The following is a 138,151-nucleotide window of genomic DNA, read 5'->3' as shown; positions in this document are numbered from 1 at the left end:
TCTTTGGTCTACAGGTGTTCACCCAAGGAAAAGGAGATGCTGTGGCTAACTGTTTAAACAGCAAAAGACACACCTGAGAGTGTGTCACCGAGAATCAAGCACAAGAAGGTCTAATGAAACTAATTCATTGCTGATTATTCCTATGCACAAGAAACTTCTCAAGTAATGGTTAATATCTGCTTAGGGTTAGATGAGGGTCAGCAGAATCCAAGAGCGGTTGGATTTAGTTTGCTTGTGGCTATATAGGGATTTTAAGCTGATCCCTTTTTTAACTCTGCCCCCAGGTCTACCATTCTTTCTACATCATCTAGAACAGCATAAAAGCCTATGGAATAGGGTTACCTGCATTGAAGCTTGTTCCAGCAAAACAGTTAACACAAGTATTAAAAGATTGATTTTATTGTTTTAACTTGTTTTGGTGTCTTAATTGTAATATATTATTTGAATTGTAAGCTGCCCAAAGTCATTGATTGAGATGGATGGTTATAGAATTGAATGAATGAATGAATGAATGAATAAATGAATGAATCAGCTTAGAAGCAGACTAAGAAGAGTCAGCAGTAGAAAAACCAGCATAACTACTAAATTATTTTCATTCCCAACCAGCCACCCTCTCCTTTGTCTTCTCTTGAGAAAGAACAAAGTAACTAAAGAGGAAAAATTGAAAGAAGGAATAACTGAGCATCTGTCATTCATGAAAGTTCAGGTCTATACATGATAGTCCATTAACTGATTTACTGCTAATCATGCCTCTGCATGAGAATCTTCTTAACTTGGGGTTAAATAACAGTCAACAGAATTCAATGGAAGTTGAAACTTAGTTCAGTTGTGACTGTATTGGGATTCTAGGCTGATCCCTCTTTTAACTCCACCACCAAAGGTTCTGCCACTCTTCCTACTCCCAGCTGCCTTTGTATTTTAAGTGGAACTAAAACTCAGAGTTTCCTGGATTCTAGCTTGATGCCTTAACCAACTCCCATTAATACCAAATATTAATGTATTGCCTAATTTCCTACTCTACATCCTCAATTGTACCTTCAGTTTGGTTCACTGATTGTACCAGCTCACATCTGTGACCAAGAAAGAAAGCCAAAATGCTGTTGATAGAAAGCAACCAACAGTTCTAAAACATTGTTTTGTCCCCCTCAGTGCAGTTCATTGCTGTGATAAACAGCCATTTACTATTTTCTTGGCTTTTTGCTCTTTATAAATGCTCTGTATCCAAGTTATTAAAAAAAATTGAAACTGCAACTCATCTTTTTCAAAACCACAAGCATGAAAGACCATTCCAAATTGTCAAAAGCTTTTTCTGCATCAAGGGGGGAAAAAATCACAGGTGCTTTTTAATTTAATCTTGTTAATAACATCCACAATGTGTCTAATGTGGTTTCTGATATATCTGTTTGGAAAAAAATCTAATTTAGTCAAATTGTATCATTTTAATTAAGCCATTTGTCTTCTTGCAAGTAGTGCTGTAAAAATATGGTATAACCGATAACCACCCTGCAAACATAACTACAGTTTGTGATACCAGTGTCCAATGTTATTAAAATTCAGGCAAGATTCTTCAAACTATGAAGATGAGTTTCTGCAAACATTCAAGATAGTGATATTTCTTAATTCTTCCCCTTTTTTGTTAATACTTCTAAAATTGTAGGCATTGTCCCAGGGAAAAAAGCAAACTTTCAATCAAAAGATAAAACATATTTTAGTTTGGGGGGGGGGTTTGCTTTTAAAAGCATTTTTTTCCACAACCTCTTTGGGCGAAGAGGTTGTAGAAAAAATGCTTTTAAAGCTTCTGACGATCGCAGCTGAGCCGTGCGACCATCAGAGGCTTTTTTTAAAACTTTTAAAAGCATTTTTTCTTCGGCTGAAAAAATGCTTTTAAAGCTTCTGACGATCGCAGCTGAGCCGTGCGACCATCAGAGGCTTTTTTTAAAACTTTTAAAAGCATTTTTTCTTCGGCTGAAAAAATGCTTTTAAAAGTTAAAAAAAAAGCTTCTGATGATTTTGCAGCTCAGCTGGGCATGGGAAGGGGGGGCCAGAGATTTTTGCTACCAGTTCTCTGAACCACCCACCACTATCGCTACTGGATCGGGTGATCCGGTCTGAACCGGGAGCATTCCACCCCTGCAGTAAAGCCTTTTATAAAATAATGATTAAGAGATCGTGTCCATCACTGCTCATTCTGCTAAAAAATGTTTATTCCCATCCCTCAGTCCCTGAATTAAACTTGGTGGGTTTTTTTATTTGTTAATTCTTCTAGGAAAGGATAAAAATGGTCAAAGGGGAAGAATATTCTTCTCTCACTTTTATTTTCTCTCTAACCGTTTCCCTCAGGTAGCCCAATGTTACCAAGAAAGGTTACCAAGATATTACCAAGATATTATCTTTCTCTCTCTTTCTCCTTCTTCATCTCCTCAAACCAAATAATCCCCTTTCTTTTCCTTCCCTCAAATGATACTTTCTTTATTCTCCATTCTTGAGCTAAACTATGCCTTTCTTCCAACTCATTTAGCCCATTTGGATATGTATGGATGGTACAACCTTAAACTTTTTTCCTTTCTCCCCTCTGTTGAGAATCTCCATTTTTGGTTTCTGCTTTCTCTGTCTATCTTCCCTAAAGGTCTTATTTCCCCTGCCTTTTTAGAAAAGTTGCTCTTTGTCTTTCCCTCGCTGAACTGAATTTAATATATTCAGTTCGGTGAGGGAAAGACAAAGAAGAACTTCGAATGTTACCATAGAAGGTTAGCATAGAATGTTAACAATTGTGGGGAAAATTGCTGGAAAAGAAGTGTGGCAGGAGTTAGAAAGGGCATGAATGAAGCAGATTGGTTTCAGACCTGAGAATAGGACAGAAATTGCATTGGGTACTGTTGACAATAATCTCAGTGGGACTTAAATTAGGAAAATGTTTGTCCTGTCTGATTTCTGGGCAGGAAGAGTTCAATACCATTTTCTATAATAAATCCTTTGACAACCTGCAGGGCTTGGAAGTCAGGAACACTATATCCAGTGAATCCAGTGATTGGCAGATCCAATCAGTTCTGGTGGTAGAAGTGAATCTGAACTTTTAGTCACTTATATGTAGGGTGACTCAAAGCTTGGCCCTGGCCCCATTTTGTGTAACATGCATGAAATTGTTGGGAAGGTTCAAGAAGAGGTATAATCAATATGCTGATGATATCCATCTTGATGTGTCTATCTGAGGTTAAATATGACAGATATCTTGACTAGTGGCTAGGAGGACTTAATGAGACAGAACACATGTAGGGTGAATTCCAGAATGTCATGGATGCTATTTGTTCAGAACCCTTCACGCTGCTTCATATTTGTACCTTTAGCTTTTGTTGAGATGTCCTTACTCATGACAGAGCAAGTCCACAATTTATTTATTATTTTATTTATTTATTTTGTCACACAGTATATATAAGCATAAGCATGAAATAATTATACAATATATAAGCATATATATGAGTATGAGTATGTAATAACTATATTAATTGGATATAACGAAAGGAAACAATAGGACAAGAACAGTAGGCACAATTGTGCTCTTATGCACGCCCCTTACAGACCTCTTAGGAATGGGGTGAGGTCAGTGGTAGATAGCTTTGGGGCTTTGGGGATTTTGGGAAGAGACCACAGAGTCAGGTAGTGTATTCCAAGCATTAACAAATCTGTTATTGAAGTCATATTTTCTGCAATCAAGATTGGATTTCTGGATCCTTCAATACTCATATCTCCAGCAGGTAGAGGCTGTGATCAGAAAGACTTCCCCCCACACACACTTTGGTGGATGTGTCACTTGCAGCCTTTTCTGGAGTAGGAGGCTATGGCAATAATACCTTATTTCAGTGGTGGGTTGTCCCTGGTTTGGACGGTTCTATAGAACCAGTAGTAAAACCAGCGGGAAGCTCCACCCACTGACTCGAACATCATCAAAAGTGATCTGCACATGCGGGCATGATGTGGACTGGTAGCAAAGGTAAGCAGAACCCACCCTTGCCCTGTTTCCCCAAAAATAAGATCTCCCCTGATAATAAGCCCAATCGGGCTTTTGAGCGCATGGCAATAAGCTCTTATTTCAGGGTTCAAAAAAATATAAGACAGGATCTTATTTTTGGGGAAACATGGTAACTGATATCCTTCTCACCTCACAAATTGGATTACTGCAATTTGTTCCGCATGGAGATGCCTCTGAAGGCAATTCAGATGCTTCGGTTGGCTTAAAATGCAGTTGGTGATTGGTCATGATCAATGCAGCAGAATACCACTAATTTTGCAGGAGCTGCAGCAGATAGCAGTATGATTCCAGATACAATTCAAAGATCTGGTTATTCCCACTAAAGCCCTCTATAGCTTGAGTCCCCATTATCTTCAGGACAGTCTGACCCAAATATAATCTGTGCACCCACTCTGTACAGTCCAAGAGGATTGAAATTCTAAGTATTCTTTTAAATTGAGAATGGCCCCATTTTCTGATATCTTCTAAAGGCGCTTTTTTGGGGGGTTAAATTTATTTGCTGCCTATTTCATCGTGGGGCTACTCTAGGCAACTTTTGGAAGAGAGGATATAATGTAGTTGGAATCAGTCAAAATGTGGGACAAGTAATCGGCCTATGTGATTGGTTTATACTTTTGCTTATGTTGCTTTTAATAACATAATAATGTAATGTTCATAGCTGGTCTTGTAAGATGCTTTGAGACCCAGGAGATGACACGTATGAATCAATATAAGAAGTGCATTATAAAAATAAAGAGACTGCTTAAGAGACTGCTTATTTGATGTCAGTTTCTTTTAAAAGAATTAACAATGGGAATAAGAAACAATTATACTAAAAGATTATGACTATAAAAAAATCTGTGGGAGCAGTTATTGTCTGTAACTCCCTAAAATCAGAATTGGCTATTTTAAGGAAAGGAGCAAGCTGAGCAATTTATTTATTTGTTCAATTTATATAGCCATCCATCTCACATACATGACTCTGGGCAGCTTACAAAATAAAAAATGCAACAAGGACTACAAAAAGAAAAAGAAATAACCATAAAAACAATTACTTGATCCCAACCCACTGAAACAGTTCCAGATAATCTGCTTCATGCAGGAATCTTTGATGCAACAGCTTTCTGAACAATCTATCCTAAAACAGGAAAGCTGATTTTTGGTCTTGTGATGGATTCTTAAGGAGAGGATGGATCAGTGAGTTGGCACTGCAATTTCTTAGCCAACATTATTTTTGCATTAGTTAGGGTTGGCAATTTATACCCAAAAATGAAATAGTAAGATGAGCCCAGGAACTGTCAAGATGAACCTCTCTTAAGAGAACATGTCAACCATGGTTTTCAAACTGGGAGTCCCTGTACTAGAACTATACTATTAGCTTTCAGAAGTAAATAGAAGATCTACCATCAGCTTGTAAATCTTCTGGCACTACTGTGCTACATCTGGCTCATTAAAAAGGGACTCTTGAGACTGAAATTTGTGTATATACGCCTCACATATCACCTCTCAATGTGAAGACTCCATAAATATCAAGCAAGAGTCTTCAGTCTTCTTGGCAAAACAGCAAATCATCCAGTTTCTCTAAATACAAGCTAAAAACCCAACAGGAAAGATGGTTCCACTTGATGTCATGGATTTGGATGCATTTTTAATTAGCTGAAATTCACTAGTCGCCCACTGAGCAACATGTATAATTCTTAAATGCCATTAGCAAGAGAAAGAAAGGTTCCAGCTTCCTAGAAAATATTTAGCTTTTGATAAGGCTTGAAGTTGGAATTGATCCTCTCCATCACCAGATTTAAATTTTAAAAACACCTTGGCTTAATTAGCATACCCTAATTAATGACCTTTTATTAGAAAGTGATCTAAATGTTTTCAAGTACATCTCTTTGCCAAATCTTCATGTTTTGTAGATGACATAGAATAATACGATGGCAGTGAATAAGAAGAATGCAGATCTGATCATAGATGAAGAAGTTGTATTGCAGAGATTTGATTAGAAAGAGGAAATGGAGTATATTGTCCCAGGTTTTCTATTCAACATCTGAGAGAAGAAACTGATTCCAATATGTGGAAAGTATGATTCCATCTCCAAAACCTCAAATATTTGGAATTTAGTTCTTGAGTCTAGATCAGGGGTAGTCAACCTTTTTATACCTACTGCCCACTTTTGTATCTCTGTTAGTAGTAAAATTTTCTAACCGCCCACCGGTTCCACAGTAATGCACTGTGTATTATCGTCTGCACATGCCTCTCGCGCATCGTGGATTGGGTTTGGGGTGGGGGGCGCCGGCTACCAGCTCTGCTTGTCTGTTACAGCTGGGTGGTGTGGGGGTAGATGCGTGAGCTATTCTGGGACTAGGCTCTTGTTTGCGGTTGCACTATAGCGCCATTTAGTTTCACTTATGTAACGTGAACTAAACTTATGCATGGGCGATACAAATAGTATATTTTCAGAAATTTAAATTATTATGGGGAATTTTATGAAAACCTAATGAAAATGTTTTTAAATAATGCTATGAAAATTTTTTTAAAAGTCAATTAAATTTTAAAAAAGGGAAGTGCTTCAGTGTTGGATAAAACCCCTACCGCCCACCATGAAAGCTGGAAGGCAAACTAGTGGGTGGTAGGGACCAGGTTGACTACCACTGGTCTAGATGGTCAAGAAGAATAAGAATTTGTAACTTCTACTTGAGGTATCAAAAGGGATTTAATGTAGTGTTGGACTCTCTACTATTGACCTAACCCCATTCCTAAGAGGTCTATAAGGGGCGTGCATAAGAGCACAAACATGCCTACTGTTCCTGTCCTATTGTTTCCTTTCATTATATCCAATTAATATAGTTATTACATACTTATGCTCATATATATGCTTATATATTATATAATATATTAGTTATTTTCATGCTTATGCTTATATATACTGTTGTGACAAAATAAAATAAAATAAATAAATAAATAAATCTTCTACACCAATGATGTCCTTTTACCTTTAGTAGATAATTTTCCTTCTCCCTGGAAATGGAAGTGAGATTATATTCCTGTATCACTCCTAATTTCTTTAGGGTATGAATATGCCAAACAACTGCTCACCAAAGAATAAAGGCTATGGAGTTTCATACTGAAGTTAATAGGCTTTCCCACATGAAACTGTATAAATAAGGACATTTGTTAACCAGCAAGATAGCTACAAAATCCTAAAGCTGAGGATAGCATTCTTCAAAGCCAGACATAAAATATTACCATCCACACTGCTACAAAGCAGATAGTCCAAAATTCCACTAATGAAGCATATCTGCCATGTGGCAACCAGAAGATTGAAATCATTTTGCGTGTATATTGTAATGTCCACAAGGATATCAGGTCTACTTATATTCTGCCGCTAATAGGTAAATTTCTAGAAAAGCCAGTCAACTGCTCTGTGAACCATTTTCCAGAAGTTTCAAAACTCTTTATCACTTGTGCAGTACTCAAATTCTGTGTCATTGCAATGAAGATAAGGCATATTTATTTATTTATTTATTTATTTATTTATTTATTTATTTATTTATTTATTTAGTCACAACAATATATGTAAGTATCATACAAAAAGATTATATAGTATATAAACATATATGAGTAAATATTGGGACGTATAAGCATATATATACATATATATATAGGAAGAAGAAAAGAAAAACAATAGGACAGGAACGGTAGGCACGTTTGTGCGCTTATGCACGCCCCTTATGGTCCTCTTAGGTCAATGGTAGAAAGTTTTTGGATAAAGCTTTTAGGATTATGGGAAGAGACCACAGAGTCAGGTAAAGTGTTCCAAGCACTGATGATTCTGTTACAGAAGTCATATTTTCTGCAATCTAGATTAAAGCGGTTGACATTAAGTTTAAATCTATTGGTTGCTCTTGTATTATTGCAATTAAAGCTGAAGTAGTCTTTAACAGGAAGGACATTACAATAGATGATTCTATGAGTTAAACGTAGGTCTTGTCGAAGACGATGGAATTCCAAGTTTTCTAGGCCTAGGATTTCAAGTCTAGTGGGATAAGGTATTTTGTTGTTTTCAGAAGAATGGAGAACTCTTCTTGTAAAATATTTCTGGACACGTTCAATTGTATTGATGTCAGAGATATGGTGAGGGTTCCAAACAGGCGAGCTGTATTCTAGAATTGGTCTAGTAAATGTTTTATATGCTCTGGTTAGTAGTGTAGTGTTTTTGGAAAAGAAGCTACGCAAGATTAGGTTTACAACTCTTAGAGCCTTTTTTTGCTATGTAGTTGCAGTGGGCTTTGGCACTTAGAGCATTTGACATGAAAACTCCAAGGTCTTTAACGGGATGGGGTCATCTGTAAGATAATGTCCATCAAGTATGTATTTAATGTTTGGGTTCTTTTTTCCTATATGTAAGACTGAGCATTTGCTGGTTGAGATTTGGAGTTGCCAAGTTTTAGACCAAGCGGTTAGATGATCAAGGTCTTTTTGAATAATAGATGTATTGTCTGTGGTGTGAAATAGTTTAACATCGTCAGCAAAGAGAACACAATTACTTGAGATATGGTCACAAAGATCATTAATGTATAGTATGAAGAGTATTGGTCCAAGGACACTGCCTTGAGGAACGCCACTCTTGACAGGAACAGGATTTGATAGAGCATTGCCAATTTTGACCACTTGTTGTCTGTTAGACAGAAAAGCAGATATCCATTTGTGAAGGGGTCCTGAAATGCCATAGGATTTTAGTTTTAGTAGAAGTTTATCGTGTACTACTGAGTCAAAAGCTTTGCAGAAGTCTATGTAGATTGCATCTATTGATTTGCCTTGATCGAGATTTGAAGTCCATATGTTTTTGCAGTGGAGAAGTTGTAAGTTACATGATAATTTTTTCCTGAAACCAAATTGTTTGTTGGAGAGTAGGTTGTTAGTTTCTAAGTGTGAGGTAATGGATTGGTTGATGACTGATTCCATGACTTTGCAGGTGACGCAGCACAGATAGATTGGTCGGTAATTTTCGACAAAGCTGGGGTCTCCTTTTTTGAAGATAGGGATGACTGTGACTAGTGACCAAAGTTTGGGAAGGGAACTGGTAGCGAAAGCTTTATCAAAGATTATGCTTAGGGGTTATGCTATATTAGTGGAAAGTTTTTTTTAAGAAATATGCACATAGTCCATCGGGTCCAATAGATAGCGATGGTTTCATGTTATGAAGAGCTTTTCAAACATTATCTTCTGTGAAATCTATATGAGTTAAGTCATCAAATTCATTGCTGGTACGTTTGTGGAATGTCAGATATGTGTCATCACTGTTAACAAAAACTGAGCCAAAGAATATTTTGAAGAGGTTTGCTTTAACTGTTTAGTCATTGCATTCTTTGCTGTTAGAATCTTTTAGTGGTGGGATGGATCTTGAATCTTTAAGTTTATTGTTAACAAAATTATAAAAGGCACGATTGGAATTTGTGCGCAGAAGGTCCTCTTCTTGTTTGGTGTGGTAATTTGTGCATTCAGTTTTTATTTGATTGCATATCTAGTCACAGAAATGGTAACTTCTCTTGTATTTACCGTCTCACTTTAGGTTTAACGTATAATAGCTATCTGGTTTTTAGACAATACATATTTTACTTCAGAGATGGTAATATTTTAGATTTACACTAATTTACAAGTAATTAATGCACTATTTTAGTAAGTATATGTTACATTGTGGTGGTTTTTTAAATCTTTGTTAGTATTGTTTGTTGGCTCTTTAATTTTAATTTACTATTGGGTTGTTTTAATTATTTTTTCTGATCATTGATCCAGTAACAGTATTTTATTTCATTTCAATGCTGATGGCAACTTCAGGACCCATCTATTTTGGAAATGCCAGCTAAGGGTTTCATGGTCATTTTGGCAAACATGACAAGCTGGTAACTAATATAGACACTTTACAATATCAACCTTCTGAATTCATAGATTTTACATGAACAGAGTACTTCCTTTGTTCTGGACTAGAAAGGCATTAAATATAGATCTACCTACTCCTAAACACAGGGACCAAGCTCTATACATATTTCAGTCCAGGATATAAATTCTAGGCTTTTTCCTCCTGCCCTTTTGAATCTATGGATTTTGGGACATTATGAGACATACATTCTTTATGCAGTCCTGTAGGCCTGAGAATCATTTATTCCCTTTCTTGCCAGCTTCAGTTCTTATGACACCTCCCTCACTTTCTTCTCCTTCAGGCCCAGAGTGTCAGATGCATTTCCTTCCCCACTCCTTTAGTTGTGGGAGTTTAAATGATACAGTATTGGGTTCCTTTTTCCTATTTCTTTATGGGTGCAGCTGAGAGAGTGCTGCCTTTCCAGCATATCTAACTGTGCCCTGAAGACCTGAAAATTCCCTCTACAGTTGAAACTGGAGAGATTTTCTTCTTTTCAGTTCCTCCTACACCCTTCCTCCTGATGAGTATAAAGAAGGCATTTCTATCATGTCTACCCAACTCTCCTACTCAGTTTTGTACTAGGCAGTCTCTGACTCTTTCATTAGGTCTATCAATGTCTCCGTACTCCTTCCCCCAAACTACTTTCATCTCTTTCCCTCCCTGAAGAATTACTGGCAACTACCAATGCCCAAAGGTTTGGCCAGTTGGGTGGAAGGAGACAAAGGGTGTATATATCATCTGATGCTTCCCATGGTTATTCTGTGTCTTGAGTAACCCTTCCAATTCACCAGATACTCCCCGGTGCCATCCTTTGTGAATCAAATTTCATCATCAGTTTATTTGATCAAAATTATGGATTTTGAGGGCACGGGAGGTTAGCTAAAAGAATAATTTGACAGTGGCAGAAAAAAAATCTATGGCTGAATTGCATAAAGATTGTTATATGTTCTTTGTCAATATTTAAATCAATCTTTTTTAAAATAACGATGTTTTAGCAATATAATTAGTTTTTGGAATTGTTCTGTTTATAACACAAGTTCCGGACTTTCATCCGGAAAGTAGAGAAAAATAAAGTCTTACACTTAGGTAAGAAAAACCAAAAGCACACATATAAACTGGAGGAAACCAGGCTTAATAGCAGTGACTGTGAAAGGAATCTTGGAATCTTAGTGGACAATCAACTAAATAGTATGAGTCAGCTGTGTGCAGCGACAGCTAAAAAAGCCAACAGAATCCTAAGTTGCATTAACAGAGGGATACAATCAAGATCAAGTGAGGTACTAATACCACTCTATAAAGCCCTAATAAGACCACACCTAGAGTACTGCATCCAGTTTTGGTCACCACACTATAAAAAAAATGTTGGGACTTTAGAAAAAGTGCAGAGGAGAGCAACCAGGATGATTAGGGGACTGGAGAATAAAACATATGAAGAACAGTTACGTGAACTGGGCTTGGCTAGTCTAGTGAAGAAAAGGACCCGAGGAGACATGATAGCCATCTTCCAAAATTTGAGGGACTGACACAGAGAGGAGGGGGTCAAGCTGTTTTCCAAAGTACCTGAAGGCCAGACAAGGAATAATGGATGGAAACTGACCAAGGAGAGATTCAGCCTAGAAATGAGGAGGAACTTTCTAACAGTGAGAACAATCAACTAATGGAACAGTTTGCCTTCGGAAGTTGTGGGAGCTTCATCACTTGAGACTTTCAAGGAAAGATTGAGCTGCCATTTGTCAGAAATGGTATAGGGTCTCCTGCTTGACCAGGGGTTGGACTAGATGACCTATTAGATCCCTTCTAACTCTGTTAATCTGTTAATCCCCATTCCCCCATGACTTTCTCCTTTTCATTGTTGTTTATCACTTTTGAATTTGTATTGATCCTTTAATGCTGTTGTATATTTCTATATTTTTTGTTGATTAGTTTAGTGTAATAAAAATATACACTATTTTTAAATATATATTTTATGGTGCTTTGAATGAAATCAGGTAGGTAACTAGGGAAACCACGAAATTACTGATTGCTTACTTGTAGCAGCTTTGGCTAGCTATAGTTATATAGCTATTCATTAAAATATGCTGCCAGGTGGTTTTGTGAAAGGTGATATAGACACCAATTAATTATAGCATTAAACTGGAAGAACTCTCTAGCAGCTACAACAGTTAACTTAGAAAAACCCATAATAGCTATTAGCTGTTTATTAGAATTCATCAGAATTGTAATGCAGAACTTTGATTCTGTAGTTAATTATTCATTTCTTTAGTACCTGTAACGTGAAAGACATTCTATAAACAGAATATGATATCACATTGTTCTCTTCCCTTCCAACTCATATGTTTAATGTAAGATGGGAATGTAGTACCGGAGACTCTTCTGCTTCCCAGTCAGGAGAAACATGTTCTTTGGACTGAACCATAAATTGATATGCCATTTATACTTAAAACACCCACAATTACAAATGATTAGTACTACGAAGTAAATGCTGTATAAATTCGAACTTCTTTTCCCTGAGACTACAATGTTTACAGCAAGGCCTAGCAATATATTAAAGCAGTTCTGATTTAGCGGTTCACATTCAAGAAAGGCTATTTGAATTCTTAAGACTTACAAACCCAGAGTATTTTATTTTAAATGCTTATTTTTGGAACTGCTTTCTCAACCTCTAGTAAACAGCAGTGCAGACTAACACAAAACAATGACTACAATTGACTTACGATAATTTATTATAATGAACAATTAGGGTTAGGTCTAGGTAAACAACCCTAGGTCTGAAAAGAAGTGTAGAAATGTCTATAGCGATTTGACAAATACAAAGAAAGTGCTTACCTGGAGATAAGTCCCATTTCATTCTATGTACCTACACACATATTTGATTTGAAGAGTTATTAAGAGTTACTGGTCATATATAATACCCTTATATATGCAATTAAATACTGTACTTTACAGATAATCAGCATTTTTACTTCAGATTCACCTTCTCTAATCTACGGCAATTCCCAAACCCCATTAGCTAGACAGCATGGCTAATGAGGAGAAGTTACTAACCTAACTGGGGAAGGTAATTCAGTGATGATAGCAACTTGAAATGTCAAAGTGACAGATTTGCAGAGCCCATCCTCTGTAGACAAAGTGCTGGTTCTTATGCTACATTCTAGTACACTCACTTCTTGTTTAGTGACTACTTTAGTGACCGCTTGCAAATACAATAGTGTTAATTAAAAAAAAACCTCAATTTCTAACCAATGTACACATTTACAACCAAATTTCGTGAACCTGAAAACAATGCAAAGTGGAGTGAGAGTAAAGCTGGCATACGAGAGAAGTTTATCTAAATGAGACGGCTGCAACTAATGATCTTCCCAGCATATCACTCTCCCCCCGCCTCTCTTCCTTTCTCTCTGTGTCAGATGTTCACTTAATGACCATTTTACTTAACAACTTGGTCACTGGAACATAACTCAGTCACTAAATAAGGACTGGATCCAGTTCGGAGAGATGATTGTGCTCTTGAAGCCAGTCACCCTCTCTCAGCACGACCACTTCACAGGATTGTTGTTATGGGGAAAACAGGAGGAAGGTGTGTTGGGTATGTTCAACTCCTTGAATTATTTGTAAAAAATAAAGATGGGTTACAAATAAATAAATAAATACGACATCATCCAAGTTCTCCTCACCCACAATGTAGATGTTTGCTATGAGAGTCTGAAATACATCTCTGCAATAAATCTGATTAAACTTTTGATGTGTGTTTGCTTCTTCAAATTTGTTGTTCAGCACTACTGTTGAGAGTGCCTCAAAAATTATCTTTTCTTTTCTTTTTTCAAAAGAGAAGCTAAGTGCCAGGGAAAGCAAGATTTCAGTAATGCTTCTTCCCTGTCATCCACTTTTTTTAAAAAAGAGGCATGCTGCATCAAATAGAAAATGCTCCACATGGTGAAATTTGTCTATATCACGACTGATGAGCTGGTAGGAAGGGATCACATGCAGAGGCATGTACACAGTTGTGCAGGTAAGGTATACTCATATGTGCCTTCAGAAAATACCGCAAGTCATTCAGCATACTGTCGCAGAATAATGCACAAGTAATAAATAAATGTACATTGATTACACTGGGTGGTAAAAAGAAAACACCAGCCTTCCTCTGAGTAAGTCTGGAAATACCTGCAGATCCAACACTTCCAAAGCATCAAGGCTGCACTGAAAAAAAGAGGGCAGAGGTGGGAGCCGGAGAAGGAGGTAGAAGGCAGATGATGGATGATTACACAGAAGCCTTTGGAGGAAGCACCTGCTGGATTCCCCTTATCGGGCCTGTATAAACAGACTTCCCCACCCTTTTAGGTTTCCTGGTTGCTCAAAAAAGAAAGCTAGTTCCTCATAGTGGGAAGCCTTGGTCAGGGGGAAGAAAGGACCAAAGGCTACACAACTAAAGAATTGTCCATGTGCTTGCAGCTGAGGCTGGAATGTTTATAAAGATCCTGATGTGAAAACAGAAGAACAAACCTCAAACGGCTGCTGCCAGATCCATTTATTTCCTTGGTTTGATATTTTGAGAATGCATAATCCGTGTAATTTCATTCACTGTTAGGTTGATAAATGTTTAACTGTTTTATCAGTCATCGAGACCTTTGGCCCATTACCCTAAGAAACATGCGCGGCTAAATATAGTTTGGTTTGCTATATTTGTTATATATAGCCGTGGTAGTGCAGTGGTTAGAATACAACATTGCAGGCTAATTCTGCCCACAGCCCAGAGTCTGATCCTGACCAGTTCAAGGTAGACTCAGACTTCCATCCTTCCGAGGTTGATAAAATGAGGACCCAGCTTGTTGGGGGCAATATGCTGACATTTGCAAACCACTCAGAGAGTGCTGGAAAGCACTATGGAGTGGTATATAAGTCTAAAGGCTTTTGCTATTGCTATATAGCAATATTACATGTTGTAGTTCTGGGACAAAAGGAATATTAAAGCATGAAATGGGAGGAGGATTATCGTCTACTGCTGTTGATGTTCCCAAGAGTCCCACCAATGTCCAGGATTCTCTTTTCTCTTTATAAATAAATAATAAATGATAGATAGATAGATAGATAGATAGATAGATAGATAGATAGATAGATAGATAGATAGATAGATAGATAGATAGATAGATAGATAGACAGACAGACACATAGATTGATTTATAGGCCACCTATCTTCCTTCAAGGTAATTACATTATATTTGCCACCTGTCCTATTCAGGATAAACATGCATTGTAGGCAGCCCAACAAAGCTCCTATTTCTGCTAGAGTATTTCAATGTCCTGAGTAGGTTTATATTACAATACGTGGCAACACTTGACTGACTTTAATGGATGTTGAAAAAGCAAGGGCATGTGGGTTACTACTAAAACAGCCCTATGCAGATTATGCTGATAAACTGAGGGGGGGTGGACACACCTTCTAGTAAATTGCAAACCTACTAGAACTAGATTGTCAAGAAAAACACATAAATCTATCAATGTGGTAAGAAACTCAAAGATTACTTACTGCACACTGCTCAGTTTACCTTTATAATGCCTCACAACTTAGAATGGAATAGCCAGAATGTTTAAGAATCACCCTATTCCATGTGTACCTGTGTATAAGCAAGGTTTACCCCAGCATACAGGTCATTCCTGACTTACAACAGTTCATTGGGTGACCATTCAAAGTTATAACAATACTGAAAAAAGTAACTTATGACCATTTTTCACACATACAACCATTGCAGCATCTCTGTGATCATGTGATCAAATGTCAGATTTTTTGGCAACTGACTCATAATTACGGTTGCAGAGTCCTGGGGTCATGTGATCACCTTTTGCGACCTTCTGACAAGCAAAGTCAATGGGGAAGCCAGATTCACTTAACAGGAGCATCACTAACTTAACAACTGCAGTGATTTACTTAACAACTGTGGCAAAGAAGGTCATAAAATGGGACAAGATTCACTTAACAAATGTCTCACTTAACAACAGAAATTTGGGGCTTGGTTGTGGTCATAAGTCGAGGACTATGTGTACTAGATTAGGTTGAAATCACATTGGGTAATTTGTACTTTAGAGTTTGTGGCAATATAGCTCTTACCCTAGCATCTTATATAAACCAGGCATCATGACATTCAGTCATGATATAATCATGGTTTGTGTAAAACATGCTCTCTCTATACCAGGGGTCTCCAACCTTGACAACTTGGCAAAGCCAGCTTTGCTGGCTGAGGGATTCTGGGAGTTGAAGTCCACAAGTCTTAAAGTTGCCAAGGTTGGAGACTCCTGCTCTATACTTATATTCATTAACCGATATGTATGGTTTATTGTCTTTATATTAAAATCTTCCATGAAGTTCCTCCTGGCTGTGCTCTGCCATTTGTGGGATATCAAAGAGGGCCTATGTTATGAAAAACTGTTCCCAAAGAGCTTTATTGACCTTTCAATAAAAGCCAATAGTGGTTTCGTTTTTCGTTAATGGATCAGAGTGTCTTTGGTGTCTTTAAGACATCACCAGTGCTGCCTGTTATTCTTATTTATCTAGAGACTCAGACTCTGACCTAAAAATAAAAATAAATTTGAGCTTATAATGGTGTTATTCACTTTCTGAATAAAAGGCTTAGAGTCCAGAGATGAGTTTTAGCAGGCTCTGACCAGTTCTGGAGAACAGATAGCAGGAATTTTGAGTAGTTTGGAGAACCGGTAAATACCACCTCTGACTGGCCCTGCTCCCATCTATTCTCTTCCTCCTGTGTCCCAGCTGATCAGAAGGAAATGGGGATTTTGAAGTAACCTTTCCCTGGAGTGGGAAGGGAATGGAGATTTTACCTTCCCCTGCCACTCCCACCAAGCCACACTCACCAAGCCACACCCACGGAACCGGTAGTAAAAAATTGAAACCCACCATTGTTAGAGTCCCTTTCTTTCTCTTTCTCAGTCTATTTCAAACACATACATATACATGCACACACACACACACAAAGGGGGGGGGGGGAGAAAGAGGCAAGAGGAAAGGATGGATGGATGGATACCAAAGTGCCATCCATTTTTATAACTTTTGACAATCTCAGTTTAATACACTTTTCATATCTCCTGGTACTTTTTCATTTGACTGGCATCATCAGCTGGTGCTGTTCACATGGAAACCATCTCTTGTTCAGAATACTCCTTTGTGCTTTGAGAACATTTTGAATATTCTGGCATTTTTTTACAAGTTGCAGAAGCTGAAACCTTTCAGAACATGACCTTCTTCTCCTACATGGCTTGCTTTGAGTGGATTTGGTCTACTCCATCTTTCATACTTTTCTTTTCAGACCCTATTACATGGATGTACGGTGCAAGGTAATATAGGAACCAAACCGCTCTCAACCAATATTTGTTAACCACACAGGATATCTGATAACTGTATGGAGCTCTAAGTTCCTTCTTTATAGCTTTACATGTTAATATCGCATACCAGGTAAGATGTGTTTGTTCCCAAACAGAAGTTCATCCTGTGTGCCTCAAAAGCACAAGAGAATATATCACACCTCACCAGGGGTGAAATCCAGCAGGTTCTGACAGGTTCTGGAGAACTGGTAGCGGAAATTTTGAGTAATTCGGAGAACCAGCAAATTCCACCTCTGGTTGGCCCTAGAGTGGCGTGGGAATAGAGATTTTTCAATATCCTTCCCCCAGGAGTGGGGAGGGAATGGGGATTTTGCAGTATCCTTCCCCTGCCATGCCCACCAAGCCACGCCCACAGAACCAGTAGTAAACAAATTTGGATTTCACCACTGCATCTCACCATTTATTTTCCTCAACAGCTGTTAATGAGAGATATATTGCCATTGATTCCACAATCTCCCACTTGAAACATAAAAAGCTGGGAAAATCCAAATAATGGAATGAGCTGAAATGAGTAAATTGACATTTGAAATAAAAGAACAGGAAGAAAAGCAATATTAGAAGATATGGGACATATTTTATCAATGGCTAGAAGGAAAGTTATGTTAGTAAAGATTAAGAAAGGATATTATTAATTGAAACATTAAATTGAACGGTTTAGAACGATAGAAGAATGATGTTACCAGATAAAATAATTACTAGTGGATATGCATATGGAATGAAAGAAATAAAGGCTATAGCCATTGATTAATTAAAAGTCTAGATACCAGATGGAGATAATATAACTTTAGATAAATTAAGGATACTTTTAAGTTGAAGGTGCACAAGAGATATGTAACCACCCCACCAACACACAATAATTGGATTAAAAATGTTTTTATGTTTATGTGTTTTGTCTTAAAGGAAAAAATAAAAAATTTTATACAAAAAGAAAAAGATGGGTAAATCCTTACTTTTTAAAAGTTTCATTGGTTAACCCAGGGGTCTCCAACCTTGGCAACTTTAAGCCTGGCGGACTTCAACTCCCAATTCTGGGAGTTGAAGTCCGCCAGGCTTAAAGTTGCCAAGGTTGGAGACCCCTGGGTTAAACCATGGCAACGTAGAGATAATCCCCAACTTAAAACGGTTCATTTAGTGACTATTTGAAGTTACAACGGCACTGAAAAAGCAATTTATGACAATTTTTCACACTTATGACCATTGCAGCATCCTTGTGGTCATGTGATGAGAATTTAGACACCTGGCAACCGACTCATATTTATGATGGCTGCAATGTTCCAGGGTCACGTGATCACCTTTTGCGACTTCCTGACAAGTAGTCAATGGGGAAGCCAGATTCACTTAGCAACTATGTTTCTAACTGAACAACTGCAGTGATTCACTTAACAACTGTGGCAAGAAAGGTTGTTCAATGGGGCAAAATTCACTTAAAAATGTCCCACTTAGCAATCTGAAATTATGTGCTCAATCGCTGTCATAATTCAAGGACTACCTGTGGTTTTTTTTACATATTTGAAGCATTTTTTTAAAAAAAAAGTTGAACAGCATTTGACATGAGATCTACTCAAGTCTTTTTTGGTAGTTTGATGCCTAAAGTATAAAGATGTTCAGTAACTGCTTGGCAGACTCAGTCTCCTTTTGTTTGATTTGCCACTTTTAGAACTCCTTGGATTTGAATGCAAGTAGTCTTCACTTAAATGCAGTAATTGGGTCCTGAATTTCCTTTGCTAAGGAATACAGTCATAAAGTACAACATCCCATGATCAAGCTGGCAGCCCGGTTACCATTTTAAAATGAGAAACTCGCATGATCACAACTTTCAACTTCCTGCTGGCTTCCCTATCGACTTTGGTTGTGGGCAGCTGGCAGGCTGCAAGCCCTTGGCCACGGGACATTGCAATAGTCAGACGTCTGGGCCAGTTGCTCAGCGCCTGGATCACAATCACATGACTGCAAGGGTGCTGCAATGGCTGGAACGTCAAGGACTGGTTGTAAGTACCACTTGTTCAGCACCGATGCGCGTTCAAACAGTTGCTGAATGTGTGGTTATTAATTGAGGATCATCTGTATGGTGGTACAAAATATTAACAATAATTATAAATACTCAGAAGAAAAGATCCTCTACAGTTTGTTTCTGTATGATGACTTTTTCTTTCTTTCTATTTTTACTTTATAAATGGATAGTATAACCACCATCAATTCATTTTTGAAACAAGGTATTTTCAACATAAATACAATTCCCCCAGTCTGCTATTGATAGATGAATACTTTTCTTTTCTTTTTTCTTTTCTGTGTGTGTGTGTGTGTGTGTGTGTGTGTGTGTGTGTGTGTGTGTGTGTGTGTGTGTGTGTGTGTGTGTGTGTGTGTGTGTGTGTGTGTGTGTGTGTGTGTGTGTGTGTGTGTGTGTGTGTGTGTGTGTGTGTGTGTGTGTGTGTGTGTGTGTGTGTGTGTGTGTGTGTGTGTGTGTGTGTGTGTGTGTGTGTGTGTGTGTGTGTGTGTGTGTGTGTGTGTGTGTGTGTGTGTGTGTGTGTGTGTGTGTGTGTGTGTGTGTGTGTGTGTGTGTGTGTGTGTGTGTGTGTGTGTGTGTGTGTGTGTGTGTGTGTGTGTGTGTGTGTGTGTGTGTGTGTGTGTGTGTGTGTGTGTGTGTGTGTGTGTGTGTGTGTGTGTGTGTGTGTGTGTGTGTGTGTGTGTGTGTGTGTGTGTGTGTGTGTGTGTGTGTGTGTGTGTGTGTGTGTGTGTGTGTGTGTGTGTGTGTGTGTGTGTGTGTGTGTGTGTGTGTGTGTGTGTGTGTGTGTGTGTGTGTGTGTGTGTGTGTGTGTGTGTGTGTGTGTGTGTGTGTGTGTGTGTGTGTGTGTGTGTGTGTGTGTGTGTGTGTGTGTGTGTGTGTGTGTGTGTGTGTGTGTGTGTGTGTGTGTGTGTGTGTGTGTGTGTGTGTGTGTGTGTGTGTGTGTGTGTGTGTGTGTGTGTGTGTGTGTGTGTGTGTGTGTGTGTGTGTGTGTGTGTGTGTGTGTGTGTGTGTGTGTGTGTGTGTGTGTGTGTGTGTGTGTGTGTGTGTGTGTGTGTGTGTGTGTGTGTGTGTGTGTGTGTGTGTGTGTGTGTGTGTGTGTGTGTGTGTGTGTGTGTGTGTGTGTGTGTGTGTGTGTGTGTGTGTGTGTGTGTGTGTGTGTGTGTGTGTGTGTGTGTGTGTGTGTGTGTGTGTGTGTGTGTGTGTGTGTGTGTGTGTGTGTGTGTGTGTGTGTGTGTGTGTGTGTGTGTGTGTGTGTGTGTGTGTGTGTGTGTGTGTGTGTGTGTGTGTGTGTGTGTGTGTGTGTGTGTGTGTGTGTGTGTGTGTGTGTGTGTGTGTGTGTGTGTGTGTGTGTGTGTGTGTGTGTGTGTGTGTGTGTGTGTGTGTGTGTGTGTGTGTGTGTGTGTGTGTGTGTGTGTGTGTGTGTGTGTGTGTGTGTGTGTGTGTGTGTGTGTGTGTGTGTGTGTGTGTGTGTGTGTGTGTGTGTGTGTGTGTGTGTGTGTGTGTGTGTGTGTGTGTGTGTGTGTGTGTGTGTGTGTGTGTGTGTGTGTGTGTGTGTGTGTGTGTGTGTGTGTGTGTGTGTGTGTGTGTGTGTGTGTGTGTGTGTGTGTGTGTGTGTGTGTGTGTGTGTGTGTGTGTGTGTGTGTGTGTGTGTGTGTGTGTGTGTGTGTGTGTGTGTGTGTGTGTGTGTGTGTGTGTGTGTGTGTGTGTGTGTGTGTGTGTGTGTGTGTGTGTGTGTGTGTGTGTGTGTGTGTGTGTGTGTGTGTGTGTGTGTGTGTGTGTGTGTGTGTGTGTGTGTGTGTGTGTGTGTGTGTGTGTGTGTGTGTGTGTGTGTGTGTGTGTGTGTGTGTGTGTGTGTGTGTGTGTGTGTGTGTGTGTGTGTGTGTGTGTGTGTGTGTGTGTGTGTGTGTGTGTGTGTGTGTGTGTGTGTGTGTGTGTGTGTGTGTGTGTGTGTGTGTGTGTGTGTGTGTGTGTGTGTGTGTGTGTGTGTGTGTGTGTGTGTGTGTGTGTGTGTGTGTGTGTGTGTGTGTGTGTGTGTGTGTGTGTGTGTGTGTGTGTGTGTGTGTGTGTGTGTGTGTGTGTGTGTGTGTGTGTGTGTGTGTGTGTGTGTGTGTGTGTGTGTGTGTGTGTGTGTGTGTGTGTGTGTGTGTGTGTGTGTGTGTGTGTGTGTGTGTGTGTGTGTGTGTGTGTGTGTGTGTGTGTGTGTGTGTGTGTGTGTGTGTGTGTGTGTGTGTGTGTGTGTGTGTGTGTGTGTGTGTGTGTGTGTGTGTGTGTGTGTGTGTGTGTGTGTAGCCCTTCTAATTCACCCTAACTCTTTCATATTCAATAATGCCCAAAACTTTAGTCTTGTCTGCATCTATCATTCTGCTTGTTAAGTTATACTGAGTCATTTTTTATTTTTACTTTCTCTTAGCTCTGTATATTGTTTTGTTCAAAAAAGTTTTATTTTGACATTCTTATCCAATAACATATCCAATAACATATTTAATGTACCATCATATACAATTAATCGGATCTGCCCGGTCACCACCCCCTTCCTTTTCCTTTTACTCTCCTTCTCTACCTTCTTCTACTTTCCATAACCATCCTCCCCCTCTCTTATCTACATCCTCTCCTCTTTCCTCCCTACTCCTTTCTTCTCCCTCTTCCCCTCTTCCTTCCTTTCCTCCTCCTCCTCTTCTCTTTCCTCCTTCTCTCTTCTACTTCCTTCTTTCCCATCATTCTAAAGTAGTAGCCAGGCAGGTCCGATCTTACATTAATTATACATCTTCAATCATCTTTGTACATTAACTATCAATCCATTTTCTGCCCCTCCCTCCCTTCCCTTCCTCCCCACCCCCAGGACTTCCGAGAACCGAATACAGGGTATAAAACAACAAAAATTAAAATCTAGCGCAAATCAAAATCCATAGTCATTCCTTAAAACCTCCACTCCCCTTCCAAAGACAAAGAAGATACTTTTCTTCCAATCCATTATATATCAGACCATTCCACTCCTAGAGTTCTCAGAAATTTCCGATTGAGTTAGTGTTTATTCTTGAATAAAGTACATAGTTTTTAATATCCAACCTTCATCAATCAATATCAAAACAACGTTCCATCTTCCAATATTCACCAAGGGTTCTTCTAAAATGTCTTTCTTCCCTAAGCAGTCTCTCAAAAATAGTTCATATTTCCAACTTAGTTTCTTTAATTTTTCTGTCCAACCTTCAAGGGTAAGCAATAGTCCATCTTTTCACATCTTTAACATTTATATATACACAAATAATATTACAAATATCCAAAGTATCAATTGTAATAATTAAAATCTTCACTTTACCTTACTTATATCAAATAACATTATTAAAATTACACCTATAACTTATCCAAAATATATCTATTATAACAATTACATTCTAATTAACATTACATCCATCTCTTAAATATAATATTTAATCCAAATTCCTAAATTTTACTATCTATCCTCCAAAATTAAACAATATTCCATCTTCCTATTCCTTTACACCTTAAATATATCAAATAATACCCTAAAATTACACATTTATATCCACAATAAATCATTTACAAAATTAACCATAATCATATATAATAAAGTTAAACATTCTCCTCCCTTCTTCTGTCTTACACATTTTCACCATCTATTCACCATTCAACTTAACATCTGTTAACAAAGGATTCCCAATCTTTAATACATTAGTATAAAAATCTCGTGCTTTACAAATTGTGTTGAGAAAATACTTTCTTCCTTTATAATTCAGTGTTAAACCAGCTGGAACCTCCCATCTAAAATATATCTGATGTTTCTTAAGCTCATCCACCAGAAAGGCAAATTCTTTTCTCTTTCTTAACATTTTAGGAGGAATTTCCTTCATCATTATTATATCTTGTCCTAATATTTGAAATTTATTTTTATAAAATGCTTGCAAAATTCCATACCTAATCCTCTTATTTGTAAAATAAATAACCACATCTCTCGGTAAATACTTCTGCCTTGCCCACCAAGAATTAACACGATAAATTTTTTCAATATTAACTTCAAAATCTTCTGGTTCCATTCCTCTATCTGAGCAAAGGCCTGAATAAAAATCTCTTTCAAATTTTCTTCCTTACACTCTCTTATTCCTCTCACCCTTATAGCATATTCCATTAATTTATATTGTAATATAACCCTTTCTTCCTCTGCCTTATCAGCCTTAACCTGAATATCATCTATTTTATTTTCTAAATTCAAATTAATTTGAACTTCATCTATTTTCCTTTGCAAATCTGAATTAATTTGGTTAAATTCATTCAGTCTTTCTTCTGTCTGTGTACTAGATAACAATAATGGGGTAATTGATTCCTTTAATTTTTTCATCTCCCTACTCTGCTCTTCCACCAAATCTTTAAAATCCAGTATTTCTTTCTCCATTTCATTAAATTTTTGATCTATTTCTGAAAGATGAGCCTCCATAAGCTCCTGTAAAAAATTCCTTAGACTTTCTTTAATATCCTCTCTCAATTTCCGTACCTGAAGTGAAGAAATTTCCAATATTTTAGAAGTGGTTAAATCTCTTTGCTTAAAAGCCATTTTTAAACTAAGTAATATCAAGAAGAAGAAAAAAAAAGGGGGGGGGAATAAAAAGAAAAAAAAACCAATAAATTTTTCTTCTTAAACACTGTAAGAAAAAGATAATAAAAAAAAAGAATAGATTTTTAAAAAAAGAATTCCATTTTAAAAAAAAATCTTGTTATTTTCTTCTTAAAGGTTCCACGCCAGCAATTGTAATCAGCATTTCCTTAGCTTTCACTTTCAAAACACAAAACGCCATCTTTCTTCATCTCCACTCTTAAATAAAAATAACTTCTCTGTCAGGGAGTTAAAATCATCTTACAAACAAATGCCAGCCCTCCTGCTTTCGGCTCTTTCCGTGTTGACAATTTATCAATAATCCTCTTCAGTCACGGAGATGGACGCTGCGTTTTGCTCTGCTTTTGCAGAGGCGTTCTGGGTTCTGGGGCCTTTTTGAGCTATAGAAGGAGCGTTCCCATCAAACCACCAGAAATCATTCTGGGGCTTTTCTTGGGGCTCAACTTCAGCTCAAATGCTCATCATCCCCTCCTTCCTTCCTTTCCTCCTCCTCTTCTCTTCCTCCTTCTCTCTTCTACTTCCTTCTTTCCCATCATTCTAAAGTAGTAGCCAGGCAGGTCCGATCTTACATTAATTATACATCTTCAATCATCTTTGTACATTAACTATCAATCCATTTTCTGCCCCTCCCTCCCTTCCCTTCCTCCCCCACCCCCAGGACTTCCGAGAACCGAATACAGGGTATAAAACTAACAACAAAATTAAAATCTAGCACAAATCATAATCCATAGTCATTCCTTAAAACCTCCACTCCCCTTCCAAAGACAAAGAAGATACTTTTCTTCCAATCCATTATATATCAGACCATTCCACTCCTAGAGTTCTCAGAAATTTCCGATTGAGTTAGTGTTTATTCTTGAATAAAGTACATAGTTTTTAATATCCTCTCTCAATTTCCGTACCTGAAGTGAAGAAATTTCCAATATTTTAGAAGTGGTTAAATCTCTTTGCTTAAAAGCCATTTTTAAAAAGAATTCCATTTAAAAAAATCTTGTTATTTTCTTCTTAAAGGTTCCACGCCAGCAATTGTAATCAGCATTTCCTTAGCTTTCACTTTCAAAACACAAAACGCCATCTTTCTTCATCTCCACTCTTAAATAAAATAACTTCTCTGTCAGGAGTTAAAATCATCTTACAAACAAATGCCAGCCCTCCTGCTTTCGGCTCTTTCCGTGTTGACAATTTATCAATAATCCTCTTCAGTCACGGAGATGGACGCTGCGTTTTGCTCTGCTTTTGCAGAGGCGTTCTGGATTCTGGAGCTTTTTTTGAGCTATAGAAGGAGCGTTCCCATCAAACCACCAGAAATCATTCTGGGGCTTTTCTTGGGGGCTCAACTTCAGCTCAAATGCTCATCATCCCCCTCCTTGCCCGAGGGTAGAGATTTACGAGCTGTTGACAGCAGATTAACGCTGTCTAAACAGCTCTCACAGAATCACAAAGAACGGGCGGACTGAGATTGCCCGCCATTTAGCGCAGCGGAGCCACCCGGAAGTGAATGGATCGGGACTTGTTTGTTCAAAAAAGTTTTATTTTGACATTCTTATCCAATAACATATCCAATAACATATTTAATGTACCATCATATACAATTAATCGGATCTGCCCGGTCACCACCCCCTTCCTTTTCCTTTTACTCTCCTTCTCTACCTTCTTCTACTTTCCCTCCCCATTCTCCCCTCCCCTTTTCTACATCCTCTCCTCTTTCCTCCCTACTCCTTTCTTCTCCCTCTTCCCCTCTTCCTTCCTTTCCTCCTCCTCCTCTTCTCTTTCCTCCTTCTCTCTTCTACTTCCTTCTTTCCCATCATTCTAAAGTAGTAGCCAGGCAGGTCCGATCTTACATTAATTATACATCTTCAATCATCTTTGTACATTAACTATCAATCCATTTTCTGCCCCCTCCCCCCCCCCTCCCCTTCCTCCCCCACCCCCAGGACTTCCGAGAACCGAATACAGGGTATAAAACTAACAACAAAAATTAAAATCTAGCACAAATCATAATCCATAGTCATTCCTTAAAACCTCCACTCCCCTTCCAAAGACAAAGAAGATACTTTTCTTCCAATCCATTATATATCAGACCATTCCACTCCTAGAGTTCTCAGAAATTTCCGATTGAGTTAGTGTTTATTCTTGAATAAAGTACATAGTTTTTAATATCCAACCTTCATCAATCAATATCAAAACAACGTTCCATCTTCCAATATTCACCAAGGGTTCTTCTAAAATGTCTTTCTTCCCTAAGCAGTCTCTCAAAAATAGTTCATATTTCCAACTTAGTTTCTTTAATTTTTCTGTCCAACCTTCAAGGGTAAGCAATAGTCCATCTTTTCACATCTTTAACATTTATATATACGACAAATAATATTACAAATATCCAAAGTATCAATTGTAGTAGTTAAAATCTTCACTTTACCTTACTTATATCAAATAACATTATTAAAATTACACCTATAACTTATCCAAAATATATCTATTATAACAATTACATTCTAATTAACATTACATCCATCTCTTAAATATAATATTTAATCCAAATTCCTAAATTTTACTATCTATCCTCCAAAATTAAACAATATTCCATCTTCCTATTCCTTTATACCTTAAATATATCAAATAGTACCCCTAAAATTACACATTTATATCCACAATAAATCAATTACCAAATTAACCATAATCATATATAATAAAGTTAAACATTCTCCTCCTTCTTCTGTCTTACACATTTTCGACCATCTATTCACCATTCAACTTAACATCTGTTAACAAAGAATTCCCAATCTTTAATACATTAGTATAAAAATCTCGTGCTTTACAAATTGTGTTGAGAAAATACTTTCTTCCTTTATAATTCAGTGTTAAACCAGCTGGAACCTCCCATCTAAAATATATCTGATGTTTCTTAAGCTCATCCACCAGAAAGGCAAATTCTTTTCTCTTTCTTAACATTTTAGGAGGAATTTCCTTCATCATTATTATATCTTGTCCTAATATTTGAAATTTATTTTTATAAAATGCTTGCAAAATTCCATACCTAATCCTCTTATTTGTAAAATAAATAACCACATCTCTCGGTAAGCACTTCTGCCTTGCCCACCAAAAATTAACACGATAAATTTTTTCAATATTAACTTCAAAATCTTCTGGTTCCACTCCCTCTATCTGAGCAAAGGCCTGAATAAAAATCTCTTTCAAATTTTCTTCCTTACACTCTCTTATTCCTCTCACCCTTATAGCATATTCCATTAATTTATATTGTAATATAACCCTTTCTTCCTCTGCCTTATCAGCCTTAACCTGAATATCATCTATTTTATTTTCTAAATTCAAATTAATTTGAACTTCATCTATTTTCCTTTGCAAATCTGAATTAATTTGGTTAAATTCATTCAGTCTTTCTTCTATCTGTGTACTAGATAACAATAATGGGGTAATTGATTCCTTTAATTTTTTCATCTCCCTACTCTGCTCTTCCACCAAATCTTTAAAATCCAGTATTTCTTTCTCCATTTCATTAAATTTTTGATCTATTTCTGAAAGATGAGCCCATAAGCTCCTGTAAAAATTCCTTAGACTTTCTTTAATATCCTCTCAATTTCCATACCTGAAGTGAAGAAATTTCCAATATTTTAGAAGTGGTTAAATCTCTTTGCTTAAAAGCCATTTTTAAACTAAGTAATATCAAGAAGAAGAAAAAAAAGGGGGGGGGGGAATAAAAAGAAAAAAAAAACCAATAAATTTTTCTTCTTAAACACTGTAAGAAAAAGATAATAAAAAAAAAGAATAGATTTTTAAAAAAAGAATTCCATTTAAAAAAAAAATCTTGTTATTTTCTTCTTAAAGGTTCCACGCCAGCAATTGTAATCAGCATTTCCTTAGCTTTCACTTTCAAAACACAAAACGCCATCTTTCTTCATCTCCACTCTTAAATAAAAATAACTTCTCTGTCAGGGAGTTAAAATCATCTTACAAACAAATGCCAGCCCTCCTGCTTTCGGCTCTTTCCGTGTTGACAATTTATCAATAATCCTCTTCAGTCACGGAAATGGACGCTGCGTTTTGCTCTGCTTTTGCAGAGGCGTTCTGGATTCTGGAGCTTTTTTTGAGCTATAGAAGGAGCGTTCCCATCAAACCACCAGAAATCATTCTGGGGCTTTTCTTGGGGGCTCAACTTCAGCTCAAATGCTCATCATCCCCCTCCTTGCCCGAGGGTAGAGATTTACGAGCTGTTGACAGCAGATTAACGCTGTCTAAACAGCTCTCACAGAATCACAAAGAACGGGCGGACTGAGATTGCCCGCCATTTAGCGCAGCAGAGCCACCCGGAAGTCTAGCTCTGTATATTGTTGAAGCAAAGGGAAATATAAAAAAATTTCCTTCAGTGTCCATGGCTTATGATATAAAATATACTGAGATTTGTATCACAATACTTTCCTGATTTTATAGCAGGCCATGCACTTACATCTGTAGGGCTAGATACAATTAGTATCTCACTCTGTGTGATGGCTTTGAAGAAGTACAATCGCCATCCATTTTTATAACTCCTGACAAAGCTTGGCCAGTCTTAGCTGAGTGTTTTTCTCAGGCCTCTGGAGAAATATGTTTGTTTTAGTAACAGCTTTGGGGTTTTTTTTGAGAACCATCTTGTATATTGTGTTCTAAAAAGACTTCTGGTATTTTCACACCATTCTGTATTAACTGAATATCCTGTTTTCCAGAAGAAATCCTTTTGCTTCTGTAGCCTGTTTTGAATGAAAATCATAAACCCTTTCTTATATGTATCTTTCTTCATTCCTTCACACAAGTGTATAGCACAAGATACGGATAGCAAACCAATTACAATATCGTGACAGGTATAATTTTAGCCTTGCTATCCTGACTTTGTAACCAAAAGGGTGGAGGGCATTAAAGTTTATTTTCACATTTACCTTCTAATAGTGCTATTATTTGTTGTAAGCTGTCTAGGGAATACAACTGAAAAGAGAGAATTAAAATGGGATCCAATTTACAGTTTGATGAAATCTGAGCCCTGGGCAAGGAGACAGGTCTTGATTTTCTTCTTTGCAGAACTGAAGAGCTGAGCAGATGCTGTTGCTTCAAATCGTAGGGAGCTCATGTGTGTGCACAGAGTCAAAAACTTTTCTTCAGTCCAGCTGCCTGGCTTTTAACTATAGCAGGTTGGAAAAAGTGGTAAGGGAGGTTAGCTAAAAGGTGCAGAAAAAGATAAGTTTCCCTACCTCTTATCTTTATTTAAAAAAAACAAACTCAAACAGCCTTTCTAATGATGGAAAGAACATTCTGCTCATTCTCAAACATCTTGACTGCTTCGCCACATCATAAATCCTCCTTGGGCAGCACTGCCATTATGCAGTAAGAAACAATAACGAGAAAAATAAACAGCAAAAAGTGGGAATGGAAAGTGGGGTTGCCAAACTCAGACTCATTATTCTTCATTAGCTGCTGGTGGCTTGTTAATTTGCTTGTTTGCAGTATAATCTGAGTCATGCAGCCCAGCAAATGGGGTGCCTTACAAGCTCTGCTTTTCTGGCTTTCCACCGAAGCTGTGAAACTAAAAGTTTGTTTGGACTGCTGTATCTTCCTAAGCAGCAGCACCAAGGCCTTCGCTTGGGAGATGAGTTACTTGCATAAGGCATAGATCTACTTTCAGCAGCACAGGTTCGATTATTTTTTTATTCCTAGCCAGGGTGGATTATCATTAGGAAACTTCTGATCGGCCCGCCTGCCTGCCTTCTCTTCTGAAGGAAATTCTCAAAGATTTCAACCTTTTAGGCCAACAAAACAAAAGCAAAAGAGAGAACAGAAAGCAAAGGTGGGGAGGGGTCAAAAGATGAATAAAAAAATGACTATAAAGACAGATGGAAATTTGGGAAAGAGAAATTTATTAGAAAAGTCAGAAATGATTAGCTGAAGAGATCAAAGATGACAGGGCTGTAAAAAAACAACAACAACCCTTAGAATGGGAAAAGCCTTCCTCATCATATGGAAAAATATGGAGAAAAGGACATTATTTTAAGGATATAGAAAATTCAGTTACTGTATAAAGAAGAAGAGAAGGAACAAAACACAGAAAAGAAACATGAATTTTAAAAATGGAAATGTACAAATGGTCATATCAGCTGTCCATCTGTATCTTATGCATTTAGTTTTCTACGCCTCATTCTGTATAAAACTCCATTGCAGTATCCTCCTTCTGAATTTATAAGGACTTTCCTCCCTAAACTAATGATAGTATTGCATAATGGCATCCCCTACCATATGTAAGAATAGAGAGCTTGGTAGAGTCAGGACCAGACTGCACCCATGTTGGGAATTTTCAATTAGGAGAGTGAAAAGACACCAAAAGGATAGCAACTCTATGGATTGATGCTTTCTAGTCTTAAGAATTAGGTACATGGAATACTTGGAAATGAGGTTGTCTTCTATCAATGGGGCAAATATATAACAATGAAGCCCTCTCTATTTCCCAGATTCCTTGACACAGAATAGCCAATTGAGACCCAAAGTTTGCATTTAGTTCTAGGGTAAAAGAGGCCAAGACAGTCAGTTAAATGTGTTGCCATGATATAGATCAATAAATATTTATTATAAGGCCATTTCAGTGTACAGATAGACTAGGGTGCCCAACAATATATAAAGACCCTATGTTTAGTCTTTATCCAAGAGAAAACCAACCAAATATTGCATTCTTAAGCAAAAATGCTTAACTGGAACCTTAATTGTTCAGTTATGCCTTCAATATTTAGATACCCCGAGTGATATTGCTCTTAGAAAATCTAAGCAAAGTCAGTCAGATTTCTGATTTAACCAGGTGGATCAGAAACCTAAATCACAAATCGCATGCACAAATAGTTATATAATCTAACTCATATCTTTCATGCAAGAGAGGACAATCTATCATCCAATTAACCAGACCAGAAAAAATTCAAGTTTATGCAATCTGCATGGTTCTGTTTGTGAACTCCCCTCTTTCCTTCATAGGCTGGGTCTTCCAGCTGTGAGGCCAAACTGTTCTAGACATAAAGTTATGCTTGCAAGTGTATTATACCCATGTAAAGGCTGCAATATGTTCTAGAAGGAAAGCAAACACACAAGGCAGAAGCAACGGTAAGCTTGCTCCCATATCCCTGAAAATCTCACCAAAGCCCCCGACTAAGGCTGATTATATATAAGAAGAAGAAAGAAAGAAAAACAATAGGACAGGAACCGTAGGCACGTTTGTGCTCTTATGCACACCCCTTATGGTCCTCTTAGGAATGGGGTGAGGTCAATATTAGAAAGTTTTTGGTTAAAGCTTTTGGGATTATGGGAAGAGACCACAGAGTCAGGTAAAGTGTTCCAAGCACTGATGATTCTGTTACAGAAGTCATATTTTCTGCAATCTAGATTAAAGCGGTTAACGTTAAGTTTAAATCTATTGGTTGCTCTTGTATTATTGCAATTAAAGCTGAAGTAGTCTTTAACAGGAAGGACATTACAATAGATGATTCTATGAGTTAAACTTAGGTCTTGTTGAAGGCGACGGAGTTCCAAGTTTTCTAAGCCTAGGATTTCAGGTCTGGTGGGATAAGGTATTTTGTTGTTTTCAGAGGAATGAAGAACTCTTCTTGTAAAATATTTCTGGACATGGGTCAATTGTATTGATGTCAGAAATGTGGTGAGGGTTCCAGACATGTGTTCCCATTCCTTCCCATCACTTCATAGTATTGTATAAGTACACACCATCAGAACAGTCCCCTGGGTCCCCTGGGAGATAGGGCGGTATAAAAATATGATTAAATAAATAAATAAACACCTAGATGCATCTTAAGGCACCCTTTCCTGAGGCAAAAAGATAGGACCAACCCAGGTAGGAAAATACTATTCTGCCATCTTGATACTGGAAAAGTCAAAGACACACATGGGGCATCAATCTTGTAAGTAGCAGTGACCTTCCATGGCCTCTTCCTTAAAACATGAAGATGGGAAACAGAAATTAGAGCCCCATTAGAAGAAAATGGAAAGACTTTTATAGCTAGCCTCCAAAGGAAGGAGGTCTCTCTATGCTGTTTAAAAATATAGACGGAGCATAGCAGGGGTGGGTTCTACTTACCTTTACTACCGGTTCGCAATAGGAGCGCACATGCATGCTTCTATGCATGCACAGATTGTCAATTATGATGTCTGGGTAGGTGGGAGGAGCCCCCCGCCATTTTTACTACCGGTTCTAAAGAACCGGTCAGAACCAGGAGCAACCCACCACTGGAGCATAGCATTTATACAATGCAAAAGAAACAGTTGAAGGAGTTCTGTTACGATATACACACTTCTCTTTTCTTCCCTAGTTAGGAGTTCTCTATCATGGCACCCCTAATTTTTAGAGTAGAAAAACTTCTAAAAATTAGTTTTTCTAATTGGGTTTTCTATCTTAAGCTACAGAGAGAGAGAACAGACAAATACCAACATTGTCTCTTGTTCTGGATGTCAGTTCTTATGCAAGTATGCATTATGTTAAGAGTGTGGCTTTGATCATGGCCTGAGGAATAAAGTATTTAGCAAATGGTACTTGTCTATCTTGTTTGTGCCATCCACGTAACTTACCTGTTTTTATAATTCTGGTGGTAAACTTTTCCATTTTGTTAGTATTATGGAGATATTGTAATTTTCATGGAATTGGTATTTTTTATCTTCTTCCAGCTTAGCAGACCATCCACCAATCATGTCAACCTCAACCAATATAACTAAAGTGGATTGTATTCAAAATTGGATTTAAAATCACAGTTCCAGACATTACTGTGTGGGACTTTGGATTCAAAATAGTTGCCTGGTGAATAGAATAGAATAGAGTAGAGTAGAGTAGAGTAGAGTAGAGTAGAGTAGAGTAGAGTAGAGTAGAGTAGAACAGAACAGAACAGAACAGAACAGAACAGAACAGAACAGAATAGAATAGAATAGAATAGAATTCTTTATTGACCAAATGTGATTGGTCAGACAAGGAATTTGTCTTGGCACATATGCTGTCAGTGTAGATAAAAGAAAAGATACATTCATCAAGAATCATAAGGTACAACAGTTAATGATAGTCATAAGGTACAAATAAGAATAGAATAGAATAGAATAGAATAGAATAGAATAGAATAGAATAGAATAGAATAGAATAGAATAGAATTTTATTGGCCAAGTGTGATTGGACACACAAGGAATTTGTCTTGGTGCATATGCTCTCAGTGTACATAAAAGAAAAGATACGTTCATCAAGGTACAACATTTACAACACAATTGATGATCAATATATCAATATAAATCATAAGGATTGCCAGCAACAAGTTATAGTCATACAGTCATAAGTGGAAAGAGATTGGTGATGGGAACTATGAAACGATTAATAGTAGTGCAGATTCAGTAAATAGTCTGACAGTGTTGAGGGAATTATTTGTTTAGCAGAGTGATGGAGTTTGGGAAAAACTGTTCTTGTGTCTAGTTGTTCTGGTGTGCAGTGCTCTATAGCGTCGTTTGAGGGTAGGAGTTGAAACAGTTTATGTCCAGGATGCGAGGGATCTGCAAATATTTTCACGGCCCTCTTCTTGATTTGTGCAGTATACAGGTCCTCAATGGATGGCAAGTTGGTAGCAATTATTTTTCTGCAGTTCTAATTATCCTCTGAAGTCTGTGTTTTCTTGTTGGGTTGCAGAACCGAACCAGACAGTTATAGAGGTGCAAATGACAGACTCAATAATTCCTCTGTAGAATTGGATCAGCAGCTCCTTGGGCAGTTTGAGCTTACTGAGTTGGCGCAGAAAGAACATTCTTTGTTGTCCTTTTTTAATGATGTTTTTGATGTTAGCTGTCCATTTGAGATCTTGCGATATGATAGAACCCAGAAATTTGAAGGTTTCTACTGTTGATACTGTGTTGTCAAGTATTGTGAGAGGTGGAAGTATGGAGGGGTTTTTCCTAAAGTCTACCACCATTTCTACGGTTTTGAGTGTGTTCAGTTCCAGATTGTTTTGGTTGCACCACAAGGCTAGTCGTTCGACCTCTCGTCTATATGCGGATTCGTCATTGTCTCGAATGAGACCAATCACTGTTGTGTCATCTGCGAACTTCAGTAGCTTAACAAATGGATCATTGGAGATGCAGTCATTGGTATACAGAGAGAAGAGAAGTGGGGAGACCACACAGCCTTGGGGGGCCCCTGTGCTAATTGTACAGGTATTTGATGTGATCTTGTTAGCTTCACCTGCTGCTTCCTGTTTGTTAGGAAGCTTGTGATCCACTTACAAGTCTGTTCCGGTACCTGTAGCTGGTTTAGCTTAGTTAGAAGAATGTCTGGAATGATGGTATTGAATGCTGAACTAAAGTCTACAAAAAGGACCCTTGCAATCAAATCATATTAGGAAACAGTCAATATAAATTGTAAGGATACTAGCAACAAAGTTGCAGTCGTACAGTCATAAGAGGGAGGAGATGGGTGATAGGAATGATGACAAGATTAATAGTAGTGCAGACTTAGTAACTAGTTAGACAGTGTTGAGGGAATTATTTGTTTAGCAGAGTGATGGAGTTTGGGAAAAAACTGTTCTTGTGTCTAGTGCTCTGTAGCGTCGTTTTGAGGGTAGGAATTGAAACAGTTTATATCCAGGATGCGAGGGGTCTGTAAATATTTTCACAGCCCTCTTTTTGACTCATGCAGTATACAAGTCCTCAATGGAAGGCAGGTTGGTAGTAATGCAGTTCTAATTATCCTCTGAAGTCTGTGTCTGTCTTGTTGGGTTGCAGAACAACAAGTGCAGTTGATGAAAAGGAAACAGGCAAGAATAGTAAGTTAGAAGAATAGAAATGTTGTAAACACTGATCAAACATTTGCTGTGCTACTCAGTTTTAGAATCAGAGGAACCCTGCACGTTTCTTAACACATGTATGCCACAGTTGGTAAAACAAAATCTACTGAGGACAAACTGTTCTGTCTTCTTCTCCCACTCATAAGATGGCATAAGAAATGTGTTTAAAAGCTAAAGTATCACTACATGCAGAAGAAAAATATCTTACAATGAAGCGCACGCACAGTAGAAGATAATATCAAAAGAGCCATTTTGGAGCAAAAAAGCCCAAACTAGTTTTGCAAGCACTAAGCAACTTCCGTAGCCATTATGGGTAGTCCTCACTAACCAATTGCAATTGGGACTGGCAGCTCTGTCATTAAACGATGCAGTCATAAAACAAAACATGTGACTGTGTTGAGTTACATCAGCTCTGGCTGCGGCCATTAAGTGAATCACATGTGGTTGTTAAGTGGGACGTGACCATGACTTGCAACTTCCTACTGGTTTCCCCATTGACTCTGCTTGTCAGAAACCAGCTGTGAAGCTTGCAAATGGCAATCCTATGACTAGGGAATGGTGCATTTATTATAAACATGTGCTGGTTGTCAAGCACCTGAATTGTGAGACAAATGTGGCACAAGGACACTTCAATGGCACAATGTTGACGACTGGTCATAAATCTGTTTTTCAATGCTGCCATAAATTTGAATGTGAAGTTTTTTGTTAAACTTCCACCTGTAATTAATACTAATATGCCAAAGAGAAAAGATAGTTTTTGATAGATGCAATAAAGAATATAAGAATTATATTTTTTTCTTGCACAGGTATTACATATTCAGGAATGTTTAGCTCTCAAATTACTTATTTTTATGCAATGTGCCTAGCAACATCATTATTTTTGATATAATAATTAGTCAAAATAAATACCCACCAAGCTTTTTCTCATACTCATAGTTTGGCTCTAAACTGTAATGTTAATACTGAAAAAAATGGTCACTATATTGAAATCTAGCTGAAAAGCACAATATATCCTCTAGAATTAGAATCACTTGAATCTTCAGAATGGATGTTAACTTGTTTAACAAATGCTTTCTTCTCTTCCGCAGCATAGCTAATAATATTTCCTATTAGGAAATTCTTATCTGGTTCCTTCTGGGAAGTCTAATCCAATAAATAAGGATATTCCTCTGTATTCTTTTGGCTGGAGATACGTATATCCAGTAGAGACAACAATGATGTAACACACCAGTGATGAAATGTAAAATTTGTTACTACTGGTTCTGTGGGTGTGGCTTGGTGGGGGGGGAGTAATGTGACTGGGTGGGCATGGCCAACTTTTTTTTTTTACTTTTAAAAGCATTTTTTCTACAACCTCTTCAGACGAAGAGATGGTAAAAAAATGCTTTTAAAAGGTTCCTCTGATGATTCCAGCTGAGTTGCCTGATCGTCAAAGGCTTTTCTTTTCTTTTAAAAGCATTTTTTTTGCCAAAAAAAAGCCTCTGACGATCAGGCAACTCAGCTGGGATCATCAGAGGAGCCTTTAAAAGCATTTTTTACAACCTCTTCAACCTAAGAGGTTGTAGAAAAATGCTTTTAAAAGCCTCTGATGATCCCAGCTGAGCCGTGCGATCATCAGAGGCTTTTTTTTTAACTTTTAAAAGCATTTTTTTGGCTGAAGAAAAAATGCTTTTAAAAGTAAAAAAAAAAACACCTCACGTGGCTCAGCTGGGCATGGGGGGCCCCAGGAATTTTTGCTACCAGTTCTCCAAACCACCTGCCACCATCACTACCAGATTGGGTGATCCGCTCCGAACCGGGAGCATTTCATCCCTGTAACACACATCATGATAATTTTATGTAAAAGATGCAAATTATGTACTTTAATATCTCTTATGTCATGGCTCAAATGACCTTTATACGTAACTCATATTATGTATGTCAATTTCACCTGGTGTCAATTTCTCCTCCTGGTTCCCTGAGCGATACTCCATGTATGCCTCGAAAACTGAATAGCACCTCACCATTCAAGTTCCTCAACAACTATTAATGAGAGATATGTTGCCACTGATTCCTTGTGGCTGAAAATGGAGCCTTGGGGAGACTGCGCACAGCTCACCAAGCTCCATTTTCACTGGCAGAGGCACCATGGGCATCTTCGCTGTTTCCAGGGCAGCTCTGCAGGCCGGATCTAAGCACCCCATGGGCTGGATCTGGCCCATGGGCTTTGAGCTTGACACCCATGGTATAGTCTTCTGCTTGAGCAGGAGGTTGGACTAGAAAGTCTCCAAGGTCCCTTCTGACTCTATCATTCTGTATCAAAACTCTTCAATCTATGCTGCTGTTATTATGGTATATGGAGAGTCTCTACAAGCAATGTGGAAGTTTGCAAAATGAACCACAGTTTGATTCCGTCCATCATCAGACTGAATTTTCATCCAGATCTATCTAAGCTATCACATATACAAGACACACACAGAGAGAGAAAAGATGACTTTCTGTTTCGATGAAAAATGACAGCCGAATCCATAAACCACTTAGGCCAAAATATTAGAATGTATGCTTTGGGCTACAATCCTCTTACTAAAATCAGAGGGATTTATCTCTGAATAAACATTGGGGAGGAAAAGGGCTGCTAATCCCTTTGAAGCAAACAGAGTTTAAAATGCTTTCACTTAATCGGGATTTAAGCTGCTCTGTTTTCCACCATCCATATCAACTTGTATATTTATCTGTGTCAGTGGGCTACCCGCTTGGCTTCTTGGCATTAGCTTAGCTGATGCTGACTTGTAGGCAAAAGTCTGAATCTTTCATTCTGGCTAAGGATGAAGATACAGCTACTGTATATAGATGATTATGGCTGAAAACACACACGTGTGTGTGTGTGTATGTGTATGTATATATTCTGACTAAAGATAGATATGTCTGCATCATCAGCCAGACTCGGCATTTCTGGAATGACTTGCCTGGTACCCACTCTGATAACTTTCCATCAGCAGGCATTTCTCCCCCATCAGGCATTTTAGACTTTATCGCTTTCCTTTTATTAAAATCTTCACTCCAGTGTTGGCATAACATTACATTCTTCTAGCTTGTAATTCACCCAGATCATTTTTTTTTTAATTGAACAAAATTAGAAACATAAAAATAGATTACACAGACTATCCATAATATGTAGGGTATCTCACAAATGACCTACAAGCAAGGCTGTTGGGTAGATTAGTTTCACCCTTGGGATTATCCAGTAAAAATAAGCTGCTGCTTTTGTTCTGTTCTTTGTTGGTATGTGTAATCTTCACACACGCACACACAGAGAGACAAACATAATGTATATGTGGGCAGCTGTTTGATCGGTAGTTTGAAAATCCAGTACAGCACTGAGAAAGCTGCTATAAAAAGAGAGCTCCACCAGCTCCACCAAACCAACTAAAATGAATGACTCATTAAAAGGAAACAGAGCATTTACAGTTTACGTACAAAGAGAGAGCGAGAGGCTTTTTGCTATGTAAGTTTTATTATGATTGAATCACAGCGTAAAGTAAAGCATTCAAGATATGCTAAGCAATCGTTTTATTAGAAATCTACACAGAATGATAGGCAAGCTCTGAAGATCCCCTGATCTCTTCATCATTATTCTTCAGGGGGAGTTAAAGCTGACTTGATTTTGAAGAAATGTACTGTATATGATCAAAGTTCCAACAATAGAATGGTGGAAAAACTGTGATTTTAAATAACTGAGCTCCTATTCTACTACATGAGATTGTCAGGCTGTCACTGGGATTCCTGGACTAAAAAGACCTGTGATGCCTAATTCCTTCCCTTTTCAAAACATTGCTGGTATTTATTTGATTTTTGTCTTCAGATGTTACCAATCTTATAGATTCCTTGGCAGTTTTAATTTTAAAAAATTAAAACAAATACAATAATTAGCAAATTAAAAGACATTGATTCTGGGGTATTGCACTAGATTAAAAAAAAAATAGCCTATGTCGATAGTATTAGATATTAGTCAGAAGTGGTTGATATTTAGAGGTTGGAGAGAAGTCAACCTTTTAATTTTCTGGTACTAGATGTTGGAAAATGACTGTAATTTCCAGTTTAATTTGCTTCCAGCACACTCCACGTCAATCCCTGTATCAAGGATCAGAACAAGAACATTTGTCGCTTTGTTCAACTAGCAAAAATATAACTTGATGCTTATATATTAAAAGTCAGAAAACCTCAGAAACAGTTAATTGGTAAAAGGGGACAAACCGGGCAGGTAAAAAGCAGGGAGAGAGGGAACATTTTATATCATTTACCTATGTATCTGTATCTATCAAAGATACAGAACTTTTCTGAGCCACTGTAAACAAAACTAATTAGCATGGAGAGAGTTCCAAAGGATTGGCCTTCTTTCAGGTTTAATTCTTTTAGGTAGAGAACAGCAGCAGAAGACAGATGGAAAATAGGATACGAGGTGATCCCTCCTGTTTCTGTACCATGAAACAATTTGGTGAGCAAGGATAAGGTGTCTAACAGTAGACATACAGCTTGTATGGCTAAATATTTTTTCCCCCAAGTGATACATGAAATAAGCAAGCCAGGTTTACCCAAACAATATATTTGCAATTTATTTGATCTGAATTAATCTGACCAGTGTTGCCTTATAAAGTCAAAAAACTACCTGTCGTGCAAATGATAAGCAGTTTTTCAAAACCAAATTTATATCTGGGTAGATTCATCATAAAAAATAAAAACAAATTTAATATATTTAATTCATAGATATACATCTAATAAATAAAGTTTTCTAGATTGTTACATGAGAGAAACTTATTCTTACACAGACCTATTCAAAAATAAATCATCCTGTTTCTAGTAGGGTTTACTTTCAGGCATAGGGTGGCAATTTAATTCAAATGAGTCTATATTTCAACTCCATGATTCATAAGTAATTCTACTAGTGGTTTGTAAAATGCAGAAGAAACATTCTAGCAGAAATTCCAAATAACACAGATGATAGGAAAAAAACTAAAGAATTTAACCATACTAGAAATGCTTGATGGGTACAGATGATTATATTTAATTATAAAAACATCACAGTAAATAAAAGTATCGCTTTAGTGGCACTTCAAATAACAGGATAAAAATTTGGTTCCGGTTTCAATAAAGTTGAAATTATTATGGGTTTCACAGCCTGACTTTTTAAAAAGGCAGATTCTTGTTTTGCTTTTATTCTCATTTCTTGGAAATAATTCTCTGAAAAAAGGTTAACTTTATTCTAAACTCTCTGGAAATAGGTTGCATTCTGCCTGTTGGGGTTTCTAAACCTGCAGACACAAAGGAGACTTAATCTCTTCTGCAGTGATGGAATTCAATTTTTTTTACTGCTGGTTCTGTGAGCATGGCTTGGTGGGCATGGCAGGGGAAAGATACTGCAAAATCTCCACTCCCACCCCACTCTGCAGCCAGCCAGAGCTGGTATTTGCTGGTTTTCCAAACTACTCAAAATTTTTGCTACCGGTTCCCCAGAACCTGTCAGAACCTGCTGAATAGCACCCCTGCCCTTCTGTCATTAGGAACAGAAGAATATGGCATTTTTTCCTTCACAGCCTGGCAACCTGAAAATCTCAGTTTTAACTTTTGAAGAAAAAGTTTCTAATCCTTCTACTGGAAACTATCTCTGTGGCTTTTATTTAAATTTAAAGCAATATTTATTTTAAAATATATTTAGAAACAGTGGTTTCAGTCTGACTGTCTCTCTCTATCCCTGCTTTTTAACAGCTCCCAGCAGACATAGTACATGTCATGACTATTGAAATAATCAATGCTGTAAATAGATGATAAACACAATTTGTTACACATCATTCTGGAATTTGTTATACATGGTAGTTACGATACCAGCATGGAAGATGGAGAGAAAGGGAGGGAGGGAGGGAAAAGGGAAGGAAGGAAAGGAAAGGAAAGGAAAGGAAAGGAGGGAGGGAGGGAGGGAGGGAGAGAAATTCAGGCAAAAATGCACAATTTATACACTTTTTTTACAACTCTTTGTGAGCTGCTTCAGCAGCTTTATAGTTTTTACATTTTGTTTTGTACCAGGATGAAAAATGAATTTTCATTTTGTGAAAAAAACCCTGCGCTTCCAACTGTAGCTTGCTCCTTCCTTCCTTCCTTCCTTCCTTCCTTCCTTCCTTCCTTCCTTCCTTCCTTCTTTCCTTCTTTCCTTCCTCATTCATTCCTCTCTCCTTTCCAAAAGATGGGATTCTATTTGTCTTCTGCTGTAATAATAATATGGGGAAATCAAATGTCATCCTGATCAGAAAATGGCTGATAGCAATGCATTTTTTATTTTTTTTAAAAAAAATCACTTGAAAATTGTGTATGTGCAGCTCATCAAAAAAATTAAGCATTCACTTTCAGATAATTTTGCGCTGGTCTTAATGTTAACCTGTTAACCCCGGTGTTGACGGGGGGACAGAGATCGACCCCAAGGCGCCTCTTATGTGGGGTGCTGCAAGGGTCGGTTCTCTCGCCTCTTCTGTTCAACATCTATATGAAGCCGCTGGGTGAGATCATCCGTGGTTTTGGGGTGAGTTGTCATCTATACGCTGATGATACCCAGCTCTATATTTCCACCCCTAACCACCCCAACGAGGCTGTTGAAGTGATGTCCCAGTGCCTGGGGGCCGTACGGGTTTGGATGGGGAGGAACAGACTCAGACTAAATCCCACCAAGACCGAGTGGCTGTGGATGCCGGCGGCCCGGTACAGTCAGCTAATTCCATCACTGACCATTGGGGGTGAACTATTGGCCCCCACGGAAAGGGCTCGTAATCTGGGCGTCCTCCTGGATGCACGGCTGTCTTTAGAAGATCATATGATAGCTGTCACCAGGGGAGCTTTTCATCAGGTTCGCCTGATACGCCAGTTACGCCCCTTTCTGGATCGGGCTTCCTTATGCACGGTCGCTCATGCCCTTGTTACATCCCGCCTGGACTACTGTAATGCTCTCTACATGGGGCTCCCCTTGAAGGGTACCCGGAGACTCCAACTGGTCCAGAATGCGGCTGCGGGTGATAGAAGGAGCACCTTGTGGCTCCCGTGTAACACCCCTCCTGCGTAGTCTGCACTGGCTCCCGGTGGTCTTCCGGGTTCACTTCAAGGTACTTGTTATCACCTTTAAAGCGCTCCATGGCCTAGGGCCGGGATATTTACGGGACCGCCTACTGCCACCATTAACCTCTCACCGACCAGTGCGCTCTCACAGAGAGGGCCTCCTCCGGATACCGTCAGCTAAACAATGTCGGCTGGCGACCTCTAGGGGGAGGGCCTTCTCTGTGGGGGCCCCTACCCTCTGGAACGAGCTCCCTCTGGGGCTTCGTCAACTCCCCGATCTCAGGTCCTTCCGCCGCGAGCTGAAGACGTTGCTGTTTCGAAGAGCAGGACTAGCTTGAACATAGTTTTTAAATTGGGATTTTTAAAAATGGGGTTTAATTGAGGTTTTAAATTTATATTTAAAAGTTTTAGGGCATCAATTGAATTTAACTGTCTATTCTTTTAGCTGTTTATATGTATTATATGTTTTCTGTTGTTTTTTGGCTGAGTCTTTCGGGAGATGGGCGGTATACAAATATAATAAATAAATAAATAAATAAATAAATAAATAAACCTAGAGGGGCTGGCAGGAGCAGAACATAGATGGGGAAAGCTAGCTTGAAATAGCCACCAAGTGTACATAAATTCCCCAAACAGATTCTTTCTGGACATTTAACTACATTTACCAGATTTTTAAAAACCCATTAAAAGTCTATCATATTGTATTCCACCTTCCTCTCTTATAAGAAAAAATACTGAAAAACAGTATTGTGTGGATGGATAGAGGGTCAGAAGGGACAATGGAGATAAGTGTTACTAGTCAGTAGAGAACAGGGCATCCAATAATACGCAAGGAGCAAAAGACCGGAAAATGCTATTGAATTATATTGTCCTTTTTATATAGTTTTTATGAAAATGCTATTGAATTATATTGTCCTTTTTATGTAGTTTCTATAGATGCAAGTTTCTTAATTTAATAGGTTGTTATAAGCTACATTTATCTTATTTGGTACTCTGAGCTGTTCATCTGCCTAAATAGGAACTGAGTGGTATACTTTTTTTTTTCTTTTGACGACCCTATAATCCCTTTTTACTGAGGTGGAGTTGAGCTGAATGGAGCTGAGTGTTTACTAACTGGATGCCCTTCCTGACACCTATACAGAGTTTGCAGCAAATGTTTTTTCCTTGCCTCCTGATAGAGAAACATCTGTCACTGCCCAGTATTAAACTCTCAACCTCCAAGTGTGAGGCAAGCCTTGTTGCTGGTATCCTTAAGATTTATATTGACTGTTTCCTAATATGATTTGATTGCTTATTTGTTCCCTATGATTATCATTAAGTGTTGTACGTTATGATTCTTGACGAATGTATCTTTTCTTTTATGTACACCGAGAGCGTATGAACCAAGACAAATTCCTTATGTGTCCAATCACACTTGGCCAATAAAGAATATTGTTCTGTTCTATTCACCTCTAGGCATTGCATCAACTGAGTGGTATACAATAAAGTTAGAATTAAAAATTTAAATTAAAAGTTTAAATTTTAAAAGGATGAACCAATGTAATAGGATAAAGATAGTTTCATAGGTAATCTGGGGCAATGCCATGTTGTACTGTGTAAGTCAGAACCAACACCTTGAATTGGATCTAGAAGCAAACTGGAACCCAATGCATTCATGGACAAAGGTGTTACATGTACCTTTTTTTGGGCACTCAATATAATTCAAATGATCACATTCTGCACCAGCTGAAGCTTTCTGATACTTTTAAGGGTAGTCCCATGTAAAGTATATTGCATTAGTCCAAAAAGGAGATGACCACTAGATCAGTGATCTAGTGGAGACCCTCCATATCCAGGAAAGAGCATAACTGGTACACAACACAGAATTGAGCAAAGTCCCTCCTAGCCCCCTACTTTTCAAGGAGGATCTGTGAGATTATCCATGAGTATGACCAATGCCGTTTCAAATGACTTATCTGGAGCTGAAACCTGACTGAAAAGGGTCCAGATAATTAGAATCCTCTGGAGTTGCAACAACATCACCTTCTCAATCACCTTTCCCAAAAAGGGGAAGTGGAAAACTGAACAAAAATTGTCCTGAATGGTAGGATCCAGTGATAGCTTCTTGACTAGGGGCCACACCAATACTGCTTTAAAAGGAGCTGGGAACCATTTTAAATGGAAAAAACAGATGATGAAATAGTTTTGATACAATATAGAAATATGGAATTTGCTCTAAGAATTCATGGTCTGAAAGAGAATAAAGAAGAGGATTTAAGGGAAATTTTTTCTGAAGTATTTGCTGAGATATTAGCAGCTCGTCCAGCAGATGTGGCTTATCAAATTGATAAAATATATCGTGTGAATTCTTGGATAGCAAGGCAAAAAAAGGTGCCAAGGGATGTTGTTATTTATTTTACAAATAGAACAGTGAGAAATCAGATTTTGCAAGCCTCATATAAGGGGGAGAAGATTCAGATTGCTGGTCAAGATATTTTAATATTAAAGGAGCATTATTGAGGGTTTGGAGGAAATATCAATATAAATTAGATGGAAAGATTCCAATATGGGCAATCCCGAGACACATGATAGAAAATATAAATATATATCAAAAGATGGAGGTAGTTACCTATAAAGAACTTCTTTGTATGGAAAAGGGGGAATTACAATTAAAATCTAGAGAAAAGATGGGGGAAGAAGGGAAAAATTATACATGGTTCCAATATGGACAATTACAAGCTAGATGGAAATTAGATCAAAAAATAGGTGTTAAGCAAATTGAGGATAATTTGTTAAAACAAATGAGAGATCAAGGCCAACAGCATATTAAGAGGTTGTATAATGTATTAGTAGAAATAGACTCAGAGACTGAATTGGTTAAGGATTGTATGATTAAGTGGGCACAAAATTTTCAGCAACCAATAATGTTGGAAACTTGGGAAAGAATTTGGGTGAGGAATGTTAAATTTACACAAGCGCAAAATATGAGAGAAAATTTTTATAAGATGTTTTATAGATGGCATTTAGACCCCAAAAAATTGTCATGTATGTATCCTAATGTACAGGCTAAATGTTGGAGATGCGATTGTGAAGATGCCACTTATTATCATATATGGTGGACTTGTAAAAAAGTTAAAGCATTTTGGATTAAAGTATGGTGGATCATGCAGAATATTTTGAAAAAGAAGATTAAGTTTACCCCGCAGTTCTTTTTACTAGGAATAATTATGGATTGTACAGCTATAGAGACTAAATTGATTTTGAACTTAATAACAGCCGCAAGACTTTTGATTGCTCAATATTGGAAGAAAGAAGAATTACCTACAATTGAAGAATGGACACTTAAAGTATCAAATCTGGCAGAAATGGCAAAATCTCTGCTTACTTGAAAGACTATATACAAGAAAAATATATTTTAGAATGGAAAATGTGGATTGATTATATTTAAAATAAGTATCAGATAAAAAAATATCGAATAGCATATGAGTAAATTTAGGAAATATTTTGTATTAGATATATTTTGAAGGAGAGGGAATTGAGAGTGTGATTAAGTGTGGAGAGACTAGAGATTATAATTTAGGAATTATTTTAGATTATGATTGTTAGTTTTGATACCCTGCATTTTGTTCTGGGAAGTCGGGGTGGGGGGTGGGGGGTAAGGGGGAGGGGAATTGGGGGGTTGAGGCTAGTGATGGAGTGATGGTTAATGTACAGGGATTATTGAAGATGTATAAATATAATTAATGTAGGGTCGGGTCTGCCCAGTTGCCATTTTAGAACGGTGGGGAGGGAGAAAAGAGAGAGTAGGAGGTAGGAAAGAGGAGAAGAGGAAGGAAGAGGGGTAGAAGAGGGAGAAGGAAGGTGTAGGGTGGAGGGAGGAGAGGATGTAGATAAGAGAAGGAGAGGAAGGTCTGGAAAGTAAAAGAAGGTAAAAGAGGGAAGAGTGTTAAAAAGTGGGGTGGTGACTGGGCAGGCCCGACTAATTGTATATAACTGTACATTGAATGAGTTGTTCGACATGATTGTAAAAATAAAACTTTTTTATGGGGGAAAAAAAAAGGAGCTGGGAACACCGTTCCAACAAAGATGAATTCACCATCACTTGGGCCCACCCACATTGCACATCTGGCTAGTCTTATCAGCAAGGAGGGGCTTGGATCTGATGCACAGGTGGTGGCATTTTGGTCCAATGGAATAAATCATTCCTTAGATAACTAGATAAGTCTGTTCCTCAGGCATCTCCAAAGGATTTGCACAATGGTTGGAATCCAATTGGGTATGAATTCAAGCAATTTTTATTTAGAAGACATCATCTAAACTTCATCAGAGGAGTATCAGAAGGTTATTGTTGTGGTCCGTCAGCAGCCTACAGAGCTGGCAACAGAGTTGGACAGCGATGAGGCTGAGGTGAGGCCAGACCCATCGAGAAGTGAGGTGCGGACGCCAGAGCCTCCAGAGACTGATAGTAGTGAGGAGAGGAACAGGAGGAGCCTGTTCCTAATGCACGCATGAGAAGAGCTGCCCGAAGGCAAGAGCAGCTCAAGCAAAAAGAACAACTCGAGAGTAGGGCTAAGAGATGATTGGCCCTTCCCATAAGGCTTAAAACAGACCAGCAATGGTGTTTGAGCTTTGCTGGAAAATAACATTGGTAGCTTCATCTTCTGCTTCGTCTTCTGCTTCATCTGCGTCTTACCTTTACTTTTGTGACTTGTGAACGTTTGCCAAGAAAGGCCTTTGGCAGTTTGCCTAATTGGACCAAGGCTTGCAATAGTACATACTAAGTACTAACTAAGTACATACTAGATGGACATTACCTTACAGACGACCCCCATCCCGTTAAAGACCTTGGAGTTTTCATGTCAAATGATCTAAGTGCCAAAGCCCACTGCAACTACATAGCAAAAAAAGCTCTAAGAGTTGTAAACCTAATTTTGCGTAGCTTCTTTTCAAAAAACACCACACTACTAACCAGAGCATATAAAACATTTGCTAGACCAATTCTAGAATACAGCTCACCTGTTTGGAACCCTCACCACATCTCTGACTTCAATACAATTGAACGTGTCCAGAAATATTTTACAAGAAGAGTTCTCCAGTCCTCTGAAAACAACAAAATACCTTATCCCACCAGACTTGAAATCCTAGGCTTAGAAAACTTGGAACTCCGTCGCCTTCAACAAGACCTAAGTTTAACTCACAGAATCATCTATTGTATTGTCTTCCTGTCAAAGACTACTTCAGCTTTAATTGCAATAATACAAGGGCTACCAATAGATTTAAACTTAATGTAAACCGCTTTAATCTAGATTGCAGAAAATATGACTTCTGCAACAGAATCATCAGTGCTTGGAATACTTTACCTGACTCTGTGGTCTCTTCCCATAATCCTAAAAGCTTTAACCAAAAACTTTCTACTATTGACCTCACCCCATTCCTAAGAGGACCATAAGGGGCGTGCATAAGCGCACAAACGTACCTACCGTTCCTGTCCTATTGTTTTTCTTTTCTTCTTCCTATATATGTTTATATGTGTATATATTATATAATCTTTTTGTATGATGTTGTGACAAAATAAATAAAATAAAAAAAATAAAATAGAAATGAGGAATTTGTGTTGGGAGACATTTGTTTTAATTTGAGTTGAACAATGCTGGGAATGAAGTAATTCTCAGCTATTTGAATAAAGTTTGTTTGTTTTTTTATGGACTGAATTTCTTACTACCTACTTGGGCCTGGGTCACAATTATGTATGCCAATGGTTTATTATCAACAACTGAAAGAAAGGTTTAAACTGGATTTTAAAAAATGTCATGGATTTGACTTTATTACAAATGAATTGGAAATTTCATCATATAGCAACGATGAACATATTATTGCTAAAATCTGTAAAATGCTATTGAAATTGAATTTGGAAAATGAACATGTGAAACATTGTATGATTCAGTGGGCAAAAGGAACTTTGGATACAATGTGATGCTTGAACAACAGGAAAATATGTGGACGAAAGGTTTAAAATTCACATTAAATTACAGTCTAAAAGAACTACAACTTCTCCACTGTAAAAACATATGGACTTCAAATCTAGATCAAGGCAAATCAATAGATGCAATCTACATAGACTTCTGCAAAGCTTTTGACTCAGTAGTACACGATAAACTTCTCCTTAAACTGACATCCTATGGCATCTCAGGACCCCTCCACAAATGGATATCTGCTTTTCTGTCTAACAGACAACAAGTGGTCAAAATTGGCAATGCTTTATCAAATCCTGTTCCTGTCAAGAGTGGCGTTCCTCAAGGCAGCGTCCTTGGACCAACACTCTTTATTCTATACATTAATGATCTTTGTGACCTTATCTCAAGTAATTGTGTTCTCTTTGCTGACGATGTCAAACTATTTAACACCACAGACAACACTTCTATCATTCAAAATGACCTTGACCATCTAACCGCTTGGTCTAAAAATTGGCAGCTCCAAATTTCAACCAGCAAATGCTCAGTCTTACATATAGGAAAAAAGAACTCTAAAACTAAGTACATACTAGATGGACATTACCTTACAGACGACCCCCATCCCGTTAAAGACCTTGGAGTTTTCATGTCAAATGATCTAAGTGCCAAAGCCCACTGCAACTACATAGCAAAAAAAGCTCTAAGAGTTGTAAACCTAATTTTACAAACCTAAACCTAGGCTTAGAAACCTAAACCTAGGCTTAGAAAACTTGGAACTCCGTCGCCTTCGACAAGACCTAAGTTTAACTCACAGAATCATCTATTGTAATGTCCTTCCTGTCAAAGACTACTTCAGCTTTAATTGCAATAATACAAGGGCAACCAATAGATTTAAACTTAATGTAAACCGCTTTAATCTAGATTGCAGAAAATATGACTTCTGCAACAGAATCATCAGTGCTTGGAATACTTTACCTGACTCTGTGGTCTCTTCTCATAATCCTAATAGCTTTAACCAAAAACTTTCTACTATTGACCTCACCCCATTCCTAAGAGGACCATAAGGGGCGTGCATAAGCGCACAAACGTGCCTACCGTTCCTGTCCTATTGTTTTTCTTTTCTTCTTCCTATATGTGTTTATATGTGTATATACTACATAATCTTTTTGTATGATGTTGTGACAAATAAATAAATAAAATAAATAAATAAAAACTAGAGACAAAATTTGGAACTTTGTTATTATATACCGTATGTTGACAGCAGCAAGACTATTGTATGCACAAAAATGGAAGGACACTTTGATTTCTACTATGGACGAATGGTTGCAGAAGTGGATGAAGTTGACTGAAATGGCAAAATCGACAACTTTGATTAAAGAATAGAATAGAATAGAATATAATAGAATAGAATAGAATAGAATAGAATAGAATAGAATTTTTAATGGCCAAGTGTGATTGGACACACAAGGAATTTGTCTTGGTGCATACGCTCTCAGTGTACATAAAAGATAAGATAAGAACATAAATATTTTCGTTTCCACATGGAGACTGCTTCTGAACTTCGTGCTTAATGTGGAGAAGAATGACTTTGGGTTTTACCGATTAGACTGATAGATTTTTATAGAAAGGGCTTGCTCATATTATTATGAAAAAGCAAAAAGTTGTCATTTGATGTTAATGCCTTATTTTACTGTAACAGAGAGAGTCGGAAATCAATGCTTCTTTTTTTTTCCTTATCTTTCCTCACTTCTTCTTCCCTTCCGCACTGCTTTCCTATTTACTTTGTATTTTGTATTTTACACTACTTTATAACTCAATAAAAAATGTTAATGGTAAACTTCATCAGAGGAATGTCTACACTCCTAAACTTGTAGCAAGGCACCAACAAAGGTCAGTGAGGGCCAGCTTCCACCACCATTGCCACCATCCCAGTTCCTCTTTCTTTAGGATAAGAAGAATTGGTCTGTGTCTGGACAGGGCATCCTGAAGCGCTGAGAAGGAAAAACTATGGTAAGGATCAGGGGTGAAATCCAGCAGGTTCTGACTGGTTCTGGAGAACCGGCAGCGGAAATTTTTAGTTTGGAGAACTGGCAAATACCACCTCTGGCTGGCTGGCCCCAGAGTGGGGGGGGGGGAATGGAAATTTTGCAATATCCTTTCCCCAGGAGTGTGGTGGAAATGGGGATTTTGCAGTATCCTTCCCCTGCCATGCCCACCAAGCCACGCCTACAGAACCGGTAGTAAAAATAATTTGAATTTCACCACTGGTAAGGATCCTAAGTTCAAGGCCCAGCCATGACATAAGCAGGGGTGGCCTTCAAAATTTTTAGCAAGGGGTTCTCTACCCAGGTGCTGGGTGGGCATGGCCATGGTGGGTGTGGCCTAGTTGGCCTTCTGCACCACGGTTGTGGTGATGGGGGGTTGCCCTGCCCGGGCTCCAGAGGCTTTCCTCAAGCCTCTGGGTGGGCAAAAACGGCTTCCCCAGGCTCTGGAGGCCCTCTGGAGGCCAGAAACGACCCCGTTTCTCACCTTCCTGAACTTCTGGTAGGCCCGGTTTTTATCCTCCCTGAGCCTCCGCATGAGCCCTGCACTTGCCTGCATCCAAAACGGGCTGCATGGGGACTCCTAGGAGGGGTGCGGTGAGGTGGGCGGGACCAGCCAGGAGTGGGATTTGGGGGTTCTCTGAACTGCACAAAATCTTAGCTAGAGGTTCTCCTGAACCCCTGTGAACCCCCAGCAAGCCACCCCTGGACATAAGCTATACTGGTACCTCACTGTAGAGCTCAGTATGTAGCCATTCCTTGACTTGCCCTGCCTGAGTACAGAGTTGTACTATCTTCCTACCTAAAGGAAGACTCATAGTGCCAGCTGTTGACCTGTTTCCAGCTGCTCCTCTTCTGCTGTACGTGAAAGTGAGGCATAGGCAGTGAAGATTACAAAAATTATACTTGGCCCCTAATGTATTTGAGAACTTTGCACTTTTCATTGGCAATATACACTCCCTGTGTTCAACATCTTTGTTTTTTCTGAATAGATAGAGGGGGAAGAAAACAAAAAAACAAAAGCAGGAAAGGGCTTTTTGTTGATTCTAGTGATTGTTCGGCTCTGATTGGCATTTTAAAAAAGCGAAGGAAAGGAAGATCCTCTACTCTATCCACGCATTACAAGGTTTAAAAGAGGCTCTGGACATTCTGCTGCAGGGAAGCCATGCATGGAAAAAGCCTTCAGACAATTAAAAACAATCTATCAGATACAAGGATTTTTCTCTTCTCCTTTATTTATATTCAATGTAATTTCTGAACAGGGCTATCAACAGGGCCTTTAAAATTTTATTTATTTAATTATTTATTTATTTATTTATTTATTTATTTATTTATTCATATTTTTATACCGCCCTTCTCCGAAGACTCAGGGCGGTGTACAGCCAATAAAACGACAAAAATCCCCCAAAATTTAAAATTTAAAATACACTATCAAATTTAAAAAACTGATTCAATCAAAAATCCAGCCTAATTACCATTTAGAAACAATGTTTCAATCTAACCCACTGGTGGGTTTCAAGATTTTTTTATTACCGGTTCTGTGGGCATGTGGCTTGGTGGGTGTGGCTTGGTGGGCGTGGCAGGGGAAGGATACTGCAAAATCCCCATTTCCTCCCCACTCCAGGGGAAGGTTACTGCAAAATCTCCATTCCCTCCCCACTCCAGGGAAAGGATACTGTAAAATCTCCATTCCCACCCCACTCCAGGGGAAGGATACTGCAAAATCCCCATTTCCTCCCGATCAGCTCAGGAGGCAGACAATAGATGCGGGTGGGGCCAGTCAGAGGAGTTATTTACCGGTTCTCCAAACTACTCAAAATTTCTGCTACCAGTTCTTCAGAACTGGTCAGAACCTGCTGAAACCCACCTCTGATCTAACCCTAGATACTGGTCATGTTTATATGTGTCAGCTTTCAGTTCATCTCAAATATTTGTAGGATCTTGCCTCTGTTTGTATTTCATAACTAAATAGTTGGGCAGTTGCATGATTATAGTTTACAGATCACTTCCTAGCTTTTACTTCATTTGTTTGCTCCATTGTGCAGCCATCGATTAAGGGCGAAGCAGAGGGCATAAAACAAGCAGCAGATGAACAACTCCATGAGGCTTTCTTCAGTTTGGTTTCAAATCTAGCCCCCACCCCCCACCCCACTCCTAGAAGAATGAAATATTTTAGGGAATATTAAAAAAGGCAGAATATTATATTTCCCGAAATGAGAAATGGAGAAACATGTTTTTTTAGAGGCAGAAAGCAACCTCCACTTTACTTAATAGCACACATCAGATGTCAGCACATAAGAGATAAAGAGCTTATTGAAAACTAGATAGTTCTATTCATGGGCAAAGCAAATACTGCAGGCAAAAATCCATTCAAGACAGGATATTTTGGAATTCCCTGCAGCAAAGTCTGAACAACGGCAAAGTGATAGGATAGGATCACCCTCACTCAAGATCCAACACAGGGCAAAGCCATTAAGCTACAATAGGAATTGCCCAACACCCTTTCAGAACAGTCCAAGCTTCAACCAAACTTAGCTCAGACAAACACCTAGGATTTGCATTTCCTCTTTTGCCTATAGAGCCAGCTATGACCCCTACATAACCCCTACATGACTCCATAGGAATTTGACAACAGCCAATAGAATACATGTTCTTGCATAGGAACAGGAAGCTCAAGTGCAAAGCTTAAAGAAGGTATAAAAACTTCTCTCTCTCTACTCCATTTTGTCAACTGCACCAGAACCATGTGCTTGGTGGTTCTGTTCATCATTAAACCTTCTTTCCAATCAGCCCCCATGTTTCCAGTGTCCCAGCTTGGAACTGAACCAGATGGATATTTCTTCCCATGGCATATAATCCTATGTTTCATAGTGCAGCAAAGTTGCTATTTAGATAATATTGTTTCCATGTGGATTTTAGAAAATAATATAATTCAGCCTGGGCTTGAGGTATGGGGGAATGCAGTGTTTGCTTAGTTATAACTGGATTTTTATTTCAAGAAATAAATGTTTCTTATCTTCATTGCTGGGAGCAGAGAGTTCATTGCTTTTATTCCACTAGCAATTCAATTGTGATTTTGGGGTTTATCAATTACTGTAATTTTTGGTTCAGAATGGGACATTCCTCGATATAACTATACAGGCATTTCTGAGATTGCTTGAGAATGACTTAGATCCAGATGTACTATCAGGATCAAAATTTAACTATGAATATGCAAATACTAACAAATTTACATACACTTTGCCTTGGGAACTTGGATGCCGGTGACAAGTGTTCCGGACTTCTACAAAGAAATCCAAACTAGTATTCCACAGAGTAAGGATGGTATTGTAACTAGTATTCCATAGAGTAAGGGTGTAAGAAATATGTTTTTAAAAATCCATTAATAGCATGATAGCTACCAGTTGCATAGTCTTCTGTTAAACAATGGACCACTCCATACCACCATCCATCCTCTTTGAAATCACTCAAAAGCAATTTGAAGATTACACATTATTGTCTTCACATCTACTAATCTTGAGATGCTAAGAGCAATAAGCAACACATTGCTACTTTACCTGGCTCCTTTCCCTTGGAGTCTACAGTACTGTAATAAAAATTATCTCACTCCCTTTTCATGGAAATGGAAATAAAATCAATTGCTTGCACACATCCTGTTTTTATTTTATGTTCTGTGCATGTGTCTGCTTGGGTAGAAAGCATTCTCATTGGAGTAGGGTTAGAATTTTTCCTCTTGAAAGAGTTTCAGATCTTTCAGGGCAGAAGTTTCTGCAAAATGAACTGCTGTTAACTCCCTACAAGAAACACCCTTTTTAAAAAGTAAGCTTAACTGCAAAATAAAATCACATAGCCATGTTAAGAGCTACATAAATTATGTCTTAATACTTACCAGCCCCTATTCAGTAATAGTAATGAAGCCAATGAATAGTAGTGTCTTTACTATTTTAATGGTGAATAAGCTAAAGAAATTGGTTAGTGGATTTCCCTGGTTTCATTCTTTCCACCACCACCCTGTTTAATGACAGTGTGATTCACTTATCAGCTGTAATGATTTGCTAAACAATTGGGCAAAAAAGGTTGTAAAATTGCGCATTACTTACTTAACAACCAGCTTGGTCTTAAGTTGAGGACTATCTGTAAGGAGACAAGAGTTATGAAAGTAGAATATGAAGGCCATTCTATGTGTGGCCCATAATGTTACCTCTATCTGTTGAGAGATAAAATTAGGAAAATATGCTGGATACAAAGGCCTGTTTACCTTACAAGGTTACTTGGGTTACCAAAATTAGAAAGCTCAAATATAGACAAAGGTTTAACCCAAGAGAGGACAGCATGAAAATGATATCTGGTATCTACTAAATACAGTATTATTTTCCTCAGAACTTGGGAGTTCAACACCCCACTCCATGACAGCATTTCTCTCCCAGCTGTAACAGCTTCTTTAGAAAATGTCTTGGGCAAGTAGATACTAGGCCTCTAACCACAGCTAGACATGTCCTCCTTTTTGTCCTTATGTCCTCTATCCAGCAGGCATAGCCTTAAAATTAAATATTGTTTGGCTTTTTGAGTACCTCTTCCTGAATAGCTTTTCTCTACAGTGGTAATTCCCTACTAGGTGGTAACTCAAAATTAACAAACACTTTGTTTTTATTTTATTTATTTATTTATTCATTTATTTATTTGTCAATAATAACATAAATAAAAGCACTGTTCTGGGAGCTTTATTAGTACCCTCTGGCTGCTTCTGCTGTGAGCTGAAATTAACAAGATTTTAATTAGGTTATGTTGAAGTCTTTTGTCTCTTAACCAGCTCTCACTGAGCTTATCAGCTGGACAACTGACAGCCCAGGTTCGAGACCTGAGCACCATGTGATGGGTGAGTTCCAGTTACTCACCTTATGTTGTGACCCAGGTTCCTGGACCCGGACTCCTGGACTCGGATGATTCAGAAAGTGAGGGAGAAGACCTGGCAAGCCCTGCTTCTCTTGGGCCCTCTCCCTCCCTGGCACCCACTCAAAGGGAGGAGGAGGGGCCAGCAAGGCCTGATTCTCTGGAGCCTTCTTCTGATTTGGCAACGCCCCAAGAACAGTTTTGGAGTGATGCAAGACTGTGCAGACGTGACCGGCGCGCGCAGCAGAAACAGCGTTGGGATAAAGCCAAGGAATGATGGTCATGCAGTGACATCTGCAGAGACTATAAATAGGAGGCGGGACTTCCTGGTTTTTTGTCTTGGACAAAGCAATGAATTTGCACGGGCAAACTGTATCAATGGAGGGAAGAATATATTCGTGAGTAATTCTGGCCTTATCTATAATTTCCTCGTTATCTCCAGAAACTTGGCAGGCCCGTGGGTAGACGTGGCCAGAACATTTATCTATGTAAATAAAGTAGAAGAGGAGGCCTTTGACTGACTCTTGGTTGGGAGTATTGGGGGAGGGAAACAGAACACCTTAGCTCCTGCAAGACTAGCAGTTCGAAAGAATGCAAACGTAGGTAGATAAATAGGCATCACATTGGTAACAATGTTCCATGTGCCTCTGTGTATAATCATACTGGCCACATGACTGAAAATGTCTTCAGACAATGCTGGCTTCCTTGGCTAAAAGACAAAGATGAGCACCCACCCCCTAAACATGGACACAACCAGACAGGAGAAACCTTTGCCTTTACCTTAATGCATGTGGCATAAGTACTTTTTTGTAGTTTTTCATTGCAATTTTTGTTACAGATGTCAGGAAAATTAAACAGTGCATCCTCCTTTTCTCACCATTTGTCCTCTTTCCAATGGTCTATGCCCTCCTTTGCCTGTCCAGATATCTGGTAAGCCTATGAGCAGAGGTGAGCGTCACATACTGTAACAACTGGTTCACCCAGAACTGAAAATGTGAGCTTCGCTCAGCTGTGTGCCTTCTGCGCATGTGCGCGGCATCAAAAATATGGTGATTACATAGGATGGGATAGTGCAAGGGCAGACGGGGTGGACCCAGCTGCAGGCCAGAACTACCGGTTCACTTGAACCGGTCCAAACTGGTAACAGCCCACCTCTGTCTATGTTCAAGGAAGCCCCCATTCTTCATTAAACAAAGAAGGAAATGATCCCTTAAAAGAGGCTATTCTTTGGTAGTCAAAGATTTATCTTCTCATTTTTTTAAAGGTTTTTTTTAAAATCTCACCTTTATTATTTTTATAAATAACTCCAAGGTGGCAAAGATACCTAATACTCCTTCTTCCTCCTATTTGCCCCAGAACAACAACCTGTGAGGTAGGTGGGGCTGAGAGTGAGTGACTGGTCTAGAGTTGTGATGGTAAACCTATGGCATGCATTCTACAGGTGGACATGGAGCCATATCAGTGGTCACGTGACCGTTGCCCTAGCTTAGCTCCGGTGCACATGCACGTGCTGGCCAGCTGATTTTTGGGCCTTTGGGACCAACCAAAAGTCTGGAAACAGGCCATTTCCAGCCTCTGGAGGGCCTCTGGGTGGATGGGGAAGGCCATTTTCTCCCTCCCCAGGCTCCAAGAAAGCCTCTAGAGCTTGGGGAGGGCGAAAAATGGGCCTACTGGGCCCACCGTGCCATTGCGTGCCAAAAGTGGAAGGAGCATAAGGGATCACGTGTGCAGTGTGGGTGGTGAGGCGCACTGAATTATGGGTGTGGGCATGCGGGTGCGCGACCCGCTCCCGCACTCCCCCGGCTTTTGGCACATGACAGCAAAAAGGTTAGCCATCACTGGCCTAGAGTCATCCAGTCAGCTTTCATGTCTAATCTTGAACTAGAATTCTCAGTTGCCTGAGTGGTCCACTGATCATATAGCTTTGGGAAAGGACCTGAATTTTGCTTCCAGGTTATAGCCTTCTATGAGCACTCACGGAATTAATTAACAACCGTGAGTTTTTTAAAAAAAGATAAATGTGTCATATCACCCTCCATTTATAAAACGTCATTGTAGAAAATAACTGTAGAAGAGCTCCTCTGAAAAAGCATGGTCCTAAATTAAATGGAGAAATGAAGCTTGCAACAGGCTCTTACTCTCTGTACATGTGAATGGGTAGGGATAAGGCATGCCCCTACATTCTCCCTTAAAGCAAACATAATGTTGCTGTCTTGTCTGGGCTGCAGTGGGCTAGAGCTACCTAGCTTTATGTGACAGGTATTATAGTCTGCACAATGACTTATCTGCCTGTTGCAAAGGTTGCACTGTGTAAATCAGGAGGATTCAGTTCTTGTCCCAGAGGTAACTGCAGTTCAGTCTATTTTTAACTACACACATCCAAGCAAGATAATAGTTAATTTTCCCTTCCTAATGTTCTATTGTTTGAGAGAGAACATGAAGAACGTGTCGTAGAGACAGAAAAAAAGTGCTTGAGAGAGAATAAAAGAAACTAACTTTTGATTCTGATCCTATCCATAGCTTGCTTTAGCCCCACCCTCTACGTAGCCCCAGAGACATTATTCCTGAGGTAATGTGGCTTTAATCCAAAAAAGAAAAAAAAATGGTTAGTAGTCCAATCTAAAGAGATAAGTAGATAGTACTGGAATAGAGTCAGTGTTGGTCATACAGTTGCCCATGTGACGAGGAGTGACGAGGAGTGACATATGTAGTAGCTGTGAGATCCTGGGAAAGTTAGGTGGGCTTCAGAAGATTAAAAGCAAAAATTAATTTTTTCCTCCTAAAGTTACATAGGCAAAATTGTAGGATTTCAAAACATGGATCAGACCATTGAATTAGATAGTAGGAAAAATCAGATTTCTTAGCTGCTAAAGTTCTTCAGAAACAAGACTGATTGAGGAAAATGAAAAGGCTCAACTGGAATAGATGGAATCAGGATACTGGTACATAGCTGGAGATGATGGAAGAGATCCTATTGAGCTCAGCCTTATGCAGCCAATCACCAATGAAAGTTAGGGGTGAAGAGCGAAAGGGGAAATATATTTGATTACTCAATAAGGAGAGTTAAGAGGCTTCCGGTTTTGGCTCCGCTTCGTGAAGAAGCAGCTATGATTTAGCTGCTAACTCCCTAGTCTGTAAAGCTGTCAGGACATCATAAATCTGAGTCCGACAGCTTGGATTCTTTCCTTCGGGCAAAGGAGGAAAGTTGAGCAATTAGGTTTGAGGTAGAGATGCCCTAATAAGCTTTTAAAGCTTGTGGGAAGTTCTCCTTCTATAACCTGATAAGCTCCTGGCTAGGAGAGGCATTTGCCTTTATGGCAAACAAACGAAGCGTCCAATTTCCACGACAGGAATTGCTTTAATGATGGATTGGAACATGGACGGAGCAGAAACTGGCGTTCTAGCACCTGTTTGTAAGAAGACTGTGAGCCCCTGAGGATTTATTTGCTGCGAAGATAGGAGAGAAGAAAGCAAATGGCGGTTTTGTGGAATGTGTGTTCTGAAAACGAAAGTAGAAATGCTTACTAACAGCTAGTGTTGAAATAGAAGAAAGAAGATACACAGAAACATACTGACTAAACGGAAGATATGAGAATTTTATGTTTTATATCTTTTCTTTTTCTTTGGGATTATACTGATTTAGAAGAAAGGTTTTTTGAAATTTTTTCTTTTCTTTTCTAAATATTTTTTCTTTTCTCTTGACCTGTTATTAAGTTATATTTTTTTAAAAAAATGGCTTTTAAGCAAATAGTGCTAAAAGTGTGTTGAAAAAGAAGATATATAGGAACATACTGACTAATTGGAAGAAATGAGAATCTTATGATTTATATTTTTTCTTCTTCCTTGGGATTATAGTGATTTAGAAGATAAGTTTTTTGAAACTTTCTTTTATAATTTTTTTTCTTTCTTTTTCTTGGTCTATTATTAAGTTATCCTTTTTAAAAAAAATGGCTTTTAAGCAAATAGTGCCAAAAGTTATTAAAAACTTTGAAATTTCTTCAGCTCAGATTCAAAAATTAAAAGAAGAAATCAAAAAGGAAGTAAGAAATTTTTTACAGGAGTTTTTGAAGAGTCACTTTTTAGAAATAGATCAAAAATTTGACGAAATAGAGAAAGAGATTTTGGATTTCAAGGAAGTGGTGGAAGAGCAGAAGAGGGAAATGAAAATGGTAAAGGATGCAATTGCGCAAATATTAAGTTCTTGTATTCAGATGCAGGACGATCTTGCAGAATTTAATAAAGCTAATTTAGAGCTGCAAAGGAAAATAGAAGAAATTCAAAAAAATCAAAACAATTGGAACTTAGATAATAAGATGGAAGATATAAAGGCAAAGGTAGATAGGGCAGATGAAGAAAGAGTAATATTACAATATAGATTAATGGAATATGCTATAAGGGTGAGGGGGTTGAAACAAAATAGGAAGCAAAATTTAAAGGAGATTTTACGCAAGCCTTTGCACAGATAAAGGGTGTGGAGCCAGAAGATTTTGAGACTAATATTGAAAGAATTTATTGTGTTAATTCTTGGTGGGCAAGACAAAATAGAGTACCTAGGGATGTGGTTATTTATTTTACAACTAAAAAGGTTAGGTATGAAATTTTGCAAGCCTTTTATAAAAATAAATTTCAGATATTGGGACAAGATATAAAATGATGAAGGAAATTCCTCCTAAAATGTTAAGAAACAGAAGAGAATTTGCTTTTTGGTGGATGAGTTTAAGAAATATCAGATACATTTTAGATGGGAAGTCCCAATGGGTTTGTCAGTGAATTTTAGAGGTAGAAAGTATTTTCTTAATTCAGTTATGAAAGCGAGACATTTTTATATTAATGTTTTAAAGAGTGGGAATCCTTTGTTGTTAGATGCTAAGTTAACTGGTTTGGAAATGATGGAAAATAGAATGGGAGAGGGAGGAATGTTTAAGATGTGAATAGGATGATTATGGTTAATTTTGGAATTGATTTGTTTAGGATATAAATTATAGGATTTGTGTTATTTGCTATTTGTATGGTATAAATCTATAGGATGATATTACTCAATTGTGAAGGTTGGAAAGTGAAATTTATGAATTCAGATAATGTGGATGTAATGATTTTAATTGTTTACTGTTATATTGTGGATGTAGTCTAAATGATTATTTGCTTGATATTTGATTGATGGAGTAGTATTGGAAGATTGAATACTAAATCTTATGACAATTGAAGAAATATATAAGTGATGAAAACCTGAATTTGAGAAGCTGGATTGTAATTTAAGAAATGGACTTATGAAATTTGAAGGAATATACAAGTGGGCGGAAAAAAAAAATAAAAAAATTTGAACTTTAGAAGATGGACTAATTTTTAAAATGGACTGTAAGAAGAATGGACATTAAATGTTATGGCAATTGAAGAAATATATAAGTGATAAAAATTTGAGTTCGAGAAGATGGACTGTAATTTGAGAAATGGACTTATGAAATTTGAAGGAATATATAAGTGGGAAAAGAAAAAAATTGAATTTGAGAAGATGGATTAATTTTAAAAAATGGACTGTAAGAAGAAGCAATATGTGAAGTTGGTATTGTTTCTTTTCTTTTTTTTATTATTCTTTCCTATCTTTTTTATTTTTATTGTGAGGGGATCTATAGTTTTAAATTTTTTTAGGGTGGGAGGTTATGTATATTTTGTATACTTTAGCTTGTGATTGTTGGTTATAATACCCGGTATTTGCTCTGGGAAGTCTGGGGGAAGGGGAGGAGGGGGAAGGGAAATGAATCAACAAGTGATACATGGACTGATTATTAATGTACAGTAATTTTTGAAGATATGAAATTAAAAAATTTAAAATGATATTGGGGATGCTCGACTGCCATTTCAGGAAGAAAAGGAGAGAGGAGTAGAAGGAGGGAAGAAAGTAGATAGGAAAGTGTAGAGGAGGAGGGGAATAAGAGGGTTAGATAGGGTGGAAGAAGGGAGGAGTGGAGAAGGAGGAGAGGAAGTAGTAAAGTGAAGGGGATGAAGGATAAGGGAAAGTAGTAGAGGGTAGAGAGGGAAGTTGTGTAGTAAGGAAGTGGCAGTCGGGCAGGCCTGAATTAGTAATAAATAAAAATTAATGATTAATGATGGATAATAGTTTGTACATAAATATGATGTTGAAAAATGGAAATAAAAAATTATTTATAAAAAAAAAAATAGGGTGAGTTAAAATAAATAATTACAAGCCTATGTGAGAATTGAGGGTAAGGGTTCATTCTTTTATTTTTATTTTATTTATTTATTTATTTTGTCACAACAATATACACAAGCATTAACATAAAATAACTACATATCATATAAGCATATATATGAGCAAAAGTATGCAATAACTAGGGGACACAGTGGCTCAGGGGCTAGGACGCTGAGCTTGTCGAACGAAAGGTCGGCAGCTCAGCGGTTCGAATCCCTAGTGCTGCCGTGTAACGGGGTGAGCTCCCGTTACTTGTCCCAGCTTCTGCCAACCTAGCAGTTTCGAAAGCACGTAAAAATGCAAGTAGAAAAAATAGGGACCACCTTTGGTGGGAAGGTAACAGCGTTCCGTGTGCCTTTGGTGTTGTCATGCTGGCCACATGACCACGGAGACGTCTTCGGACAGCGCTGGCTCTTCGGCTTTGAAACGGAGATGAGCACCGCCCCCTAGAGTCGGCAACGACTAGCACGTATGTGCGAGGGGAACCTTTACCTTTACTTTTATGCAATAACTATATTAATTTGATATAATGATAGGAAACAATAGGACAGGAACTGTAGGCACTTTTGTGCTCTTATGCACGCCCCTTATAGACCTCTTAGGAATGGGGTGAGGTCAATAGTAGACAGTTTTTGGTTGAAGTTTTTGGGATTTTGAGAAGAGACTACAGAGTGAGGTAGTGAGTTCCAAGCATTAACAACTCTGTTACAAAAGTCATATTTTCTGCAATCAAGGTTGAAGCAGTTAACATTAAGTTTGAATCTATTGTTTGCGCTTGTATTATTGCAATTGAAGCTGAAGTAGTCTTTTACAGGAAGGATATTGCAATAGATGATTCTGTGAGTTAAACACAGGTCTTGTCGGAGTCGGCAGAGTTCTAAGTTTTCTAATCCCAGGATTTCAAGTCTGGTGGTATAAGGTATTTTGTTGTTTTCAGAGGAGTGGAGAACTCTTCTTGTAAAATATTTCTGGACTCATTCAATTGTATTAATGTCAGAGATGTGGTATGGGTTCCAGACAGGTGAGCTGTATTCAAGAATAGGTCTAGCAAATGTTTTGTATGCTCTGGTTAGTAGTGTAGAGTTTTTGGAAAAGAAGCTGCGTAAAATTAGGTTTACAACTCTTAGAGCCTTTTTTGCGATGTAGTTGCAGTGGGCTTTGGCACTTAGGTCATTTGATATGAAAACTCCAAGGTTTTTAACAGGGTGGGGGTCCTCTGTAAGGTAATGTCCATTGAGCTTGTATTTAGTGTTCAGATTCTTTTTTCCAATGTGTAAGACAGAGCATTTGCTGGTTGAGATTTGGAGTTGCAAGTTTTTGACTATTCTGACACAAAGTGATACTGATAAAATGATACTGATAATAATTTATTTGGACTTGTATGCTGTCTCTGGCTGTTATTGGATGATCTAATAGAAGGGAACCAGTTGTCTTGCATATATTATGGTTTTATATAGTTTTTTCCCCAACTACGAACCTTCCAGAACTATTGACTTTTCATCCCACTACTCAGCATTATGGGAAATGAACTCTTCTGGATGGTACAAAGGTTGACCAACAGAACATCAACTGTCCTTTATACATCTATCTCAGATAAATTTTTTACTGCAACATTTTTGGCAGGAAGATACTGCTTTTTTCTCACTGAAAGTTAAAAAACAGTTTTTAAAAAATCAACAACAAAAACCACTGAGAGTGATAAATGCAGTTCATTGAAAGCCAGTAACCTCAGCAGGAAGCTCCAGATGCATAAAGAATTGTCAGGTAATTTATGCCTGATCATTCTCCTCAGGGACTTAATTAATTAGCCAGATAAGTCCCTGAGAAATTAAAGCTTTCAGCTGTAAGAGCATACAAATATTTTCCTGTGCTACAGCCCTGGAGCTTATTCCTGTGAAGAAATAACAGCAATTCTATGGCTGAGTTCATTCTTATAGATGATTGGTAGATTGAGACTACCATGAATCTCCCTTCTTTTAGAGAGTGCAAAATTGGACTATGCAAATAAGACCCATTGTTTGTATATACATGTATGAGTACTTGAGGCACAGATTACATGAGGTGGACCATGGCAGTATGTTTGTGTTCTGGGGGCACAGTGAATGGGCTGTGGCACATAAATTCAATATGCCCACCAGATACCAAAGGTGAGTTTTAGCAGGTTCTGACCAGTTCTAGAGAACTGGTAGTGGAAATTTTGAGTAGTTTGGAGAACCGGTAAATACCACCTCTGACTGACCCTGCCGGCATCTATTCTCTTCCTCCCAAGTTCCAGCTGATTGGGAGGAAATGGGGATTTTGCAGTAACCTTTCCCTGGAGTGGGGTGGGAATGGAGATTTTACAGTATCCTTCCCCTGCCACGCCCACCAAGCCATGCCCACCAAGCTACACCCAGAGAACCAGTAGTAGAAAATTTTGAAACCCACCACTGCCACAGGCCCCTTTGCAGGTTCCATGTTCATTGCACTAGCCAATCATTTCCCCCCAAGATTCTTTTAATTAAAAACAAACCACTGAGAAACTGCCAGGCAGCACTAGACCAGCCATTCGCATTGTCATTATTCCCAAGAAATTGGCAACCAGACAGAGCCCAAACATATTTTTTTAGAAAATGGTGAAAGTTCTGTGCTTTGTGGAAAAGTGGCACATTGGCCCAGAAAAATAGCAAAGGGAAATTGGGGTTAGAGGAAGCATTGGGCAAGGGCCACTAGGAGAGTTAGAGTACCTGAGGGCAAGATCACCAAGATCAGCAATCTAATCGAAGAACCAGGTCATATACCAAGAAATGAGACAGAAGATATCCATAATTCTCTATTAACACCCTACTGCCCTCTTGTGGTCAGTGGGTCTTGAGGTGCTGAAGAAATGGTGCCACTGAATCCACATTTCAACAATGCAAGGGAAATGGATAGTTTTCAAAGCAAATTGAATGACTGAATAGAATAGAGCTGGAACGGGACCTTGGAGGTCTTCTAGTCCAGCCCCATGCTCAGGCAGGAGAACCTATACTATTTCAGATAAGTGGCTTTCTAGTTTCTTCTTAAAAAATCTCCAGTGATGGAGCACCCATGATTTACGAAGGCAAACTACTCCATTGGTTAATTGTCTTCACTGTTAGGAAGTTTTCTCCTTAATTCCAGGTTGCTTCTCTTTCTGGTTAGTTTCCAATCATTGTTTCTTGTCCTGCCTCCTGGTGCTTTGTAGAATAATTTGACCCCCTCTTTTTTTGTGGCAGCCCCTCAAATACTGGAATACTGCTATCATGTCAACCCTAATTCTTCTTTTCTTTAGACTAGCCAAACCGAAATCCTGCAGCCGTTCTTCATATGTCTTAGTCTTCAGGCCTTTGATCGTCTTAGTTGCTCTTCTCTGAACTTTTTCCAAGGTCTCAACGTCTCTTTTGTACTGTAGTGACCAAAATTGGTTGCAGTATTCCATGTGTGATCTTACTAGGGTTTTATAAAGTGGTACTAGTACTTCATGTGATCTTGATTCTATGACTCTGTTTATACAATCCAGGATTGTATTAGCTTTTTTGGCTGCTGTTGCATAGTGCTGGCTCATATTCAAGTGATCATCTACTAGGACTCCGAGGTCCCTCTCACAGTAACCGAAGGTGAGGTTGTTTCCATGGTTGGCTGCTGTTCCAATCTAAGATTCTAAGACTGATGATCCCTTGAATTGATACTCAAGATGAAAGCATCTCAATATCAGTTATGTATATGGCAGTCATGTTTACTAAGCCTGTGCCCAAATTCTTTGAATCACAAAAGAAATATAAATCATTTAATGGTTGATATTTTGTTTATTATTCCAGGACTTGGAGTTAATTATAGGTAGTCCTCAACTTATGATCACAATTGAGTCCAAAATTTTTACTGGTAAGTGAAAAATCTGTTAAGTGAGTTTTGCTCCTTTTTACAACTTTTCTCGCCACATTTGTTAAGTGAATCACTGCAGTTCTTAAAGTAGTAACATGGTTGTTAAGTGAATCTGTTTTCCCCGTTGACTTTGTCAGAAGGTCGCAAAAGGTGATCACATGACTCCAGGACACTGCAACAGTCATAAATGTGAGTCAGTTGTCAAGCTTCCAAATATAAATCACATGACCATGAGATGCTGCAATCATAAGTGTGAAAAATGGTCATAAGTCACTTTTTTCAGGGCTGTTGTAAATTTGAATGGTCACTAAATGGATTGTTGTAAGTCAAGGACTACCTATATTAAAACTTGACACTGATACCATATATCTCTGGATAATGTTCTTTATCCAAGTGTGACTCACGGGTGATTTTTTAAAAAAATCTTTCAACACATAGCAGAAACTCAAATCGGAGATTCTCTGGAAAAAGTTTCACACAGCCACCTTCCAGAGCCAGAAGTCACTCTCACATCTTCTCATTCAAACCCTATCATCTCCAAAGCCTTGTGGAAGATGTAAGGCTACAGAACAATACTGTTTCAGAGACCAGAAATATGTAGTGTCAGAATATTCATGACTGGGAAGACATGGTAGCAAGGTCAGCCAATGAATAGGCATAGCAACTAAGTCAGCCAATTGGGAGCTGAGACAAACTGGGGCCAGGGCGTGCCTTAGTCTGCAGCTTCTGAGTCTGTGCTTAGAAGAGAAACTGAAACCAGTTTGTGTGAACTTGTCTGTTGATCTGATCTGAAATGAAACTGTGAATCTGCTGTTGGTATTGTAAACTTACTTCATATATTACTGTGTAGTTAATGAATCCAGCTGAATCAGTTATCTGTGTGTACTTCTGGATTTGATTTTTGCAAGAAACTCTGACATTTAGTTTTTGGGTGGTCCCTACAAATGGTAATACCATTTTAAGCTTTTATTGTAGTAATAACCCTCAAAAGGAACAGTATTTTTATTTAGATGAATCCAGTGAAGATAAAAGGATCTCATAACATATCTTCTAGCTTATTACTTCAGAAAAAAATACATACTATACAATATCGGCCAGTATGGTAATTGTACTTTCCCAATTAGACAGACAAATTTTCGTGTATATATGCTTTCTTCTGGGTAAAAACAAAAATTCATTACATTTGAATTTAAAAATAAAAGAATAAAACACATCAGCTTTTTAAATATAGAACTTGCTTTGCTAAAATCCTTAACTTTTTTTGTTTTTTTGTTTTTTGCTGAGTAGAACAGAATGCTTGATTTTCTATTTCACACCGTTTGCTCTTGAATTAGATAGCAACCCTTAGGCTACACTTGTTAAAATTGCATTTCTTTTTCTTTCTTTCTTTTGAAATAGGAGAAAAGTGGCACTCAATACTCCTTGGTAGAACAAAGAAATAAGCTAGGTAAGTAGTAGCCTGTTTTTAGTCTATACCTTTACTAATGTTTTAACCTGTATTTTAAAATAAACAATTCTAAACTTTCAGTTTGTGATTCAGTTAAGTTTGTCCTAGGCCTCCAAATAATATAATTAACCATATCATCCAGCAACAATCAATTGTTCTGGACTATTGGATATATTTGGGATTTTGAGATCATAGATATTCTGCAATCCCATTTTATTTAGTTTCAGCTGTGGGCAAATGGATACCATCCCCAATAAAATAGAACATACAATAGTCTTCTATTGAATAGCCTGAATATGCTTAAGATACAATTGGATTTTGGCTGTTTTTGTGGCCAATAATATTGTCTTTACTGTTTACCCCCGGCAGGGGGTTGTTGTTTGTGATTTCAGATATGACTAACATTACTAACCATAACTACACATTCTTTGTATTATGTGAAAGATCTGATTGACCAAAGCCATAACAGCAGCAGACGTCAATATGTATGGCCCTATCTAATGATCACCATAGTATCTGAAAAATTGCACCTAAGAATGGAAGAGATATAAATAGTAAAGAATAACAATTAACAAATGAAATGAAAGAAAAAGTAGATATTCTGTGTATTTATGGAACTAAGAAGAATAAGATATATTTTATAAATATGAATGAAAATGGTGTAATCCTAGGTAGCGTAGCAGAGAAGAAAAGCATATCTATGGATGATGGGACTAATCAGTATCTGAGAAAGCATGAATGGGATTATCTTGGTTGTTGTGAGTATTGAAATAGGTGGATGTTATGTTCCAATGAATGGTCATAATGGAAGAATCAAGAATGAATCAGGGGAGACAGTACAACATTTTGAATAAATACAGAAAAATTATTCTGTTGGGTACAATGGACAGATTGGTGGGAAAGAGATGAAAGAACACAAAAAAGGTGATTATTGTAGACTATTTGGAAACCCTGAAATGAGAGTTTGGTGGGTATCTGCTTAGATAATGGTTGCTTGTTTTGACTACATGACTTACACATTTAAACAGAAAAGGAAAGAACATAAATCTGAATCCACAATTGATTCAATTGTTTATGATGAAGGATGGAGAACATTTGTGAAGATGGATGATAGGTTCTAAATATGGGACAGGCTATTATTTGATAATGGCATGAGTCAATCTGTGAAAAAAAATGGTTATGGAAGAAAAGGAAAGGAAAGAAATGAATGTAAAATAATTGCTGGAAGAGACGGTGCAAGTCCTGCTTGGCAAAAGTATTAGAGGATAAATTAATCTCCCAGTGCAGAATTCATTGGAAATGGTTGTAAGGAAAAGATATGGAAAATGCTTGGAACAGAGTGAAAAAATTGTGTTACCAAAGAACACAGAAATGTGTTCAGTTAACTGAATGGTACACGTGAAAAAGGGAGAAAAAGGAGGCTAAACAAGGATTTTTGGAATATCAATCCTGCTCATTCCTGTGACTAGGAATGAAGAAAGTTGGAGAATGGAGGAGCTGACAGTATGCTAAGATACAGAGTTGTTCTGTTGCCTGTCCCATAGAAAGACATTGGGAAGATTTTCCTGGTTTTTATCCTCCTTGACATCCAGATGGATCTGGCTATTTTTTTATTTTAAAAAAATTGTAGTAAAAAATTCAAACCAGTTTTGAAAATCATTCTTTTGCCAGCTTTTCCCTGACACATTCACTGCCCCTCCCAAAGCAATTGCTCTGATTTTCTTCAGGTTTTGGAGATGATCCAGATGATGGATACACAGACAGATGGACAGACAAGGAGACAAGCAGAGAGAGACACAAATCCCTTTACATTGTTTCTTTCCTGTTTTCTGGAGAACTGAAAGGAGGAAAAAGATGCTTGATTGAAAAGTGAAATGTGGCAGACTGGGTGAGAAAAAAAACTGCATGTAAAAAGTGATTGATGAAAAATATAAAGATGTTGCGAAGCATATAATGTAGTTAAACTGCAGAAGGAATCGTTAATTTTCAAAGAACCCAAGAAAATGCTGAGTGGGATGGATAGAAATAAAAAAAAAATCTACTGTTTTTGAACTGCATGGAAAGGGATAAATAGTTTCCAGCAGAGTAATGAAATTAAAAATAAAAGTGATGAAGTTATTTCAGTGAAGTGAAAGAGAATGCCAAGAGGAACATTTTTTTAATATATGGGAGTGATAGTAATATGTTGAAAAGCAGAATTGAAACAAATGCTGCAAATGTTAGCATCCTGGGGGGGAAATTGAGAAGAAATAATAAATGTTCTGATAATACTAAAAGTATTAAGATTGCAAGTGTCGATTGAAGAGCAATCCATGCTTACGTTGGTAATGTTAGAAATGGGGTGGTTACAGATATCAAATAATTATGTACTTCACTATATAGGCAAGGTTGGCTGAGAACACAAGCAATTTGCAGCAAATGTCTAATATGATGCAGCAAGGATTCAGTACTGTTCCGATCTTAAGTCAGAACAGCTTATCGACAGTTTAACAAAGCAAATGAATTTAACAATTGCACATTTTCATAAGCAATAAAAACCTAGAGTGTGAAGCGTATGAATAGTAGTATGGATGGGCAAAATGTCCCATGGACAAATGTTCATAGAACAATCAGGTGGTTGTCTAGGCCTTGTCTAAAACCAGTAGGCTTGTGTGTTCCGGGTAGTAACTGGGCTGGGAAGGTAGCAGTGCATGACATCTAGGGGTGGCAAGGAAAGGATCAGGATGGAAAGAATGGGAAGCAGACAGATATATACCAATCTTGAAACCAAGATGATTGGAGTTAAATAGTGGTGACTGAGGAGACTGGAAAACTAAGAAGATTGAGGACAGAGTAGATGGGCCAGTAGTTTATCTCAAACCTAAAGCCAACTTAGGCATGGCTATTGATATCCTTGGCTCCAAGCACACAATACAATGGTTTGTGTGTACATCGTGAAAAACACAGAAGTTGAGCGCAACGGAAATGTGGCTTTTTAAGAAGCATGTGAGGACTTCCAATGAGAGAAGGTGAATTTACACCTCTTTTTTTTTTCTACTTCCACATTGCATGAGGCATTATGGTCAAAAAGGCAGCTAGATATGAGATCTGGACCACCAAGATGCTTTCTAAAACAAAGAGGGACCTTGGATTACCAACATGTACTTTGGAGAACTGTTTTTGGTTAGTATGTGGTAGAAACTGTCATTTTTGCAGCCACTTGCAAAAGTTTTTTAATCACTTTGGAGATTTATTATATTTTCATTTTGAAAAACCTTTGGAACCACAAGTATATTAGTTGCTGGACAAGTTTCAGTGAAAGCCAGTTCATCTCATTTATCACCAATGACATGTGGGCATAACGGGAAAGGCCTGTTACTGCTCAGCTGCTGCATTTTGGAAGCTGCAGTTGTAGCTTCCAGATAGTCTTCAAAGGCAGACCCACATACAGCATGTTACTAAACTTGCCCCAATAGCAATAGCAATAGCACTTAGATTTATATGTCATTTTTCAGTGCTTTACAGCCTTCTCTAAGCTGTTTATAGAGTCAGCATATTGTCCCCAACAATCTGGGCCCTCATTTTACCGACCTCAGAAGGATAGAAAGCTGAGTCAACCATGAGCCTTTTGGAATCAAATTTCTCAAGTGAGCAATGAGTTAACCTGCAGTATTGCATTCTAACCACTGTGCCACAATGACTCTTAGGTAATTAGGGAATGAGTGACTTTCTGAAGGGTTTCCCAGTGAAACAAAGGGCACAGCTGGTGCACAAGATGAACCTGTGGGAAGGCATTAGTCTCAAATGGGGAAGTGAAACTTCATCCAAGACCAAAGGTGGAAACATCTGACCTAGGAGCCAAACAAGCCCAGTCACTTAAGCTTGAGATAAATATCAAGAACAATTCAATTCACTATCTTTTTATATCATCAATGTATCAAACACAAAACTGTCACATTCAGTGCTGTTGCAGAGATTTAAAAAAAAACAAAAGAAAATATTACTCAAAACTGTAAAAAAAAAATCCTTAGACAGCCCAGCTGCTTTCTCCACATAATTAACAGCTGCCATGCAATCTGCTGCCAGTCATAACTTTTGCTAGTGCGATGTATTGTTTTTGTGGGATAAGGCAATCTATAAATCAAAACGAATGGCAAGGAACAGATTTGCAGAGTCCTGGGAAATGAGAGATTCTAGGGTAGCCTAGGGACATTTAAGAGGAGAGAAAATCTCATTGAGGTCAAAGTTCAGGTTTTGAGAAATGTACATGTTATCAGAGATGGGATTCAAATCCTGGCGCTACCGGTTCGCTATTGGTGTGATTGCTTCACAGGCGCATGGCACTTCTGCGCATGTGCAGATCGTTTTTGATGATGTCTGGGAGGGTGGGCAGAGCCTCCTGCTGCCACTACTAGTTCGCCTGAACAGGGGCAAACCGGTAGAAACCTACCCCTCCATGTTACCCAATCTGCAGATTGCCCAACCTACATGTTGTATCTTCTTGTTGATCTTAAGATCTTTAGAATAATTGTGAACAATAGTTTTAGAAAGTGGTGATGCTGTTTTGTTTTGCTTTTTTGCCTCACAATCCCACCCCATTCGTTGCAAAAGAATCAACAGTTTAATGGTTTCCTGATAGGAATTCAAATTCAAAAGTCACCATTTTTTCCTGCTTTAATTATATATATAGAATAGAATAGAATAGAATTTTTATTGGCCAAGTGTGATTGGACACACAAGGAATTTGTCTTGGTGCATATGCTCTCAGTGTACATAAAAGAAAAGATATATATGCAGACAGGTGAAATTTCTGCTTTGATTATATTATCATTGTACACTGTCAAAGAAATAATAAAATACCTTCCTTGCTCGATTTTAGACTGCTTTTTCCTTTCTGTAGGAAAATTATGTAGCTACTGCTGAAGGCACATCTGAGAATTAACTAATTTGAAAAATTTGGAGACACCACAGTGACAAATTATCCAATTCTGAATGGAAACTATTTTATCTCTACAAATTTCTTCTACATTTGTTTTATATTTTGCAGAATCTGTACTGTGGAATTCCTGAATATGCTTCATTTTCACCTGATTATTCCTCTATCGGTATATTTAAATCCATGTACATTGTAGTTAATCTCCCTGCAAATAAATGAGGTTAACTTCCAACTGAATATGGGCAGGATTATAGGCTAATCTGGTTGGATTTTCAGATTAGATTCCTCCTAAAAAAATGCAGGTCACATTCTTACTTGGTATTTGTAAGCATCCTAAGAACATTTGTTTTAATATAGTTTTAATATAAGTATGTGTTTATAGAAAAACAAAACCAACAATAAAATTTAATCGTTCTCAATTACATATACAGTACATTCAGAAAGAAACCTGTGTAAGTTTTGCTCCTTGTTCAAATTCAATTTAACATTCATAAACTTACTGATCACTACAGGAATCAGTGTAAAGAAACAGAGAAATTCTGCATTTTAATTCCCATTTTTTGTCTGAAGCACTTACTAATATTTTCAGGTCTTTCATCACCTCCTCCCTCTTTTAATTCAGTCTCCTTCAAACTCTAATTTATGTATAGTTATTTTTATTAATTCACAGTTCAGAAATACACAAAAAAGTATTAAAAGAAAATGAAAATAAAATGAAGACAAGATAATATTTAAAAATTAGTCAGTGAACAGTCAAAGTCTGCTTAAAATTGCAGACAATTTAACAAAATGTAGCTACATTCAAAGAAATTACAACAGATTGATCCAATAACAGCAATTGTACATAAAGAAGATAGGTGTTTCCTGGGTATTTTATAGGTGAGGTGTTAGAAGTGATAGAGTCCGTGAGTTGTTTTACAAAGTACAGTATAGCCATAGCAACAGCACTTAGATTTATATACCACTGCATAATGATTTACAGCCCTCTCTAAGCAGTTTACAGTGTCAGAATATTGCCCCCAACAATCTGGGTTCTCATTTTACCAACCTTGGAAGGATGGAAGGATGGGAAGGGCTGGGAAGTGGCTCAGGCTGCTAATGCATCCTGTTATTAACACACAGCTGCCTGCAATTACAATTACTGCAGGCTTGAGTCCCACCAGGCCCAAGGTTGACTCAGCCTTCCATCCTTTATAAGGTAGGTAAAATGAGGACCCAGATTGTTGGGGGGGGCAATTAGTTGACTTTGTTTATAAATATACAAATAGGATAAGACTATTGCCTTACACAATGTAAGCCGCCCTGAGTCTTCGGAGAAGGGCGGGATATAAATTCAAATAAAAAAAACCAAAAACCTTCAACCAGTAAGAATTGAACTGCTAAATTGCTGACAGCCGGTAGTCAGCAGAATTAGTAGCCTGCTGTACTGTATTCTAATCACTGTGCCACCATGGTTCCTAGTACAGTAGGACATGAGCTGTAATTTTCATAAGATCTTGTCTACAGAGGCACAGTCTCAGCTAATAAGAGGTTGAATTTAACTTCCGTGATGTCTTAAAGGTGTGAAAAATGTAAATCTTCTGAGTACAACTCAAAGTTTTTTGATATTATGCAGTGTTGGCATAATAGCATCAAATCTTGAACTGAAAAGGGAATTGCATATCGTGAATACTAAAGTGGAATGTACATGATATCTAAATTTGTCTGTTCTTTATAATAATCTTTGTGTTGAAAATTCCTACCTATGTTGTTTTATTTCATATTTTAGAAGTCAGTGGTCACAGTAAATTATATGTGCACTTCCTTTGAATGGATACTGCTGAACTAGGCAATTCCTAAGTGAGTTATCCTGGGAAACCTTTCAGTCTCTTCTGCCTTTTAACTGTCAAATTTAACATCCACTAGTGGTTACATCACTTCCTTGATTATACTTCTGAGATTAGTTATGTGCCTCCAGAATTTTAAGCCCAAATTATATGAAATTCTTCAATGTTTCTTTGTTTGGCTTTTTTTTTTTACAAAAAATATTGAGCATGAATGGAAGAACAGGCAAAGAAGACTTTCCAATTTGTTCTTCTCTTGCCATTTTTCATTTTAGAACCCACCCAGTGGTAGGATTCAACCGGTGTAACAACCGGTTTGCTGAGCGTGCACTCTTAGCGTGCACAGTGCATTTGAAAACAGCTTTAAAACTTACTTTCTACTGCAGCCCCAGTGACTAAAACAGCTGAGGCACAGCAATCCACTCCGCCCTGCCTATCAGCTGGGCTTCAAACAAAGGAAATATAGGTCAGTATAGCGCAGGGGTGGGCAGGAGGGCCCAGCTGATCATCGGAGCGAACCAGTTCACTCTCAGCTGATCATCGGAGCTACCGGTTCACCCAAACCAGTCCAAATTGGCTGAATCCCACCCCTGGTTTATTCACCCCCCTTGTAATAATCCAGAGAAAGAGAGTACCTTTCTGAATATGATTTCCACAATATATAGTCATCACACATCACAATTAACAGCCATTGCTGACTGTAATATTAGTCTGATCCCCTTTTACAGTTTTTCTTTTTGGTGGCCTTCCAAACAGTGGTGATTGTATGTCTCAATTTCAGCTACAAATCTATTGGTCTCATTCGAGACAATGATGAATCCGCATATAGACGAGAGGTCGAACGACTAGCCTTGTGGTGCAACCAAAACAATCTGGAACTGAACACACTCAAAACCGTAGAAATGGTGGTAGACTTTAGGAGAAACCCTTCCATACTTCCACCTCTCACAATACTTGACAACACAGTATCAACAGTAGAAACCTTCAAATTTCTAGGTTCTATCATATCGCAAGATCTCAAATGGACAGCTAACATCAAAAACATCATTAAAAAAGGACAACAAAGAATGTTCTTTCTGCGCCAACTCAGTAAGCTCAAACTGCCCAAGGAGCTGCTGATCCAATTCTACAGAGGAATTATTGAGTCTGTCATTTGCACCTCTATAACTGTCTGGTTTGGTTCTGCAACCCAACAAGAAAAACACAGACTTCAGAGGATAATTAGAACTGCAGAAAAAATAATTGCTACCAACCTGCCTTCCATTGAGGACCTGTATACTGCACGAATCAAGAAGAGGGCCGTGAAAATATTTACAGATCCCTCACATCCTGGACATAAACTGTTTCAACCCCTACCCTCAAAACGGCGCTATAGAGCACTGCACACTAGAACAACTAGACACAAGAACAGTTTTTTCCCGAATGCCATCACTCTGCTAAACAAATAATTCCCTCAACACTGTCAGACTATTTACTGAATCTGCACTACTATTAATCGTTTCATAGTTCCCATCACCAATCTCTTTCCACTTATGACTATAACTTGTTGCTGGCAATCCTTATGATTTATATTGATATACTGACCATCAATTGTGTTGTAAATGTCGTACCTTGATGAACGTATCTTTTCTTTTATGTACACTGAGAGCATATGCACCAAGACAAATTCCTTGTGTGTCCAATCACACTTGGCCAATAAATTCTATTCTATCCTATTCTATTAGAAATCCTTCCCCATTCTACTTCATTAGTTTCTTGTTAAAGCCCTTAACTTTTTCTCAGAGTGAAGTCGAGTAGTAGTTCTAGTATCTTAACTATTTTGCTTGCTCATTTTTCCACTTTTCAAACTCTTTTAGAAATATATTGATTAGAATTCTGCAAGAGGTTGATTGTTCAATAGCTTGGTATAAAGGTATGGCTACCAGAATTCTTGATTTATTTCTTAACATTGTCCATCATGGAATTTCTGGTTTTTAAAGAACTACCCAACCCCACAAATTTCTTGCCTGGTCATCCCATTTAGTTTCTAACATAATGTGTATCATTAATTTCTTTGTCTGCTAATATCCATAACATCACTTGTTGTTGAATTTACTTGAAGTAAACTAAACGTTTATTTTTGTCTTTGAGTCATTGCCGTCTAGGTTTCTAGACTTCCCTTCACCACTAACAATCTTTTTATATATGACAGTCTTATACATTCAGTCATATTATCATGCTCTTCCTAGTTTAGACAGATCTCTTTGGGCTTTCCATAGTCTCTTTTTGTTTTGCCTTATCAATCCTTTGGCTATCTCACTGCTTCATCACTAAACGAAGTTTAAAAGCATTCATTTCAATAGAGAGCCTTAGGGGATATTTCACATTCCTTCAAAGCAAGATTCTCCTCTGGATTTTCCATTAACTAGTTATTGGCATATGCTGATCTATAAGCAAATCTTTTCTTTCCAGTGGATGCTGAAGTGGTGCAGCAGCCTTTGGTGGGGAAACTTTCAAAATTGCACTTCTTAGACTTCTTACTTGCTTTTCAAAGGAAGATACTTTAAAGGTCAATTGAGACTTTTCTTGGAAAGCAAAGATTTGGATTTGATATTCAAATTGGGATTTATTGAGGCCGTGAAAAACTTTTGAAAGAGCGCTTTGCAAAGTGTGTTCATGCAAGTAAAGGAAGAAAGTGGCCTAATCCTTTCAAAAACCTGTTGATCTGCTTGAAAATTTTTCCTCAGTTGCCTCTGTGAGCATGTATATGTACAAACGCTCTGCTAATCTCTCTTCAGACAACTGAGGAAAGGCAACTGTACCAAAGGCCTCAAAAGATATTGCTCCTTTGAAGGAGAAGGCAGCCTTCTCAGGCAACTTTGCACAGCTCTAATATTTATATACACTGCTTATAGAATAGAATAGAGCAAAGCAGAGCAGAGCAGAATAGATTTTTTTATTGGCCAAGTGTGATTGGACACACAAGGAATTTGTCTTGGTGCATATGCTCTTGGTTTACATAAAAGAAAAGATTGCTTCTAGTTACAAAACAAACTATTTCAAAATTATTCAAGGTGCTTAATAAAGCACAAACATTCTTTTTCTGCCTAAAGGGTTATTATTATTATTTAAATCTATCTATTAATGAACCTGATGTACAGGTACCTTGAAGATACCACTGGATGTATAATTTCAAAGTAACCGATTATTTTCATATGCCTTCCATCATTAAGCCCAACAAAGTCCCGAAAATCTATTTATACTATCCATGGATTCAGATTTAACATTATTAATTCCATTCAGGGCTGGATGCAAAATATCACTTTAGAATTTATGCTATTTGCCTTTCTCCCAATGGCAAATAATTTTAGAAATTCTTCTTCCTATGCATGCTTACACCCAGAAGAAAACAAATGCCTACTTTTTTCAAAAAATTTTTAACAAAGCCCTTCTGGTCATGTGCAATACATTTTCTAATTGCCTGAGAATTTATTAAAATAAATAAAATAAATAATAAATTATGATTTAATATGTCCTGCTCATTTATAATTCTTTCAACACCAACAAACCCGACTTCTGTTTTTCCTGTGTCATTCTCTCGCCCTCTGGTGGTTAATAAAAAGTAATATTATTGATGCACAGAGCCTTTTGTTTCTTTTGGTAAAGTATGTTTATATTCGGCTACAAGGTTTTGATCTGAGGGATGAAGTGAACTTGTTCTTCCCTGCTTCAAAAATCAGGAGGAGAACCGAAGGAAGGAAGCTACAGGGAAGCAAGCTTCAAACAACTCAGGGTAAGAGCAGCAGAATAGGCATTCTTGAAAAGGAGAGGCTATGTTTTTTTTACTGGATATGGAAATTCAGATCCCTACTTCAAGTTCATGTCACCAACGTGATTAATTACAGTCAGGCCACTTAGCATGCAGGCTGGGAGGATAAAGTGGAAGAACAAAATAGGCCATTTGGAGCCAGGCCTGAGGAGGGGCGGGGGTTCAGCTGGTACATTGTTCCGGGGCCCATGGAGCTCAAAGGGAGCCCATGAAGGGGGACATTAAAAAAAAATTACAAACCAAATTTTTTAAAAAGAAAAACAATATTGGATGTATATACTTCATACTCTATACAGTGGTTCCCAACCTCTTTTTTTTGGCCATGCCCCACCTAAGCATCTCTAAAATCCTGATTCCCCCCCCCCCTGTGACATATAATTCTTACTTTACTCAAAAAGTGAACTCTACTCGCATGGAGGAAGCCTAAAAGGCCGTTAATTTGGTTTAAACGAGGTTCAAATTGCCCCCATTAAAAATCAAGTTGGGAACCACTGCTCTATACTTTGTGTGTATGGCAAAACTGCCTTGCAGCCTTGTTTGAGATAACCATTGTTAAACTGAAACTCAATGATGTTATTTATGTTATTTATTGAATTTTTTTGGGGGGGAGGCCCATGCAATGCATGCATGGGGGGGACGTGCGGGGCCCATATTAGTCTTCTTCCAGCACTTAATAATCCTCTCGGCGGCCCTATTTAAGCAATGTTGAGTCACAGAAGCATGAGAAATAAGGCATTTACAAAACAAACGACACAAAGAGCAATTCAGAAATTTGATTTTCGATTTGTTTCATTCATATACAAGAAAATAAATTGAAAGAAGGAAGCATTTCACGGGAGGGAGAACAGTGTATCGATAATTTAGGAGTTCTTTACAGGTTAAAAATACAGGAGTCCCTATGAAATAAATACACTGGGTTACTAAGCCCTTTTGTAAATATGAATTTCTTCAACTCTCTTTCCTGGCAAAGAGCCCCGTCTTGTTGTTAACTGCTCCTGCGCTGTTTCTGCATGTATTTTTCCTAATCCTAAAGCTCAGGTTTTAATGTGTACAATGCGTTTCAACCCTGCACATCAGGTGCAGGACATCCATCCTCCCCTTTTCCTCCCAGATCACTTTTTTTTTTTGTAATGTATGACCTGCAGACCAGCGAACAGGTTGAAGATTCTGCAGAGGGTAGCAAGGAGGGAGAGGGACCTCATTCCCACCACCTTTATGCAGCCCCCCTTTTTCCCTTAAGAGGAAATGGCCATAGCTGAGCAACTTGAGCAATCTTCAGAGAGGTGCCAGAAAAAGGGAAAATAATTTTATGCGAGTCAGTTTCAAAAGCCTGCTGCATTCTTAGGATCACCTTAAGATCTGAATCTATCTATAAGATTATATAATCTTCTCTACTGACCAATAGAATATTCTTTTCCTGGGGCAAAAGCTACATTATTTTACATGTCCTTTCTGAACAAATACTAACTTTTGTCTTCCCTTCTGACTCTCTTCTGCTGTCCATTCAAGAACCGGTTCAGCCTGTTAGTGCCAGTTAAAAGGATTTCTGGTAAGAGTTTCCTCTTTGCTCCACAGTTTAGCAAACCTAGATCGGTCAGATAAGAGTGAGCCTCTCTTGGAAAACCAGTGGGCTGAATTGTTATGATACAATACAACTAAAGACATGTTCCCTTCCTGAGCACAGATACAGTGCTAACAGTGTTTAGGGCTTGTAAAATGAATGAGGCTACTCATGGACAATAGCTTACTTTCACTGAGATCAGCTATTTTTAAAGCATGGGTCGGCAACCTGTCGTTCTCTAGATGCAATGGACCACAGATCTATCAACCTTGACCAATCTTAATAGCTAGGATAGATGGGACTTGTAGTCCTTGATTCTGGTAGGTGCCAGTTGTCTATTCTCTATCAGGCTTATGTTCTCTATCTCCTACCATTTCTTTTTCTTGTAGATAACCTATAAAGTAGTAAACCAAGGCTAGAAACATTCTAGCTGTACTATCAGTTCAGACCCTGACTTTCTCCAGCTGAATATGTAGATCATACTCACTACTTCGCGATTCCCAACCTATCTATATATTTATGATTGTTGTGTTGATTAAATACTGGTCCAGCTTCATGCAGGATTAAAATATAATTAAGCTCCTGTTTTGAAGATCTTCCTTTCTTTCCCTTTAACAGTTGCTTAAGTAAAGAAATTAAGCAGCTTTTTCCCCAATCATTTTATCTCCATAGCAGGGACAAAGATTATGTGGTAAGGTAATGTAACAACAGAGCATAATTATTCTTATGGCCTAGGGCCTGGGTACTTACGGGACCGCCTGTTGTTACCACATGCCTCCCACCGACCCGTACACTCTCACAGAGAGGGACTTCTCCGGGTGCCGTCCGCCAAGCAATGTCGGCTGGCGGCCCCCAGGGGAAGGTCCTTCTCTGTGGGGGCTCCCACACTCTGGAACGAGCTTCCCCCGGGTCTACGCCAAATACCTGACCTTCGGACCTTCCGTCGCGAACTGAAGACGTATCTTTTCATTCGCGCGGGGCTGGCTTGAATTTTATCAATTTTAAATTTTCTATTAATAGTTTTAAATGGGGTTTTAGTTTATTACATATTTTAACTTTTTAGGCTAATTATAAAATAAGTTTTTTAATTCGTATTTTAAATTGTATATTGTATTACCTGTTTTTATTTTTGCCTGTACACCGCCCTGAGTCCTTCGGGAGAAGGGCGGTATAAAAATCAAATAAATAATAATAATAATAATAATTTTCTGGAATGTAAAGGCCACCATCTTAGCCTGTCACAACTGAAATGCATGTTATCTTAGGTTATTGACAGCCAGTCCTTTCTTCTTGGTAAAATAACTCTTGAAACAGTTCCTCAAAAGTTCACATCCTGCTTCACGCAGGTCTAGAGGGGTTCTTCCAGACTCAAGGCTATTGAAACGTCCTCAGTTTCTGGTCCGAAAACATTTGTTGCCACCACACTGTCTGACTGTTGAGTTTGATCCTGTTTCTCTGCAAACTGCACAGCAGCATGTATACCATGGAATGAGAGCAACTCTGGATCCTGCATCTCAGTGAGCCAACCTCCTGCCTGGAGCAAACGCCGTATGGATGGGTTACAATTGGCCAGCAGGACCTGTATACCAATCTTCTTGTAATCTTGGCGCATCTCCTTCAGCAAACTGAGGCCTACACTGTCTATAAATTGCATTGCTCCACAGTCAATGATCAAGGTATGCATATCTATCGAGGCATCGGGACCATCTGCTGAAGTCTTTGGGGTCTTGGTTCCCCTTAGGCAATTCAACTTAGAAGAAAAACAATTTTGATTTTTGCTCAGATTTGCTTTAGCTTGAGCTTTTTGTTGTATAGCAGCAATCAGGCAGGGATTCACCCCTGTTTTCTGGAAAAGTGAACTTTTGAAGTAGTCTTTGTTTGCATAGTAAAGAGACGTATCAAAGCGGAAGATCTTGATATTTGCAATGCTAGTGATCCTCTTGTAAGTCAACTGATCCTCATAGATTTCTGAGTCATCCACCTTACCTAAAAGGGTGGCTCGGGGCCGCTGGGTGCGGAAGATAATGCAGAGAAGAGCAAAGCAGACCCCTATCAGGAGACCCAGTTCTGTGGAGATCAGAGATGAGGACAGCATGGTTACCCACCAAACTATGGTGTCTACTTTGCTGATCCGCCACATCTTGGGTACTTCGGCAAATTTCCGCAATCCTCCCCTGAGATTAACAATTGTAATCACACCCAAGATGCAAGTTTGCAGTGAATAGAAAAGAGGGGCAATCCACAATAGTACCAGGAGTAGTGCAGCCGAAGATATCAAGCTTGATATTTGAGTATGGCATCCCGTTGATTCTTTCAGCAAAGTCTTTGATAAGGCTGCACAGGAAGCAAAGCAGTAGAAGAAAGATGGGATCAGATTTCCCATCCCAAGGGCAATCATCTCTTGGTTGGCTCGGACAGGATAACCATGCTTCTTGCCAAATATTTCTGACAGTGAGACTGTCATAGCAAAACCAATAATGGCAATGGGTAGAGCATCAACTGCCAGATTTGACACAAGGCTCAGATCTGGGACAGCAGGTTGCTTGAAGCCAGTGGGAATTGTGCCACAAATTTTAGATTTGTATTTCTTATTGAAGTTAAGGAAATGCGACAGGAGCGTAGCTCCAATTACCACTAGGAGTTCCATAGGAAATGGAGCCTTCATTTTGTCCTTAAATAAATTGTTGATTTCTTTTACTGGCACGATTAGAATTAAAGCCACCAGGCTGGTGACCAAATCACAGATGTTGGTCTTCCCAATGTATCTGAAGATGTCAATCCATGTTAAAATCAGGGAACCCATTCCATCATGCCGAGGGAGCTTCAGCCCAAACAGAAGATTCATTTGGGACGTGAGAATGGTAAGGGAGGACCCTGTTACAAACCCACTCAGAAGAGGTTCTGAGAGATAAACTGAGATGAAGCCCATCTGGAAGATCCCTAGAATAATCTGAAAGGAAAAAGCAAATAGGATCCATGATTCAGGAATCAATACATGAAAAAGAAGGTGATCTCAACGTGCATTTTTTGTCTCTTATTACTAGTTACAGGAGCTGACTATTTCAAGTAGATGTCAGATCCGGAACCAATGAAGTTTGATAAAATATTACAAAGAACAACTGTTCAAAAACCATCTGTGACTCAGAAGTAGGGCTTTAAATGATTGAAATCACATTAAAGCATTTGAAATAAATATATAAATATTTTACATGCAAAAACTCCCTAAATCAATCCTCAGGACATTTAGATGTATGTTACTGAAGTCCTGGATGACCTATGGGCTTCATATAGAGATACATTTCTTTGTATATCATAGAAGCAGTATTGATTTTTTTCAGTTTGAAGACTCTTGAGAACACTAAATATAAAGGCAATTTTTTTGCTCAAACTAGATGGGCACTTACATAGAAAGAAATTCTTTAAAAAGAAAGATTAATTTATCTTACCTGATAAATCCCAACCAAAAAAGTTAGAGTGGTTGCCACTGTGATTGCATAACAACCTCTGTTGCAGGCAACTGTCCCATTCATTGTGGTATTGGCCATCAGATCTGTATCCATGTCCAAATCATATCCTGCTAGAGTAAGTTGCCGGTTTACTGTCTGCCCAATCATCAAGCAAAGGACCCCAAAAGAACCAACACAATTATGGCGCGAGGTAGCCATGGCAAAGTAAATAATAGCACAGAAGAAGTTGGTGTAGAGACCGTAAATGGGATCCTGGCTTGCAAGGAGGGCATAGGAGATTGATTGAGGGATGGAAACAATTCCTACCAACAAGCCTGAGATGATATCCCCCAGCAGGTGTTCCTTGATGTTGTAATGAGGAAGCCACTCAATTACTGGGAACAACTGACGAAAGAAGGTGAGGACACTTTGTTGATTGCAACTGTAATTCTCTTTGGCTTTTGTGAGAAGCTTCTTGATGCTGAAGCCTGATGTTTCGTATTCTTCTAGTTTGACAGGTATGTAGGAAGATGACTGTGAAGACTGTGAAGAAGGCAAGCTGGATGTGTCATTGCTGTTCTCGGACTTTTGAGTGACAGTGCCACCTTCCATGACTCCAAAGTAGCTGAAAAGAGGACACATGGATATTTTTTAAAGCAGAGTTCATGACTTAGGCACGGTTGAATATTAATCTGATGATGCATTTCTAGACTGTTATTACAGAAGCTATATTGTTATATCTGTCTGACAATAAAAAAGGAAACTATTCGACCATAAAAACTCAGCACTAAAATTTTGAACATAAAAGTTGTTTCTACATATTAACTTAAATTTATTCCTCATGTTGGTTGTCAGCACAGCTTCTAGTATCCTGTACTCAAAGCACCGTAGAGGGCATACATCAAAACTCCCAAATTATTATCATTTTTTTCTTTTCAAAGATATTTTACATTTCAGATGATCACCAAATTTCATGAGATGTTGCTTTCAGCAATCTCTCAGATAATGCTGCAATTTCTTACAAACATAAAAAAGAAATTGCTGAAACCTTACTAGTTTTAACAATGCTGAGATTTAAACCATTTAATGTTAATGGTATTATTATCATCATCATTATTCTTTGGAAGCACCTGAGCTATTGTACCAGATTTAAAAGGTTGATAAACTTTTCCTACATCCTAAACTTTTTTAAAGCTTTTGCAAGAGTATAAAACAAAAACATTCGGAAAATTTAAATATGTATGTTCAGTTTGTACTGGTACAAGTGGTTCTAGTATGATAGGAATCGACTTTTTATCACAGTTTTTCTTTTATTGCCACTCAACACAAATGTCCAACATCTATTTTTTTAACCGTAATACTTGCTAAGAGAACCAGTTTTGTGTAATAATTAACACACCAGGCTAACAACTCGGAAAGCATGAATTCTAGTCCTGCCTTAGCAGAGCCAGCTCTAGGTTAAGGCCAAATAGGTACCAGCCTAGGGGCACCAAATTTTAGTGGGCAGCAAAATTGAAACAACTTTTGAAAAATGCAATTAAAAAGTGAAAAGAGTTAACAATGTCCTCCCTAAACCAGCATGCTCACTCAAAGATCAAATGTAATTTTGCAGAATTGTTGTTGTATAATGAGTGATGATGCAATTAAAATTACTATATATATATAGGGTTTAAATGTCTGGAAAAAGAAAAAAAATGTCTGGGTCCGAAAATCATAAGTGTAAAGCTCAAAAACCTGAATAAGAAAGAAACAAGAGAGGCATTTTCGAAATTCCTGACAAAAATCAGAAGATGAACCAAAACATGGCGGACACCTGAGGATGAATTTGCCCACATTGCCAAAATTTCTGGAGCCAGCCCTGCACCTTAGCCATGAAGCCAACTGGATAACATTGGGCCAGTCTCTCTCTCCCTCCCTCCCCGGCTCTCTGACTTTCTTCCTCTCTCTCTGACCATCTCTCTCTCCCGCCCCCCCCCCCGTCTCTCTCCCTCTGACCATCTCGCTCTCCTTCCACTCTCTCTCTCTCTCTCTCTCTCTTGCCCTGTCCTAGGAAGAAGACAACAACAAACCACTTTCCAAAAAACTTGCCAAGAAAACTTCAGAGTCCATTATTAAATTACCGTAGCATGTGTTCATTAAATATTTGCCTTGTTATTTCTGCATCTTAGGAAATCTTAAGGCAGTGATGGCTAACCTTTTTGCCATCGGGTACCAGGAGAGGGGGATTGCAAGTGTGTGCCTACACCCATAATTTTATGCACCCCGCTCCCACACATGCGTGTGAGACACATACCCCCACTGCTCCTGGCACATGATGGCCCGTTAGGCCCGTTTTTGTCTCTCACCTGGCTCCAGAGCCTCTCTATGAGTCTGGGGAGGGTGAAAACAGCATTCCCAACTCCCCCGAGAGGCCCCCGGTAGGTCAAAAATAGCCCATTTCCCAACTTGGACAGGAAGTGACTTTTTTGCTGTCCCCAGCCTCCAGAAAGGCATGCGTGCATGCACATGCGCACACATGCCAGAAACCAGAAGAGCAGCTTCCTGGTGTGCATGCACACCCCAGAAAATGATCTTCCAGTTTCTAATGTGTGCATGCGCACCAACCACTTGTTCTTCCAGTTTCTGGCGCACATGTGTGTGTGAACACCAGCTGGCCAGCACGCATGCTGTAAACCAGAAGGTCATCTTCTCGGCATGTGCATGCGCATCGCATGGCTGGTCTTCCGGTTTCCGACATGCACGTGCCAAAACAGGCATGTGCACACACATGCACATGTGCCAGAAACCAGAGGAGCAGCCACCCGGTGTGCATGCACATGCTGGGAAGATGATTCCAGTTTCCAATGCATGCATTTGTACTGGCCACCAGGTCTTCCAGTTTCTGACATGCATGCACATGTGAAGACCAGCTGGCTGGTGTGCCTGCATGCACCAGAAACCAGAAGATCATTTCCAGGCACGCTTATGCTCACTGGGGGCTGCTCTTCCAGTTTCCGGCGCTCCCATGATCATGAAGACCAGCTGGCTGGCGCCCTAGAACCCAGAAGAGGAACAGGCAATGGCTCACGTGCCTGGAGAGATGGTTCTGCGTGCTACTTCTGGCACATGTGCCATAGGTTCGCCATCGAGGTTTAGACCTTAACATTGGTATTTTTTTCACTTCGGCTTTTTAGTTTCCTGAAGTTTGGGCTTGCTTTCTAAGAAAGATTGTAGTTTAGTTTGAATATTATTTAAAAATAGATAAGTGTCTTTCCTTGCCTATTTTTTCTCTGTGTAGTTTTTTAAAACAAAACCTCAGTGCTGTAAATGGATGCATATATACAGAAAGAAAATATAGAAAGATAAAATATTTTAAAAGCACAAAATGGCAGGAAAAATAACACGACTGGATCATATTCTGGAATGTGTATAAACTTCTACTGAATGAACATATTATCTGAAATCAGTTGTTCATCAAAGTAATAAGCAATGCTAATCTTTATGTTTTTATATAGTTTAATTTTTATATACAGTTAAAGTTTAATTATCCATTGAGGAACAATACTTATTACGGCCACTTTTAGCAGAATTAGTATGAGATGTTTACAATTTTATTTTAAAGACCATTTGAGAATCATGATAAGAGCCAGTGACAATCACTAACCTGTTGCCTAATACAGGGGTCTCCAACGTTGGCAACTTTAAGACTTGTGAACTTCAACTCCCAGCCAGCAAAGCTGATGAACTCTGGGAGTGTAAGTCCACAAGTCTTAAAGTTGCTAAGGTTGGAAACTCCTGGCCTAGTAAGTGACACCTCTTTTCCGATAACATGAAGAAAATTTTCTTTGGGTTCTTTGTATCATTATTGATGATCTTCCATTGTATTTACAGTATACATTATCTACACTGTATACTCTAAACTGCATAACAGCTTTACAACACTTGCTCTACACTAGCAATTTCATTTCTGAAACAGCTTCGTGTATCTCTAAGCTAAATGTTAGGAGGAGGGAAAGTTTATTTAGATAGTTCTCATTTAACAGCCACTCATTCAGCGACATTCCAACGGCACTGAACAAGAAGACATATGATCATTCCTTGTAATTGCAACTGTTGGCAAGGTCCCCCAATTACTGCAATTTGGACACTTGGCAACTAGCTCACAATTACAATGGCTGTGACATCCTGCAATCATGTGATCACCATTCACAACTTTAAATACTGGCTTCTCACAAGTGAAGTCAACGGTGATCCTATGATGCTTAGTAACAAAGAGTCTCAATTATTGTTGTTAGGCGAGGGCCATCTATAATGAAAATTGCTGATGGATAATATGACATTCTTATGGCGTCATGAATCTACTAGGCAACCTTGAAAAGGTTATTCTTTTCTGCCTGCTACTCATTCCAGAAATAGAGAAGATAATCATTTTAACTTACCTTTCGGGATGGTTATAAAGTCTGCAAGTAAATAAAGTTTATAATGCAATTTGAATACGTGACAATGCTATGAAACATTGTGCATGATACTGATAAAATCCTCTTTGGAATTTTCCTTTCTTGAAAAAGAAATGATGAGATACCTTCATTTTATTTTATTTTATTTTATTTTATTTTTGTTGTTGACATGAGGCAAATTCTCTCATGAGAGTTCTAATAAAGTAACTCTGACTGATCATTTTGTGAAAAATCCAGAAGTTGAATCTGCCCACAAAATGTTTCTGTGCATAAAGTTAACATTCCTCAAAAAACAAACACTGCTTTCTGGAATCTTGCACAGGTGACATAGTTGGGCCATTATAACAAAAGCAAATCTTTATATGGCTGAAATCCTTTATTCCCAGTCTAGAATCCACTACTTTCATATCCACACCTTAATTAAAGCCATTTCTACCTATGTTGCATTTATTTACTCGCCAACTACCCCAAATACGTGTTAGTAAGCAGCATGCAAGTGATTTCTTTATCCTCAGTTTAAGAATGTAAGGGGTGTGCATAAGTGCACCTGCATGCCTACCGTCCCTGTCCTAATATTCTTTTTTTTTTTTTTTACTTTCATCCTGGATATGTTGACCCACTTAGGTTGTTTGTAAAAAAAAAAAAAATAAAGGTGGGATATTAATTAATTAATTAATTAATAATCAATTAATGTATAGCCTAAAAAGAACAGGGATTCACATTCTGCAATATATATGTTACCCATGTAATCAGTTAGATCAAGAGTAGAATAGAAGCATTTTCTTGCTCAGGTATAGCCTGATCTATGTGCTTATTTGGTAGCGTCCAGCAATAATTATTAGTCTCCTTCGCCTCTCAGCTTTAAATTTCAAAGACTCTGAAGAAGCTTCATTCTCTAAAAGTCTCTGTCTGTCTGTCTCTCTGTCTCTCTGTCTCTGTCTCTCTTCCTCTCTTCCTCTGCCTCTCTCCTTCTGTGTATGTGTAAGTGAGATAGAGACACACAGTGGTGGGGAGGGGAGGCAGAGGCAGAGGGGCAGAGAGACAGAAAGAACAATAATCACCAACAACTTTCTCCAAAGCAAAATCACAGTTGCTGATATTGTCTAGTGCAGGGGTCACCAACATTTCGGACCTCAGGGACCACTAAATTCATAATTTTAAATCCCGTGGACCACTAATATGAATTTTTAAAAAATAAATAGTATTTAGTGCAATATAAAAAATGCAAATAATTTTTCTGCGGACCACCAAAATTTTCTTGCGGACCACCAGCTAGTGACCATTGGTCTAGTGGAGGATACCTTCCCTTCCCTAGCACCTCTCAGCTGCCTCCCACAAAATATCTTGCTGGAAAGAAATGAAAAAAACAAAAAACAAAAGAAACCAAACTCTATAATGCTTCAAACCTGGGCTCTTTGCCTTCTTGATTTCTTGAACTGAATCCCATTCTGACAGGAGGAGATGAATAGTCTTGGGCTCAGCTCAGTTGCCTTTTTATCTACCTCCGCATAATCGCCACTAATTTGCCCATCCACATTTGCTGGTATTTTGAAAACAAACACCATTTAAATGGAATATTTTTACAGAAACTTGTCCCGAACATTAATGATTCTTTTAAAAATTTAAACCAATAATAGGGAGGATGATCCAACCATCACGATCTCCAGAACTTTGTTTGCAAAACAAAAAGAGCTGCTTGTGCACATTTTTCTCCTGAACCCTCTTAATTTCCCCAGAAAAAAGGGAGAACCGGAAGATGATTTGATCAATACATAACGGTGTGGGTGACGTGAGGAACCAAAGGGAATATTACAATATTTTTCCCTGTTTGAAAATAAATTATGAAGGCAAAAATGAGAGAAAAAAGAAATCAAAAGGTTATCCTAAAAAGCCACAAATTCAAAACTGAAATGGTGACTAGATTTAAATAAATTTGCTTTTCACGGGGAGTTTTTTCAGAGGTCTTTGGCATATTAATTTTTCAGCCAAAGAAATTACAATTATTAATGCCTCTAATCCAGAGTAACACATATATTAATTTTCCAGTGTTTTGCAATAACAAACCTATTAGCTTATGGCAGGCACTGGATTAATGTCTTGTGCTGCATTGATTTCCAGGCATTAGGATTTATGGCTATTAAATCAACAGCAGGATTCATTATGAAAGTGATTTTTCCAGTTTTATGAAAACATTTTTACCACAAATAAGCAAACATTTCCCTAAAAGATGGTGCATAAATTTGCTTACAATACCACTAATGGATGTAATGTAGCTACAGAAGGTTATGATTTATATAGCATAATTTTGCTAGGGTGGTACACTGTCTAAATTTTTCTTTATGTTTAATTCCTGGTGGCTTGCTGCAGTGTTGAAAGGAATCCCATGATATAAAAAGTACCAGGAAATTAATCAGGATTAAATGCCACGTCATGTTCCCAGAACTGAAGAAGCTTCTTGGATGAGAAGTAAAAAAAAAACAAAACACTGTTGCGACAACTGTGACCTGGATGACTAAGAATCTCTATTAGACATTTATGCTCCCAGACAGTTTTTGAATCCTTGAACCTGATATGCTTGCTGTAAATGTTTCATATAACATCGATGAGATTTGATTGGCTGAAATTGACTCTAAAGGAGATTTTGAAAATTGGGCTTCCCCCACCCCTTTTTTTTCTTTCCATTTTTTTTTTTCAAATTCTCTGGACAAGTTTACTTTAAAAGAGAACTAATAGCCCAGGGAATATGTAACCCATTCCACCATGGTAGAAGAATATAGAACTGCCTAGAAAAGATATTTTTGCTTCCTAATTTAAAAGCCTTGCATTTGAATACCAGGAGTGCCTCATGAAAAGAATGTTTCATTAATGCTTTATTGCATCTATGAGGACACCTAGAGGAAGTTCTCTGAAATTTCTAATTGCTTAAATCAAAAGTAGCCAAATCCCCAAGATTATTAGATAAATGTTTAAGGGGATTGATAATTTAAACCCACATCTTTATTTCTTCTTGAGAGAGCATGACAATCTTTCAACGAATGCTTGCAACCCTGAAAGCACAGCTGCCATGGTAGGTGTGGTCAGTTACTAAACATCTTTTAACCTGTTGAATTATTCTTTGTCAATCCTTCCAGCCTAATAGCAATGCAACTCACCCTTGTCCTCATCCCAGGTATCTGAGCATATTATAGACCCCATTGTTAGTGTTTGTTAGTTATAGACCCCATTGTTAGTGTTTTCTAAAAAAAATATTCGCTACGATCCCCAGACATTCTTTAAAATCAAGATCATATTACAGGCAGGTGCTTTGCTGTATGCTAACTTGCTGTGACATTTTATTGAGTTTTTTGGACAATAGCAGTAGCACTTTAACTCCATAGGATTTTACAGACCCCTGATATAGAGGACAATCTCTCAATGTTTCCCTTCCATTAGTCGATGGCCAAAAGGAAGCTGAAAACTACTAGAATACCTTTGCATGAAAGTCATACTTTCTCATGCAAACAAATCAGCTCCTATTGAGATGCAGGTATATTTTATACACAACCAAAACTGAGATTTGTAGAGGAGGAGGAGGAGAAAAAAAATCACCTTTTCCCAACTCACTTTATGTCATGTGAAATACTTCCATCTTGTATTTCTTACTTTGGGGCAACAGCTTGGAGAGCATTTTATAGCAGCAGTAATGAAATTTCAACCTGCAACCTGCTTTTTTTCTTGAGCTTTGTTTCCTGAAGTTTGACTCAGTGTGATCTGATGCTTAATTCTCCTTCTGAGTTTGCAAGCATCCACCTCTTACAATATTAGACAACACAGTATCAACAGTAGAGTCCTTCAAGTTTCTAGGTTCTATCATATCTCAAGACTTAAAATGAACAGCTAACATCAAAAACATCATCAAAAAAGCACAACAAAGAATTTCTTTTGCGACAACTCAGAAAGCTCAAACTGCCCAAGGAGCTGCTGGTACAGTTCTACTGAGGAATTATTGAGTCTGTCATCTGCACCTCTATAACTGTCTGGTTTGGTTCTGCAACCCAAAAAGACAGACACAGACTTCAGAGGATAATTAGAACTGCAGAACAAACAATTGCTACCAACCTGCCTTCCATTGAGGACCTGTATACTGCACAAGTCAAAAAGAAGGCTGTGAAAATATTTACAGACTCTTCACATCCTGGACATAAGTTGTTTCAACTCCTACCCTCAAAACAATGCTTTAGAGCACTGCACCCCAGAACAACTAGACACAAGAACAGTTTTTTCCCGAACGCCATCACTCTGCTAAACAAATAATTCCCTCAACACTGTCAAACTATTTACTAAGTTTGCACTACTATTAATCTTCTCATCGTTCCCATCACCCATTTCCTTCTACTTATGACTGTATGACTGTAACTTTGTTGCTTGTATCCTTACGATTTATACTGATATTGTTTCCTGATTGCTTATATGTAACCTATGACTATCATTAAGTGTTGTACCTTATGATTCTTGACGAACGTATCTTTTCTTTTATGTACACTAAGAGCATATGCACCAAGACAAATTCCTTGTGTATCGAATCACACTTGCCCAATAAAAAAATCTATTCTATTCTATTCTAAAGAATACTGTTCTAGAGGTGCTTTTTGGCAATAATGTTTACTAAGACAAATCCACACAGCAGAAGTAACTGTTCTTCATTATGCCAGGAGTAAGCAGAAGGTGTGGCAAAACATTTCATTTAAGAAATCAAATCCTCGCCCTGAAGTCCACCTATTTGATAAATCTGTAGTGAAATGAATATATAAGTAGCACAAAGAACCGAAACACATTGTGAGAATCATGCTGTGTCCTTAATATGGTGCGCGTGCCTGAATCTCCAAACATGATTGCCAGTCTGAAATAGAATTTTGAATTGCAGCTTTCCTTAATTTCCCATCAAAACTTTTTAAAGGTCTACTTAAAGCAAAAATATATTATCAGAACGAAGTTGGTGAATGCATACAAATGTTTGTTGAATTATTGTTACTTCAACACTTTGTTCAACATTTGTTGAAACATATACTTTTCTAGAGGAATATACATATACTTTTCTAGAGGCACATTATCCATGGCAACTCCTTCAGAAAATCTAATGCATAAAGGCTGACTAGAACTTTATTGCTTGGATCTCTTGGAGAAAATACCTATTTCTTACTTCTGATTTCTATTCAGAAGTAACAACTGGTTTGACCGAAGTGGTGCAAACCGGTTGAATCCCACCACTGTTTGCCACCCATTCTATTGGTATCACAATCAAGTGACCTCTAAGGAGAGGGAACCCCTTCGCATTGGTTCCTAGGCATTCAGCTGTGTCAACATTGTGGAATCTTCACCCACTTTCCAGAGAAGAGCTGGGCATAGCTGCTCAAAACCCCTAGCTCCCTAAAGACAGTTCACCAAAGGTGAATGTATTGTCCACGGCACCACTTTGCTTAGCTGTGCCTCACCATGCTTGGGAGGTGCTGGATTTTGAAAAATCCATCTTTTTTGTTTCTGCTTTATCCAACATCTCCGAAATCCACGAAACAGCTGAGTGGTGGGGCTTAGGAGATGCTGGGTTTTGAGAATGGAATTAGCACTCTTTTCCAATCACTTTCCCTCTGCAAGCTAACTTGCAGTGGGAGAGAAGAATTTTGAAAGAACAGTAGACCTGCCCTCAATACAAGCCTACTCAGCAATTACCAGTAGAAATTAGCAAGTTCTGATACACAGGCTGTTCTTTTTCAATTTAGTTATCTTCTGATAAAACAGCAAAGGCTAGTCAGCCATCTGTTAAAACTCACCATCTTCTCAAGACCCTTCCTCAATGCTATCCTGATTGATTTCTCATTTCCTACTGGTGTGTGACAATGTGACACTTAAGCAAAGGGTTGTGTGGGGGGGTGGAATTTAAAGGAAGAAAAGGGGTTGATTGCCTACAAATGTTAACAATGACAGCAGCATTCAGGATTAAGCCAAAATAGAGGCAATGGATGCAGAATACAAATTGGCAATACATGTTATGCTGGATGGAAAGAACTTTAGCATATCAGTGGGAAATGGCTTAGGTATTATGTGCCAGAAGGAAGCACAATATTACTCTTTGCCAAGCCAGTACCTCTCAAATATTTTGGAAAACTCCCATCATTCCTACCATTGGCCGAGCTGTTGGGACTTAATAAAAATATAATCCAGAGCATCTGGAGAATATCAGACCAAGACCGATCTTGATAATGACAGAATTGTACTGGCTTTTCCCAGACTAGAAGCTCCACATGTGCTGATTATTGTTTCTAATATTACAAAGCAAAATATTGGAATAAAAGCCCAACTATATGATTTTCTGCCCACCGACTCCTTTTTTTAAAAAATAGAAAAATAAATCACAGGTAAAGGATTGTTCTGTCTGCAATGTTAAAGCTTATTTTAGCATGTTATACTGTATCCTTTCAAGAGAAACATGCAGTATTATATAAATCGATATCTAAAACAAATATAGAGCAAAGGACTTTCACTGCACACACCTGCCTAGTTTATATATAGACTTTGTTTCAGCCAGATCAACCCAGGAGTGAGTTCCTAAGACTTTTATCTTGTTTGGAATCTTTGACAACCGGACTTGGAGAACATCCAACTAAGCAGTCTATGAGATAAGCTGTCTTCCAGCTAGAGAAGGGTGAAATATATCTATAGGAGGACAGGGAGAAAGATAAGCACAATTCCCATTAGCATATTCTAGAACCGTGATGGCTGACCTATGGCACACCTGCCACAGCTGGCAAGCAGAGCCCTCTCTACAGGCACGCGAGCCATTGCCCAGCTCAGCTGTACTGCGCATGTGTGGTGCATCTCTTGTGGCCAACTGATTTTTCAGAGGGCAGGGCTCATGTGGAATGCGTGGGGGGCAGGGGGGACATGCACATGCGTGGCGGGCGAAGGGGAACCCCCCTCCACAGCCCATTTTTTGGTCCAGGAGGCTGTAGGGAGGCCTGCTAGGCCCAAAACATGCATGCACAGGGGTTGGGGAGCATGGGGGGTTGCGTGCACATGCATGGGGGTGGGGGAGCTGAGGGGGTCATGCAGCCATGCACAGGGGACACATTGCATTATGGGTGCCAGCATGCATGGGCGCTTTTGCGCACGCATGTGCTTTCGTCACACAACAAGAAAAAGATTAGCCATCACTGTTCTAGAATGTTAGAATCATCAGGTCTTATAGGAACAAATATCTCAAAGGGAGATGGGATCCCAGGGATGGAGTGGGAGTGAGATAATACATGGCTATAATGAAGGTTGCAGCACGACAGAAATTGGAATCGTTTTAGGTTGGGATACTTTACCTTTAAACCCAAGGCTGGACACTGTTTCTAATACTATGTTTTATAATATTGCATAAAAGGACCATTTCACATTGATTTTCATCTAGAAGGGGTATACAATACTAGTAATAAAAAAATATAATGTTGAAAAGTTTCATTTAGATGCATAGTTCACTGGTGGAATTTGATTTTTGGAGCTGGCAACCAAACAATCTGTAGAACTTTAAAGAACAGTTAAAGAACTCTATTGCTTCTGCTATTGTAGTCTTGTACATAATAGCTCATATACTCCAAAAACATGAACTCAGTAAACCTGGCCAGGGTGTGTACTGAGTTTGCTTAAAGTCACTAAACATTGCCTAACCCGAAAGACTTCCTTCCCAGATATTTATTTACGTTTACCTTATTGGTGTATTACTCTCTTTTTAAGACTCAACAACAGTAGAAATGTCATGAAAATATAACCATAAAATCATAAAGACTGCATAAAAATAAAAGCAAAAAAGCAGAGTCATCACCTGTAAACCTGAAAAAAGTTAACTATCAGGAGCAATATAACATCCAGCACTTCTCATTACCTAGTAAAAAGTAAAGGATCCCATCTATAACTTTTTTCTAAGTGTTCTGCAGGAGCCATATCCTTTCACCCGAATGACCCATGACATTTCAATCTTATAACCAAGTTTAAAATGATACTGAAAGGAATACAGATCATCACAGTATCAGCGGGTCTAGAACTTTTTTGCTCAAACCCTTCGCCTTGCCTGTTTTGCCATAAGGTTTTCGCCTCTGTGTTATTAACCACAAACTTTTCTCCTAGGCTGGCCCTCTCCCAGTCTTTGGCCCCAGCACATCAGCCACAGCAAATCCTTCCCAGTCCCTTCGCTGCAGCCCATTTGTCAAAGTACAAAGTTCTTGTTGGGCTTTCCCCCCCCCCAGGACAATTCACAGCCAGCCCATCGGTGCAGGGACTCAGGTGGGGGGGGGGCTTTGGTAGTGGAAGAGCGGGGGCTACAGTTCCCTCCTTTGTCCAAAGTGCCTGAGACAAGGGCTGGTTTGCATCTCTTTGCCACAAAGGATGGGGGGAGGGGGCTGTAGAGGACAAGGGATCCATCAGATGTAGTTATCCAGATGATAATAATCCAAACATTATTATAACTAGACGTAGCTTCAGGCTGGAAGGGAAGAGAAGAGGGGGGGGGGAGAAAGAAAAGAAAGAAAGGGGAGAGAGAGAGAGAAAGAAAAAGAAAGAGGATATAGAAAGAAAAGAAAAGAAAAGAAAAGAAAAGAAAAGAAAAGAAAAGAAAAGAAAAGAAAAGAAAAGAAAAGAAAAGAAAAGAAAGGGAGGGAGGGAGGGAGGGAGGGAGGGAGGGAACAGAGAAAGACAGGAAGGAAGGAAGGAAGGGGAAAGGGAAAGGGAAAGGGAATGAGATGGAGGTAGGTAGAGAAAAAGGAAGGACAACAAACCCTAGCACTAGACATAGATTCAGGCTGGAAGGGACCCCAGAGATCATCTAGTCCAACCGCCTGCTCTATCAGGAGACTTTATATCATCTGGGTTATTTTGGTGCCTCTAACAGAGAGGAAAATTCCCAGGAAAGGGAAGGAGTTTACTAGGACAAGGCTAAACAGCCTCAGGTGCTTGTTAGGAGAAGGAAGGGGAGGGGTGTTAGGAGAAGGAAGCTCCCCCATATCTGATCATGCCTCCCTGACACCAAATGGGAAGAGAAGAGCGGGGTGGGGGGGGAGAAAAAGAAAGAAAAGAAAGGGGGAAAGAGAGAAATAAAAAGAGAAAAAGAAAGAAAGAAAGAAAGAAAGAAAGAAAGAAAGAAAGAAAGAAAGAAAGAAAGAAAGAGGGAAAGTAGGGGCTGCAGTTCAGAGGGAGGCTCAGGAGGGCCAACAACACTCCCTCCCTTTGTCCAAAGTGCCTGAGAAAGAGGGAGAGGGAGATTGTAGAGGATGAGGGATCCATCAGATGGGGTTTCCAGGGCCTCTACCTGTGGAAGAGGGGGCTGGGAGCAGGCAAAGTCATTTTGTCCCAGACGGGGCTGCCCTGGTTAGTAGTGCTTGGGGCTCTGCCCCACCCCCCACCCCAGCCACGAGCTGCTCACCTGTCAGTTTGGAGCCTGAGGCTGCCGAGAGCAGTGTGGAGGGGGGAGGGGGGGCTGTAGAGGACGAGTGATCCATCAGGTGGGGCTTTTGCAACCGGCTGGTGGGAATGGCTGGCCTGATCTTTTGATTTTCCTTCTCTTGGTTTCTGAAGACCCACCTGTCCCAAGAACCCTGCTCTCCTCTAATCCCCATCCCCACCTCTTCATTCCCTCTCTGCTTCTCCCAGGTTTCTGGGAGTGCCCAGCTGGGCTCACAGGTTTACCAGCAAATATTTGCCCAGTATCCTTTGTTGAGGTTATTTACCCTGGGTGGGCTAGCTCATGCCACAGCCTGTCAGGAGCAACTGACCCTCTGATTTGCCCCGTGATTCCTTGGTTAAAGCCGTCTCTCCTCACAGTTTGCCAGGGTTCCCCTGTGTGGCAGGGCTGGCATCGATGCTGCCCTCTGGGTTTGCCAAGCCTCACTCCCTCAGCATCGAAGGCTGGGGGATCATTGGTGAGTGCCACCACTCTCTCTGGCAATCTTTGTTTGGCATTCTGGGCTTCAATCCTGCCCGGGTGCTGTGCAGCAAGAAAAGTTGTGCTTTTTCCTTGTTTGGTCGGGAAGTGCCTGGACCTGCCCTCTCCCTGTGGCTCTCTGTCTGGACAGACCAAATGCCAGGAAAATGGGAGTGCATCCCGCAGTCTTCTGCTTCTAGGGGGCACTGCTCCTGATCTGCACTACGAGTAAGGATTTTGGGAAGAGGGGAGGACGTGTGTACTGCTTCTCTGGAGGAGCCCAGGGGGGCCTGCTGCCCCCTGCCCTGAAGGAGAGCCACCTGTTCATTCAACCGTTCTGGGGTCTGGCTGTGGGACTTCTTGTGTCCCACTCTTATTCATAGGCTACATCAGGGAGGTCAGCTACTTCTGTTGGCCATTGGAATCCCATGGAAATATTAAAAATTCTGTTAAATAAATAAAGCAAAATCTCTGTAAATGCTTCTGTGTCATATTTGTAGGCACTTTGTTTATATTTACTCAGGGCTGGATTCACCATGGACAGAGTTGGTTAAGATGAATGGGATTATTTTGATCCTGTGGAATATGAGGAAATTGGCAAAGTTCTCTACACTATGAACTCAGCCATCTGTGAGTTGGATTCCTTTATCTCCTGCCTTGTTTGAACTGTCACCACTGAATTTAAAGGTGGCTATGCTTTTTTTCGAGAGCATTGGTTATACCCAACATCTTGAAGAGGGCAGAAGGACTCTCCCTTTCTGAAGAAGTCCTCTCTTGATCCAGAGTCTCTGGATAACCTCTGTGTGATCTAAAACATTTTTAGATGCTTTTTGAGAAAATAGAAACACTTTTTCAGAAAATAGATTTATGTACAGCTGATACCGGAATGGGACTTTTCGGCTCGAATCCTTCGCCTTGCCTGTTTTGCCCTAAGGGACTGTACAACTGGGACCCAGTTGTACAGCAATAAATGACATAAAATTGAAATCAAGTTAATACATTCAAAAAAATCATAATTTGCCCCCAAGGTCCAGGTCCCCTTAAATAAGTTACTGGGTGATTTTCTGTTGTTGCAATAAGGATGTAATACTTATTCTGGCTAGTTGCTCTCATCCCTGTCCTGAATTAGGGCTTGTTTGATACTAGTGTTTTCTGTTCATTTTCACACTCAGTTGCTACATTTCCAGGTTCCTCTGTACACAGTGAGGCACCCCAGGATCAAAGTACAGGGGATGTTACTCAAGAACACCGAAAGTGCTTTTTTAAGAGGCAACTGGACTTTCTGTTGTTTTGTTTTGTTTTGTTTTTTATTTTGAAGATGTTTTATCTGAAGATTCTGAGTGCTGAAGAAGCTTCTTGGATGAGAAACCTCATGAAATGTAAAATCCCCCAAACTATAAATATTAGGGATTCAGTTTAGAGACCAGTTCAAGAAGCTGGGAAATGGATGCTGCTGTGCAGGAGCATGAGTAGTACACCAGTAGTACCTACCACATCTGTGTCTCCTTAATGGGTAAACTGTTTCTGGATGTTTTTTCTCATTCTTTTGAAGCCCATGCTTGGCTAATTTCTTTGCTTCATGTTTACACACTTGCTTTAGAAACAGCAAAGTATTTTCCATGACTAACCTACCATCCTGAGAAACAAAGCTTTCATTCAAAACAATAAACATAGAATAGAATAGAATAGAATTTTATTGGCCAAGTGTGATTGGACACACAAGGAATTTGTCTTGGTGCATATGCTCTCAGTGTACATAAAAGAAAAGATACGTTCATCAAGGTACAACATTTACAACACAATTGATGGTCAATATATCAATATAAATCATAAGGATTGCCAGCAACAAGTTATAGTCATACAGTCATAAGTGGAAAGAGATTGGTGATGGGAACATTTCTGTCTCTTAAGGCAAACAAGACACTTTTATGCCTTTAAGGCAAATTTGTAGACTCTCGTGGTTAAGAATATATTTAACTTATTTAATATTTATTAAATCCTCTGCTCGCAATAAAATACCTTATGCCACCAGACTCCAAATTTTGGGCTTAGACAACTTAGAACTACGCCGACTTCAGTCTGACCTAAGCATAGTACATAAAATTATCTACCACAATCAATGACTACTTCCACTTCAACCACAATACACAAGCAAATAATAGATACAAACTCAAGGTAAACAGCTCCAAACCCAATTGCAGAAAATATGACTTTAGTAACAGAGTGGTCAATGCCTGGAATTCACTACCTGACTCTGTAATTTCTTCCCAAACCCCCAAAACTTTAAGCTTAACCTGTCTACTATTGACCTCACCCCATTCCTAAGAGGTCTGTAAGGGGTGTGCATAAGTGCACCTGCGTGCCTATCGTCCCTGTCCTAATATTCCTTTTTACTTACTTTTTTCAGGTATCCAAATTATGTTTATACTTTTACTTGTTATCTTATATATGATTGACAAAATAAAAAATAAAAATAAATACATAAATAATACGAGGCTACTTTATGAATGAAGCAAATCTACTAAAGTGCTATTGCCACAAATGCTGTCTTTAATACTAAGGATGCTTCCCAAATCTTGGGGTTCTTTCTGTCAAATGTCATAGGGCATAAGGGGCTACTTAGGCCATTGAGTCCAACATCCAGTTCTGTGCAAGAATCCGATGGACTGTTTCTCCCCAGTTATTTTAGCCCATTAGATTTGGCAGAAAAGGCAATTTGCAGGTACTATCAATTAGGTATCTACTTTGGGGTCCCAGGAGACATACCTCCTCTGCCATGGCACCCAGTTTATGGAACATTCCATCCCCCCCCATTTTTTTAAAAAAATTAGCTACATTCCTTCTGCTATTCTGGAAGACCCTCAAGACCTGGCTGTGTTACTGGGCTTGCCATTTCCTCACAAGAAGTCTTTTACATGTCTCCCCCACCCCATGGCTGTAAATGTCTTGCTTCTTCAAATTCTCTTCCTGGGATTTTATTTCCAATCCCCTTTATTCCCAAACTCTTCAGTTTTGTCTTCAAGGAGATAAAAATCCACTGCTGTCTCTCCTGTTCTCTTTTTCTTTCTCTGAAAGATGAGAACCTGTTTCTTCTGGGCTGTCCTTTTAATAGACAACTGTGCATAGTGTCTTATGTCTTTTGTTTCTAGCAAACCTTCAGATTGCTTCCAATGTCAGTTTAACATAATAACAGAGTTGGAAGGGACCTTGGAGGTCATCTAGTCCAACCCTCTGCCCAGGCAGGAAACCCTACACCATTTCAGACAAATGGCTATCCAACATTTTCTTAAAAATTTCCAGTGTTGGAGCATTTACAACTTCTGCAGGCAAATTGTTCCACTTATTGATTGTTCTAACTGTCAGGAAATTTTTCCTTAGTTCTAAGTTGCTTCTCTCCTTGATTAATTTCCACCCATTGCTTCTTGTTCTACCCTCAGGTGCTTTGGAGAAGAGCCTGACTCCCTCTTCTTTGTGGCAACCCCTGAGATATTGGAACACTGCTATCATGTCTCCCCTAGTCCTTCTTTTCATTAAACTAGACATACCCAGTTCCTGCAACCGTTCTTCATATGTTTTAGCCTCCAGTCCCCTAATCATCTTTGTTGCTCTTCTCTGCACTCTTTCTAGAGTCTCAACATCTTTTTTACATTGTGGCGACCAAAACTGAATGCAATATTCCAAGTGTGGCCTCACCAAGGCATTATAAAGTGGTATTAACACTTTACGTGATCTTGATTCTATCCCTCTGTTTATGCAGCCCAGAACTGTGTTGGCTTTTTTGGCAGCTGCTGCACACTGCTGGCTCATATCTAAATGGTTGTTCACTAGGACTCCAAGATCCCTCTCACAGTTACTACTATTGAGCAAGGTACCACATATACGGTACCTGTGCATTTTGTTTTTTTGGCCTAAATGTAGAACCTTACTTTTTTCACTGTTGAATTTCATTTTGTTAGATAGTGCCCAATGTTCAAGTCTGTCAAGATCCTTCTGTAACTTGAGCCTATCTTCTGGAGTGTTGGCTATTCCTGCCAGCTTGGTGTCATCTGCAAATATGATGAGTTCCCCATCTATCCCCGTGTACAAGTCATTGATGAAGATGTTGAAGAGTACTGGGCCTAAAACAGAGCCTTGGGGTACTCCAATGCATACTTCCCTCCATGTGGATGTAGTTCCATTGAGGACTACACATTGAGTGTAGTTGATCAGCCGGTTTCTGTCTTAAAGGCCATCATTCTTCAATTTGATGCATCTTTATCCAAGCTCATCAAGTAAGTATGGCATTCATTACTCTAATCCTTTGACTTTACTTTTTTAAAAAAATGTATGCTTGGTTGTTTTCTGGCAGGAACAGAAAGTTGCTAAAAGGTTTGCAAGCTATGATTGAATGGTGTCTGCTGTCCATTCCTCTTCACTAATCTTTTCTAAGATTCTACCGGGAGGAAACTTTTCATGCTTCTTGTTCTCTTTTCAGTCTAGCAACATTCACTTGAATTGAAATGTGTTGCCCACTTGGACACAAAATTCGTTAGGGGTTCCTGTTACACTTTATGATAAACACTTGTTTGCTAATTCAACAATCTCAGTTAAATCAATTGCTCACCATTTTTGAATGGGAATAAAATAATAAGAAATAATAAAATAATAATAATGTCTTATAAGTTTTTCTTTTAGGTGTAACAGATACAGAGAAAGAGAGAGCAACGGAAAAAGAAAGAGAGAGAGAGAGCCAACACACAAAACCAAATCCTTCTCTTTTTGATTGCAGGGATATTGTCATCCTGCCCATGATGATCTTGGATTGCCCCAATTGCTGATTCCTAGTACAGCACTTAAAATGTCTATGTATGCGTGCATGGGTTCATTCATTCATCCATTTATGAGTACGAGATGTTTCTTAGATAGGGCTTGTTTTAATAGTTTCTGGGACACGACGTTATCAGCCAACAGACTGCCAGTATTATGGATCAGTCAATGAAACGTGCAGAAACAAAGATTTTGTAAAAAGTTAACCTTTACACAGATTTTAAGTCCAATTAACTTCACATTAACCAATGCTAAGCAAGGGTCACTAGAACACTAGATCAGCTATATTAAGAAGTGCTTGTTTTGAGGAATAACTTCTAAAATAGCTTAGTAATACCAGCAGAAACTTGCTGGCTTATGTTGGCTTCCGTTCTGAACCTGTTCAGGCAGCAAAGAAGCAGTCCCAGCTCAAGCCAATGAAATTGCAGATATTGTTTGCTGGAGGAAGTGTATTCTTCAGTCAGGTATTCAAAATTATGATTAGAACAAGCTGATGGCAGCATCTGCAAATGTTTTCACCATCTCCGCTGTGTGACGATGTGAATCCACACACATAACTGCCTTAGATAATTAGAGACAGAAGGGCTTATATGGATGCAAACATCCAGCATTATTTTTTATTTCATTTAGAAAATACTGTTAAACACCGGCAAGTTCTCTGTGGATTGTAGTGTATTCTGAAAACTACCTCCATTAACAAAGATCATGTGCCTTCTACTTGGTGGCAAACTCTTAGCAACCACATTAATAGATTCCTCTAGTCCAGGGGTCTGCAAACTTGGCTCTTTTAAGACTTGTGGACTTCAACTCCCAGAGTTCCTCAGGAACTCTGAGAGTTGAAGTCCACAAGTCTTAAAAGAGCCAAGTTTGCAGACCTCTGTTCTAGTCTAGGAGAATTTGTTGGGTTTTCTAATAGTTTATCTATCTCTGCTGTAATTGAGTCTTTCTACCTCACTGCTGCTTGACCTCTTATCCATTCTTTCATCTTTCTCACCTTTCTCACAGTCACAGAGAGTGAACCTAGCTCTCACTTCAAAGAGCTAGGTACAATGTTCCCGAAGTATGATCATTTGAATCTGATCAGTTGTACTTTGAGTTGGAACTCTGGTTAATTTGTTCATGGATCCATTTGCTTGTTTTTCCTTGGCTGCCAATGGTATTCTCAAGAGTCTTCTCCAACACCAAAGTTCAAAAGTATCAATATTCATTCTGTCATGTTTATAGAAGGTCTAATAGGAAGGAATTTTCATTTTCATATATTTAATTACTTCAACTTAAAAATCTGGATTAGAACTAATCGGATTATTTTATAGTTAGCTCTATTTCACGCACAACATCCTTCTTTTCATTTTATCTATCTAAAATAGGATAGAAAACATTTTTAGGCTGTCAGTTTTATTGGGAGTGTTGTGAACTTGCTCTGGACACCCTCATAAAACAACCAATTCAAATAATAGCTGTTCTGATGGATAAAGCCAATCATAGAACCCCATTTATGTTACGTTGTTATGTTGTTACACTATGTTAGGTTAGGTTAGGTTAGGTTTTAGGTTAGGTTAGGTTTTATGATAAATGGCATTCTATGAGGAACAGACTGATAAGGCTCATCCTTTCCACTTTCATAGCATATAGTCTACCTCCCCCATCCCCCAATTCCTCCTCCCTGTCTTGCTTTCATCTTTCTTTTCCTTAACCAAATAGAACACAAATACTGGGCAGTAGCAACCTATTCTTGTTTTCTTGGCATGCCAATGAAACCTTCTTCAAATTAAAATCATTGATGTTGATGTTTTGATTTGCAGCATGCCCACTTTCAAATTATTTATTCCTTTGTTTAAAATGCTGAAGAAATGTAAGACTATCTGTATATATAAAGCTGTAAAATGAACATTAAAGGAGAAGTTCATGGGAATCAGCTTGCTACCTTTATGCTAATGCTAATATTCCCACCAGGGCTGGCTGATAATAAAAGCACCAGAAGGCAAGAAAAGAAACCATGGATGGAAACTAAGGAAAGAAGCAATCTGGATTAAGGAAAAACAGTGAGAACAATTAACCAGTAGAACAACTTGCCTTCAGAAGTTGTAGGTGCTTCATCACTGGAGGCTTTTAAGAAAAGACTGGACAACTACATGTTTGAAATGGTATAGACTTGAGCAGAGGGTTGAACTACTGGTAGAAGACCTCCAAGGTCCCTTCTAGTTTTATTGATTGATTATTCTGATTGATTAATAAATTGCAGTCAAAGGGATTGTGAACAGCCTTATCAGAATTGCGCATTTATACATTATGTTTGGCACATTTCCTAGAGGAGCCAAACCATTTGTGATTAGCCCACAATGCTTTGTGGGTCAAGTCTTAAGAATAAATTTGAAAAAGAAACAAAAATCCACAAATCATGTTTGATCACTTGATTTTGAAAGGAAAAACATTCACTACCATCATTGATTATATTTCACTTGCCTTGTCTTATAATAGGTAGTGTTGATTGGAGCATGTGATCGACTGAGGACTGAGGGGATGGTTTGGGGGGTTTTGATTTACTGAGGGAAAGCTTAATTGGAAGCGGGATGTGAAAGGTGTGTTGGCATGTAGGCGCATGCACAGCCCCACTCACATGGCCCAGTTCCCCTTTCCCCCCCACAGCCAGGCCACCAAGCCGCAAAGATTGGGGACTGCTGGGTTAAATTATAGGGTTGCAATGTTTCATGGCTACTTACATATAGCTAAAACATCCAATTTGATCAAGGAGAAATTAATTTGCAACACGATGTGCCCATAAAGATCCCATTAAGTTGGTAAAAAGTATTCCATACGGCTGTAATTGTTTTTAATATGTCATTAGACACAGTATCTTGCTACGGAAGCTAATGTTCTGCATCTATGTCAAAGATAATAATAGATATAAAAACTCAGACTGGATGCCTTCTTATAACAGAAGTCAAAGGTAACTGCAGCTGAAAGGTATGCTTGCATCAATGAAGGCATATAATAGTCTGTTTTACGACTATTCTATAAAGGTGTACAATAAAGTAGTAATGGACTTATTTTATTTGACCCCTGCAACCTGTGGAAAAGACTTTCTGTTACTCAACTCAATGTACTCTTAAAGAGTTTGTAAGCTGCAACCCTTGCCAATAAATGTCACCATAAAGGCTCGGTTCATGAAAGCAACAGTCCGTGCAAATGTGTTAACAGAAATAAATGGCACTCCTTTGCATTATTTGTGCTCTCTCTCTCTCTCTCTCTCTCTTTCTCTCTCTCTCTCCCTCTCTCTCTCTCTCTTTCTCTCTCTCTCTCTTTCTCTCTCTCAAACTATGTAGTATTATAGAATCCAGAAGCTTGAGGCTTTCTTCCTTCCCGCTTCGAAAAGCTTAGAAAACATTCAAAAGCAACCATTGTAAATATAAGAGATCTTGAAGGGTAATAAAATGGCAGCTTCTTTTAAGGCTTACCTAATAAAAAATAATAACAAAAAAAATATTTAAATTGGTTAGCTTTGGTGAGGATCTAAAAGTGAAAAGTGGGGACATGTTATCTTATCACATTGCTGCTATATTGTTAATTGTGAGAATTATCACACATATAATATCAGGAATCTAATACTGAAAAGCCACATTCAAACATGGATACTAACTTAATTTCATCTTCCAATCATTTAAGCTTTTTAATTTTTCCTAGCTATTTGATATTTCTTAGATCATTGTTAAATTAAATTCTGAATCTAAAATAGGACAGAGAAAAGACTAATGTTATACATTCAGTGCAATGAAAACCCAGTGTATGGAATCAGAATGCCATAACTTATCCATATTATGCTGTTCCAGATACTACACTCCACCCAGATACCTTTCCTCTACAAAGACTCATTTCTAACATAAGATCCTGTACAAGGAATATTTCTCATCTGGCCTTTGAATAGAATCACAATACAGGAGATTGTAATGAACCTATTTTTAATGGCATGAATCCTCTGTTTAAAAAAAAGGTTTGAAACTTACATTTTATTTGATTTTAATTGGAAGAGAGCATGTTTTTTGTCATTAGCATCCAGGTAACAGCTGGACAACATCTAAAAAGCTTAAAGGTCAACGATCTATTGTAGCACCACAGATGATGAACCTATGACACATGTCAAAGGTGACACATCGTGACATGCCAGCATTCACCAACATTTGATAACAATTCCACTCAAAAGCACATCCCATTTTCATGGGACTTTTGGAGGCTTGCAGAGGCTTTCCAACAATGGAGTGTGCTCTCATTTCACCTTTGGAGCTTCCAAAAATTGTGCAAGAATGGCCGCTAATTTGTGCAGTTTCAATAGTGCAGTCTCAATAGGCTGCAGAGGCTGCAGAAATTTGGTTTCAGAAAAAATTTATCATGTAATTTACAACTTCTTCACTGCAAAAACATATGGACTACAAATCTTGATCAAGGCAAAGCAATAGATGCAATTTACATTGACTTCTGTAAAGCTTTTGACTCAGTGCTACATGATAAACTTCTCCTAAAACTAAAATCCTACGGCTGGACCCCTCCACAATTGGATAACAGCTTTCCTATCAAACAGACAACAAGTGGTCAAAATTGGCAGTGCTCTATCAAATCTTGTTCCTGTCAATAGCGGCGTTCCCCAAGGCAGCGTTCTTGGACCAACACTCTTCATATTATACATTAATGACCTCTGTGATCATATTACAAGTAATTGTGTTCTCTTTGCTGACGATGTCAAAATATTTAACACCACCAACAATACAGCTACCCTTCAAAAAGACCTTGACTTTGTGTCAGAATGGTCAAAAACTTGGCAACTCCAAATCTCAACCAGCAAATGCTCTGTCTTACACATTGGAAAAAAGAATCTAAACACTAAATACAAGCTCAATGGACATTACCTTACAGATGACCCCACCACCCTGTTAAAGACCTTGGAGTTTTCATATCAAATGATCTAAGTGCCAAAGCCCACTGCAACTACATTGCAAAAAAGGCTTTAAGAGTTGTAAACCTAATCTTGCGTAGCTTCTTCTCCAGAAACACTACACTACTAAACAGAGCATATAAAACATTTGCTAGTCCAATTCTTGAATACAGCTCAACTGTTTGGAACCCATACCACATTTCAGACATCAATACAATTGAACGTATCTAGAAATATTTTACAAGAAGAGTTCTCCACTCCTCTGAATACAACAAAATACCTTATGCCACCAGACTTGAAATCCTGGGTTTAGAAAACTTAGAACTCCGACACCTTCGACATGACCCGAGTTTACTCATAGAATCATCTATTACAATGTCCTTCCTGTTGAAGACTACTTAAGCTTCAATTGCAACAATACACGAGCACACAATAGATTTAAGCTTAATGTTAATTGCTCCAATCTTGATTGCAGAAAATATGACTTCAGTAACAGAGTTGTTAATACTTGGAACACACTACCTGACTCTGTGATCTGTTCCCAAAATCCCCAAAGCTTAAACCAAAAACTGTCTAGTATTGACCTCACCCCATTCCCAAGAGGTCTGTAAGGGGTGTGCATAAGAGCACAAGAGTGCCTACCGTTCCTGTCCTATTGTTTCCTTTCATTATATCCAATTAATATAGTTATTACATACTTATGTTCATTTATATGCTTATATATTGTATAGTTATTTAATGCTTATGCTTATATATACTGTTATGACAAAATAAATAAATAAATAAAATAAATAAAAAATAAATGCATTCTCTATAAAACTGCTTCAAGAACAAAGGAGCTGCCTGGAGGAGGTCATTTGAGCCTTTCAGCGGGAAAAGAACACTGCCTGAAGGCAAGAGGCATACAGCAGATCCTGGAAGCCACTGTGTCACAAGGCTAATTGTGCTCTTCCCTGAAGCTTGAATACTTTGTGTGATGGTGTGAGGCAAGCTTTTAGAATGGCAGCGATGGCACTAGGCTGGGCTTCTACTTTAGCTCCAGTCTCTGCACTACCACTGAGTTCACTATTCAGCATGGCTTAGATAGTGGTGGGGGAATAGTTGTTTCTCTTTTGTTTAGTCAGTGTGTGTGTGTGTGCGCGTGTGTGTGTGTGTGTGTTTCTGTCTGTCTCTGTGAGACAGACCCAGGCAGGCAGGCAGGCAGGCAGGCAGAGAGAACCCAACAGATCAACTGTTGTTACCAAATCTTAGAAATACCAAATACCTTATAAAGACCAGCAGTATCAGGGCCATTTTAATCTTAAAGTAAGCTGTTCCAGAAGATAGGCACTGCAATTGAGAAGTCAACCCAACAGATGACACTGCTTTATAGAAGGGACCCATAGCATGGCACCCTGTTGGATCTACTGGGAGAGGCAGATTCAACTGGAGATTAAAAAAAATAGTCCTCCAAGTAACCCAGCCCTGTGCCACAATGGGTTTTACACAATGGGTGAAATGTAAAATTTGTTACTACCGGTTCTGTGGGCGTGGCTTGGTGGGGCAGGGTTTAATGTGACTGGGTGGGCATAGCCAACTTTTTTAACTTTTAAAATCATTTTTTCTACAACCTCTTCAGCCGAAAAGCTTGTTCAAAAAATGCTTTTAAAAGCCTCTAATGATTTATTTTTTTTTATTTATTTATTTATTTTTGTCACAACATCATATAAAAAAGATTATATAGTATATAAACATATATATGAGTAAATATTAGGAGGTATAAGCATCAATATATATATAGGAAGAAGAAAAGAAAAAAAACAAAAACAAAAACAATAGGACAGGAACGGTAGGCACGTTTGTGCGCTTATGCATGCCCCTTATGGTCCTCTTAGGAATGGGGTGAGGTCAATAGTAGAAAGTTTTTGGTTGAAGCTTTTAGGATTATGGGAAGAGACCACAGAGTCAGGTAAAGTATTCCAAGCACTGATGATTCTGTTACAGAAGTCATATTTTCTGCAATCTAGATTAAAGCGGTTAACATTAAGTTTAAATCTGTTGGTTGCTCTTGTATTGTTACAATTAAAGCTGAAGTAGTCTTTAACAGGAAGGACATTACAATAGATGATTCTATGAGTTAAACTTAGGTCTTGTCGAAGGCGACCGAATTCCAAGTTTTCTAGGCCTAGGATTTCAAGTCTGGTGGGATAAGGTATTTTGTTGTTTTCAGAGGAATGGAGAACTCTTCTTGTAAAATATTTCTGGACTCGCTCAATTGTATTGATGTCAGAGATGTGGTGAGGGTTCCAAACAGGAGAGCTGTATTCTAGAATTGGTCTAGCAAATGTTTTATATGCTCTGGTTAGTAGTGTAGTGTTTTTGGAAAAGAAGCTACGCAGGATTAGGTTTACAACTCTTAGGGCCTTTTTTGCTATGTAGTTACAGTGGGCTTTGACACTTAGATCATTTGACATGAAAACTCCAAGGTCTTTAACGGGGTGGGGGTCATCTGTAAGGTAATGTCCATCAAGTATGTACTTAGTGTTTGGATTCTTTTTTCCAATATGTAAGACTGAGCATTTGCTGGTTGAGATCTGGAGTTGCCAAGTTTTAGACCAAGTGGTTAGATGATCAAGGTCTTTTTGGATGATAGATGCATTGTGGTGTTAAATAGTTTGACATCGTCAGAAAAGAGAACACAATTACTTGCGATATGGTCACAAAGATCATTAATGTATAGTATGAAGAGTGTTGGTCCAAGGACGCTGCCTTGAGGAATGCCACTCTTGACAGGAACAGGATTTGATAGACCATTGCCAATTTTGACCACTTGTTGTCTGTTGGACAGAAATGCAGATATCCATTTGTGAAGGGGTCCTGAAATGCCATAGGATTTTAGTTTTAGGAGAAGTTTATCGTGAACTACTGAGTCAAAAGCTTTGCAGAAGTCTATGTAGATTGCATCTATTGTTTTGCCTTGATCGAGATTTGTAGTCCATATGTTTTTACAATGAAGAAGTTGTAAGTTGCATGATAATTTTTTCCTGAAACCAAATTGTTTATTGGAGAGTAAGTTGTTAGTTTCTAAGTATGAGGTAATGGATTGGTTGATGATTGATTCCATGACTTTGCAGTTGACGCAGCACAGAGAGATCGGTCTGTAATTTTCAACTAAGCTGGGGTCTCCTTTTTTGAAGATAGGGATGACTGTGGCTAGTGACCAAAGTTTGGGAAGGGAACTGGTTGTGAAAGCTTTGTCAAAGATTATGCTTAGGGGTTCTGCTATATTAGTGGAAAGTTTTTTTAAGAAGTATGCGCATAGTCCATCAGGTCCAATAGATAGCAATGGTTTCAAGTTATGAAGAGCTTTTTCAACGTTTTCTTCTGTGAAATCTATATGGGTTAAGTCATCATATTCAATGCTAGTGCGTTTATGGAATGTCGGATATGTGTTATTGCTGTTAACAAAAACTGAGCCAAAGAAACTGTTGAAGAGGTTAGCTTTAACTGTTTCGTCATTGTATTCTTTGTTGTTAGAATCTTTTAGTGGTGGGATGGATCTTGAGTCTTTAAGTTTATTGTTGACAAAATTATAAAAGGCACGATTGGAATTTGTGCACAAAAGGTTCTCTTCTTGCTTGGTGTGATAATTTGTGCATTCAGTTTTTATTTGGTTGCATATATTTTTGTAGCGGATTTTGAAATTTGCTACACAGCCTTTTTTGTTTCTTTTCCAGAGGGATTTTTTTTTTTTGATTGAAGCTTTTTTATTGGTATGGGTAGTTTGCTTTTCCTGGTCATGGTGGTCATTTGTGGTACATATAGTTTAATGACTTTATTGATTTCAAGTTGAAAAACTCTATAGTGGTCTTCAGCGGTTGTGCAGGTTGCAAATAGATTTTGCCAGTCCAGAAATGAAAGATCGTTGTTTATAAGATCGTAGTTCGCTTTTTTGAAGTAGCTGGGAATACTATTGTTATGACGATTTAAGTATGGACGTATATTGAGACGAAAATCAATCATGCAGTGGTCACTGTTGGAAAAAGGTTCTTTAATTTGTAGTCCATAAATTGAGTTGGAATTGTTGCAGAAGATAAGATCAAGGCAGTTGTTGAGGCTTGTGTTGTTAGTTACAAGTTGTTCAAGACCTAGGTTTGTAACAGCGTTGTATAGTGTAGTATGGATTGGATCGGTTGTACATTCATTAGTTATCCAGTTTATGAGAGGTAGATTTAGGTCACCCAGGAAGATGAGAGGGTATAGGCAAGAGGTAGCCCATGTTAGCAGTGAGGTTAGCATGTTTGCATGGGTAATGTCATAGTCAGGGGCTCTGTAGCATAGTAAGAATCGAAGAGTAGTGTTGAGGGATAGGTCGCATACAATAGTTTCAGGAAGAGAAAGTTTTTGTGCAACCTGGATATCTTTTTAGATTCAGTGACTTTTTGTAAAAGATAGCCACTCCACCACCTCTTCGGTTTTCACGATCTGATCGATAAACTTAATATTCTTTGTTTGAGATAATGGAGTCGGGAAGGGATGAGTTCAGCCATGTTTCACAAACAAAAATGATATCTAATGTGCCACTGTTTAACAAGAGGATAAATTCAGGTAATTTGTTAACAATGCTTCTTGCATTTATCAATTTGCATTTGAGATCTGTAGTAATTGGTGTTGTAGAGGTAAGGGGCGTGCATACCTAGTTTTTGATGTTTGTAGGTTGGGGGTTGTGCACAATAGGTGGTTGAATAGATGGTTGGATGGGTGGTTGGATGTTTTGTATTGAGATGTTTGGTTGAATGGTTGGTTGGGTGGCTGGTTGGATGGTAGTTTGGCTGTTTGGATGGATGGCTGTTTGGATGGCTGGTTGGGTGGATTGTTGGATGGCTGTTTGGATGGCTGTTTGGATGGCTGGTTGAATGGCTGTTTGGATGGCTGGTTGAATGGATGGTAGGTTGGATGGTTGGATGGTTGGTTGAATGGATGGTAGGGTGATGGGTAATTGGTTGAATAATGGGATGACTGGTTGATTGTTATGGGTGATGGGGGGTTTGGAGGTGATTTTTTTATTGAAGGTTTTATTTTTTATGCAATCTGCATGGTAGTCGATGTATAGGTTGGATTCGCCATTGTCTGATCAGGCAACTCAGCTGGGATCGCCAGAAGAGCCTTTTAAAAGAATTTTTTGCAGCCTCTTCAGCCGAAGAGGTTGTAGAAAAAAATTCTTTTAAAGGGTTCTGACGATCCCAGCTGAGCCACACGATCATCAGTCTTTTTTTTTCTTTTAAAAGCATTTTTTCGGCTGAAGAAAAAATGCTTTTAAAAGTAAAAAAAAAACCTCTGATGATTGCGCGGCTCAGCTGGACATGTGGGGGGGGGTAGGGATTTTTCCGAACCACTTGCCGCCATTGCTACCGGATCGGGGGATCTGGTCCAAACTGGAAGCATTTCACCCCTGATTTTACAGATGAAAACTGGTACCTTGAATTGCACATGGAAGCTGTCTTGAGACCAGTGCAGCTCACAGAGCAAAGATGTTATATGGGCTGTGGTTCACCCATAATTATCACCACCATATTCTGAGTATGTTGGGAGAAAGAACTGTGATAAGAATGATAGCTCCTCTTTTCTGATTATTTGTTTTATATTGTGTACTGACATAGTGACTCATATGATGATTGTGCAAACATATCCTCCAGCTGCATCCTATAATTGGAGACATGCTGCAAGTTTTTGAATTCTGTAAATTTGTTCAGTGGAGCTGCCAAAAGAAAAGCACAACACAGCAACAATAATATAAAATATTTTTATTAGTAAACATTTTATTTAAAAAAATCTTATGAAAACAGATTCAACATTTTCTGAGAAATTTGAAACTGGCAAAAGATACTGAAGTTACATTTTCAAACCTGGAAGGTAGTACTACAAATGACAGCATATGAGGCAACATTTGCTTGCCATTTCTTTGGTAGTTAACTTTTACACTTTGTATTTTTGCTGTACAAAAAAGACAAAATATGCAATTGGGCAACATTTAACAAAATATTTGCTTTAAAAATGCCAGTGTTTTGAATTGATCGTTTCTAAACAACCTATTAAAAACTAATATTATACAGGTAGATTGTGATTAGTGTTTGAATAATGCAATATTTCATTAAGTGCAAATTTTCAGTTGATATCAAGTCAGGTTGAATGTGACTCAAAATTCAATTTATGCGAGGCTAACATGTATAAAATAGAGTCTAGTGTATGCTCAGTTGCAGATGGAGTTTTAGATTCTGCTACACAATTTGGTGTAGCGGTTAAGCATCTGGCTAGAAACCAGGAGACGGTGAGTTCTAGTCCCACCTTAGGCACCAAGCCAATACAATCACCAGCCACACTGACTCAAAGGCAGGTGCACATACACACACAGACACACAATCTTCATGTGTACAAAATTGAGGAATGGAAGATTCCTTATTTGAAATTTCTTATTCCTTATAATGGAGGAAAACAATATACATTAAAAAAGGCTTCTTAGGACATTAGACAGTGGTAGGCAACCTGGTCCCTACCGCTACTAGTGGGCGTTCCAGCTTTCATGGTGGGCGGTAGGGGTTTTGTCCGATACTGAAGCACTTTCCTTTTTTTTAATTTAATTGACTTTTTAAAAAAAAATTTGTAGCATTATTTAAAAACATTTTCATTAGGTTTTCATAAAACTCCCTGTGACAATTTAAATTTCTGAAAATATACTATTTGTATCGCCCGCGCATAAGTTTAGTTCATGTTAGGTAAGTGAAACTAAATGGCGCTATAGTGTGACCGCAAACAAAAGAGCCTTGTCCCAGAATAGCTTGCGCATCTCCCCTTGTTAACCATAAATTTAAAATGTATCTTTTAATCCTTTATTGCAATATTTCATAAATATATAAAATGTATCTTTTTCATTACCTATTTCTGTTGAGATACAATCAATTACCATATTTTTCACAAAAGAATCACTTGGAATAGTGCATATTTGAAAAAATGCAACCATTTTGTGGGATTCATTAATCACACTGAGCTCTACCAATATATTAATAATAGATTTTTTTAACGATGTTGTTCAAGGCAATATAAATGGAAGCTATCTCTTTATTTCATCGCATTTGTAGTAAGTAGAGCTAGGGAGCATGACTGCCAAATCAACAGAAAGCTCCTTGGTTGAGTGAGAAATTCAAAGCAAGAGCCCCTGAGACTTGTTAGCATTTTAACCACTGCAATTCATGGGCATCCTTAACCATCTTTATTTCTAGAGTTGTCCAACAATTTGGTCAATGAAAAAAAAGGTGGGCTGTTTAGATATTTACCATTGCCTAGAAGACAGGAGACAAAACCTCTTCCTATTTGCATTTCTACTTATTTACAAATACCTGCTCCCTTTTAACTTGCTCCTCTTTTAGGAAATTATATTCAGATACTGCAAAATGCAGTTTCCCTTAGCAGATGAGCAGATGCAATGAAACTTTAACTTTACATTAACTAATGTAAAGTTAGAATGAGGAAGAAAACTATACTATTCTCCTGCTCTACATAAGGAAATAAAAAGTTGAAATAAAAGAATTTAATGCATATTTCCAGTTAGAATTTTGTAACCAACAACCACCAGCAGCAGCCTTTAAAACCAAACACTGCTAATTTAAGGACAAGGAGATTTGGAATTTCCAGTTTTTGAAATATTGTACTTTTCATATACCTTAATTCTTCTATATTTCCTACCATAATTAACACATTTTTAAAAATAGTTAAATGAGAATTGTATTTGTACAATCATACAGGTGGCAAAGTAATTAAACATTTTATCCCTAATGCAATGAATTGCATATAACTTTTGTAAAGCAAATGAGGTTACATCTTATGATTTCTGTTGATTATTTTTCTTAGGCTTCTCATCAATTATGGGCAAGAGTACTATTTTCTTCCTTTGTAATAACTCATTATCCATCTAGCTTATAAAAGAATTGGAATGAGACATAAAGATTTAATTCCTTATCTCCCCATACTTCCAGCCAAGAATTTAAACACTCTGCTTAAACTTAAGCATTCTTGCCTCTGAAAGAATAAATAAAAAAATATGGGTTCATTACCCACAAACCCTGTGGTTTCATTTGTTTTGCCATAAACTTTTCATTTATGTCATCTACCCATGTCTTTGGATATTGCACAACTTTCACAAAAAAACAAATAATTGAACTGTGACCTTATCTGCTGATTTGCATATTGGTCAATAGCCCACTTATCCAGTTTAATCTTCCATTTTAAAGCAATAATTAACAAGATTACCCAGCAATAAGAGTCTAAAACATACAGTAATATTTCTCCATAAAAACATTCTTATTTTTGCATATAAAGACCATTAGAAAATTTTCATTTTTTGCATATAAAGACCATTAGAAAATTTTCATTTACAGAAAAATCCTTTAGTTCTAATATACCGTACGTACAAACAACAGCCCTTAAATCAATATTAATTTGAGACCATTTGAATAGTGCACAATCATTTTTCTAAGTTTTTTTTAAGATACAGCAGCCTGGAAAATTAACCACTTTCCTGTAACGTAATGTTCCATGCTCTTCATTCAAGCAGTCCTATGACATGTAAATGGCAAATGCAATAAAAGTGCTTGAAGAATAAGATATTAATTTTCAGGACTCTTAAGTGAAAACTCTGAAGCTTTATTTAGATTCCAAGTTGTAAAAACCTTGTAAAGGTCATGATAGATAAATGAAATAAGCAGAAATAATTTATAACATGGGTGCTAGATATGTAATTAATCTCTTATAGGGACAAAATTAAAATATCAGAGTGTTCATTATTTAATCTCAATTCCTACTGTTGTTCTGCAGCTCTAATATTGAACAGGGATGGCTTTTTCCTGAACAAAACAATCTCCAAAGAAGCCAATTATTATATCCACTAGACATTTTTTTTAAGAAAAGCCCAAAAGATCTGATTGGTGATTTATATAGTCCATTTGATGGTCTTATAATATTTTATTATATTTTAGCCCTTTTACAGAATTTTGAAACTTTTACAAAATGAACATCATGAAAATGTTTAAAAGATTCTAAGTGATTATTTAGCAGCAATATGTAACTTTTGTGGTCCATTAGAAAAAATATGTGGAGGAGGCAGAAGAGCATACTATTCATTGCATATAAATTGCATTTTACTGGACAAAAGAGGAAAAGAGCATTAAAAAGACAGCAGCTCCATGCCTCTTTAATGATTTTGTTGTTAGTTGCGAAGTCATGTCCGACCCATCACGACCCCATGGACAACGTTCCTCCAGGCCTTCCTGTCCTCTACCATCCTCTGGAGTCCATTTAAACTCATGCCTACTGCTTCAGTGACTCCATCCAGCCATCTCATTCTCTGTCATCCCCTTCTTCTTTTGCCCTCAATCTTTCCCAGCATTAGGCTCTTCTGCAGTGAGTCCTTCCTTCTCATTAGGTGTCCAAAGTATTTCAGTTTCATCTTCAGGATCTGGCCTTCTAAAGAGCAGTCAGGGTTGATCTCCTCTAGGGCTGACTTGTTTGTTCGCCTTGCAGTCCAAGGGACTCACAGGAGTCTTCTCCAGCACCAGAGTTCAAAGGCCTCAATTCTTTGGCGCTCAGCCTTTCTTATGGTCCAACCTTCACAGCCATACATTGCAACTGGGAAAACCATAGCCTTGACTATATGCACTTTTGTTGGCAGGGTGATGTCTCTGCTTTTTAGTACGCTGTCTAGATTTGCCATAGCTTTCCTCCGCAGGAGCAAGCGTCTTTTGATTTCTTGGCTGCAGTTCCCATCTGCGGTGATCTTGGAGCCCAGGAAAATAAAATCTGTCACTACCTCCATTTCTTCTCCATCTATCTGCCAGGAATTGAGAGGGCCGGATGCCATGATTTTAGTTTTCTTAATGTTGAGTTTCAAGCCAACTTTTGCACTCTCCTCCTTCACTCGCATCAAGAGGCTCTTTAGTTCCTCTTCGCTTTCTGCCATTAGAGTGGCATCATCTGCATATCTGAGGTTGTTGATATTTCTTCCGGCAATCTTAATTCCAATTTTAGATTCATCTAGCCCCGCCTTTCTTGTGATGTGTTCTGCATATAAGTTAAATAGGCAGGGTGATAGTATACAGCCTTGCCAGACTCCTTTCCCAATTTTGAACCAATCAGTGGTTCCGTGTCCAGTTCTCACTTTTGCTTCTTGAGCCACATACAGATTAAGAAGCAACAGTGAGAACTGGACATGGAATCACTGATTGGTACACTTTAATGATTAGTTTCACTCTAATTTAGAATTTTAATTTGAAATATTAATTGGTTCAACATTTTGCAAACCAGCAACCTATAAATAACATCAGGCTACATCTCAGCATTCTCAACTATTACAAATTTTGGGCATTTTGAATAGGATTTTACCATACTGCCACCTCTTACCATACTAAATATGAATTCGTAGATCGTAGGAAGTTTCCCCAAATGGGAGGGGGCTCCCAAAGCCATGATTTAATTACACAATGTGACTGCAGAAAACTGATAGATGAGAAGCACAGCACCGTAGGTCTTTGAGGTAGACTTACACCTGTTATAAAAAATATACAGCACATTTCTTACAAAACCAAGGCAGAAAATTTCAGCCCTGCTGATATATATGAAACAGCGCTTCTGTTTTGCCCAATAATCTTGTCCCTATGGTCTTTCCTTTCTCCCAATCCAAATATTAAATGCAGCCCAACTGTGAAGATATTATCATCCTAATCTGTAACAAGACAACTAGCAAAAATGAAGATGTAGATTGTATCCAGATATCTGGAGGTCTACCATACAAAAAAATATCAATGGTATGTAGCACTCCCCCCGTAAGGGCTGCTGGAGTCCGGATTCTCCTGCCCTCTTCATATTGCTGCCAGTCCATCCTGGTCCCTCTCTGGTGCACCTCTACTTGCCAAGGTCACGTGATGGGGTGGTGGTTAGCCTCCTCTCAGCAGGCAGGTCACGTGGTGGGGTGGTATTTAGGTGGCTGGTAGGACCTTCTTCCTCTTTCTCTCTCTTCACTCTCTCTTGAACTGCCTGCTGGGCTCTCCTTCCACAGCTTCTGCTCCTTCGTTGTTTCCCCTGCTTGCGTCCTTTCACTCAAACTCTTCTCTTCCTCAGGCTTGGCTCACAGGAGCCTCTGCTATCCTATCCCTTTATTTCTCCCAGGCTTGGCCCACAGGAGCCCCTGCTGTCCTATCCCCTTATTCCTCTTTTTCTCCTCTTTTTCTTCAGGTCCCACCTGCTCTCTCCTCTCTCCATGTTTTTTCCCCCAAGCTCCTTCTTCCTTCTCTTGCACTCCGTCTCTTCCCCTCTGCTACAGATATAAAGTAAAAAAAAGAAAACCCTCCCAATTTTTAGTTCTACACAATCGTATTACAATAGACCTGAAGATGAACTACTCTCATTTAAAAAGAACATACCAATGTACAGTGGCCAATAGTAACAGCAATTCAAAGGACTGCAATTAAACATTTAGTTTCTGTTGGCATACTGCTCTTCAAATAATAATGATTATACATTTAAATCACTTCTCACTGAAATACCTAAGAACAATGTATAATGATAACATCTGGAATACATACAATTAGTTGCCAAAAAAAACCAAAAAAACCCCACAAGCAACTTCATTTTTAGCAGCTGAATTTCCTAACTGTAGTAAGGGAATCAACATATGATCTCACCCACTCTCTCATACTATTATCTTTCACCAATCATTTGATGGACTTTATCCAGGGAAAAAGTGGTTTAGAAACAAGTAGCTCCATCGTGGTATTTGAACCACTTTAATCGTATCCATTGGATTCACCAGTCCCCAGAGCTAATCTTGTTCTTTTCCCTCAGGGCTTTTAGGAGTCTTTTAAATAAATCTATGGTGGCAGATGATAAAAGAAAGGCACACATGAATTTACTACTATTAGGATAAGAAGTGTAAAATTTCTGCAAAAGGCATTTTGTTGCGCACAACAAAAAAGATATGGAGCATACCATGTGGGGAAAATTGTAGCAGTTTTCAAAAATACTTTTGCAAATGCAACAGCCTCTGAAAAAATAAATTAGCAAAGCAGATAGAAAAATAATGGCTATATTCATTGCAAATCACTACCTGCCACTTTTGCTCTGTGCTACATCTTTATGTTTTTGCGAAAAAACAAATATCAAAATTACTTAGGGCTACATAAGAATGTGGCAAGGCAATTAAGGGAAAATTTTCAAGCAGGAATGCTTACGTTTATGATTACAATCTTGTAAAATGCAAAATAAAATTAGTAGTATGATTTTAAATATCATTTTAAAATATGTTCAATTATTGATTGCCTGCATTATAATGTATTAAACATTCTAGAAGCAACAGAAACAGCTATAGGCAGCATCTTTAAGTGGGAGAAAGATTCCACATTTATAACTGAAGTTTGATGGATGTTAATTTCTCTTGCTGTTAGCATACAGAAATATTCTCTGTAAAATTAACTTGTATTTCATCTTAAAAGATTAAGCAGGAAAAATATTTCTCATTAAAAATTAACCATTCTTCATTCAGATTAATTTTATTTAGCTTGGCACTTGCACTAAGCCATGCTTTTTGCTTGATCCTAGTTTACCCAGTAACTGCAGTAGCTGTTAATATCACATACTAAGGCAAAAAATACTGTTAACATGCCTTTGTGAAACATGTGGACTTATTTTCTGTTGAATTTTTCTGTTCCTAAATATAAGCTACATGGAAAATTTAGTTCTTAAGACTATTTTCCATACATCCATTCCATCCATAAATCCTGGTAGATTCCTAAGTAGCAGTTTCTCTTCTCTGGGTGCAACATTGAATAGATTTACATCTATGATCCTTTCAGAGATGACTGGTTGACAAATATACCTATTTCCTGTGAAAATAGCTATAGTCTGCTGTCTCCGTAGAATGCATTTATTCAAGGACAAAATATTTCTAAGGAAAACCTCAAGTGAAGCAAAAAGCTTCCATCAGAGTGTAATACATCTGAAGGCTGTGGTAAGATGCTGGGCCTGCACTCCGCTGAGGTCTGCAACTCGGCGGCTTGATTCCACATAGGGACAGGAAAGGAGCCTCGACCAATTGCCTACTGGCATTCAGGTCCTGTGGTTAAGATAACACCATCCAAAAAAATTCCTTTCAGAGGCAGCCAGCCACCTCGGTGATCCCTGACTAACACGTGCCATACACTAAAAAATAAATAAATCTGAAGACTACTCCACTATGACTTTAATAATGCAATTTCAAATGGGGAAGACCTTTAATTCTGAGATAATATATGTGGAGTTCTTTAACAAACTAGCTGAAAACCACACGAAACAGTTGAAGAGGAAGGAATGGTCACAAGGAAGACCACATGATTTTCCAACCAGTCTAGTAAACCAGATACTGTACTGAAATTGGTAAGATTTGTGGGCCTTTTATTTTAAAAGACCTCCGATCTACCAATTTCGGTAAAATATGTTTATTGCAGTGTGATTTTCAGTTGTGAATTGTATTTTTAATAGCTATGAGAGGAGTATGTACATTGTTCTCTTAATAATAGGAGTCTATTGTTTCATAATACTTCACAAAATCAAAGATTTCCAAAGAATGAGAGTGATTTTATGGTAATTTTTAAAAAGCCAAGCAGCCTCTTCCTAAAATTATATTCTATTATGCAGAAGTAACAGTGAAAAGGCACTATTGCCCGCCAGAAGACATAAACAAATAAATGCATTCAACCCTCCACTGCAATTTACTGTATCTTTTGAAGTTCGGCATGGTTAATTCTTACTCATTAAAAAAAATAATCAAGCAGGAACTTCTCTAGTAAACTGTGCCCCCTAGAGATTTCGCCATAAATTACAAGCTACATGTAAACACAGCAAGTGGCATATCTTTTGTCTCCCTTAATTCATAGCATTAGGATTTAATATTACCATGGTTTCCACAGTTTAGGTGGTTTTTAGATGTTTGATTAAGTAACCCTTTTCAGCTGTTGGGCATGTTTGGAATTTTCAGAGAATGTCATGGGTGCTCTCACAAAACTGCTGTTAAGATGGATACAACCCTTTACATTGATTTATAAACAAATTGTAGTATTCCTTTTCTTGCTCTAGAACTTGTGGACTTTAACTCCCAGAGTTCCTCAGCTGTGACATATTGCAACTTTTTTCCTTTGCTAAAGCCAGAGTGGGCATGGCCAGTGTGTGACGTATCTGGCCCGTGAGTTTGACACCCCTGCTCTAGAGGCATTCTATTTAATTATTTTTTTAAAAAATCCAGGTGGGGCACAGAATTTAGCAGCTCCCCAAAGATGAATTCTTGATGCTGTGGCACTGCCAGACACTTAGCTGTCTATCTCTGGATTACACAAAGTCATACAGGAAAAGTATCCTGTGTCAAGAGCTATTAGTTGCTATGGTTTCCATGAAACCTTCAGGATGCCAATGAACACAGAAGACAAATAATGCCTTTGTGCTTTATTGATGGCATCCTTCTAACCCTTTTTGGAAATGTTTATATAGAAGAAACTCTTAACTGCTATTAATCTTATGAATATCCATATCTTTTGTTCAAGTCCACTAGTGTAGTTTTTCCAAATAACTCAGAAAAAAGGGGAAAGTTTCTAGGTCAATGAAATAAGTTTAACATTGTTCATCCAGATTTCTTAATATCAAATTTCTATATTTTTTTATGGAACTTAATTCCTATATTCATACACAACTAATTGAGATATGCATCTGGGAAACAGCAAATAATCATACTTTGACAAAAAAACTCTGTAACTCAAGAGACATTTTATCTTTGCTGTTATCTATGACAGATTTTCATTTTTTCAGAAGAGATTGTAAAGGAATTGTTCTTTAATATTGGTTACAACCCTTCTGTTTTGTGCCAAGAAAACTAACAGCAGCAATGCAGAAGTTCCAAGGATTCCTTATCAAAGATCTTTTTACCAACTCAAAAACCCTCAATACCCTTTTATGACAGCTGTAGCACTGTTAACAACGAATGGAAAGGAATCTTTAAGATGTGACAATAATGCTTTCATTTTCAATTAGAATTTCATGTATCTAGCCTGAGATTTTCAAAACAATGATCTTATTTTTGCAAAGTTTTGGGGGAGAGGACACACAAAAAGTAAAGGACAACGAAAGTCTTTAGTTTACCTGTAAAAATGATTATTCATCAGATTCCTTATTTAATAGTAATAACTAATTGTTTTGTGGCGCAGACAGAAAAAAGAACTAACATATTCTAACTAGCTTGGCCACCATCCGTTAGTTTTGCTGAAAGTAGAGTTAGTATTTCTGTTTCCTAAATAAAGTCTAAACAGACTAGTGTATTTTTTGGAGTATAAGATACTCTAGAGTATAAGATGCACCTTATTTTGAAGGGAGGAAAATAACGAAACGAAATTCTGCTTGAGAGGCTCTCTGTTTGGGAGGCTGCATTTGCAGCCTCCAAAAGCTCTATTTGCAAAGGCAGCCTCTCAAATGGACCTTTTGGAGGCTATTTGAGAAGCTCTTGGTTTGAGAGGCTGCATTTGCAGCCTCCAAAAGCTCCATTTGAGAGGACGCACAGAGGCCGAAGGGTGGGCGGGACTACATTCAGGTGTATGATGCACCCAAATTTTCACCCTGTTTTAGGGGGAGAAAAATTTGTCTTATACTCCAAAAAATACATTAAGTATCTACTATACAATATGGCTATAACTTGAGAACTATTTGTAGGTGCTTCATACAGTGTACAGGTAGTCCTCGGCTTACAATTGAACCTAAAATTTCTGTTGTTAAGCCAGACATTTTAAAGTGAGTTTTGCCCTATTTTACTACCTTTCTTGCCACAGTTGTTAAGTGAATCACTGCAGTTGATAAGTTAGTAACCCAGTTGTTAAGTGAATCTGGCTTCCCCATTGACTTTACTTGTCAGTTGCAAAAGGGGATCACATGACCTTGGGACACAGCAATGGTTATAAATATGAACCAGTTGCAAAGCATCTGAATTTTGATCACACAATCATGGGGATCCTGGAAAGGTGGTAACTGTGAAAAATGGTTGTAAGTCACATTTTTTCAGTCCGTTGTAACTTTGAATGGTCACTATAAACAAATTGTTATAAGTTGAGGACCACATGTATTTCAAATGACATACTTACTCCCATGGCCACCTAATTTGACATACGGTTTATTCCACATTCAGTAGTATGGGGCTGAAATTTCTAAAGTGGGGAGAAATGCCCCAAACCACGATGGATTTCCATTTTTCTGAGATATTTCATCCCCAAATAGTGTATTCATGACACACCCACATAATTTAGAAGCATTCCTGAGAGGCACCAATGGAGTTGCAAGAAAACAAGCATAAAGAAGCACACATTTTTCCTTCCATGAACGGTGGTGACATTACTGGCCCAGCAGTGTGGGATGAAGACTTTTGGCCCTAAAAGCATCCAAACCAGAAGGGTCCACTTTGTGATGCACACACATTAAAGTTTTGAGTATTTGTTCTTCTGGCCAAGCACAACTTATGTGTGTACTTATCATTCATGCATAGGATTCATCACCATTTTCTCAGTGCGCAATTCAGCAGAGCAAAACGAAAGGTACAAAATGAATTTGTCTATAATCTTGTATGATCAATAGCATGTGAAAAAGAAATTGCCCTTTATAACTTGGTGAGATAATAGTATGTATAATGCCCAGCATCATTAGTCTCATTAAACAGGAAGCTTCTACTTACATTAGGTTTCAGAGACACAGCTGCCATTATGCTTATATGTACACAATGCATATTCCACAGCTTGGTGCACACTGTGGAAGAGACAATGCTTCTCTCCTTTTTTAACATACTCCCCTCGCTGCAAGGAGTCCCTCACAGAGAGATTACATTGAGCCAGCAGCACCCGGATGCCAATTTCCCCATAGTCCCTTTGAACTTCCTTCAGTGTATGGATCCCTGCTGTATCCAAGAACTGCACTGCACAGCAGTCTATTACTAGTGTATGGAATGCGAGTTGCTGAGCGACAAGCTGCACCGAAGTTTCTGCCTGTTTTCCACTGGCTCCATCTGATTTTTCAGTAGGTATTTGCTTTTCTAGCTTTCTCTTTGCTGCCAATTCCAATGAAGGATTGACTCCGGTCTTCTTGTACAGCAAGGACTTAAAGTTCTCTTTGTTTGCGTAGTATATTGGTGCTTCAAAGCGAAAAAGTCTGATGCCTGCTTCAACTTGAAGGCCACTATAGGCAGAAAGGGGTTCATAGATTTCAGAGTCTGGTACCAGACCAAGGAGCTGTCCTTCTGGATTTTGTGTCCGCAGAATGACACAAATCATTGAAAAACAGACCCCAATAAGAAGGCCAAGTTCAGTGCTTATCAGTGCTGAACATAACATAGTGACAAACCAGATCAGTGTGTCAATTTTGCTTAACCGCCACATTTTTGGCAGGTCACGAAATTTTCGCAAGGCTCCTTTGAGGTTGACAATGATGATGACCGCTAGCACACATTTCTGAAGGGAATAGAAGAGGGGAGCAATCACAAGGAGAACTAACAAGATGACCAAACCAGTCACCACACCAGAGATCTGAGTCTTGCAGCCTGTCGCATCTTTCACTAGAGTTTTGGCAAGGGCCGCGCTGGTTGTGAAACAATGAAAGAAAGACGGGATGATGTTGCAGAAACCAATGGCATACATTTCCTGGTTGGGTTTAACTGTATAACCATGTTTCTTGGCAAACATCTCTGAAAGAGATACAGTAATGGCAAAGCCAATAATGGCTATGGGCACTGCATCCATAGCCACGCTAGGAATCAGACTCCAATCTGGCGATTGTGGTGGTAGAAATCCAGTTGGTATATGTCCAGCCACACTGGAATTGTATTTCTCTTTCAGCTTCCCAAAATGAGAAGCCAGTGTGGCTATTATGACCACTAAGAGCTCAGTGGGCAAGGGAGCCTTAAGTTTTGATTTGAACCGCTCATTTAACTCTTTTGCTGGAATAAGAACAAGAAAACACAAGCAGCTGGTGATAAGGTCACAGATGTTGGTGTTATGGAAGTTTCTGAATATGTTTATCCATGTATTTAAAAGAGAACCAATGCCACTGCTCCGTGGAATGTTTAAGCCCAAGAGGTATTTGGCTTGTGAGGTGAGGATGGTTAAGGAAGCGCCAGTAACAAATCCGCTGAGTAAGGAATCAGAGAGGTACACCGAGATGAAGCCCACCTGGAAGAAGCCCATAGCAACCTGAAGAAAAAAGAGAAGATTAGATGACACTTCCGTATTTATAAAGGAAATGAGGCAGAAAGGTGAGTACATGTTATTAGACAGGTCTTGATATATTATGCTATTCAGAATTACAAATAGCTATGCGTTTGTTTCAGGTTCTTCAACATGTTTAATTATTATTATAAGAAATTTCTTGTTTGTTTTTAAATATATTTCTACTTCTTAAGATTGCAATTTTAATTTTTTTTTAAAAAAGCCACTTAACCCTTATACTGTGTATGATTTAATTGTGATATGCATGTTTACTTTGATATAAAATTTGTCTGATGTGGTATATGCTTGCCAAAAATAAAGAGGAAGGGGGTGGGTTTACTGGTTGTTGTTTTTTGTGAGGGACATTTTCCCACATATCTATATATATCAGCTATAACTAAATCTACCTATTTGTATCTGGTTTCTCTATTTGTTTTGTGTTTAATATAATCCTTAATAAAAACTATTGGAAAGAAAGCTCAGAACCCTACAGTCACTTCATAAACTTCCTTTGTCCATCCTATTAATGTGAAAAAAACAGTATTGCGTATTTTATTGCGTATTTCCAATAGTATTGGAAATACGCAATAAAATAAACAAACAAACAAAGGTTCATCAGATCTAGCATGTGGACTTTTGCCATATCTACTGGTGGCTCCTTAAAGGATCGGTATCTTTTCCTGGGATTGTATGGTAGCCACAAGGTCTCAGATCATGAAATGGTATTAAGAATGAAGTACACCATCTCTACCTGGTCTACATCCAAGTACTGCATATCTCTATTCAGGATCAATGATGCAACTCCTGTGCAAAACAAGCAATATAACATGTATCTAAAATATTTTTAAATTAAATTTGGGAATATGAAGTATTTTTCCTAAATAAATTTCAAGTCTAAGCTGGTGCAATCTGTAAGAATTGCACATATTCATTCTTTTAATTCAAAGTATAGATATAATACTAAAATTGCTTTCCAGAATTGGTCCCCTTCCTGCTGTTTTGAGATTATAGAATTGCACTTAGAATTGTAATTCACTATTACATTTTTTTCCACCTGTATATCTGTAGGACATAGGATGGAGAAATCTAAGCTACAGTTCTTATATCTTCAATTTTGCATACTTGCAAACAAAGCCCCCAAAAGGTAAAGAACTGATATCAGATGACATGGATCCCCTTTAACTGCAATTTCTTACCTGATAAATTCCAGCTATGAAAGTCACAGTTGCTCCAACAATAATTGCATAGCAACTCCTATCACATACTTTCTGTGAAGTCTGATTGGCAGTCCAAGACACCATTGTGACATTTATGAGATCATTCATATCAGAATGATAATTGCTAGAAGCATCTGATATTGAATTGTACCCAGCAATCTGTAATTCACGGTCTACCACTTCTCCCACCATCAAGCAGAGTACACCAAAAATGCCAACCGAGATATGATGGGAAGTTCCAAACAGAAAATAAATGATGCTTGCAAAAAATGATGTGTATAGACCATAGATAGGTTCTTGGCCAGCCAAAAGGGAATAAGCAATGGACTGTGGGACTAGCAAAATTCCTACAATTATACCAGACATAAGGTCACCCAAGAAATACTCCTTCAGTTTGTACTTGGGGAGCCACGTCAGTACTGGGAAAAAACTGAAAAGCAGATCTTTGGCTTTAGCTGGGCTACAGCTGCAATTTTTCTTCAATTTCTTTAGCATGTAAGCTTTAATATCTGTACTTTTTCCTATATATTCTAGAGAGATCCTGGAATAATCATTCCCTTTGCCATAAGTCTCCTCTGCCAATTCAAGCATTGGATGGATGTGATTGGTTTCTGTTGCCATCCTTGGAGATCTGTAGAAAAATGGAGAAAAAAAATGTAAGAGTTTCACCCCTAATCCATATTCAGATAAAAGTCTTATTAAGACAAAATTCATACAAGCAATTCTGGAAAAGAAAAGACTTACCGGTCTTAATTTATATTAAACAAACCAAAACTGAAATAAATCAGGACTAGCATCTGTTAAATCTAAATTATATCATTAAAACATAAAGCACTAAAGAAGGGGCTCAAAATCCATGGCTGAAATGGACAACACTCTGATGAATATTGATAGCATAATTTCCTGTAAATTAACACGATAAAACAAATGAAATAAGGAACATAAACTTTTAAATGACCTTTAAAGCACTTGAAAGCAATAAAAAATGGAAGGTTATCAAAATAATTTTTAAAAACCCACTGAATGGTCCAGGCAACTGGGAAGGAAAAGATTTCCCACACCTGATGTACCTAATAATAAACGGGGAAACAAAGAAGCCCTTAAATACATGGGAAGTTTTATATTAGATAGTTTCTGGACTGGATGGTCCAACTAAGCAAACAGTTTTATTCTGTTAAGAGGGGCAGTTATGGGAATGAGGCAGTGGTGGGTTGCTACCGGTTCTGACCGGTTCTCAAGAAACACTGGCAAAAATCTGGCCAAGTTCACCGAACCGGTAACGATGCCCAGCTGGCCATGCCCCCGAACCGGTTCCCTTGGCCAAAGAGGTTGTAAAAAAAAGGTTTTAAAAGGCTCCTCTGGCGATCCCAGCTGAGTTGCCTAAGCACCAGAACCTTTAAAAAACACGTTTTCTACAAGCTCTTCAGCCGAAGAGTTTGTAGAAAAAATCCTTTTAAGAGGTTGCGATCATCTGGGCTGCCATGAGGCAAGCCTCATGGGATCGTCAGAGGAGCCTTTTAAAATCTTTTTTTCCTCTGGCAATCCCAGATGAATTTTCTGATCATCACAGGCTTTTAAAATGACTTTTTTACAACCTCTTACAACCACCCATGCCCACTCAATTCCCCCTCCTCACTTACCTATAATTGCTGCTCCTTTTGGGCTTGCAAATCATGCCTTCCTTCGGCTTCTTCAATCAGTTGTATCAGCTAGGAAATGAGTCTGCCTGCCTAAAATCCATCTCCTCGGTGAGCAACTGAATCTGCCTGCCTCAATTGGGTAAGTAAACTATTAAAAATAGTTAACTGAGTTTTTTTTAAGGAGTTGGGTTTTTAGACAGCAATTAAAAGTTAAGGAAGTTTTAAATTTAGCTGCTTTTATTTAAAACGGGTCTCCAACCTTACTAACTTTAAGGCTTATGGACAAACTCCCAGAGTCAACTCTGGGAGTTGAAGTCCACAAACCTTAAAGTTACTAAGGTCGGAGACCCCTGATCTAAAAAATATAAATAAAATAAGATAATAAAATAAAATATTTGTGCAGCTTTCTGAGATTTGGTGTGTTTCTGTAGTGTTTCACTCTAACTACACAAACACACAAAATCTCACAAAGCTGTATGTGGTATTTTGTGTGTGTGTGTGTCCGTTGTATTGTGGCGTGTGTGTGTAAAATGTGAAAGTTGGTTTTTGAGCTTTTTGTGGCTATGTGAAGTTCCTGCTTGTTGCAGGGGCCATTTTGGGTGAAGTGCAGCTGTTTTTACATTGTGTGTGTCAGTTGTGTTGTATTGTGTGGGTGTAAAGTGTGAAAGTTGGTTTTTGGTACCTCTTATTGTTTTGTATACTTTGGTTATTATTTTTATTATTTATTGTTATTGGCCACACCCACCCAGTCACGACTGCCAAGCTACTCTCACCCAGTCACACGACCAGCAAGCCACGACCAGTGTCACATGACCAGCAAGCCATGCCCACAAAATAAACCATGCCCACAGAACCAGTAGTAAAAAATTTTAGAATCCACCCCTGGAATGAGGAAGAATTAGTAAGAATGCAGAGCTAATTTTCCCCTTTTCAAAGTTTGAATCTACACATTCAGAAAGAATGAAGGAAGAGATTACTTCTAACTTCAGCTACCTAGTTTTTCAAACTTTGTTACAATTGCCTCCTGCTTTACTTCCATACAGCATAAGTAACACGTATGGCTTCTCTTTTTTATCCACACAATAGATCTATAAGGCTGATTGCATTGGATTAAATCATAATTGGACTATGATTGGATTAAGGCATATGCTATTTAAAAACTTAAGCATCTTTAAACCTGTAAGACTGATTGCATTGGACTAAGTGGATATGCTATTTAAAAACTTAAGCATTTTTAAACCTTGTATATTCTGGGGTAATCCAAAAATGTATTTTTAATCTAAGATGAATAGTAATTTAAGGTGTATAATATTAATATCTTCTTACAAAAGATATACCAAGAAAACATGTTTTACTGCTTCTTCCAAAAGAATAGTAGATGTAATATAAGGAATTTCATTTCCATTTAGAGACTAGGGACACTCTTGTCCACAACCTTCTGCTGTATGTTTCTTTTACAATTATGGATTGCAAGAATTGCATTTACAGGAAGAAACATAAATATTTTACAATGCTATCTACTCCACAAGAAAGAGGCACTTATATTTTGCATATTACCCAAAGAATGTGAATCAAGTATGATCACACAGTAAATAAATTTTTAAACTTTAGTGTTTTCAAAGCATGCTCTTTTTATGAGTATCTATTGTTTGCATTTCATTTTCATCATTTCCTATGAAAATATCAATGCATGAAAATCTTTTATTTTAAATATAATTGTGGATGATAGTACCTAAGTGATCTTGGCTGCCTTCAAAAAGCAAAGCAAGGCCAGATTTGAATAGGATAGGATAAGAAGCCATCAGGAAAATCCAAGTTTGTAAGAGAAACTGGAAATAAACGTACACATGTGCACACATTAGAAAAAGAACATGATAAACCATTTTTTTTTCTGTTGGCAAGAAAATTGTATAAGAAAACTTATGCCAAGAAGTCCTAAGAAGCCAAGCTTCATTCAAAAAGACTTTGAGAATATATTGGGCCCTCAATACAAAAGAAAGCTCAGGACTCTGTAGGTTGGAAACATGTGGAAGAAGCCTTCATCCTGCAGGGGATAGACAGTGGGGACACACTTATTCACCTACAGCCAATTTAAGCCAATAGATGCTGATTTTTCAATAAATATTGGGATTCAATTTTGCTACAAGTCAAGAACAATAGAGGAGATAGGTAAATTAATTTATCAATGAATGAATCAAATTTATAGATGTTGCATGTAAGAGATATTACCCAGATACATCTACAAATTTGGGGTGATGGTAATATGTACATACTGTATGTACATATTGTATATTATTTTACATACTGTTTGAAAAATGAAGCTAAATTTGTCTTTAGCCTCCCTCCCTGTCATTTCTGATGCTCATGAAGCATTCTACAAATTTCAATTTTTCAATTGTCCAAAAACTATGAAATAATTTCTCACTTTTTTAAGGCAGGACAACATACTAAAGCTGAAAGATTCAAACAAATGTGGCACACAACTTAACTTTACTAACTTGAATTCAAAGCAGTTCTTTGTACAGAAATTGTACAGAAATTTAGGGAAAAAATATAATAAAAATATTATGATCAAAATATAAGCAATATCATTAACTGGCTCCTGTTTTGTTGTATCTCAACTTATTAAGCTCATCTGGCTGGTCTCTGGCTACTGATTATGCTTTCTATTATTTTCACTCTTATTCCATAATAAATTGTGAGTGTAATGGGTACACTCACAAGACTAAGAGAACACATTTTCTGTCTTTCCACATGTGTGTGTGGAAAACCCCAAGAATTGATTTGAGAGCCTTTTGTGATGTTTGTGTTTCTATGACCAAAGACTAAACTTCAGAAAATGTGCTTAAGAGAAGCAGAATTTCTAGAGAACCAGACTATTATCCACCGTGTTTCTGCAGATCTCTGTTATGCTTGCATAAATCTTGCAAGATTTTGGGAAACAAATATGCTCTTACTAGCTCTTTGGTCTTTTAAATTTAAGAACACAAAATGCAGTAGGTAACCAGTTGCAAATTTATATGGCATTTAGCCTAGTTCAATATCTTTGAAAGTACTTACAGTAAAACAACTACATGTCTGTCATGTGAAAACTAAGGAGTGTCTGTGTATAGTAAAAGGCTTCCAACATCAAGGAAAAAGTGGTTTATTAGGAAGCTGCCTGGCACCAGAAGCTGGCTTGACTATATTTCACCTTTATATGTCCAAGTATGAAAGATTTCATTGTGTAGTGAATGTCTCTCCAATATACAAGCGGCTTATTGCATATAAAATAAAACCACTTATAAGGCTATGACCAGCTCTAGTTTAATATTTTTTCTAGCAGAACTGCCTATTTAAAATAAATGCTTAAATTTAGCTACCTTTCTCATCCTTAGCTTTTGATATGACTAGCTCATTTGTCTAATTGCCGTAAGAATTATCCACAATATGTAGAACATTAACGGATACATTCACAAGACTAAGAGGTTTCTGGAGTCAACAAAAGTGCCTGGCATGATTGAGAACACAAATTATGGTTTTCTAGAATTCTTATTCTGAAGTTATAAAGTAATTCAAATATTTGCAATATAATAAGGAAGTTCTTTTTAACTAAGTAAAATGAATTACTCTGTACTTCATCCAAACCTCAACTATTGGTACTTTTGAAAAGAAATTAGCTAACATTTATTCAATTCCATTCATTCAGACAAATCTGTATTTAATATTTTTCCTTTTGTTAACTAGGAACTCAAGGATATGTAACAGAACCGAAGAACTTTCTTTTTAAAAAGTTTATTTGTAATAGGACTGCCTAGAAAAGCTTTTATTATAATACACTTATTAACTTTTTAGGGGGCACAGGACTTCTTTTTTTCTAATCCAGCAGAATCCATTTCTCTGCAGGAAATCTTTAAGAATAAACAAATTCAAATCCCATTAGCAGATAAACCTACTTTAAATCAACACCACTATTTCATTCACAATGGTGCTTAGTAATTGAAAAGAGCAACTTCTTCCTGGTTGCTAAATCCTGAGTAGACATTTGGCTATCCTTCTGGGATAGCATTGGAATGCTTATTGCTTGAAGGAAATTCTGGTTTAAAAATTTACAGAGAACAGCCAGCACATAAACACTATTTGCTTGAGAGTATGAAATCATTTTTGAACACATGAGATTTCAGATTAACCTACTGCTTAAATAAATTTAGAGCCTGAAGCTATTCATATGTGACACATATAACATCAGCATCAGATTAATAGGGAGGCAACTTTCTTCTCCTTTTAATTAAGCTTCTATCGTCAAGCTGCTTTGTTTTTCATAGCAATTGTCCTGCTTGGATGCACTATTTTTCACTGTGCTTACTTAGTTCAATATGAAAGCATATTGATACAAGAGGCAATGACAGCTTGTTTCTCGACCAGATTACTGCAAAGCCTGAAAGTTTTTGGGCCCCAAAGAAGTGATTGGATCAAGGTCAATAGTTGACTTCTGTACCTAAGAAAGGATTAGAACTTGGGTCTTCTCCAGCACTATAATACTGGCTTTTCTTTTACAACCAAGTAATTCAAATTTACTATTGTCATTTTCTCTCAGTGGCTGTATCCATTGTGACAAGGCTATTAAATCAGATAGTTTAAATTTACTCATGTGAATTGTAATCAGTTCAACTTTGGGTCAAAGGAACACTAAATCCAGTGAAATCATTAACTTGATATTCTTCCACAAATGGCTACTGGAATTATGCACAAAGAAACAGATAGTATTTTACACTTTCAACTAGCCTCTTTCAAATGTAGCTTAAGATCAATGAAAGAGATATTAAATTGCACACTGGGGAACAAGAAGAGCAAAACAAAATTATTAAGATCTACTTGGAGGTAAAAAAAAAAAGACTTATACCATTTGTCCCATCATTATTTTATAATGTGAGAGTTATATCACAGAATTAAAATAAACATGATTTTGCTGCTGATCCAGTTCTACAGAGGAATTATTGAGTCTGTCATCTGCACCTCTATAACTGTCTGGTTTGGTTCTGCAACCCAACAAGACAGACACAAACTTTGGAGGATAATTAGAACTGCAGAAAAAATAATTGCTACCAACCTGCCTTTCATTGAGGACCTGTATACTGCACGAATCAAGAAGAGGGCCATGAAAATATTTACAGATCCCTCACATCCTGGACATAAACTGTATAGAACACTGCACACCAGAACAACTAGACACAAGAACAGTTTTTTCCCGAACGCCATCACTCTGCTAAACAAATAATTCCCTCAACACTGTCAAACTATTTACTAAATCTGTACTATTAATCTTCTCATCATTCCCATCACCCATCTCCTTCCACTTATGACTGTATGACTGTAATTTTGTTGCTGGTAATCCTTATAATTTTTATTGATATTGATTGTTTCCTGATTATTTATTTGTACCCTATGATTATCATTAAGTGTTGTATCATTAAGTGTTAAATTTGTACCCTATGACCATCATTAAGTGTTGTAAGTGTTGTACCTTGATGAAGGTATCTTTTCTTTTATGTACACTGAGAGCATATGCACCAAGACAAATTCCTTGTATGTCCAATCACACTTGGCCAATAAAAAATTCTATTCTATTCTATTCTATTCTATTCTATTCTATTCTATTCTATTCTATTCTATCCTATCCTATCCTATCCTATCCTATCCTATCCTATCCTATCCTTCATGGGAAATGTGAGGCCTACAAATTATTCTTGTTATTATTAAATTTTTATTCTGCCATTTTTTGTGGGGGAGAGTCAATTCAAGGCAACAAACGTATCTAATGCTCCTGTCTCCTATTTTCCCCACAACCACCACCTTGTGTGGTGAGCTGGGCTGAGAGAAAGTGACTGACCCCAGCCTTCCAGAGGCCTAAAACTCAGTGCCTCCTGATTTCTAGGCCAGCATCTTCAGTAAAGCATTACAGACAAACAACTGCTTCTACAAGGAAACCTGAAGTGTAAAACTTCAGGATGGGACTGGGGATTATAACAATTTTTATACTATAATATTTGAGGTTTTTGTTTTAAGTGTACCACTTTAATCAACGGGCAACACCTGGTAGTTTACAACAGTTAAATTGATGTAAGACACGGGTGTCAAACTCAATTGGGTCACGGGCCAGATCATGACATATCACGATGTTTTTTGCCTTTGCAGAGCCAGGGTGGGCGTGGCCGGTGTGTGATGTATCCGACCTGTTGGCCGCCCGTTTGACAGGGCTGATGTAAAACATCACCTCTCAACAATAAAATAATTGTAAAAAATACCCTCTTCCTTCCAAATGTATAGCGTCAATCCATTTTACCCTTTCTTTACTCACCGTTGTCTTTTTCTTTTTCACTATGTAGGCTTTTTTTCTTAATTAGATGAATTCTACAAGAAAATATTAATAGAAAATTTGGTCAAAACAGGCAATACATGTTCTCACATAGTTGTAACGAAATACTGTTATGCCTGAACTCAGGGTATTTTACTGTTTTTTTAAATATTGTCAGCTAAGTTTAAAAATACTTAACTTTTCAAAAGAACACTCTTCTCCCTTTCCCTGTAAAGGGAGAAAATCCCTTTATTTTAAACTGGAACTGTATTTTACACAAAATATTTTTTAACATTCAGAGAACTTAATATATATTATCTCAAACTATATTAAAATAATTCTGTAATATTTTATCTTTTCACCTTTTTTACACAAACCTAGAGGAAAATTCTTCCCCTTCCTATTTTATCCACAACAATCCACTGATGCCTAAAACAGGCTTACAATTTACCAGCTATAGGTTTCCAGGCCAACATCACACCAGACTGGTTCTAATACTGTACAGAATTGACAAACATGTTGGATGCATATATAAAACATGAAATAAATGTATATGTTATGATAAATAGGATCACAGCCAGAATAGCTGCAGTTTTTATGACCACCATATTTTTCTCAGATATTATGTTGTTTATGGAAACCATTTCAGCTCTATCCATGTAGAAATATGGTGTCACAATGGTTAGAATGCAGTACTGCAGGCTAATTCTGCTGACCGCACAGCAGTTTGATTCTCACTGGCTCAAGGTTGACTCAGCCTCCCATCCTTCCAAGGTCAGTAAAATGAGGACCCATATTGTTGGGGGAAATATGCTGACTGTGTAAACCACTTAGAGGGCTATAAAGCATTATGAAGTGGTATATAAGTCAAAGTGTTATTGCTAGTGCTAATATTTTCCTGCACAAGCTTCAGTTCAGGATGGAAAATGGCTGTTCATAAGCAATAAAAACCAATTTTATGATACCATTCTAATTAACTGTTGTAAAAATACTTGTCTACAAAGAGTCAAGTCAACCTTCTCCAACTACCAGACTTGAAAAGTAGGAAAGCAAGCAGGAAAAAATAATCACCAACTTATGTTCAAAAGTAATTCATTCTTCTCTAACAAATGTTGTCTTCAACTGCATCTCAGTATGAAAATCAAATACTAGTTGTGTGATATAAGTTAAATTTTCTTCCAGAATCAGAAATGAAACACGTTAAATTCCAAGTTAAGGTACCAGACTAGAAACTGGGAGACTGTTCTTGTCCTGCTTTAAGTATGAAAGCCTGCTGGGTGACCAGTCACTCTCTCAGCCTTCACAGAGTCATTGTTGTGGGGGAAATAGGAGGAAGGATATATCATATTAGGTATGTTTGTTGCCTTAAGTTATTTGTAAAAAATAATAAAGGTGGGATAAAAATAAATAAAAGAGATTATTAAAAGATAATCAGCAATATTCTATTCATTAAAACAATCTTAAATATCATTAATACACACACAGTGCTTCCGAATTAATTGACCAAGTATTTCTAGCTTCTAATTTAAATTCTATTTAATCCCCCCTCCCCCATTTTAATTTTTCTCTTGTTGACTGGGACATGTTATAGTTTTGAACACTACAAGGCTTACACACCTTATCCATGTTGATATTTAAATTAATTACTGCTTTAGCAGTGAAATCTTGTATTCCTCTTCTGAGAAACACACCTCGCAGAGTTCAATAAAATTCGTTGCAAGGTAAGTACTTAAAAGCGCAGTTCTTTTTCCAGAACTTTTTGAAGTGATTTACAATAAAAATAAATAAAAATACGAATTAGAAATAGTAGACACCATCAGGACAAGAGCACAGTCCACTATAAAAGCAAGGAACAAAACCTACGGGCTCAGGATCTACCAAGTGGAGCAATGCACCCCAAGTCAGCCCCAGTGTAGGTGAGACCATTTACACTGAATCCGATTTTGAATAGTGAGCTATATTGGTTTTGTAGCTTTTTGAGCTTTTCTCGATGGGCTATACGGAAATCTCTCTGTAGTTAGAGAAAATACAAACATTCCAAGAAAGCGCGCGGGGTCTCCTCTTACCATTTTAAATGGTAGAGCAGACGCCCCCTCACAAGTCTACGTAGTAAATCCCATTCAACGCTTACCCACTCCCGAACTCCGCATAGTACAACGGAGGAGGCGGGAACACTCAGAAGGATGGGAGGACACGAACGCGTGGCGTCCTTTTTATCCCTTTTGCATTTTGCCAACTCTTTGAAAGGGTTTTAGCTGCTCCCGGCACACGACCCCCAACTCCACCGCAGAACTCACTTGTTCCGGAGTTTCTCCTTCTGACGGCTTCGTCCTCGGAGAAGCACAGAGGCGCGTGAAAGCACCGGCGACTGGTCCCTGTTCCCGGAGCACCTCCACCCGGTTTTCTCTCTCTTTTTTTCTCCCCTCGAGACGCCGGACGCCGAACTCTTTGCCTTACCCGTCAAAGGAGGCGGGGGGGGGGGGGGGAAGGTCTTCCGCAGCCTTTCGCCAAACAAGCAACAAACTTGCTTGTTCGGCTCCCGCCAGTCAGCCAACCTATAAACGCCGCCCAACTCCGGCCCACTTGGCGGGCGGCCAAACCGGCGGAGCGGCCTCTGGTGAAGTTGGCAGCGGGAGTGGAGAAGTCGCAATGGTGGGGAGAGAGACTTTCTTCTGGGAAACTCCGAGATGGGGGTGGAGGTGGGGAGTTGCCCGTCTTTGGACACGAAAAGCAAACCGTCAACCCGCCTTGTACTTTTTGGCGCTTTTGTAATACTTGGAGCTCAGTCTGCAATCGGCTCCGTTGCTTCCTGGCGCCCCGCAATTATATATGTGCAATTTTAGAGGTTGAGGAAAGGTTCAGTAGCCACAGACAGAAGGCTTTTGATAGGCTTGCGGGTGGGTTGCGCGCTAAAACCTGGTGTCACCATTTTCAGAATAGTTTCGAAATGCCACCAATACGTTGAGGTGGTGCTTTTTCAAAATTGGAGCAGCCCTGCCTTTAGCTTGCAAAATACTTCTTAAGTACCGTTTGTAAGGTGTGTGGGGTTTTTTTTCTCCCTCTCCCGACAGAGAGAAAGTAGAAGAGAAGAAATACAGGTAGTCCTTGATTTACGACACTTCATTTAGTAACTGTTTAAAGTTACAACCGCACTGAAAAATGTGACTTATGACCATTTTTCACAGTTACAACCTTTGCACCATCCCCAGGATCATGTGGTCCAAATTCAGATGCTTGGCAACTGGTTCATATTTATGATGGTTGCTGTGTCCCAAGGTCGTCATCTTTTGCCACCTCCTGACAAGCAAAGTCAATGGGGGAGCCAGATTCACTTAACAGCCAGGTTACTAACTTACCAAATGCAGTGATTCGCTTAACAACTGTGGCAAGAAAGGTCGTAAAATGGGGCAAAATTCCGTTAACAAATGTCTCACTTAACAACGGAAATGTTGGGCTCAATTGTGGTTGCAAGTCGAGGCCTAGCTGTAATTGTCCTCTTGTATGACCTACAGAGTTAAAGGATGGGCTGCGGGTAATGGAAGAAAACAGTTCACTAACCATGACTTGGAGACATGCTAGAGAACTGTAGCAGAAAAGCTTTTGCAATCAAAAATGAAGAGTCCCCTAGCATTTTGGCAATTTATGTGACACATTTTATTTAAGAGGCAGAAGCATTCCCCAGCAGCTCCTCACTTCATCTGATGCAATGGAGTGGCTAAACTGATGTAGGATTTAAATGGGGATGAGAAGGAGAGAAAATGAGGGTAGCTAGGCAGGGGTAGGTTACTTGTGAGACAGATTACCTGTAATGTTTTTAAAAGCCCTGGTTTGTTGAGACTTTCTGAGATAGCGTCAAACCTTTTGACTAGCAGCCTTCGGCTCAGTTGTGTTGCTCTTTTCCAACAAGTCTACAAGAGATGCAGTGCAGTGTCCTGGGAGATTGAAATGTTCTGATAAATATTCGTCTTTGATTTGAATTCAAATGTCAAACCTGTAGCTATTTTTTCCCCTACCATTTTGCCTCCTTTGCCCTACAGACAGGGCAAATTCACTTTGCCCAGTGAATTGGAATCCAGAATCCAGTATGCTATGAAATACATGGAAGAACAGTTTGGATAATTTCTATGTAGCAATCAAGATTGTATAGGATGGATGGGGAATCATATGCATCCATCCATCACTGCATCATATCCCCACCACCCACATACTTGATAGCTGTGCTCCACAACTCATATATCAGAACAGCTCTGTGGATACAGCAACACACCCAGGATTCCACTGGCTGACATGGGATCTTTTCTTGTTTTAAAGTCATAGGCCAGATGAGTGTGAAGAGGATCTATAATTCTAGGGAGACTGACCCCCCCTTAAACTATAAGAGGTATTTACAGGACTACTCCTTTTAGGATAGCTATTCTATCCTGCAGCTAAAATGTAGAAGTTTAGTTCTGACAATCACTGTACAGATAATTGTTTACAAGGAATTTTCAGATTAAGATGATATTCTGCTGTTCAGGAAAATAACAAATTTGCTTGAGAAGTATTTTTCATCAAATGAGTGTGATGCTTTCCAAAAGTTGGGAGTAAGAATACACTGTGGGCCTTAAGGCAGGTAGCCTGTTCAGTGAAAAAGAACCCATGGTGAAAATTCCCAGGGTATCATATGACTTCTCTAACATTGTTAAGAGAAAATGAAGTACACTCTGGCCTGGTTATCAGTGATTGGAGATGAAATGACACCTGCAAGTTGATACAGCTGTTAAACTGAATA

General features: G+C 38.3%; 2 protein-coding genes across 2 annotated transcripts; both read right to left on the bottom strand.

The window, feature by feature from the left end:
- Nucleotides 1–79,713: 79,713 nt before the first annotated feature.
- Nucleotides 79,714–82,423, bottom strand: LOC131190534 (sulfate transporter-like). Its single transcript, XM_058167870.1, has 2 exons — nucleotides 81,812–82,423; nucleotides 79,714–81,315 (listed from the first exon to the last, which is right to left on the bottom strand). Exons 1-2 carry the CDS (start codon nucleotides 82,421–82,423, stop codon nucleotides 79,714–79,716), a joined length of 2,214 nt encoding a protein of 737 aa, XP_058023853.1.
- LOC131193332 (sulfate transporter-like) lies at nucleotides 82,356–135,859 on the bottom strand. The gene is made up of 5 exons (XM_058173393.1): nucleotides 135,678–135,859; nucleotides 133,384–133,436; nucleotides 125,386–126,037; nucleotides 122,668–124,174; nucleotides 82,356–82,436 (listed from the first exon to the last, which is right to left on the bottom strand). Exons 3-4 carry the CDS (start codon nucleotides 126,025–126,027, stop codon nucleotides 122,669–122,671), a joined length of 2,148 nt encoding a protein of 715 aa, XP_058029376.1. The 5' UTR covers nucleotides 126,028–126,037; nucleotides 133,384–133,436; nucleotides 135,678–135,859; the 3' UTR covers nucleotides 82,356–82,436; nucleotide 122,668.
- Nucleotides 135,860–138,151: the final 2,292 nt, after the last annotated feature.

The sequence above is a fragment of the Ahaetulla prasina genome, chromosome 2 (assembly GCF_028640845.1).
Source record: "Ahaetulla prasina isolate Xishuangbanna chromosome 2, ASM2864084v1, whole genome shotgun sequence".
Taxonomy (NCBI): Eukaryota; Metazoa; Chordata; class Lepidosauria; order Squamata; family Colubridae; genus Ahaetulla; species Ahaetulla prasina.
Note: the sequence above shows the minus strand (reverse complement) of the source record. Positions and strands in the feature narration are given on the sequence as shown.

What these genes read in the sequence shown, in the direction of transcription:
- LOC131190534 (XM_058167870.1), bottom strand. Translation starts at nt 82,423, where the DNA reads ATGGAAGGTGGCACTGTCACTCAAAAGTCCGAGAACAGCAATGACACA. An exon ending in TTTTGGTTGGGATTTATCAG is followed by an intron (nt 81,316 to 81,811) that starts GTAAGATAAATT and finishes TTTTCCTTTCAG; the next exon opens with ATTATTCTAGGGATCTTCCA.
- LOC131193332 (XM_058173393.1), bottom strand. Translation starts at nt 126,027, where the DNA reads ATGGCAACAGAAACCAATCACATCCATCCAATGCTTGAATTGGCAGAG. An exon ending in TCATAGCTGGAATTTATCAG is followed by an intron (nt 124,175 to 125,385) that starts GTAAGAAATTGC and finishes TTTTTTCTTCAG; the next exon opens with GTTGCTATGGGCTTCTTCCA.